Source organism: Epinephelus fuscoguttatus, linkage group LG2 (genome assembly GCF_011397635.1).
Source record: "Epinephelus fuscoguttatus linkage group LG2, E.fuscoguttatus.final_Chr_v1".
Lineage (NCBI taxonomy): Eukaryota > Metazoa > Chordata > Actinopteri > Perciformes > Serranidae > Epinephelus > Epinephelus fuscoguttatus.
Window position 1 is genome coordinate 38418048 of NC_064753.1, and position 144179 is coordinate 38562226.

Sequence of the window (144179 nt, forward strand, 5' to 3'; positions counted from 1 at the left end):
CCTACATTTTTGTACTGACTCATCGGTATCTGACTTATACTCGTACACAAGCACGAAATCCTACGCAAACTTTAATAGGCCAGTGTTGTAGATAAAATGTTGCTGATACATTATTGAGTCAAAGGGAATAAGATGTTCTTTAGAGCTACACCTAACATTGTTTCAATTGTCTATTAATTTGACCATTATTTTTTGATTGATTGTGAGTCTGCAACAAACTATTGACTCAAAATGCCAGAAAATAGTGAAAAATTTAAAATGCTTATCATGGTGTACCAAGGTGACGTTTTCAGATCAAAAGAGCCAGCAACCCATACAGTATATGTTCAATTTACAATGATAAAAAACTGAAAAAAAGTATCCCCAAACTGAAGATGACCTAAATGATTAATCACTTACCAAAAAGTTTTTGTAAAACTAGTTGATTAGCTAATCGATGAATCAATCAATAATTTCAACACAAACCGTTTTTATTAATACAAGGCCACCAGTTTTTAAGTCAAAACTGTCATCTGTTTGGAAATGCTGATCACTTTTTAATTAGGGTTTACTGTGTGTGTGTGTGTGTGTGTGTGTGTGTGTGTGTGTGTGTGTGTATTATGTTGTGATGCATTTTCGGTTAATTACACCAACTCATCTACCCCTTGCCAGTAAAATCATGTTGCAGGCTAACTGAATTAATTGAGACTAGATGTTTTTACATATGCAGTTAATTTAAATCATATCATTTATGCTTCGTTCAGTTCCTGTTAAACTGAAGGGGGACGCAGTCAAACCTTGTTTTCTTTTTGGGCAAATGAAGAAATCTCTATGGGCTATCCAGTCACTGATCAATGCACATTTAGATGTTTAACATCTGGCAAGCCACTGGAAATTGGCTTCTATGGCAACATTGCGTTGCCATCATCCTCCCATCATTAGCTTTCACCATTGCCCCGGGGTTCATAATGTCGTTAGCTTACATAGAGTCGCAGTAAAGTGATGTTACATGACGTTTCTCAACTCCTTTTATTGAAGAAGCCTGCCATGCAGCCTGCCTGTCCTATTCCATGGGCACCACAGGGAAATAAGACATGATGAGAGCAGAGGCTTGATGACATGAGGTTTAAAATTTCTTGCGTCAAACATCATTTAATTTGGGGATTAGGCGAATAAAAAGCATCACACAAGCTAGCAGGAAAAGCTTTCTAGCAGTGGTGTAATTTTACGTGCTTGTGGAAAATGGGCTATAAAGGATTTGGTTTGGAGCCAGTTGGCCTACACGAGCTTTTATACAATTTTCAGTCTCACTTCTGCAGCCAGACGTTAATCTGCTACATTTTCTGCTCACATCTGTATGGAGCACAAAAGATTTAACACAGATATTCAAAGTTGCACCATTGCTGCACTAGTTTTAATCGAATGTGCAGTCAAAATGATTAGCCACAATGACTGAAATTATGTAGTTGTAATTACAAACAGATGGGAGGCTTTATTTGCACTTAAGGCGACTGTGTGCATGGGAAATGCAGTGTGAACAAGAATAATTAAGAAGTTAAAGTCCTGTTTTTTCCAAGTTGTGTTTAAATAATCAACGCTATGATGTAAATTTGTTTCAAATTAGCTGTATAGTTATATGAATGCTTTGCCTGGAGCGACCATCACCTTCCAGCCTTGAGGTTGTGAAGACAGAGATTTTTTTTATTTATTTATTGAGACCTCAGTTTGTTTGTTTTCCAGAGGGAAGCAGTGTGTAAAGGCTGCGTCGCCCCATGCTGAGATGTTTCACGATACCCGAGGGCTCATTGGGATTAAAGTGAGTCGCACAGTACTTTCTGTTTTACCACTGCATTTTTCTCGATATATGTAAAGGAGAACAATGCTGTTTGATAATGGACTCTATACCATGGGGACCACTTCATTTGTAGTTTAGGAGAATAAACAGGTTACCATAGTTCAATCAACCCCAGCCTGGGAACCCCAGCCTACAACTGGAAACCAGGGCTCTTCCACTCTTCTTCCGGACTCTACATTCACTGAATGTAGACTCTGTATATAGAGACTATGCTTGGCTAAACTCACATAACTACAGACATTAATTACTGACACAGCCACAGTCTTCTGTCGGCCACTGAGCAACTACAATGAGGCACTACTCTTTAAACTGTCCTCATCCAGTTTATTTATTTATTTATTCATTTCTTTATTTTTATCCTGCTGGATACTGTCAAACTCCGACTAGGTCTTCCAAATTTATCCTAAAATCATCTGTACTACTACTACTACTACTACTACTCTGTATTACTTTGAAATTTACTGAAAATATTTATGCTGATTATTGCAACCTGTTCTCATTCCCAAATTCTGACGTTTTGTCACGCCCCTCAGCGTCTCATAGCGACACACAGGGCAATCCTTTTGCGTACAGTATCTATGTGATACACTGCTGAAATACATTGTAACACACAGTTACATGTGAATCAGTAACACACAGTTAATCTTGTAAAACATTGGCAGTTAGGTTTAGGCAACAAAACTACTTGATTAGGATTAGAAAAAACATTCTCAAAATATTTTGGGTTAAAATAAGCACGCTTATTTTGTTACATAACATGACATAAATACATGACATGAAAATACTTGACGTGAGTGAAGTCAGTGTGCAACAACCATTTGTAAATGTAACATTAAAACTACACTGAATATGGTTTTACATGGTTCTCCTGGGAAAAAATCCCAGTTTAGTTTGACCCATCCACCTTCTCGCTCTTTATACTACGTCAGTTTCTATCAGCGTTAAGTTTTGCTGCGGATGTTTTACACTGAAGTTAGTTGAAAGCCTGGTGTATCTCAAAGTGCTGAGGACTGCCTTTGGGTGTGACAAAGTGTCTGTATTTGACGACCTGGGAATGAAAACAGGCTGTTTGTTTTGGTGAATTGACCTTTCCCTCCATTGCCACCCTTCAGGCCTTCTACTACCTCAAGGGTCCAACAATCAATTATTAACCAGCACGTTCTGTCCACTCTGATATAGTGTAATGAATATTGCCACCTCTAGGGGGCACTAGTGGGTGTAAGACTTTAGTGTTCAACGTGATGATGAGAACAATTAACAAACCAGTTTCATTAACTTAAAACAGGCATCATTTTTTTAAACTTTAATTTGTATGATATTCATAGGTGTGAAGTAATAATCAGAGGCTGATATGAATGTTGTTTTGTGTCTCCTAAAAATCTAATTTCTTGTTGATGCAGCTCTGACTTCCTGTCCCTTAAACCAGCTGGTCGACCACACAGGGCCACAACAGGGTGAGTTGTTTGCAGTTTACTCAGTGTACAACAGAGGTCACTAGAAGCTGCTCTTGCATGAAGCTGGCACATCCTCTCCATCAGAGCTGATGTGTCACACCGACTGCTGTGGACTAAAGTTTCCCAAAAATGCTGCAGTTGTGAAAGTCTTTCTTTAAGCTACCATTAACAAACAGCTTGTATCTTATTTCCACCCTATCTGATTCAGCAAACCTGCAAGCACAGGCGTGCTTTATTTATGCTGGTGGATTTTATGCATGACAGTTTTGCTGAGGGGAAAAAAAGTTCCTCCTCCCCGTCTTCCCCATGTTTCCCCCATTGATTTTGGCGCTGCTTTGATGTGAATCTGCGCCAGAAGTGTCACTTAGATGAATCACTGTTAGTCCAAGCTGGCATAGCTCGGCACTGACAGAAGGGAGAATTCCACGCGGATCAAATAAATACAGATGTGAAGTAATTAGTTGTATTCCCAAGGAGCCTATTGTGGGTATGTTAAAGATGCTAGGGATCAGCTGGCTCTCCCACTAGCAGCTTTTATCAATTTAAAAAGGAACGGAAACTAGGTGGGTCATAACCCATGTGGCTCGGTACGAGTCACACGTCCAACCTGGAAATTAGACGAGGTGAAGTGTCTGTGATGCTTGGAAATTTAAACCGGAGCTGACTTTAGTGATTAACGACAAACTGGCCTCTGCTCTCACAGAGACTCAACAATAAAAACTCTTTTAAAAAAATATTGGTACAGCAGATTCATTCCAAGGTAAATGTAGCAGTGAAGTTCATGCACCACTAGCCTACTGTTTTGCTAAAACTGGCCTTATATTGTTTGTAGCCATGACCGGGGGACAGTTACACAGAGGCTTTTGCTTCCCAGTTTTCTTAGTATGTAATAATGTCCTTTTTATTTAACCTTGATTCAGCCAACCTTAGAGCAAATTCTTATTTCCAGTGTCACCCTGCATGACAAAAAAGGAGTCTTAATTAGTGAAACTGACAGAAAGGAGGATAAACATAGTAAAAAGCAGCAAAGCACAGAAAAAACAGGCACATACGGAAACATATGGATTTCTATATCTACTTCATTTGAATTAAAGGTCCAGTATTTAGGATTTAGTGGCAGTCATGCGGTAAGATTACAGAACTGAAACTTCTCCCGTTTACTAAGGGTGCGAGCAACACATTCTCACTCTGACCTCGTCACATATCGACGTTTGGTCATGTACTTTCCACATCCAGATTCGACATGCAAAGATACCCTGGGTGTGTTGGTTGTTAACGTTCTGGGATGCCGTGTCAAGTTCTTCGTTTTACATGCATTGTCTTTTGTCAAAATACACTTCTGTTTTCACAGGAGATTTACTGTTTACATACAGTCTCTTTCCAAATAAACGCACTACGTCGGTACAGCACCGCAAATTCATGTTTTTTTTTTCCTTCAACAACAAACGCACGTGATCTTCGTTCTTGTCCCACTACATTTCACCCGGACGCCGCCAAGCGCCGTTAAACTATAACGCTGACCCGCCACGTATCATGCCGTTGTTAAAGGACAGCTTTTTCATCAGTGTCTGACACAAGTCACTGCCCACGGAAGATTTTGACGACTTTGGAGTGGGAGAACTACAGTGACCAATGCGATAACGCGAATGGCCCTGTCTAGAGCCAGTGTTTGATTTGACTGCTTAGAGCTACTTTAGAAATTATATCGTGGACTCTGTGACGAGAACCCACTGGATGTGTAAAGAGAACTGGATACAGTGCTGGAGGCAGGGCCCTGTTCATTCTCATGAAAGTTGCTAGTGGTGCGTGAAGCCAAGAAGTTCAACTGCCACCTATAAAATTATCCAGATGATGGCACTACTTCTGCACTGTGTGACACACAGACATGGATGGATGATTGAAAGGGCCTACCAGGTACAGGTCCAGGGGCCCAAAGTGTCAGGGGACCCCCGGGCCTTCACCTGCAAAATGTCACTGAAATTAGTACAGACGAAGAAGAGACTCAAAATGACCACAAAAAGATGCAAATAGACAAAAAGTAACTAAAAAAAGGTGTTCCGACCTGGATCTGAACCAACTGCAGTCACATTACACATTGTTTGGGTTAAACATGAGCATGTTACAGTCCTGGAGGATTATTAATGTGCACCTCCTCCTGTACTGCCTTAATATGCACATTCAGCACATCCAATGCATCAAAACATTGTTTTCTAGTTGGAGCCGCGCCTCGTTTTCAAACTGTATGGTTTGACTAAAATGAACAATGACAGCAATATAGTCCACGATGAGCAGCGCTAAAATCAACCTGCGTAGTTGTCCCTCCATTGTGACATTAGAAAGTGTCACATTTATCTTGCAAGTGTACTCTTCTTCAACGTTTTGTTTACTTCCTGGATTTTTCCCACATGGAAATTCTGACCAATCAAGAGCAGTTTTCTCGCACAAGGCATTTGATCTGGTCCGCTTATAAATGCTGCCGTGAGAACACAAACCAACTCTAGGCAATTATACAACTTTGTAACAAAATTAGTCCCTGATTCAGACCAAAGCAAGACAACTCTAGGTCTGAAAGCACTCTAAATCCTACACACTGGACCTTTACATTTTATACCAAATGCCTCATCAGTTTTCCAACAGATAGCCCCCTTTAACAAGAATCAAACAAAGCACAGTATTCTGATGGTCGTGTATAAATAGATTTTACAAGAAATGCAGTTGTTTTGATGCATTGCAATATTCTGAAAATCACATCAGGCCAGAGGCCTTCAACAATTAATGTAAACCACGCTTTGATCTTCACTCCGACCAAAAACACATTTGAAAAAGCGCCGCTTTAAGTGCATCATCTTATAACAAAGGGAGTGTACGTTTGCTAAACAATACTGCCATTACGATTAATGCCACCTCCTTGTGAAATTGAAACCCACTTTTTTCTTTTTTGCTCTCGCAATTATAGGCCCCTTCAGGAGGGGTATGTATTTATGCCCAGCAGTTAGCAATGCATTGATTTAATACGTTTCTAATCAGGACATACAGCTTCAGGGCCTGAAATGTTAATTTTTCCTGCTGCTTACAAAGTAGCCTTTGATTTTCTGTCATGGCAGTAATTACAGTGTTTTGCCACTAGATAGGGAGAGAGCTTTGTCTCGTCTAATTATGAGGTAATCATTGCTGTAGTGCCAGCATGTTGTTCTCACCTTTTTGTTAATACTATTTTAATTTTATTTTTACAGCTTCCGGCTGTTACCTTCCCTTCTAATTCACACTGTGACACTGTTAACACTGTGTGTGTGGGTGTGTGTGTGTCTGAGTGTATATTTGGAGTGTAGTAGCCTAGTGACTGTAATTGTTGTGGTATGGGTGCTGTTAATTACTGGAGTAAACGGTTGAATCGCGGCCAGGGCCCTTTGTGGTTGCAGAGTGGGGGGCAGCAGCAGAGAGAGACAGAGGGCTGGAAAATTGTTTTTACCATCTGGGGACCGAGGGAGAGAGAAGGGGAAGCAGAAAGGAGAAAAGGGGAACAGCGGCAGACAGAAAGGCCCAATTGGTGGCCAGAGCCTAAGGGTCCGGGGGTCCATATGGAAGGAAACACTTTGCCTTGCGCTTTATTGCACACCTTGCTGTTTTAATCAATGGCAAGCCTGTTCACAGAGCCTAGAGCAGCAGTGGTTGTTTCTCATTGTCTCGCTGCTACTTCCACTTTTCCTGCTCCACTACACCCCAACACTTCTTACCAAATCTCTGAAGAGCTGTGCAGCACTTTCAGGCCTCTCTGGAAGCCGGAGAAGTGGATGTGCTGCGGTGAAAACGTTTGCACTATGTGCGAGGTAAAAAAGCTCCTATTTTGTAATGATGATTTGATACGCTTTTGGCTCCTGGCTGCGCTGTTCTAATTTCCCAGCAAAGCAGGGATAAGAATGTAGACGCCTGCTGTGTTTGGAGTCGTTTCTTAAAATGGAGGACACCCATTCCATCTGAATTCCATTTGAGTGTTGAAAGTAATGGGATTAGGCTACAAAAGGCGTGTTAACACCGAGATGCTGGGACGTGTGCTAATAGCACCATAAAAGTGCCAGCCAGCAGTCGTCTGACTCCCTCGTAACCCCACCCTGGTTGGAGGCAGTTCGGGTAATCACCCCCTTCAGACCAAGCACCATGTTGAGGAGCGAGGAGCACGGCCTCGGCTTTGTGGGAGGTTGAGTGTTTGATTTCATCACAGAGCTCTTGCATCAATATTTCATCAAATTAGACCCATTTTGTAAAGAACGCACAAACAGGTAGAGCTACCTGTTTGAAATGAAAGACCTGCTGTTTTAATTTTACTGCATGGGAAACATCTTAGATAAGTAGTAACAGAGCAGCAATCAGACAGTGGAGTGCCACACTGTATGTGTCATATCTGATAGTACATAATGACTATGAAGGAAAAATCCATTCAAATGCCAGTTCATGTTGTTTGCAATGATCTACAGCAACAAAGGTGAGCATAAAGTCGGTCACACAACACTAAAATCAAGAAAAACACAAACAATCATTGATTTTATTTAGTTGCACATCCTAAAATCTGATTTTACATTTTCAAGCTTTATCTTTTTTTTTCTTTACAGACAAACATAACTCAAAATACAACCCACTGAGATGACAGAAAGAAAACATGATTTCTGTTTCGTTTGAACCTGTAAAACCACCATGCTGTTGGCAGTACACTGTGCAGGGGCGTAAATATAGACAGTGCAAGCAGTGCAGTTTCACTGGGGCGCGTGGGGTGAGGAGAGAGTGGTTGGACTGGCCGCTCTCTGTAGAGCAGAGAACGGGCCCTTGTGAGTCATTCAACTTGCCACTTGACATACACTTGTGTTTAAAGAAGAGAACATGTTAAAATACAATTGTTATTATCTGCTTTACATGCCCTCGAGAAGGCAAACCCATCGCCATCACCCTTTCTGTTTTTTCTTTTGTGAAATAGTCAGTAGCAATCTATAAACCAACCAGCCAACCAAACCAACACATTCTCACTTCAACCTTGTCACCTATTGACGTTTTGGTCATGGACTTGCCACGTCTACATACGACGTGCAAAGTACCCTGGGTGTGTTGGTTGTTGATGTTGTGGGACACCGTGTCAAGTTCTGGCTGTTTCTTTCAGTTCTGCTTTCACTGGAAATTTACTGTTTACATACAGTCTCTCAAAATAAACGCACTGTGTCATTACAACAACATGAATTGAGGTGTTTCCTTCAACAACTAATGCATGTGGTTAGGTTTCAGCAACAAAAACACGTGGTAGGTTTAGCAAAAAAGAAAAGGGTTTGGCTTTAGAATCTTGCGGGATGCGAGCACCACTCTCTCAGGTGAATGTCAGTGTTTGTTGGACCCATCCACCATCACTCCTGCCCACCCCACTAGGACTTTCACAGTCTTAACTTTTGTCCTTGTCCCATGGCATTTCCCCCTGGTGCCGCCAGGCACCATTAAACTTTAACAGCAGCAAGCCAAGTATCATGCCATATCAAGGATGCCTTTTTTCATTGGTTTCTGGTATCACAAGGATTTCGACAACTTCAGAGTGAGACTAGGCTCACCAAACAGAAGTTGAGGTCTCAGGAGGCTATCTCTGTAGGAATTTTTTCTATACTGTTTTCACACTTCAACAATCTGAGCCTGTCAGTGGCAAGAACAAGAACTTTTAGTTGATGTAAATTTAGGGTGCATATGCTCCAAGTGGTTTCACTGCAGTCTGTTTATGTAGCTGCTGTCGGCTGCAGCGCTCTTACTCAGGCCTGGACCAGTTTAAAAAAAATGTTGTTCACATTAGTCACTTCGACGCAAAACATGGAAGAAAGGGTCCAGTTTAAAAAATACCGAACTCACATGTTAAGTCATGCGTTACATAACTGTCAACTAACTGCCATTCATTAGAAAATTACACATTTCAACTGTGGGTAACTGAGAGATACACTTTCATATTTTACTGTGGCACCAGTAGGTTGTTAGTACTGGGGGGTGCATACTGTGTACTGTTTGTATATTGTACATACAATATTCTGTATGCAGCCCTGTGTACTAAAAACCGTCTGCATTGATCACTGCTCATCTTTTGAAGGTCAGTAAAGTACACATTTGAGATTCAAAACTCGTAATCGTACTCATACTCATACTCGTACTCGTACTCGTACTCGTACTCATCGTCCTCCGCTTATGCGGGTCCAGATCGCAGGGGCAGCAGCCTCAGCAAAGAAGCCCAGACAGTCCTCTCCCCAGCCACTTCTTTCAGCTCTTCTGAGGGAACCCCGAGGTGTTCCCAGGCCAGCCGGGCAATGTAATCCCTCCAGCGTGTCCTGGGACGGCCCTGAGGTCTCCTCCCGGTTGGACATGCCCGAAACACCTCCCAGGGGAGACGTCTGGAAGGCATCCTTACCAGATGCCCAAACCACCTCAACTGGCTCCTCTCGATGTGGAGGAGCAGCAGCTCTACTCCAAGTCCCTCCTGGATGTCCGAGCTCCTCACCCTATCTCTAAGGCTGGGCCCAGCCACCCTGCGGTGGAAGCTCATTTCGGCTGCTTGTTCTCGCGATCTTGTTCTTTCGGTCACTACCCAGAGCTCGTGACCATAGGTGAGGATTGGAACGTAGATCGACCAGTAAATCGAGAGCTTTGCTTTCTGGCTAAGCTCCCTTTTCACCACAACGGATCGGTTAAGCGCCTGCATCACTGCTGACGCCACCCCAATCCGCCTGTCAATCTCCCACTCCATCCTACCCTCACTCGTACCCTCACCTGAGATACTTAAACTCCTCCACCTCATTCAAAACATCGGCAGTAACTGAGGATCACTGGTGCAGCGGAGGGTATACACAGGTTTATGGCGGCTACCCACCTATCAGCCAAAAATCCATTGGAATATATAGGAGAGTATACACACTACCTCCTTGGTATCCTACTCATCTAAATGCACCCATCTCATCAACTACCACTACACCACTGCTCAGGAGGAATCTTCTGGAATAAAAAAAGTGTTCCCAGAACAAACCTCATCATCCCTAAAAATGCTGGACTGTGTGTACCGCACTGTGATTGGCTGGCACAGCTGCACGATGTCATCCAGATGTCTACATGGTGCAATAAACAGGGTGCTCAACAGAAACAGAAATCAGGATTATGTCTACTTTCCAGAAGTGCGACTGCAACAGTGTGCACTGTCTCTCCTCCGTGTTCACTGACACAGCCGCTGTTGTTTGGCTCGTTGTATCACAGCCTTTGCCATTACTTGGATTTGTGATTAAATTTAGCAAAGTGCTGCCGATAGCCGAATTGTCCAGCCACTCTCAATTACCGTCTAGGGAGGGTACCTGAGAAAGCTTAACGCAGCAATTAACAACTTAATTAAGTGCCACAGCCATTGTGGCACTTCTGGAGCCATGCAACAAGGGGCGTATTGATTGCAGGGGATTGCCAGTTGGTCCCCAATTGATCGCCCAATTGATTGGCTTGGATAGGCATTCCTCAATGACTCGGTGAAGGAGTTAGTGTGTATGTGTGTATGTGTGTGTGTGTGTGTGTGTGTGTGTGTGTGGTGTGTTTTGTCTCAGAGGAAGTAGCCGTCACACCACTGTGTGACACACTGATAATGACCTGCCAGACTGGCTGCATGGCCTCTCCCAATTCCCCTGGGAGTGACACACATGTCTGGTGTCAATCACTCACTCACGCTCACACACACACACACACACACACACACACACGCTCAAACAGAGGCCTCAGGTCTGCGCTTGAATCCTAAGTAACATCTGCAGTCTATTCATTCTAAATACACCTGACAGGGATGCAGTAATAAATACGCACACACTACAGAATACATTGTGAGTGCTGAATACACAGATACAAACTGATACTTTTACACTACAAAACACAAATGCACTTTTATCTATTTTATTTCTACTAATTTTCTAACTAATCTTTTTGTTGGAAATACAAAAAATAGTATAAAAATCATTTTATCGCAAGTGTTTCCTGTGTTTCGAAGCAGGACCCCATCCACCCATCAAACAACAAGACACTGTCTCTGTAAGAAATACTGTAACTGAGGTGTGTATGAGTATTTCAAATATATAGGCATACAAACAATAATGATTAGGAAGATAAAAAGTGTAAGAAAAATAAAAATCCTTGACACAGTTGTTAAAGATGGAAAAAAAATTGAATTAAAGTCATCTCTCACAGAATTCCATTCACAAAAAAAACTAGCAGAGCTTCCTCTCACTGAAAATCTTATTTTTTCTGACTTTAGAAAAGACATAACATCTCTAAGCCACAGGGACATAGATGGTCAGGGGATCTCAGGTGATGGAAAACCTGGAAAAGTCATGGAAGAAGTAAAAATCACTGAAAGTTTTGGAACAGTTATGGAATTTTGTTGTGTGTAATTAAAATTGTTACAGTAATCCTCTGCGGATAACCTTATGTGTAACGTAAGGTAGCTCTAATCTGCGTTGATCAACGTTTTCTCCCTGTGTTCCATCTCTTCCTTCACTGTGTGCCAGCTAGCTGAAATTAATATTCAGTACAGTTTGAATCTGGTATGTGTGAAAAACGCAGGCCAAGTAGGGCAAGAAAAAAAAAGAATTTTGTATAATGGGTCCTTGAAAAGACATTGAAAAGTTTCGAAATGTTGTCCATGAAAATGTGTGGGAACCTTGAATGGTGCTTTAGAATATTTCCATAGTGAAATACATTGTCTTGTCAAAAAATAAAGGCTGATATGTCAGACTGGGAAGAACTGAATTGGGAAGAAGCAACAGAGTCCCCAGATGTCGCTATAAAGGGCCAAATCCTTGAAACACATACGGCTGTCACATTGGTCTACAACATTTAGATAGATTTTTGATAGTAGTTTTATTTAATTTTTAGATTTCAACCCATTTTTTTACATCTTCAATCATTTATTGTAATGTGGTGTCTTGATTTACACTGATCAGATTATTTTTTATTATTTTATTAGGATATGTTTAAGTCACAATTTCCTCAGGCACAGCAGCTCTTTTAGAAAAAAACATTAGCCACAGATAAACACACGAGGGCAAATAAAAACACACTCACACACAGATCCAATGATCCCTGGGGAGCAGTTAGGATGCAGGGCAGGACTGGGTGTAGGAGGGGAGTGAAGTGGTGGTAAGACGTCAAATAAACTGTCATCTCTTATTGTGTCAATGAAGTAATTCCCTTTTAAAGGCTTGACCCTTCACCCCGGAGGAGCTCGGCCAATTGCACCGTGCACAGGAGGCGCCATGAGGTGATAACAAATGACTCAACTGAGGGGGGAGGGTGCTACGCCGGACTCACCCTGGGCCAGTTACACCACTTCACCAGGTAAAGGATGTGTCCGAATCAATTACAAACAGCCCACGCTCTCACAGTCAGTTGTTTTTATTTGGTTTTTTTTAACGCTGGTGTTTAAGTTTTATTAAAACTTTAAAAAGTCTAGAAGTTCAAATATTTATCTGAGGAATAAAACATTTTATATTAACGCCATTTTTAATTCTGTGAAAGTTCCGTTTCAATTTAACTGCATCACACTCCCAGTCTTAGTAGTTCCTCATTTCACCACTAGGGGGTAGTATTATATGGACAGACTTGAAGATGGCTCTCAAGGAGACACTTTGACTTCCTGGCACACAACTATTCACCTATGATCAAATATGTTTTTGGCAAATACATTCACAACTTACCAGAGGGTCACAGAGAGTTAAGCTTCAGGACGGAGTAATGACACTTGATTCTGTGGATTTATGATGGCTGTGTGTGTGTGTGTGTGTGTGTGTGTGTGTGTGTGTGTGTGTGTGTGTGTGTGTGTGTGTGTGTGTGTGTGTGTGTGCATGTCAGAGTGCTTGACAGGCTGAGCTCTCCCCGCGCCTTGCTGTGGTTCTGAGGTGGTCAACTTATGACCTGTAATTACATTGCTACTTTGCTCACACATCTCACCGGAGCGGGTTGGTCTCGGACACTTCAATTACCTCACTTCAATACCTCTGTTGCTCTCACATGGCCCGCAAAATCATAATGATAGCCCAGGGAATGGACTGATTCAGATTTTACTACATGTGCCACAGGATATCCTGCCAATAGAAAGCTATTACTGAATGAAAATGTTACCGAAAACAACAAACTAGATTAAACCTGATATTTTCTGGGTGTTACTGCACAATTTGCATATTTAAAAACAGGCGTTATTTGTTGGGGGGGGAGAATAAACAAAACCTGATCCCTCGTGTGTCCCCACAGAGAGGCGTGTAAACTCTTGTACCCAATATGCAGACATTTCAATACTTAAACAAGGGAAGCCTGTGAAAACAGCACAGCAAGGCCAATGACAATGCTCGACACATATTCTTTGAAAATGGTCTGCATCAATTTGCATTCAAACTTGTTGCAAAATAGAGAAGAGCGAAAGATCTATCTAGTGGGGCATATTTGAAGGTTGGGTCCAGGTCGCATATGTTTGCCCTTGTATAGCTCTGTCACATTGTGGTGTAACGGAGCCTCAGCTGCACGATTGCAGTTTTTAATGAAAAAGTGGGGGCCGCCACATCCAGGTAAGACCCCTGGAGGTTGTATTTCCAGGGCTTTGTTATATCCCACAATGAGGCTGTGTGGACACACACTCAGACACACACAAACACACACACACACACACACACACACACACACACACACACACACACACAGATTTAACCAGACAATGATAGCTATAGTAGTGGCTGATGATGCACGCATGTGTCCCTGTGACAAAGAAAATGTATCTTTGATAATCTGAAAGAATTTGGAGCAGGCATCTTATATACGTCTCAAAACTTCCATCAAGTGTATAAGGAAACATCTGCAGTTATTAAATTAAAATGCAACTGTGAAAATGGAGAAACATTTTAGTTATATTGTAAAACAGGCAGCTGGGCATTTTCAGAGTTTTCTGTGGACTTTTTGCAGGGTTCAGTGCCAGACGGCTTCAAAAATTATAATTTTCTGACCCAAATAAATAATGCTTTTTGTCTGTTTCTCATTTGTAACTAGTTTTGTATCTGTCAGCCTTCATTACAGCAAAGTGATGGTTATCCTCAGACTAGATTTTGTAACTGATAATTGGGTTTTATTAATAATGTGTAAAACAATAAAAGGTGCAAAATGAGTTTTGTTTTTAAATCACTGCATCCATAATAAGCACACATGTTTCAAATTGTCGTGGAGCATTTGTTTAAGGGCTCTTCATGCAATATTCAGAGCACTGATATAACAGCAAAAGAATATATGCTATGTAAAGATATGGTGGAGTAATGGCGTCCTGAGCAGAGATGAAATCACACGACCTCTGTGTGTTGTAATCTGAGCTTCTCTGTGGTTTGTTGTAATAAACTGGGGTCTCATTATAAAAGAGTGAGTAGGATTCATATTAAAATGTATAGACAAAAGCCAAATATGGCGTGAGCCCAAAAATATTTGACAATTTCTACAATCATGCTTCAGCCTCAACATCTGTGTCTCCAATTTCCCATCTCCAAAATGTTCGTAAGCGTGGGTCTATATTTACGGATCTACGGACACCAGTCACATACGTAAGTGGAAATGAGACGTCTATTTTTCCAATGTACTTGCAGCAATTTTGGACTGAAAGAAAAAAGAAAGGATTTGTCTCACAAACACAATGGAAATCACAGAGGTTCTCATAGAAATGACTGGATTTCATACATTAATACGTACACAGAGCTATGTGGAAACATGAGCTTGTGTCCAGAAATGCAGAACTAATGAAAAAGGAACACCTACTCTCATTGCCTTTTGTGATTATGGACATCTGAGTTAGTTTGTATTTAACATCGATCCCAGTTTGATCTGATTATGTTGGAGCTGGTTGACGTGGCAGCAGGATACCTAAGGGCTTATACCATCTCTAAATCATCAGCAGTATCCAATGGGCATCTCTCTGGAGGGCTCATCAGTCAGCTGTGATGTCCCAGAAACACTCACTGTGCTGTACCAGCCTCACTCCTCACAGACACTACGGCCTGTTGTTGACCAACAGCATGTCACCCAGTAATTTTCAATCACACCGTCAATCTCAAACTACGACAGCTGACCATCCCGGCTCGGAGTTGTTGGCTCAGCAGTTCAGAAAGACTGACACTAGACACCGACAGGGCGACTGACCCTGGCAGCTTGAAACGGCCCACTCAGAAATACCAAAACTAAAAATTATTGGTCAAGTGCAGCATTAATGAACTTTCTCCTGTCTTTTTATTACAATGCTGGACATACAAAAGCAATATTATTTACCTCTGACTGTCGGTGTTTCTCAAATGGGGGTACGGGTATCCTGAGGGGTACTTTGGAGTACTGCAGGGAGTAAGTGAGATTTTTTTCTGAATGTTAATTTAAAAAAAATATCAGTCATGCATAATTACTACAATAACTATACAATAATAATTCCAATTAAAAATGTAAGTTCAGTAAACCACATTTTATATTTAATATTCCTGTTTTCAATGCATTCGTGAACTGCTGTAAACTGTTGACCGCCACAACAAACACAGTCATGTTCCTATTGATGTTTGTTTCCTGTGACCAGAAAGCCAGTTTTGATATTTATTATTTTGGGGGTAACTAAGCCAAAAAATATTACAAAGAGGGTACATTATTTAAAAAAGTTTGAGAGTCACTGTTAAAGGTTATAGCAGCAAGATTTCAAATACGACTAAATGAGTCAGAGAACTCGCTGGCTAGTCACTAACATCTCCTACAACTAACAAATTACTATACAATGAGTAACATAATAATAATGTGACCACATAATTATGATATTCTTGTATGTGGCTTGCAAATGCTTGAGAAATAAAAAAACGTGTTAGGGGCCCCTTTCTCCCAAAGAGACATTTTGCATTTAAACTTTTTGATATTAGTTTGAGACCCAAAGAGGTCGAATTATCTGATATTTCACAGAAAAAAATTTGACCCATTGTCCAAGAAATACTGTGCTAACTTTGTGCTAACACATTAATCATCTGATAAGCCCTCTGGTTTTGAGTTGGGAATTTACATGTAGACTTAAAATATGATTAAAAAGGAAAATATTTATTACATTATATTTATTACCACCACTGTAAACAGTCTTTCTCTATCAAGTAATGTCACACTTGCTTCAGTCAATAATGTTTTGGCCTGTATTCAAGAGTGTATTCTACTGTTTAAACATGTGAGAGGTTTTAATAACTCAAATACTGCCTACTGTAAGAATCTGTGTTCTGAAGTCTAAAGTCTATTTTGAGGAGGATCACTTGATGCTGACAGTATTGCTTAAATACACTGCGTTGTCCAGATGCCACAGAGGGAATTGGAACCATAAAAACGCTGTGCAGCCACTATTAGTTATTGTGAGCAGAAGGTCAGACAATAGGCAGAACGATAAAGATTTTAGTGTGTTGGCAGTGAGGAGAATCTCCTCTGACAGGACGGACCAACACACACCAGCCCCACTACAACTTTCCACTGACTCACCACAGTATCAGGTATGTTGTCTGCCATAAATTAGACCAAAGGTAGGCGGGTGCTAACGGCCTACTTGATTAAAAACCACAACCTGTAAATAATATGCTGTTCACATCACAGTCTGATCACAAGAACACAATGATGTGACATTTTATTGATTCTAAAAAGAAACTTTATTCCTCCGAGGAGGTCAGAGGTCAAATTAGTGACAGCACAGTTTTCTTGCAGCTTCATTTGAACTGTGTATAATGACGGATGCTTTTATGGTAACTGGAAATTAACCAGATATAGAAGGATGTGCACATTAGATGGGGAATTAAATTTATTAGGATAGATTATGTTGAATACACTTAGGCCCAATTCCATTTCTTATTTCAACCCCCACCCTTTGTTTGTGAATGACCCTTTAAACAGAGTTACAAAGGGTAGTGGTTAAAATCTTCCCCTATGCATGGAATAACTCTTGAAGACCGTCATATGTCATCAGTAGTTGTTGGTACTGTTTACATAAACAGGTGCGACTATGGGAATAACTGTATGATCAGAATAATATTTGCCATCTATCTGAGGGAGACAGAAAGCATGGATGCTCACAACTTGTTCACAACTTTAGTTTCATGCTATAAAACCACTAACAGTGCTCTGTAGGCTAACATTAACAACCTTTGCTCCTATGTACCCTGCAAATATGAGTTTCCTGGGATAGAGAAGGGATGACCCATCCTATTCTCCCTTTGACTGACTGCTACTCATTTCCTTCATTACTTAAACTGGTTAGATTCAGGCAAGATGAGTAGGACTGGTTAGGGTTAGGGTAAGAATATCAGGGTAGGCCAATCAGATGCAGACTTAGGGCAGGTCAGGGTTAGGGTTCGCTATCTTAAAAAACACGTACCCTGTCACATTCTCACTCCAACCTCGTCACATATTGACGTTTGGTCATGGACTTTCCATGACCACATACAACGTGCAAGGTACCCTGGATGCGTTGGTTCTTGACGTTCTGGGACACAGTGTCAAGTTCTGCCTGTTACATGATTGTCTTCTTTCAAAATACACTTACCTTTTCACAGGAAATTTAACATTTACATACAGTCTCTTTCAAAATAAACTCACTACAACAGTACATCAGTTCAACAAAGCAAATTTATGTTCTTCCAGCGACCAACGCACATGGTTGGGTTTGGGCAACAAAAGCTCGTGGTTAGGTGTAGGAAAAGAGAACAGGGTTTGGCTTTAGAATCTGAAGGGGCGCAAACTCCACTCCCACCCACCCAAGTCGGGCTTTCACCACTTTAACCTTTGTCCTTGTCCCGCCACGTTTCCCCCGATGCCGTTAAACTATAATGGCTACCAGCTGCGTATCATGCGGACAACACCTTTTTTCATTTGTTTCTGATGCCTCATGTCTCTGGCCAAGCGCCGAATTTTAATGACTTCGGAGTTTCCTGGTATAGTGAAATGATGACCCATCCTACTGGCTACTACTCATTGCCTTCGTTAGTTAAGCTGGTTAGGTTTAGACAAGAGGAGTAGGATTGGTTAGGGTCAGGGTAAGAATGTCAGAGTAGGGCAGGTCATGCCTTCGCTACCAAAGGAAACTGAAGTTCATGTACCCTGCCAGTCTGTATTGATATTCTAGAAGCAACAACAAGTGCAGCGTCTTCACAGCAGGACTTGAGTTATATTGAGGGTATCATATGCCATCAAAGGGGAGGAAAGTGTGACATGGAGATATGTCAAAATGCGAGACTGTCCATCACCATCAGCAATAACAATGTGACGTTAGCTAGATAACTACCAAGACATCACCATACTGCTGTAATTTTTATTTTGCTGTGCTTGTTATAAAGATATGACCATGATTCGTTGAAATGGCATTAAAATGAGAATACAACACGTATTGTTTAAAATCTTAATTAACAAAGAAAACACACTTTTGGGTTTCTTTTCATACGTGCGCAGCCATCTTGCCGATGATTTCTCATAATACTTGGTTTTGAGTGTGCCTCTGAAAAACCTACATTTGGAGGGCCATGTAGCCTGAACACTTCGCCCTATCCCAATAAGAATCGAGACACCCTAACCCCAGATGTGAACATGCAAAACAAAGGTGTAAAAGCTTAGTGGCATAGGGGTAAGGGGTGTGCTGGAACTGAGCCTTAGCCTTAAGATTTACACATTGTATGCTGTGATTTTCTTATCATAATCAGAAATTTACTTTTGCATTCTAGCATGCATAGAACAGGTACTCTGTCATATATTACACTAAGATAATAAACAATTTATTTGATATTTACATTGAATTTTGAAGCAAATTCAGTAAATCCACTGTGCTTTGTGGGTGTAACATCTAATGTCTGAATACAATATTCAAACATTTAGTAATTCAGCATCATCATAAACACCTGCTGCAGTTTTAGTAATTCAGCATTCATATATTTTCTGAAAGTTTCCGCTGACTTAATCAGTGCCGTGGTTCCCAACCTAGAGGTCACAAGATTAATCTGAGGAGCCATAAGATGATTAATGTGAGACAAAAGAATTTTAAAAATACAGCATTAAAAATGTTTTCTGAGAAGCACCATTTGAAAAGGACTCATAGAAAATAAAGACACAAAAATTAATCATTGAATGTAAGCGCTGAACAATAAGGTTTTCTTTCATTATATAATTCATCCTCTTTATTACTTTCACTGTTCAGGTCATTGTGTTGGGCTTTATATGACATGTGAGCAGTGACCATGATGAGTTCTTTCACACACCAAAGGTCAGAGGCATCACTTACAGAAAGAGAAGGACCCCCGAATGCTCACTAAGTCATTTACCTCATTCCCTATCAATTATTGACATGCAGTTGTCAGTTGAAAAGCCAGCCAGACTTTCCGTTGATCTGTTTGATGAATATTTCAGCTGACAAACAGGCTACCTGACACTCTGCACCAAATCAATGTGTGGTTAGAGAGAGGTCGCTCGTCTTGGCCACAGTCATGCACATATGCATGCACGTGTATATACTGTTACACTGTTGTTGTTGTTACTATTCTGTTCTTAATGTTTTACTTACTGTTTATTTACATTGATTTCTCCCTGGACTGAGTGTGTGTTACCTTTTTGTTTTGGCTACAACCAACAAAAATACATGATTTAAAGAAAAAACTAAGGACTAAAACTAACTTAAAACTATATATACAGAGGTGGAAGGTATTTAAGTACCATTTAAAATATTTTATGCTATGTTGTACTTCTACACCTACTTCTACATTTCAGAGGTAAATATTGTCATTTTCCCTTCACAACATTTATCTAGCAGTTACAGTATAAGTGCCATTTACTTTGCAGATTAATTTTGATTTTAATTTTCTTAATAATTAGAAAATACAATTCATTCAATACAATTCAAAATACAGTTCATCCGGGAGGAAGAAAAACAAGTAGCAAGCCTCTTGCCTCCTGATTCAAGCCTCATATATGGAACCAGGGAATGGGAAATGCGCACTGCCATAGTTCCACCCGACATAGCAGCAACCAACTTACGACCAGACCTGGGGTCTCATTTATAAACATTGCGTTTGCACAAAACGAGGCCCAAGAGAGGCGTACGCTACTTCCCACGCAAAAGTTGTGATGTGTAAGAACAGACTTGATGGGAGAAACTTTGACCCATGTTTATGAACATTTTGGAGACAGGAAATTGGCAATGGGGGGCGGTACGGTAGTGTGGTGGTTAGCACTGTCGCCTCACAGCAAGAGCCGGTTCGATCCCGGGTGTGGGAGCCCTTCTGTGTGGAGTTTGCATGTTCTCCCCGTGTCAGCGTGGGTTCTCTCCGGGCACTCCGACTTCCTCCCATGGTCCAAAGACATGCAGATTGGGGACTAGGTTAACTGATAACTCTAAATTGTCCGTAGGTGTGAAAGTGAGCGTGAGTGGTTGTCTGTCTCTATGTGTCAGCCCTGTGATAGTCTGGCGACCTGTCCAGGGTGTACCCTGCCTCTCGCCCGATGTAGCTGGGATAGGCTCCAGCCCCCCCGCAACCCTCAAGAGGATGAAGCGGTTAGAAGATGAAGATGAAGATAAAATTGGCAATGCCGATGGTGAGGTGGAAGCATGATTCTAGAAATTGTTGAATATTTATTGGCTCATGCCATTTGTGCCTTTTGTTTGTATGTACATTTTTAGTATAGATCCTACGAGCATGGTCTCACTCCAAAGTCATCGAAATCTGGTGCTTGGGCAGTGACTTGCAGCGTCAGAAACCAATGAAATAGGCGTTCTCTAACACCGGCATGATACACAGCCAGTTGCAGTTATAGTTTAATGGCACCCGGCAGCATCGGGGGAAACACAGCAGGACAAGGACAAAAGTTAAGGCGGCGAAAGTAAAACTGGGGTGGACTGGAAAGGTGATGGATTGGTCCAACAAGCACCGACTTTCACCCAAGAGAGCGGTGTTCATGTCCTGTGAGATTATAAAGCCAAACCCTGTTCTTTTTTCCTAAACCTAACCATGTGTGTTTGTTGTTCAAGGAAAAAGAACGTGAATTTGTGGTGTTGTACCGATGTAGTACGTTTATTTTGAAAGAGACTGTATGTAAATGTTGAATTTCCTGTGAAAACAGAAGTGTATTTTGAAAGAAGACAATGCATGTAACAGGCAGAACTTGACACGGCCTCCCAGAACATCAACACACAACCAACACACCCGGGGTACCTTGCACGTAGATCGGAGTGAGAGTGTGTTGCAGACCCCCTGTTCAATATGTGTCCCCACTATTATACACAGTCTAAGGTCCCCACTTACGTTGGAAGCAATACTTACACCCTTGGTAGTAGCCCAGGCAAAGCCCTCTTGATGGACTGTTTTTTCCAGACCCGCTGTAATTATCTACTCTGACCTCATACTGATCCCAACATTGCATTGCCTAAAACACCCTTATGTTAAAAAGTGTTAAAAAATGTTTTATCATCTGAGTTCCTCACAACCTTTCAACACAAAGTGACGCCCTTAGAAGTCACAACCCACTACTGGAAGAGGTAAATATAATAACATATGGACCCAAAGGTCTCCACACGAGGCAGCTTGAGGGAATAAATGACGCATCACTGGAATTGTCACTACATTTGAAACCTAAACTTGAACAAGTGAAATATTTCATGTTTTTAAACATTTTTGTTCATGTGAAAAACAACACTGTGTAGCCACATCTTGCATTCAATAAAGTCACTTGACCACAGCATGAAAGAGGAGCCAGTAGAGCTCTGGTGAACTGGTGATGTGTTATTTATGTCAGGCTCAGTTCAAAAGCAGCCTCAATAGAGAAGACACACCCCATAAATTTCTCTATGGCCCCTATGAGCAGGTCAGGAAGGCACCAATATTTCCTCTTTATTAGAAACAACAGAAACAACATGCAGCCATAAAAGAGACCTCAGAGGTGAATCTGAAACATAGGGAACGGCAGTGAAAGGGCGCTGCTCCGAGAGCTGAGAGGTAGTCACACAATCCATTTCTTCCAACCTGCCTTGTCCATATATTGGTGCATTTCCTCATAACTCCCACACCAGTGACTCACAAACTCGCCATGCTTCATCACAGGTCAACTTGGAGATGAACTTTAAAGGAAGGTGTAACAAATGATCGCAGCCTCCCAGGCAGTTCATATCTGCTGAAGTGCCATAACCCTCTACATATCCTGACCTCAATTTGGAGTCTGCGTGTTGAAGGCCCATCTGAGGGAGATGGTATCGATCTGAGCAGGGACTCTGGCAGCATCAATAAACAACAGGCTTCAGGCTTCAAGGCTGAGGAGACACATCTCTATTTCAGCCGGAGGGTTCGCATCTGGATACCTGAGTTGGGACGTGGCCCTGGACAGATGGTGGGACACGCTTTTTCTTGCTGCGAGTCCAGCTCCTTTGCATGACCAAAGCCTGTGATATCGTCCCTACTGTTGGTTATATCAAGGTAAATAAGGCCGTAAGCCACCGCAAGCTCACACATTTTTACTCTTAATAATTACCATTAATGTTAAGGGACATAGTAAATAGAAAGCTACCAAGTAACAGTCAATATCTGCGGGAAACGATCGATGCTTAACCAGCAGACAAATAGTATTTCAAGACCTTCTATATCAGCATTACAGTGAAGGAGGACAGTGCTGACTTTGGCTCATTAATCAATACACACAACAAGCCAACCAATACATTTGACATAGACTAATGAAATAATAATCATCAGAGGATGAGGAGGGAGAGGAAGAAAAGAGGAAGCAAACACAGGCTGCATTTGGACACTTAGTTGTAAACATAAAAACAGCCATAAATGAAAATTAAAAGTAAATAAGTAATGGGCAATCTGACCGAACAATCCTGCTTTTCCCTCCTTGCTGAGAAAGTTAAATAAATGTGCCTCATACATTCAGAGTCAAACTGAGCTCACTTTGCGCTAAGCAGCTTGTCAATAGCAAGAAAAGAAGCACAGGGCAAGAGAGGAGGTCTGATAAAATGGCTTTTAATTACCAGACAGTGAATGCTGGCCTTCCTTTTCCACTTTCTCCTCCCAGCTAAGTCAGGAGTTTGATTTCTGATAATGTGGATTGCTGACTGGGCTTCATCCCAGTTGCCCCTAAAGCAGAAGGACCTAACGTCAAGTCCTGGGAGAGCGTGTTTGACAAAGTGCCATATAGATCCTCTGCTTTTCATCAGAGGGCAGTGCTGGTGGAGGCATTAATCAGAGCCCTCGATAGCCCTGGCTTTGTTTTCCCTTTTACTCTCCTGTAACAATTAGGCACAGTAATAATTTCAGGCTTTACATGGAAATCAGTGGGTCTTTAACCCGGCTGTTGGTACAGGCGAAGGAGATTAGATACGTGCAGAGCGGGTCGATGCAATGAACTTCTAACCTTTGTGTGTGTGCAGTATGTGAGTGTGAATGTGTGTTTGAGACTGTTGACAATAGACAGACCAGCAGATAGATAGATAGACAGAGGCGAAAAGCACATTTACTCAAATACGATACTTCAGTACTTGTGATTTTTTACTCCACTACATTCATTTGACAATTTACATGATGAGTTACTTATCATAGTAAGATTTAATATATGATGCATTTTATAACATAAACTACCAATAGAATAGAAGGTAGTTAAAACTCGACAAGCTGCTCATATGTTGACGCATTAATTAAAATAATCATAATTCTTTAATCCATATTAAAAAAAACTCTGATAGGGTTGATCCTGCATCTGCTACTTTTGATACTTTAAAGAGACAGTTCACCCCAAAATCAAAACTCCCCATTTTTCCTCTTACCTGTAGTGCTATTTATCAGTCTAGATTATTTTGGGGTGAGTTTTTTAGTGTTGGAGATATCGACCGTAGAGATTTCTGCCTTCTCTCTAATATAATGGAACTAGATGGCACTCGGCTTGTGGTGCTCGAGACGCCAAAAAAATACATTTGAAAACCTCAACAGCAATGTCTCTTTCCAGAAATCATGACCTGGTTACTCAAGATAATGCACAGACCTTGTTGTGAGCAGTTTTATTGAGGAACTATTTTCTTTCTACGGATTCTGCCGTGGTCCTTTCAGGTGCCTCCTGCTGCTGCTGTTATCATTAGTCATACTTCTACTGTTATTGTACACATATGATTACTGTCACATATGTACACTATCAAATATTAATATATACTTTCAACATATTGTACCACAACAGCCAGAATTATAATTATAATATTATTACTTTCATTAATGTTGTTGTAAGTTATTGTCATTACCGTCTGTCCTGTATCTCTCTCTGTCTCTGTCTCTCTCTTTCTGTCTCATTGTGTCATACGGATTACTGTTAATGTATCATGTTGATCTGTTCTGTACGACATCTATTGCATGTCTGTCCGTCCTGGAAGAGGGATCCCTCCTCAGTTGCTCTTCATGAGGTTTCTACCGTATTTTTTTCCCTGTTAAAAGGGTTTTTGGGGGAGTTTTTCCTTATGCACTGTGAGGGTCCGAAGGACAGAGGGATGTTGTATGCTGTAAAGCCCTGTGAGACAAACTGTGATTTGTGATATTGGGCTTTATAAATAAAACTGATTGATTGATTGATTGATTGATTGATTGGTTGATTCTACAGAGCTAACCACCAACTGTATCACCATGCAAAAAGGAAGTGTGCATCTACTCATAGACGAGAGTGAGATGTAAACATTAATGGCGTCCTCCTCGGCTGAGCTATAACATTAGTTAGCTCAGTGGTGCTAGGTGAGCTAGCAGTAGACGCACACTTCTTTTTGGAGATATTGCTGTTGAGTTTTTTAGATGTTTCTTTCTTTTTTGGTGCTTTCAGCATCACAAACTTTCTGGGGTGAACTGTCCCATAAAAACATGAATGATGATATAACCTCTGAAAGGGGAGAGTTTGCATCTCAAAGATAGCTAGATAGATAGATAGATAGGTGGGTGGGTGGATTGCTTCCATTACCTTTTAAACACAATGTTAACAAACACTAAAGAAGCCAGAGGTGGAGACTTTTGTTTAAGCAGCCAGTGAAATCCAGCTCACTTCAATGGCTGGCACAGCACACATCTCATTGATATTGTATTCAAGTGCCACATGTCCAGCGCTGACCTGAGCCGTGGGGACACAGAACAAGCTTTAACAAGTTCTTATTACACAAAACCCCAGTCAACCCCAGTCAACAGACTTGGGTATCAGCTCTGTGAGCAGAGTGCTGTAAATTAACAGAAAAGGAGACTTCATTTTGCCCAGGGATCAATGTCTTGTTCTTGGAACTGCAATCAGAGCTCTCCGGTGAGCGGGCAGGGAGACTGATGGGGCTCCTCAATCATAAGGCCGTAATCAACAACGTTTTAAGTGCCCCTTTGTTTTACATTCAATTATACACTAATGGTTCATGCCTAGTGGAAACATTTAAATACTAATGCTGTGTTAATGTAGAGTGAAAGAGGTAGAAAACCTCTTTGAATTCTTGAAAAGCCATGGTCATGAGGGCACATACTCCTCTGAACACTCTCTGTTTGTTTAAATGAGTTTCGCTCTGGTGTATTGTTAATACAGCTGAGGAGCCTTGTCAATTTTTCATCTCTACAACTGTTAAGTTTCTGTTAAAGTTATTCATTCAATATTCAAATATTGATTGAATATTTACAATAATGATCCAAGGTCATATATGAAAGGAATATTTACCTATTAGATACCCACCCATTACACCTCCAGAGAGCTATTGTACGCTCAAAATTGTCAAAAAAAGCCCAACACTTAACAAACTTCACATCAATGTCACATAAAGCAAAAGCAGTCCAAGGTGGCAATAATTTCTTTTGATGAAGCACTCAATAATTTAATTTCAGTATGAAAGGTTGACTTGTATGCAAACATAATGTGTCACCCATTGTTGCCTTCATGAACTTTTCTTTACAAAGCTTTTCAGTTTAACTCTTTCTGTCTTTTATAACTAGGACGACATGTTGGTCTTGTCAAGAGTAAATAATGACAACAATGACAAACAAAAATATATTTTAAATATTTTCAATCACATTATACGCACTCCAGTATTCACAACGTAGTCACAGTCCAATGAGTTAAATTAAAGTTATGTTTTGTTTTTTGTTTGTTTCTTTTTTTGCATACTGGTTGTTGGTCAAAGAAGTCAGGTGTAACTGATATGATTAATATAACTGATATGATTGGGACTTGGATCATTTGTCCTTTTGTTGGGGAGGCAGAAGCACAGAGTGTCATTAAGATAATGATTTTACACAGGAAGTTAAAAATATGCTTTAACATTTTATGGAAATATGTGAGTGATATCTTTTAGTGGATTTTAATGCAGGCAGTTCTGCTGGTTAAGTGGGCAGAACCATGAATGAATGACTGAACGGGCCCACCAGGCACAGGCCCAGGGGCCCCTGTGGCTTTCACCTGCAAAATGTCACTCAATCAAGTACAAACCTGTAAGAAACATAAAATGACTACAAAGAAACACAAAATAACTACAAGGAGACACTGATTTTTTGGTTTTTCAGAGCCAGAGGTGACTATATCTGGCCAAGAGGCTGGCACTGTGGAGAAGCGAGGAGTGGATCTGATAAAGAGGCTGAGGACACTATCAGTCACTCAAAGTGGTCTGCTCTCAATTATGCGTAACTTTAATCCTTAATAAAATGTAAATGGGTGAGTTATATAAAACTTCACCCTCTATATAGTTGTCATGAAGGGGGAAATTAGCTAAAGAGACCAAAATGTGTTTGTTTTTTTGTAAACATGTTTATTTCCATAGTAAAGTTGGACATTTCAACATAGGGGGTCTATGGGGACTGACTGGCTTCTGGAGCCGGTCTCAATTGGTCATTCAAGGAAATGCAGTTTTTGAAACTTCCAAATAGGCTTTATTTTGACACCCCAGAGGTTGCTGCCTGCTCACAACAGCTACAAAAAGGGGCAAAACAACCGTAAAGAAACACAAAATGACTACAAAGTGATGCAAAACAACAACAAAAAGAGACTAAACAACTGTAAAATCTGTGCATATTTAAAGTGAAATCCTGAAGGAGTGTAAGACCCAAATTTTGTCACCTGACAACTGTAACAATGGAAATGAATGCTCTTGCAGTTATTGTTCACTTGACAAATATTTGAACTGAGATGTGAATTTTTAAGTTGGTATAGGAAAAGCTCAACGTAACTACTTTACACGCTGCTGGCAGCTTAATAATAATGATGCAGTAGTTGAATGACATTTCATAGTATTAATCTAAATCTGTAAAAGAAACTACATAGTAAAGAATATTGTCAAAGAAATGTAGTGGAATAAAAAGTAGTTATAACATTGCCGTCCGTAAAGTAGGGTTGCAATTGTGAGAAAATTTTCACAGTATGATACAGTAACTGTTTCAGAAAATAATGTGGTTTCATGGTATCACAATATTACAGAATTATTATTATTATTATTATTATTATTATTATCAGTCAGAATTACACTCAAAAGAAATAAAACAGGAGGGTTATTTTTGGTTAAACAAACATTTTATTGCTATATTTGAAACTTTTCTTTAATAATGACATTTTTATTATTTTTAAACAATTATTACAGATACATAATACACAGGTGAACATTACTGTAAGTGAAATTGTAAACTCATAACAGAACAAAACAAACACACCAGCACAAAACCCCCCACAAAAAACAACACACAAAAACCCTGAAGGAGAAATCAATAGATAAAATAAAATAAAATTAAATAAGGTGGAAGGGGGTTATAAAGATGAAACCATTTTTAATGGAAGTGTGTGGAAAAAAATATAGTAGTTATTTGAAAATAACTACAGTGAAGCTGAGACTGTGTTATTTTCTTGCATTTTTTATTTCGTAGATGAACAAATATACAGTACTCGGTTTGATAAGGTCAATTTTAATATCATGGTGTACCTTGAAACCGGTATATCTGCAACCCTTACCATAAAGTAGCAAAAAAATCAAATACTCAAGAAAAGAACAAGTACCTCAAAGATGTATTGGAGTACAGTATTTTACACCACTGGTTATAGCAACTTGTGTCTGATCTCTCACCTGACAGTTAAGTTGCAGTATTGTGAGTGGATACTGGGACGGAGGTCTTTTATTTTGAAATTCCCGGAGCGGATGTTGATTCGGAAACGCTGTTGGAGCAGTTGTGTTTCCCTCAAAACTAGCTTCATAGCTAAATATGTCACATAACTAAACATAAAACTTTGCCTCAGACAGCGGGCGCTCATATATCTACCGCTAAAGCTAAACCTCTCATACGGTTATGACGTGACCGTTAACCGACCCCGCGTTTGTAACGTTTTTAAATCCTCCGCATCACTTGAGAAAAGTGTCTGTACTGAGCAGGATGCTAGCATGTGTCGTTAGCAAACCACTGCAGGAAATTAGCTCGTTAGCTTAGACAGCCAGCCAGGTATTAGTATGAGGCTTCACGCTTCCTCTTTATGCTCATACTCGATTTAAATAAGCCGTGCGAAATGGACACCGAGGCGATAGTGATCCGCATCAAGACGCCGTCAGGGGACATGGACTCGGCCGTTGACTGTCCATCTCTTCTCAACTTCAATGACTTGCTGGTGAGTCTTTAAAATGCTACAGAGCTAGCTAACTGTCACTCTTGTTTCCTCTTTATGTTAGCAGTTAAAAACAGCTGTACAGTGGTACAGTTTGGATGTGACACTTTCAGTTTCTGTGTCTGTGCCAGTTATACACCAAACAGTGAACCCACTCTTACCCTACCTTATATATTAATGTGTGTGGTTGTTGTTTCGAGGTCTGTCTCTCTTCCTTTATATGTACACAGTGTTAAACTGTGTTTTATCATTGTTCCTGTCACACAGGTTGCCATCAGAGATGTGATGCCTGAAGCCACTGTCACAGCATTTGAATGTAAGTGTCTGTGTCATACTTGTATTACCTTATTGCTGAAACAGGAACAACATCAAAAGTTTACAGTACTGTGTAATCTTCTGAGCGACCTGTACTGTGTTTCTGATTGGTAACAGTTTGTACAACAAAACCATAGTCCTGTAATTTACTAACTTTATATCAACTGTCAAAACCCCCCTACTGCTGTATGGGAGCCCTTTGATTATCATATTCATCATAGATTTTGCTCCTAATTAAGGTAATGTGTTCAGATGTACGGTACATGGCTACATCTGGAGAGGGCAGGACAATCTGAATCACTGAAGTGCTATCATTATGAATGAAAATAATATGTATTGTGCTAAGTTTTTAGATTGCTGTATAGCCTAATTTAAAAAAAAAAGAATAGCACCTGACATTTTTTGAATTGTTGTATATCCTGGGCAGCACAGTGGTGCAGTGGTTAGCAATGTTGACTCACAGCAAAAGAGTACCTGCTTTTGAACCCCAGGGTAGGGGAGCCCTTCTGTGTGGGGTTTGCATGTTCTCCCCGTGTCAGTGTGGGTTTTCTCCAGGTACTCCAGCTTCCTCCCACAGTCCAAAGACATGCAGGTTAACTGGTGACTCTAAATTGTCCGTAGGTGTGAATGTGAGTGTGAATGGTTGTCTGTTTCTATGTGTCAGCCCTGTGATAGTCTGGTGACCTGTCCAGGGTGTACCCTGCTTCTCGCCCAATGTCAGCTGGGAGAGGCTCCAGCACACCTGCGACCTCCAACAGGATGATTGGTTACAGAAATGAATGGACAAATGTGTATCCTAATAAACTAGATTAATTTATTTAATTTTTTGGAAGAAGATTTTAAGGAGCATTGATTCTAAACAGTTTGTAGTAATGCTTATGGTCAGTCTTTGTAATTATGTCAACGATAGGGTTGGGTACCGAAAATCTGTACTTTTTGTACTTGGTACCGATTCACGTCGGTACTACCGAGTACCGATTCACTTAATATGAAACGGTGCCAAATTTCGGTACCCGAGGTGGAGGATGACTCGCACCTCAGACTCAGCAACAATGGCGACAAAAACAATGTGCAGACAAAAGTTAACGTGCAGCACTGTTCCTAAATGTTTTCAATAAAATGTTGAAACTGAGAAGTTTAGACTATGGGCCCGAACGATGCATAGTGCGTCCAAATTCACACCCGTTCTTCTCTGTGGATTTTCTCCGCGACTGTGCATCATAGCGAGAAGCCACGCATATCAGCAGAAACAGCAGAATTGTAGCTTTCCGACAAGGCCAAGCACTTGTCGGTAATCCAATGTTTCACCGCGAAAAATTACAATAAAATTATGTATAACAGAGCTTTCATACAGCTTTGCACACACATTACTCTTGGATGGATTACTCGCGAATGCAGGCTCACACAGAAATGCCACGCATATCACATGAAAGCGCAGGACCACACACATCATTGTGCTGTCATCCCATCACGCTCTAAATACAGATCAATTGTCTACAAAATAAAAACTTGACAAATTTCTTTACAATCCATTATACAGATCTGGTTGTCAGTCACTTCATATAGTGAGGAATATCGTATCTTACCACGTCTTAGGCTTGCGTGTGTTTCTCCCTGTCTATCCACATTTGTAGTCCGGCTTTCAAAATGCAAATATCTCCATATTGTCCAGTTGACACTCCATCAGACTTTGTATGACAAGACCTGCCACTTCACCTTTGTGCACCCAGACGACTGCAGCCTAATGCATACTTACAGGGCCGTAGTCACCATATACATTGAGGGGGACACGTGCCCCCCCACCAATGCCCAAAATGTCTCCCCAATATATAACTGAAACTGAAAAACAAATATTATCTTGGAGGACATCATTGCACTTGGTTGACTATTTTTCTATGATCTTAGATGTAAATATTGCATGTTTCTTTCAGATAAAACACATTTTTGACTTGTGAATGAGTCAATGGAATTTCTTGCAATAATGAAAAAATACTGGCAATCATGTCCGCCTGGCACAAACCACATGTTTTGGACAACTATGAAATGACAGAATGTCCCAGCATCATGGTTCTTATATTGCCAGATTCCAGAGAGTCTCCCCTCTTCATATATGGTAGAATATGTCTTTTTCCAACTTGCTATGGTGAGATACATGTAAAAATGTAAGAATTTAGGCACACCGATTTGTTTTTTTTCATTGATATAAAACTTAATATAAAATACAGGCACATAGAAGAACATGAAATGATGGCAAATCTGGTTAGCCCAGATTGTCCTGAAAAAAACAAGATATAGCATGTGTATGTAGCCTTTAGAATGATTGTGATATGAGCTTAAAAGTAAAGGCAGTAAAAATACCCCCAAAAAAGGCCTAGGGTCCATAGGGTTAAAAAGTACCGAAATAAGGTACCGTTTGGTACCGGTACCGAATTCCAGATACTGGAACCGGTACCGTATTGGTTCAATTATGAACGGTACCCAACCCTAGTTAACGAATTGGTGGATATAACTGGTGAGTATACTGTAGTTTGTGCTTGGTGTTTGGATAAATCATTAAATGCTGACAAAAGACACTTTTTGTCATTTCAACCCAGAAATATTAACAGTAAAATACTGTGTACTCATGGCAGAGGTATTTGTGTCTTTGTCTGTCTTGTATATTACATGCTGTGCTGACTGCGTTACTCATAAAACTTTTGCATTGCACGTCATCACAGTTATCAGTTTCTGTCAATTTTTACATTTTGTTTTGAAAATACATGAACCGTCCCCATTAATATACCTAAAATTTCACAAAGGCTTTGTTACTTTTCTCTCATGTTGTTCCTCAAAGTGATGTGAACAGTTTCAGAAGGATTGATGTAAGATGACTTTGCTTTCAAGGTTTTCATGATATGGAGTAAGCTGTATTTGTCAAAGCTCCCAAAGTATTATTAGATGATATAAAATGCAAAATGTAATTAAATTTTGTGTTACAGTTGCTGTAAGTTTATGTTATCTCTTACCTCTAAATCAATTCAGTTTTATGTCAAAAACGCAATGCTCTGCTTTGAGTGCTGCCCATGATGTTGATAACTGTTTATGTTTTATTGTTTAGGTAAAACATTTTGTAATCCAAATTTTAAAATGCTGCTGTGTTTTTTTAGATGAAGACGAGGTGGGGGACAGAATCACTGTAAGAAGTGATGAAGAACTTAAAGCCATGTTGTCATATGTGAGTATATAAATGAATGATTTCACACATCCATTCCACAAATTGCACAACATAATTGTGTGTTTATGTTAATTTTAGGATGTAGCAGTTTTAGCAGGGGGCTGTTTGTTCATCAGCAAGTAGTTCTAATGAAAAATGTACACTTTAAGGTCAAAACGGACTGTCTCAGACAGTGAAAACTGATACAGTTCCAGCACAGACAGTATGAGGAAAATTAGGTATTTGGAACACTGAAGTTTGTAAACACGTTCTTGTAGAATCCCAAAATACAAGTATAAACCTAAAGATTAACATCATAAGTAGGGCTGTACTTAACAATTATTTTCACTGTTGATTATTTGCTGATTATTTTCTCGATTAATCAAGTCGTTTTTTGGTCTAAAAAATGTCAATCTGTGTTTCCCAAGGCAGAATGTGATGTCCTCAAATGTCTTGTTTTGTCACAACCCAAAGATGATAAGTTAACTGTGACAGAGAGGTAAAGAAACCAGAAAATATTTACATTTAAGAAGCTGGAATTAGAGAATTTTTACTTCTTCTTTTTTTTTTTTTAAACCGATTAATTGATTATCAAATAGGTTGTCTTTGTAGTTCTAATAATAGGTCCCTTTTAAGGTATAAAAACAATCCACAAAGAGAAAAACTTGAAAATCTTTTATAGTTAAGTATGTTTTTGTTGCAGTGGTACAGGGTTCCTGTCATGGTCACCAAAACCTTATATAGTGGTGTTTAAAGGGTTCAAGATGGTCAGATTGCCTATCAGATACTGTATCTTTTTAAAAAGGCAACAGTGAAGAAAACACTTGATATATTGTGGTGTTGGAGGCGCCACTGGTCTGATGCTGATGCTGATGAATAGACAGGATTGACAGTTTTTGACTTCCTGCTTCCACCTCTACACTGATGTTGTTTATCTGCAATTTAGTAACCTGTGAAAAATTTTGTAACCATATAGCCTCATCCAGTTGAGTTTAACCTCAGGTAAAAAAAATTGTTTATTGGTAGTTTCAAGCAACACACATACACTCAGCCCCATGAATGTACACACTTCCTCTACACATCCAGCTCCCCCACCTAGTTCTGTACATTTTCATATTCCACCATATTTACTGTTCATGCCACGGACAGTAAGAGTAATGGCGTGTAATGGGTTTCTCTACGAGGTACACTGAAAGCTAAATGAACTGTCAATTTTTATTATTTATTATTCAGTACTTAAAGTTTTGCCTCATTAAAGAGCGAGGCCCCCTGGGCTGCAGAATTGTTCAAAATCTACTTTCATCTGTGGATGTCTTTTACCCCCCATCAGCTCACAATGATGCTGCTGGAGCCACAGGCACAATTTACACTCCTTGTTTTTTGTCCATTTTTATCATGCATTCACTTGTGGTTGCTTTTTAATCATTAAGTAGCATAGGGTAGCAGGGTGATTAAGCAAAAAGAGACAGCTGTTGTGCCGATGAGCGTTTTGGAAACAGGGATGGAAAAAGTATTGACCTCAGCCAGCTTTTTTATTCTCAACTCAGCCTTTTTTTGGGGTTCTTTTGCAATTTTATCCTGTTTGAATTGGTGACGCTTTCAAGGAAATCACAGTATTGATGTACCAATAAGGTTTAAGGAATTTTCTGTCCTGTGGTTCTGGTATCACCACCACCATTTTGTGTATTGTATGCCAAAATTGCAACTCAATATTACCTTATCTATCTATTATATTTATATGGGGATGATACTGGATATCGTCTTAGATTTTGGATATTTTAATATTGTGTTGTCTCTTCCTGGTATAAAAGGCTGCATTACAGTGAAGTGATGTAATTTTCTGAAAATATCAGACTGTTCCAGCTTTTCTATTATTTGTCTTTCCCCACTTAGTCATTATATCCACATTACTGGGGATTTTTTTAATCTTATTGTGTAAATATTGTGTAAAAACACTGATAGTCAATGCTACAATATCTTTAAAATATCTTTACAATATCAATATTTAGGTATTTGGTCAAAAATGTTGTGATATTTGATTTTCTTCATATCGTCCAGCCCTATTTAGAAGTACAGTTATGCTGCTGCAGTGGATTTTGATAGTGCAGTGCTACTTTTTTGTTCTTTGAGGACATGCGTGGAGGCATAATTCAAGATAATTTTGAAAGAAGAGACCATGGCACTCTAATTCTTAAACTAACTGGATGCATGATCAACCAATTTGGGCTGCACAAAATACAAAAACATTGTATAGCGATTGTTTTTTTTTTTTTTTTTTTTTGATACTGCATTTGCAGTATGAGTCATGATTTTAGTGGGAATGGTAATTTTATGTTTTCTAAAAAATATATATATAAAAAAGATGAGGATGTGATTTTTGGCTGGGGTCTTTACCCAACAAGCATGTTCCCTTACATCTGAAACAATGTTGGAAATTAAAATCTAAAACCAGCCACTCAGTAGATTACCATTGTATTTTGGGGTGGTAAATGAAGCAAATCCAGCAGCCACTTGCATATTTTACCAGCATTTGGCTGGTGCCCCACACTGGTCTCAAATATGATTTGTAGGCTGGGTTATCTCCATAGCACCACAATATAGACCGAGCACATTTAAGTCTCACCCCCACTGGACAGGAAAACAATTCATTCTGTTGACTTTGTAGCTAGAGAACATAAAATCCCTAGAAAGCTGCTGCGTGGTGAGATGCACCACCAACATGGTAAAGAAAGCATAACTTAAGTTTTTACAAACTGCCAAACCACAAAAACTGAGCTTTTAAGCAATATGAGGCATCAGCAGGAATATATAGGAAACTGGGGGAGCCTGACCTTCAATAAATGAGGAGGTTGAAGCGAACTAAGCTATGTGTAGCCTGCTTTTGATCTTTGTTAGATTAAATGATGATCGTACCTGATGATTCGATCAAATAGTTGTAAATATCAAAGTTTTTCACTTTCACAAGTTCACTGGGATCATTTCTCCAAGATAAACAAGGTAAGGAGAAGGGAAACTGAAATAGACTCACAATATGGAGTTTGTCAATGTAATGTTCTCTCTCTGGTAGACAAATGATACTAACATAATCTGTTGACGCTCAGAAATCCAATGTTTTAGCTACCTACAGGCATTTTCTCTGCTTTTCAGCCCTTGGTTGTACACTGTGGCGCCGGTAATTTTCTCCTCCAGTGGGTGTGGTTTTCAGAGTATGATGCATTGCGCTTTGTCTTTATACTTCATTTATACTGATACAGTATGTTGTGACATATTTTACCTTTATCAAAAAATTGCAGAATCTGTGATTCTGATATTGCCCTTGTTCATTCTGCAATTTCGATAATATTTCGATTAACTGCACAGCCCTACAACCAATTGCCGGTATACCTGTGTATTTCTGTAGAGAAGCAGAGGCAATACAATTACAACAACTTCAAGCTACAATTGGGACCATTGTTGTTCATGGTAGTCAATTTTTAACTAGATTTTTATATGAAAATATCACTGAACTTAATCTTTATTATGTTAACCTGTAACTATATATTTTGTACATTTATGTAGTACAACAAGCAACAATAAACATATAGTACTATTTCTTTTTGTAATGTTAAAGGGCAGCTTATTGTCCCAACAGTTATTAGTTCTTTATTCAGATGATGCAACATGTCTTAACAGCATATTAATTTACGACCCTGACCTGCAGCACAAGTATTTAGTATCCACAGCACTGCACTGCTTCGTCCACAGATTTCAAAAGCCACAATGAATTTTTGGCAAACAAATCCAAGAGCACCGTAATAGCTTTCTACTCCTCGTGGGACAGGCAAGTGCACAAAAAGCTGCTGATCACCTGGAAAATACTGAGCTCACTAAAATATCATTTACACTAACCGAGTACTTTAAATGTCTTATGCAAGGGTTATACGTTTCAGCAGTCATTTGCATTTGTATTCAGAGGATTTTTTTTATGTTGTCGTTGTTTGCTGTGGTTGCCATTTGGCCTCCGTAGAGACCTCAGTGGATTTTTGCCTCAGTGTTGTTAATTCCAGGTGAGCAGACAGCCATTATGTGAAATTAATAGGAATTAAGGAAAACCAGCATGTTAGGTGAAAGGTGGGATAATTCATTAGAGTCTCTCATGGTTGCATTTCTGTGTGTGTGTGTGTATGTTTGTGATAATTAATTGATATATTTATACCCAGACTTTTAAACATACAGTCACCACACAGTGCTTTTTACAATATCCAAGATCCTTGCTTTAACATTGCCTTGTGGAAAAAAAAATTATGCTCCTCGTTGCTGAGCAAAATTAATGCTCAAATTCAGCACTTAATTAACATCAGTCTGCAGAGGGCATTTATTGTGAGAAGTATCCCCCATCACTGAGAACATTGATTGCTACATGCTCCTGTGAGACCCACAAGTCTTCCAGGCATCTCTAATCATTGTTCGACACCTTGAAAGACAGACGCCCCTGTTCAAAGTTAAAGACTGGCCTGTGTCAGGTGCTAAAAAAAACATGTGACCTCATCCATTCCTCGCTCAGCTCCCCCTGGAGGCAGTGGCTCTAATTCCACCATTCTTACTCCCATTTTCCCCTTAGCCTGCTAATGATGATGAGACCCACTCTCTGCTCCCGCTCTCCCACTTGTCCCTTAAGGCTGAGCGATGGTATTTGGGATCGGACACTGTTTAGTTATTGGCCAACAATGGAGAATGTCTTTTAATAACACACATACTACAGATTAGGTGGTAATTGCAGCCTTAATCAATAAGCTAGCTGAGCGGAAAATTAAAGGTACGTGAAGCCCGACCCCCCCCAACACACCCTCAACACACACAACATGTTTTTTGGTATTAGGCCCATTGTTCAGATGTGGCCTAGTGAAAACGCTGGAGGGCGAAAGCAGAGGGCTAGGAGCGAGGAGGGATCTGACAGTGATAAATAGGCCTTTTAATAACAGCTGTGCCACTTGGGTAGCCATTCTGATCCATTCCCATCCAAGCCGGTCCCATCGTCCTCCCTCCGTCCCGTCCTCCCCCACAATGAGAGAGCAAATTTACATATCACAGTGATGACTTGGTAGTTTATACTGGATTGTAACTGAAACACAATGAACACATGTATGTGTGGGCTACGTAAAGACATCTTCTAAAGTGTCTAACTGTGTCTTTGTTAAGTCTTGCTGTTAATTTTTGTTGGTTTGAAGCCTCAAAGAGGAGGGGATATAAACAAAACACACATTATGCACACACACACGCTCACAGTTTAACAGATGGTTTGGTTAACTGAAACATCAATTATTGCATTGCCTTGGCAAGCGGCTGCAAGGCTCCAGAGCGTGTGTGTGTGTGCACGTGTTAGTCCTGTAGGATATGAGTGTTTGGTGAGCTGTTGACCTGGAGGAGAAAAGGGTTAATGCTACACTCCTTCAGAACAAGCCCACAGGGCATTGGTCCTCATCGGCAACAGATTTCAGCACAGCATGCTCACATTTTTGGGAACACTGTGGATTAATTCTGACGTCATTTAGATAAACAATTTTCTGTGTGGAATACTCTAAAATCAGTGTAGCACATACGCAAATTGCAAATTTACTAAGGCTTTTCTTCATTTGTTTTTTCTTTTAAGTGAAGTAAGTCATTATCCAAACAAAGTATATTTAAAGAGGACCTATTGTGCTCAACTTTCAGTTCCATACTTGTGTCTAAGGATTGTACTAGAAAATGTTAAATAGGCTTAAATGTTCCAAAAAAAAAAAAAAATACTGGCAATCAGTGATAATTTAACTTAATCAATATGGGCAAGATGAACAGAAACAGAATTGAAGAAGAATTCACCCACTGTCTGAAATGCTCTGTTTTAGCGCCAGTCTCCTTAAACGTTAGCATGTAGCTAGCATGTAGTTTTTCATAATCTCCTTGTAAATTCAATACTTTTTTCTTTTATTTGTTTGTGTTTTATCTGTGTAATTTGTAACTGTGTTTTGTACTTGCTGCTGCCTATCTTGGCCAGGTCTCCCTTGAAAAAGAGATTGTTAAGAGACTGTTGGAAACAAAGTATTCACAACAGTAGGAAGCCTGAAGTTTTTGCTCACAGGGATTACTTCTATACACGCTTACTTCATTATTTGAAACCTTGGCCAAGTCAAATATGAACATCCATCATTGTAAAGCTATATAGAAGGGTGCTTTCACACCTGCCCAGTTTGGTTCGGTTCAGTCCAACTCAAGTTCGTTTGCCACTTAAGTGCGGTTCATTTTGGCAGGTGTGAACACAGCAGTCACACTCAGGTGTGCACCAAAACAACCAGACCAAGACCTTCTTGAAGAGGTGGTCTCAGTCTGGTTACAAACAAACTCTGGTACAGTTCGTTTGTGGTGAGAATGTGTTCGAACCTCGATTAAAACTACCTGCAGTCACATGACACACTGTTTGGGTTAAACATGAGCATGTTACAGCCCTGGAGGATTATTAATGTGCACCTCCTCCTGTACTGCCTTAATACGCACATTCAGCACATCCAGTGCATCAAAACATTGTTTTCTGGTTGGAGCCGCGCCTCGTTTTCAAACTGTATGGTTTGACTAAAATGAACAATGACAGCAATATAGTCCACGATGAGCAGCGCTAAAATCAACCTGCGTAGTTGTCCCTCCATTGTGACATTAGAAAGTGTCACATTTATCTTGCAAGTGTACTCTTCTTCAACGTTTTGTTTACTTCCTGGATTTTTCCCACATGGAAATTCATTTTTTGTAAATGCTGCCGTGAGAACACGAACCAACTCTAGACAATTGTACAATTTTGTAACAAAATAATTCTCTGATTCAAACCAAAGCAAGGCAACTCTAGGTCTGAAAGCACCCTGAGACAGAAAATACAAAAAAGCACAATATGTCCCCTGTAAGTTCCTCTATATATAATAATCACTATTGTTCTCAACTGTTTATGACTTTGTTTTCCCCTTTAGTACTTCAACACAATGAATGAACAACGCATGAATGGACTGCTGCCGGACCCTCTACAGATTTTTCCACGAGGTACATAGTGACATGTTACAGTTTATCATAGACTGGTAATGCTGAAAGGCTCAATACGTCTTTGTAATTAAAGTGTTGACAATTAATCACAAGCAAAAATTTAAATATATAAAAATATTCACACTTTCCTAGTTGGAAACTATTAAACCAAAATTTGGGTAAGTCACTTGCTCCCATTTTCATTTTGTTTGAACACAGGGCGTTTGGTGGCTCGCAGTAACAATGCAGCCTCTGGAAAACATTAAAATTCAGTGGCTCATTGTGTTTCGTGTTGACAGTCAGTTATAAATCTACATTTCTTTTGCTCCAAGGACATTGAAACTGCAAGCTTGTGTTCAGGCTAAGCCTCGCCCAAATCTCTGGCATTATGCAGTTTCTTACAAAACTGGTTTTGACTACTTTTTATATTCATACATTTTCTATATCTTCATATAGTTTTCTCTGCACCCAAAGTCATACATAATCACTAACAGGCCCCAAGGGCAAAGTTTATAGTCTCCCTCTCTTTTTACTCTGTATCTGCCTCTTTCTATCCTTCTCCTTTCTCTTACTCTGTTTTTCCTTCCTACATACCAGCAGCTGTCTCAAGAGCCCAACATCTCAATCACTCTCTTGTCTACAACTAATTTCAGAGTAACCCTCATTTCATTTCACATTTTTTTCCTTACAAAGAACTGATTCCTTTTCAGCACATTTGTAAATGGCCCAGTGATGTGTTCTACAATCTAGTCAATTACTGTTTCAGCCGGCAAGACTCCAGGGATCCGGAACATACATGGCCTGAAGGTACCTATCTCAATAATTGTTTCAGCTGCCTTACACAGAGAACACGGGGAGGGGAGGGAGGGAAGTTGAGGCAAATGGATTGGTAACGCTGTGTTCCACTTATTGAAATGTCAATTGAAGTCAAGGCTCTCCTTTTCTTTCACTCATTCTCTTGCTCCCCTTGTCCATGTTTATGTATGGGGATGGCTGGCTGTGGCTGCAGCGGGGCTTCATCTCTCTCTTCTTCTCTTATCTTCTTACATTCTTGGGTCTTAGTCATTTGAAAGCAGGGCGTTATGCTGAATCCTTGATCCCCCTCCAGAGTATTATGATCTCTCATTCCATATGATAAGAAGAACATCAGCACCGGTTAGAGCAAAAGCTAAGTCAATAGGAAGATGTCATTGTTCAACCATGAAATTGTCATTACAAGCCCCCCTCTGCCATTTACAAATGGCCTTCCACAGACCTTCCCATTTTATGTTGGGCATATGTTGCTATTGAAACCCATTGCTAATTACCATGGGTTAAATGACTTGACACCTCCTCCATCTCTCCAGATGATCCATATTATATCTATCTCTATTTCAACAATAATATCAGCCCTCCCTTTCCAAACACTGAAAGTGCTTTATTTAAAGTATCCTCTGAGGAGCTTTGGTTACAACCACTGAACGGTGTCAGTTTTTTTTAAGGTCAAGGGTCCTTGTTTTGATAAGATGATGTTTTCCAAAAACCTTAAGTCCTCTGGTAATCTTTCCCCTCTTTTCTCCTGTTTTAATATAAAAGTAATTGGCTGAGGGGAGTCTTGTGTGCTGTTTAAATTAGGTCTTCCTGGGCACTAATTAAAGAGAGAATCCCTGTGCTTTACTGGACCCAACACACCGGCCTTTTGACCTCAATTAAAGGAGTTATTTTTAGTGCACCCTTTTCTTGTCTCTTCTTTTGTGTACAATATCTGGGTTGAGTACAGACGTCTTTGGAGTAAACATAGATGCAGATGAAAAGAACAGGAGCAATAACCCCAGTGAGGCATGACATTTTTAATGTCTTAACGTGCTTCATAACCACAACATCCGCGGTTTCGATTCCAGCCAGGGGATCTTTGTTGCATGTTATACCCATCTCTCTTTCCATTTCCAGTCTGCCTCCACACGCTACATCTGTCCAATAAAGGCAAAAATGTCCCCCCAAAAACAAACTACTTTATTTTCCTGCAGTCCTTGCCAAAATCTGGTTTATCCGTCTCACGTCCTTCAGTTTTAAGCTGTACTTTCATGCAAATATATTTTTGGCTCTCCTCTCCTCCCTTTTCCCCTTCTGCTGCCTGTTATCCTTTCCCCTCCTCTATGTGGACACCTCTTTCTTTCTTCCTCTCCTGCCTCCCTTCTCTCCTACGAAAGCCAATTAACCTCCAGGCTGAACTGAGAGCTTGTGTTTTGTTCTTGTTCATTAGGGGGTCTGGCCATATGTCTGTCTGTCTGCCTGTCTTTTGGCCTTGACCACTAAGTGTGTGTCTGTGTGTGTTTGTGTGTGTGTTTTTTCACATTGTTGTGTATGTGCTTGCACACCTTCAGGTTAATACAAGACCTAACCCAGGCAATGACTGCACCCATGTTGTCCCAGACTCCATGGCCAACAACAGGTGAGCTTTGCCGGGGCATGAGGAGCATGTTACACTGCCTGGAATAAACTTCAGTGGGTTGATAGATGAGTAGAAAGATGTCTGTGGTACTTGCGTCATCTGTGTTGTGTTCCTTCCTTCAGCTTAAAAAAATCATCTGCTGAGCTGAAGAGGATCCTGACAAATGGGCAGGTGAGCCTGTGTTTTGGGTTTAAGTAGAATTTGACCGCTGTTATCTCGCTGCTCATGCTCTCACACCTAGTTTCCACTGACTACAAGCACATTCTTGCTAGTGGTAGTTGGCACTTCCATTGATTTTCTGTGATGCCAACTTTGGGCATGTTATACAGCTTGTATATCTGGTTATCATCTCTTCACTGTGCTACAGTGGGAGCAGGAAGTCTGTGGGTTCGTAGGATTAAGCCTGCTACGGTTACACCTCTCTTTCTCTTTTATAAAACACACTCTTTCTCATACACACACACACACACACACACACACACACACACACAGAGTTGCTAGCGTGTCAGGGAGACAATTAAGGTAGCGGCCTCTCAGGTTTCTCCTGTAACACAGTGAACTAATAGAGCTGTTCTCTCCCCTCTCCTCCATCCCTTCATCAATCTCTTCTCATTCTCTTCACCTCTCTCTTCTCACCCTGTTATCAAACCAATTAGATGGACTGGGGGGGACATGAGTCGTGTACTCACATGCTTACATGTGTGTTGTGATGCGTGCATCTTTGTGTCTGTACAAAATACAAATTGGAGGCCCCACATTTATATCATATCAATATCAATCATTGAGCGCCACACACACAAACTGTTAATACACATGTTGAATGAAGTGCTCCAATGCAGCATGGACTGGGGACGTAGATAATTATTCACTGGACATTGTAAACTCTGGGCATTTGGGATCTAAATATAAACAATGATTTTCCCCTCTGGACTATTTTGCTTGTTTTGTGTACATTGAGGGACTTTCAGGACACTAGCATTTTGCAATTGTATAGGCTATTTCTTGTTACATCAATAGCACTTACAAAATATTGTAAATTAAATGGCTTAAAGTTTTATGACATAGTTCTCAATATGTTTATGTAAATGTTTGTTTTTTTACTGTTTTCATTTTGGTATTAGCAGAAGATATTCATAGCATCTGTTAAAGGTCCAGTGTGTAGGATTTAGGGGCACCTACTGGTTGAAATGGTATATAACATTCATAACTATGTTTTCATTAGTTTATAATCACCTAAAAATAAGAATTGTTGTGTTTTAGTTACCTTAGAATAAGCCATTTATATCTGCTTAAGGAGCCGCTCCTCTTCCAAGGAGTCCGCCATATTGTTCTACAGTAGCCCAGAATGGACAAATTGAACACAGGCTCTAGATAGGACCATTAGTGTTTTTGTGTTTTCGCGTCGGCCACTGTAGTTCTCTGACACGTGGGAGAAGTTTCGGTTTTGCAGTGTTATTGCTAGATGCCACTAAATCCAACACACTGGACCGTAGAATACAGAAATTCTCACTCTAAAACTCGAGACCAGAACAAACACTACAAAAAAATGTTTAAATATTTTTTTCTGAAATGAATGTATGACTAAAGTCTATAATGTAACTGCTGAACTTGAGGAGCCAGGAGTTCATAATTATCCACACAGTATCATCAGACAGGCAGTGTATTACCCGTCTCCACCATTTAGGAATTTCACACACAGAATGCTGTCTCTCTTATTTGAGATATATTCACATGAACTCTAATTAAATCATAACCACAACATTATTTCAGCGCTCTGTTAAAATTCCACAGATGTACAGGAAAGGTTTGACTGGTAATTTCAAAATGGGCGAGAGGAGGAAACTTTTTCCCAGACTAGCCATGTCTGTGTGGACTGTATTAAATTCCTTCAACACTTTTTCCTTTTCTTTTTTATCAATGATAAGTGGAACAATGACTGCAAACAAATCATCATTTAACTCCACATCAGTTACTCCCCCACTCACCCAAGCACAATGTCCTTTTATAAATTGGACAGCAAATGTTGTATTGATCTCCTCTTCTCCTCCGTCCGCCCCTCTGCTTTCTCTCCTTATGCTGCTGAACTTGAAGTGACCTGAATGCCTGTCTTGTTTATAGCCTCCAGTGACCATGTTGTCCCCCTCTTTCTTTCACTCTCCTTCTCTCACCTGTGTAGTTAGTTACACATAACATCCACTGGTTGCATGTCTTCTCGTGTTATAACATCTCAGTACCATTATTGTATACCTGTGTCTGCAGATAAATGCCCAAGATATCCACTATCAAGAGCAGCTTGGCCATGGAAACGGAGGCACAGTCTACAAGTAAGTGTTCTTAGGCTCTCACATTGAGGCTCTACCATTACAAGCCCATGACACAATAATGAATTGTGACACTGAGGCGATACCTGCTGAAGCAAGTGAGATGGTCTGAATGATGTATTCAGTGGTGTTAAAGCCTCTATACAGTGCAGATACGGAGGAGGAATGTCTCAGCTAGTGCCCAGTTTAAGACTGATGCTTGTGATACGATTCTTGGCTTTTCATATTTTATTTTTTTTTCAGCTCAGTTTTTATGACAAACGCATCACTCTGTAGGGTTCTGTGAATGGTTCTCCATTGTTCACCACCCTTCCTCTGTTCCTCCCTTCAACCCATTTATCTCAGTGTTTTGTGTGACATCTATCAGGCTGGTTTGTGTCTTTACTTTCATTTATTTATTCTGGTTTGAAGGTTGCAAACATATATGATATCGATTTGAGGCTGTAAGGTATGACAGCAATTGACTTAATCCCTCTGTAGTTCAGCACATTACCTGCCACGATGGGAGAGCTCCATCCTCCCTGGCTAGACAAATGTATTACCGCCCTGCTAACATTATGACAAGCTTGGCATTTGTGTTGCTGCCTCTATCCTTCTTTTCCCCACCTCGTGTGTCCTCACTCCCATCAATCCTTAGCTATTGAGCTGTTTTATTGAGATTGAAGTATTGATCACTGCTCAGACTAACCTTGACTTGACAGAGTGGTCTGCTTTACACAGTCCCCAGCAAAACCAGTAAATGTCCCATCTGGCAAATACACAAAAGTGTCCTTTTTTTATTTTCACCCTTTTCTTTCCAACCACCTTTTTCTGTTTTATGACTTTGAGATAGTTTCATTAAGAGCCAATCTATCATAGTTGTAGGAGAGTAAGATTGCTGATCAGTTTGGCACCAAAAATGGTTACACTGCAGTGGGGAAGGCCAATATTGCAAGCCCAACAACTTCTCAGTCAATTTAGTCAAGGAAAAAAATCCATATGCTTTGGTGCTGAAATTTTTATGGTTGGAAGGAGAAGATAAAGAAAAAATACAGATTAAAAAAAACAGCCTGGTTGTTTATACCATGTTGATGCTATAGATTGTTTTATGTCATGCCTATTTTAATTAAGATAAATCTCATTTAGTAATTAGACGGGCTCAAACACGCTTTTCAACAGTGGCACAGTGAGCATGTCCCTAAATATATATGCTGTTTCCCAAATTCATACTACACACTAATTCTCAAACTGTAGAAGTGACAAAATATACTCAAAACAGTCAGTATGCTACTGAAAACACTGATTTTTGAGTGATCTGTTGATGGATACTATAGATCATTATCATGGTCATAGCTGAAACAACTTTTGTGGGTGGCTGGTTCTGCTCTCTGGACCTTGGTATTACAAATTTATAAATAAAAATGATGATATTGTTTTATTCAGCTACTACCAGTCTTTTATAATATCATACATTTATATGCATCTACATTTTGAAAATTAGAAATCTGAGATAAAAGTCATATCGTTTAAGGTTCTGCATTCGACATTCAGTGCATTAATATAGCAGCAAACCACTACTTTCTGTGTAAAGATTAGTGGTATAACAGTTCACAAAATCCATGACAGTGGTGTCATGGTTCGGAACATTTTCAATACAGCAAAAGAGTTGCGATGTCTGAGAAATTTCCTTGATCTTTAAAATTCTAAATGTATGAAAACTAACATAATTTGGATTTTTGTTTCATTGTACAAAGCAGGAATTATGGTCTGTCCTAAATATGCTTGTTAAAGTCTGGGTAAAGTAAAATCAGCGATTTCTTTCTAGTAAATACTTGATGAAAACCTGAAAAGACTGGGAACCGTGTAGTGCTGAATTGTGGAGTTTGTCCATTCAACTTTTTCGCCATTTCTGTGTCCTATTATTAAAAATACGTTACAAACAAACATCAGAACGCATAGTATCAGTGTTGTTTCTTTTGCCCGCTGTGTGTCGGCAGCGAGTTTGCCACATCCCATGAGCTTTCTGAGCTCTTTCAGTCTAATAAATACACAAATAAGCATCTCTGTCAAATGTCACAATCATATAAACACAACCTAAACAGCTGTCACTGTCGTACCTTTCAGTCTTTCTGGCTGAACCAGACCGCCAGCAGTTACTGCTCACTGCTGTGGAAGTGTGCTTTGTGCTAATGTTAGCTGCTGTCAGCTACTGAGCAAGAGGCTACAGCCACACGGCAGCTCTTGTTCCCTGGTTTGGAGACTGTGTGTGCTGCTGGCTTAGCTGCTAACAAGAGTGTGGCCGTGCAGCGGCTCATGCTTCAGCTTGGGGGTCATGTATGTTACTGTACTACTGGGTTGGCTGCTGAGTAGACTCTGTAGTAGTGCAGTGGCTCTTTGTTTGGCTCAGTGTGTTTTTATCCACCACTCTCTCTTGTCACCACCCTCATAATTCACAGCGAAACCAAAGTGGCTTCAAACACCACACCTGTAGGTTATCTAAGGATCTCCTATTTCTGGTCTGGCAATAGCGTCATTAACCATACTGCAACGAGCTAGCTTAGTGTAGCATGCCTCTGTGTGTGTCTGCTTTGAGTAGAATGACAGCGTGTTGCCTGTTTCGTCATGTGGGCCGCCTCTTTGAGCACTGTGGCACTGAGAACGTTATATTTCACACAGTTTAACCTGTATATTTTATTTTCCAAATGTAATAAGACAGTTCAGCATATCATTCAGTTCGTAATGCGTACTGGACCGAGCTTATACCAAACGGTTCAATACAAATATGTGTATCGTCACACCCCTAGTAAAGATACGGTGGAGTAATGGCATCCTGAGCAGAGAATTAAGTCAGGCTACTTCTGTGTGTTGTAATCTGAGCTTCTCTGTGGTTTGTTAAAGTAAATGCTACATCATGTGTGTACCCAGCTGGCTAGTTCATTGCTGTCGCTCTGCACTGGGCTCACACATTGGTTACTGCTGATATCGGGATGGCATCATGGTGTAAGCGTAGTGTCCACCCTCCGGTACTTCCTTGTTAACACAATTAGCTCTGTCAGCAGTGTTGCTGATGTGAAGTGCCGTTAAAGGAGTTAGCACTGTTAGCTGCTAGCAGCCGACTCAGCACCACCATTTTGAGAACAACTAATTCGCTATGAATTTCACTTAGAGCCTTTTTAATAACAATTTTTGGATCATTGCAACATTATGAACGCTACATCTGCATAATGTATTTAATATATGAGAGCTTCTCTTCCAACGATGTCTTCTGGACAGAGAACAGATGTTAGTCCAGTTTAGGAGCTACTTTATGCGCTCCTTTATCCTTCCAGAATTGTCCCATTTGAGGTCAACATTTCTGCACCTTGCTGAGGACAGCTAGGGTGATGGCCTTTCCTTCTATGTCCAAATGATTTATCAGAAACTTCAAGGGTGTCTGTAAGTCATTATCCAAGCCTCTCATAAGCCCACACTTTACAACTAGGCTTTTGCTTCCCACACTACCCCAGGTACATCCTTCCTGGCCTGCTGTTCCCTCTCTGCTGAGTCAGCATTAGCTTTGAAAGCTCTGACTCTATATACCCAATCTCCATCATGACTTGGAGAGGTTGGCTCAAAGATTAAAGCTAAAACCATACTGAATAGATAGAGCAGTGTCACCTATCAACTGCTAATACAGCAACATAGTTACTGTAATTGTAGATCACCACTAAGATCTGCCCTAGCTAGCCTGTGCTCTGTCCAAATCACAGAAACAACTGCACTTAATGCAGAACCATTCTTGACCATATGTTTGTGCACAACCTGGACTTTGCAGGCCTGACTAATGTTTATAAGGTTCTTAAAGAACATCTTCAGTAATCACATTTTGTTCTGAAAAATAAATAAACGTAGTCTGTTAGTCTTTGCGTCTTTTAAACAGAAAAGGCGTGGTATAAGTAGTATAAGCTAGCGTTCTTGACCCATCTGCCTCTGTATAACTAGACTGGTCATTAGAGCCAGAGGAAACTCAAAATTGTGAATTTGTAATAAAATTGGTGTTAATTGTGTTTGTGGCCTTGACATCAGCTCATAGAATTTTTTGTTAAAACTGTTAATTGCTTCCTTGTTTGTTAAATTTTAATTATTTCTTGTCACAGTCAATATTTACTGCCGCTGTTCCCTTGGCGTCACCTTTAATGTGTTAATGACAGGTTGTTTGTCAGGTAGTTCAAGAATGGTGACGTGCTGACCTCTGAGTAGTGTTGTATTCAGTTTTGCAGGATTTTTCAATTTAACAAGTCCAATGAACCTGTAACAACTTAGATAAAGCTCTCTCTTATTGTCTCTGTAAATATCTCTTTACAAATATGTCATGCCAAAGTAAATTATCTTATTTGAAGAGAAAATCAGTGACACAGTACGTACATCAAAATAATTATCCAGTCTGTCTTCACAAAAGCTGTATCATCTGGGGATTTTCTTGAGGGTCTGGACAGGAAGCTAAGATTATCCAATTAGGTGCACAAAGAAAAGAAAATATAAAGAGTTTAGGTTGAAAGGATCACTGTAATCTGCTGTCCATTTCAATCACTATCTGTGTTTTGTTTGTGTGCAGAGACAAAGGGGCAGTGCATTACCATTGGTTAGTCTAATTCTCTCCGACTTATTTAAACGTCTTCATACTTACAGTGTTGGTACATTAGTGTTTGTCAGCTCTGTAAACACTGGAATTGCTTTCAGTGAGATGGGAAGACACAAAACAAGTTGTTCTTCATGGTAAAGAACCAAACTATTGTGTACCACTTGAGATTATAGGCTGCCTTCCTGCGGTGTACCTGTGATATTTATAGGAATAGTTTAATTTCCCAGATTTTGGTGAAGTACTTGCTTTGGTTTGATATCACTACAGCAGTCTTAATTTCAGCATCAGCTGAAGAAACCAAAAAGTTAGCTGTTAAATTATGCTTAAAAGTAAACTAAGTTTTATCACAGCATTGGTTATATTCTTGCAGTTCTTGCAGTTGGTTCGTTACATTGTACTTTCGAAAGTAATTACTTAGATCTTGGATTGAGGCAACATCAAAGCAACATCTCTAAAAACGGATCCAAAAGGGAACCCTAAAAGTCAGACCACAGTATAGGATGGAAGCTACTACTGACTAACTACCCTTCCCATGTGTTACATATGTGTTACATGTCACGTTGGTGATGCCTGTAGCATACGCCAAGGTTGCCATGCAGACAAGACCTGTAGTTAAGGTGGAGTAGCCAGAAGGTTACTGTATCCATGGCATATCCTGATGCATTGATTGACTAACGCCGGCAGTTGCATAGCAAAGAATGAATGCAGGTGTTTTGACGCATCACGCTCTGCCAGTGTGTGTTGTCCTCTATTTTGTATTTCTTTCAACTTGAAAATTAATCTTAAAGCTGGAGTGTGGGATTTGAAAATTTAAATGAACATCAGTCACATTTCAGCCCTTACCAAATGAGTACACACAATGCTGATTTAGCCTATCACCACCAAGAAAACCTTTCTGTAATTGCAGTATATCAGATTTGTGGTCTCTGGTGGCTCTGGCAAATTTCCTGCACTGGCACAATGAATGGATGCTACGGATAAGAAAGAAGCTCTGCATTCAGAGGAAGGGCTAAAGTCAATAACAGAAAGCTATTGATGGCAAGGATGAACACGGATCATCACTGGTGTAGCTCTTTCTCACTGAGGCCTTGTTGAGTTGTTCATTACTTCGTCTGACTACTCGATCAGTTGGCTTTTTATTTCTCTCTGCCCTTATTTACGAAGACTTTAAGAGGGCACTCCTTGGGAGATTCAGCAAACTCACCTGCAGGCATTTGTCATAAGCTTGCGTCAACAGCGTTTGTGTAATTACTCTCGTTGCCAGAGTGGGGAGACAAAAAGTTGCACTGCAGGTAGCAGTAGCTGTTAAAATATGCAAGTGACAGTTTTTTTTTCAGCTGACAAATAATAACAATACATTCATGATTGTTTTTGTCAGAGATTAGACAAACATTGCCGGGTATATATTTTCAATGTCATGGGCACATATGGACTTCTGTTTTGATTTTTCTGTTATTGTTCTGATTAGAAAAACCTTTTTTGCAAAACACTTTAAAACCCTTAAATTAATATTTCATCCAAAGAAATTTTACCGTATCAGGCAAGAAATGATCCATTAAAAATACTGTATGCATACTCACAGAGGGCCTTGACAGGTTTCCTGCTTGCTTAAATAAAACAATTCTCTGTCTTCCTCAGCCTCTACCCTTTGGTCCAGCTTATATTAGGCTTATCACGTGTGAAAACACCACCAAAGGCCCCCCACCTTTTAACCTCTTAGCCCGTTTATGACCCAGAGCCATTTAGACTCAATTGGATGTTACCAACACCTCAGCTCTCCATAGCCACTCGCTGACCTAGCCATCCATCAATGTCGGCCTTTGTTTTTTATTACACACTCTCTCAGAGGTCCATCTTGTCCAGCAATCTCAGTGACTCTATGGCGTATAAATACAATAACAAGGACAAACAGGCTATTTTGGTGACTCATGGATCCAGCAGTGCAATTAAAACAAGCACATTTGCCTGACTGTGACTGTGGTGACATGTACTTAGACACCCATGGCTGATCCTTCACTCTCTCAGCCCATTTTCTCCATTGATTTTGTTTTTTCACTTCATTGATTAGACTGTATATTGAAGGGCCAAACCTTTTTGGTTAATTGGTGGTAACCTAGTGTCTTGTGTCCTGATATGTTCAGATTGTGTCTAGAACCAGTTGCGATTACAGTTGAGCATCTGTGCAGCCAAGGTTTTGTCTTCGGTGCAAGACTATAAACTTGAGTGTGGTAAAATAATTTGTATATATTATGTGTATGGGTAGACTTTTTGGCTCTTTACGTATTTATCCAGACAGGTAAGCTTCATTCAACATTCAAGTGTTTTCCAGCATCATTCAGTAAATGATAGTGATATAAAATGCTTGAGTATTTGCTATCCACTGGAGTTGAGTCTGACATAAGAGCAAAGCGTTGGAAAATTTCCAAGGGAAATCGAGCTCGGGAATTTTGTAATATTGCACAATGTCAGTGTAAAAGCATACTGTGTTAATGAACTTATTTGGGGGGATAAAAATAAATCTCCCTCCAGTCAGATGCCAACTTATTTAGGTTTCTGAAGTAAAGTAAGGAGATATCCTCTAGGTAATTCCTCATTTTAACGTCATAAATCAGCCGTTCCTTGTCCATTGCGACACTTCCAGTGCAAGTGACAGAATACAAATAGAAACAGGGCGTCTGACAATACTGTCACATTGTGCTGCGCTGTGTCATGTTGCTCACAGGCAGTTAGGACAGTCCAATAGAAAACAATGCAATCGTTCTGATTTAGTTGCCGATACTCAGGACACGGTGTGAGCCAAAGGACTTCATGTTTTCAGGAAAGCCTTGTTTATATTACTGAGGACTGAATATATTTGGTGTTTCTTCCCGATATTTCAGTATACCAGCAGAAAGTTGTACGCAGTTTATAACTTGTTAACACCTTCTGCTAGATTTATCTTGCTAGTTGTTACCATGTGGGATGTAGCTTGAATTAGTCTGCTAATCGATGACTTTTAATTAATCTATATCTGTTCATTCTTTATACAGCCTGAAAGCATAACCCTTATAATTCCATGTTATTCCTGCAGTTTTTTGTTAATTCCCAGTGAAAGTTTCCACCTTAAATATACCCAGAATTTTTACACCCTAGTCTGACAAAATTATGTTACTTAAAAAAAAGGCACATTAACTGTGAAACTGCAACACAGCCATTGAACCAATAAGCATACAAGTAGCAAACTTGTGCTGTGACACTTATTGCCTCTAGGTGTCATACATTTCTCAAAATGTACAGTTTTAGTAGCTCCTACTGTCCTTACTTGTAGATGACATTACAGACATGTCTACGTCTGCAGCACTATACTGTTGCAGCTGTTACTTTCCTCTCCTGGAGGTGGCGCAGTGTGGCATGTGTAGGAGTGTTCTGACAATAAGCGAATATTTATAGAACACACTTGAAGAATACAAATCGACAGCAATATTTTTTCTTTGTCAAAGTTGTGATGTTATAAGTTCTTTGTCAGCCACAAGAGGCCTGCACTTGAAAGTGATGCCCATTCATTAAACTAAGGAATATTATCGTACACTTCTTTTTTTTATCAAGGCAGGATATAAATATTATTTGAGCTTCTTCTTTGAGCCTTGCTGTCTGTAATGTGCTGGATATTAATTTGGGAAGCCTTTGTGCTTATATGCACGTCTCTCTGTCTGCGTTTATCTTACCCTATTGTCTTTGTCAGTTAGGAGGCCATTATAGCCGTATCAGGTGAGAGAGTCAGGGAGAGGGAAAGGTGGCCCGTCATCCATGTGGCAGTGTAAAAGTACCACGTTAGCCCTGATCCAGGAGGCCAGTCTGTCTAACCCACGGCCCCAACTTCAGAGACATAGAGAGGGGCCCTATGAATACTGCATGATGGAGCTTTTATTACAGAGCGAGCTGGAGTGTAAATAAGATCCAGGCAATGGGGCACGTTTACTGGGGTCAGATCAGGGGAAGTGGCGGGGGGTGGCTATGTAACCTTGTCCCCATGTCTCCCGCTGTCACAAGCCTGTCACTGTAACTCATACAGTGATGCTCGGCCCTGAGGTGGTCAAGGACAGTCTGAGAATAAAGCTTTAACCAAGCAGTAGTCACACCATGTCTCCAGCCCTAAAACATGCCCTTAAAGGAATACTTCACCCCTTGAAAGACCATGCGTATATCAAGTACTCACCCTGTGTTACGATGAATTTGTAAAGAGAACTTTGCTTGTCTTGCAGGCCACTGAATTACAAAAACTGACAAAATTCTTGACGAATTGAATCATAGGCAACCGCGCTTAACTATAGCAAAACCATATCAAAACATCAATTGTCAAACTCTTACGCAACTCCTGTTGTATAATCCAAGACTTATCTATGGTGTAGTATGTGTGGTACTTCCCACACAGACGGCCCTTTCTGATAGGGAACTGAACAGAAAGTGAAACTTACCTATGGTCTTCTCAAAGCCAGACTCCATTGATAAAAACATTTTACCTTGGTGACCACAGGAGCTGCGGGTCTACCACTGCCTAGATTGGTTAGTTGGTTCGTTTGACATTGGAGAATCTTAACTAACTCTTTAAAACATCAAAGTCAAACAATAACCCAAACTAACTGATGGAGGCAGCGATAGACCAGCACCTTCCATGTTCAGGGAGGTAAAATTACTGCTCTCGTCAATGTAATTGGCATTAAAGAGAGCAGAGTTTTATTTTTCATTTTCATTTATTTGGGAAGTACTGAGCATATGATTGTATAAATGAGACTTGGATTATACTGCACTAGTTGTGTGAGTTTGTTAACAGATGTTTTGATATAGTTGTGCTGTTGTTAAATGCGACCCCCATGACTTCAGTCGGTCAAGAATTTCCTCTGTTTTTGGATTTGTTGTTCACCTTGGATGCATGCGAGATAAACAAAGTTTTCTTCATGATTTCAGTGTAACACAGGGTCAGCAATTGAAACACAAATGGTCATTTTGGGGAGAAGTTTTCCTTTAAAACACATTTGTTAAAACTTTCACATTTCTCAACCCTTCTATTTTTGACTTACACATGCATTTGATTATTAACATATAAAAATAAACTGCTGCTTTGTGAACATGCGCTTATATTAAGCCTGTTGTGCTTAATGTTATATTCTGGGGATTTGTCCCTTCAATTTTATGTAAAGCGTATTTAGGACGCCACCCAGAGAAACAGTCCTGCGTGTGGATGTCTTTGATATCTGTTTCTCTTGATCTAACTCTGGCCAAAATGAATCGCAGACATCAGAAAACAACCTTAGCCCTAACAAACAGATATGATACTCTCCATGAAGGTACAAACACTGAAAGACTGATCACGCGCAAACACTCAGATGAAACTGCATGATATCCCATCATATCTTAAACAGACTGGGTATGTCTTTTATCATGTCTAGACTGCTCATTGAGAACTACAAGTTGTTTAGCCTGGCAAAGACTTGGTATAATCTCTTTTCAGGCTGCCTTACACACACACAACCTGCCCAGACAGGAATTTAACATGTCTACCCCTGCGATCTTGCCTCAATTAACATCTTCGTCTTAATTAAGAGGCAGCACTCATGCTTAACTGATATTGATTGTAGCTTAAAGGAAGACCGAGACATCAAAATGGAAACAAGGCCGTCAGCCTTATGTGCAAAGAGCTCTTTTCTAACAAAGATGACACCTATGATCAAAAACACTCACTTAACACTCTTGGGGCAAAAAGAAATAACTGTTCTGTTAAGTCAGAAGGAGGCTTATGTGCTAATAACTACAGACTTAATTTGTATCCCTTTTTTTTTTTTTATCCGTAAAATTTTTGTCACCTTTTTCTTTTCACAATATCCAAAAAGTCTGTAGTTTGTTTTTGACTTCAGCAGCAATGAGACTGTTAAAAAAGATGTGTAGACTACAGCTTGTATACAGCATGGCAAAGCTGCAGCCAGCGACCAGTGTTTGTTCTAACCGTGGGTAAATACCTGACATGGCACTAATGGGTGGCATTAATTAAAGGCCTGGGCCAGTTTTGAGGTGTCTGGCCGAAGAGCAATGCGATACTCCAATCTAAGACACATTAATCACACTTTACACCATACACATTCTCTCTGGGAGACCCACTGACAGGTGAGTAGCCAGGTATCACATTCACTAAGCCTGCTTGCAAGCTAACCCGCCTGTGTGACGTACACGGCCCCCACCTCATCTTCATCACCTGACAGCTGTTGGACAGTATTTGTCCTTGAGGATTGTATGTTGAGAGGTCCTGTGGTGTTGTCACTGGTGCCGTAAACTAACCTTCAAGGGCTGTAACTAAAGCCGATGTTTGGCATTAAGGAGTTTGATAATTAAATCATTACGGGGCCGGTCTGTGGCCGCTGCTTTACTTGCAATTCAAAACTCTGTCTGGAACAATGAGTGCTAGGGCTGACTGGATCTGGTTTTGGGTGGTGACCTCTGACCTTTAGGAGAAATAACAGAGGCAGTTTGTCATGCTAATTGAGGCTGTATTAATATTACTCGGAAACTAGGGGACCTATGGAGTTCATATTGTATTGTTATTTAGTACATTATCAGCACATTAGTCATTTGTGATCACTTTGATCAATATTAATTTATCAGCCAAGTTAGGTCAGTGACATTACATCTTTATTTGGAGCAGAGTGCGGGAGATTTTTATCGAACGGACGTGTAAAGAGCTCTGTTATGAACAGAGCTCCTCATTCAGAAGAAAAAAAAACTTGACTAAAAGAAAAACAGCAACTCAAACGGGCAAATACATAAAATGATTGCGAGGCTTTTGTGGACACTAAACCAGCACAAGTAAGACAAAAACAAACCATGTAATAAGCTTCAATGGCACCAGTGTGTTACTGTATACAGTACCAGGGTGTTTAGAAAGTATGATTTTCAATACCACCAAAAATCCAGACGCTCATTTTTCTATTAAACTGATAGAGAGATACTGTGGGGCGTCGGTGGCTTAGTGGTAGAGCAGGCGCCCCTTGTACAAGACTGTTGCCGCAGCAGCCCGGGTTCGATTCCAGTCTGTGGCCCTTTGCTGCATGTCACTCCCTCTCCCTCTCCCCCTTTCACGCTCGTCTGTCCTGTCGATTAAAGGCCAAAATGCCCCAAAAAATATCTTTACAAAAAAAACAAAAAAAAAAGAGATGCTGTGTTAGGATGTATTCTAGCATACATCACACATCACCAGAGGTCAGTCTCTTCTAGTGCAACAGGCAGCTGAACTGACAAACATAGTGACAGCGAGTGGTAGGGATAACATTACAGGAGTAGTAAAGAGCCGACCAGCAACGACAGAAACGGACAGCAGGGAAAAACTGAATATTTTCACATCTAACTCGGTGAATTAAGGGTTTATTTCGCCCAAACCAGAGTTTATGATAGTTGGAACAATTGAAAGACTAACTAAAATAGATTTGGTGAGCTTTATTTTGATTCTCAAGTTGTTGTTTTTTTGCACAAATACCATTAAATACCAAGTAGGCTGGTGAAATGTAAGGAAGGTATGAAGGTTTAAAATAAATTGACATAGCCCAAGCCTACCATGTAATTCACAAGGCACCTGCAAAGAGTAAAATGCACCCTTAACTGCACTGCCTAGCAAGTAGAATCTCAGTGCTCATGTACTGTTTTCAAGTATTTAAATAAGGTAACTTGCATACATTTGGGGCAAAATCGGCCCTTTTCTTTGCAATTTAGTCGCAATGCAAAAACAGTCCAATTTACAAAGAGCAGCGCAAATAACCACACATAGGTAGGGTAAAATTATTAGCATAAGTTGACTGACTGACTAGGATATTAAATTCCCATAATCATGTTTTCAATTCCTTGTCTGTCAGCAGCTGTAGCTCCTGGTCTGAAAATTTCTGTTTCCTTTTTCTCTCTGCCATTGTTCTACCTGCTGTGTTCTAGGCATAAAGGCAACATATATGCTTTGCCACATGGATAATTGCAAGCAGGAGCAAAAAAGGGGCAAATTGCACTTAGCTGCAAATCTGCATGGGTGTATTTGTGCTGTAGTATCATTAGCGCAGTATCTTTAGTGAGTCGGACTTTGACACGGAACAGGTAGTGGTTGCAAGTGATGTGCAACTCATTGGTGCTATCAGTGGCCACATTCTGTTCTTTTTGAATTTGCCCTGAAGTTTAAAAATGAAAACACAATATCTCAGGTTACCATTAAAATAAATTTAAGCAACTGCTTTCAGCAGCTTTGTTTCATACTATCTTGTTTTTGTGTCTCCTCAGAGCGTACCATCTTCCTAGCAAGCGGGTATTAGCTGTCAAGGTGAGAACTCCTTCCATGTCAATGCTCTTTATTAAGTGACCCTCAATCCAGTTCATCCCATCAGAACATCAACAGAACTTGTAAGTGTTGTGTTTATTGTTTGATTACAGGTCATTCCCTTGGATATCACGGTGGAACTACAGAAGCAGATCATGTCAGAATTAGAAATACTCTACAAGGTTAGTTTTGACTCGTTACTCTTTACAAAAACAGCTTCTCTTTTCACTAAATGTTGCTGTTCGAGTCTAACTAGTGAGGCGCCAGTTATCACCTCTGGCCTTACAATCTAAGCCAGGGATCAGCGATACCTGGAAACACATGCAACATACATGTGGAGTAGGCATGTAAGTTTACTGACGACAGTCTGTTAATTTCTTTACATGCATAAGGGAAGTATTCTTTCATTGTCTTATAATGTACAGGCCCAAACACAGTGAGCTTTGGAAACTCACTTCAACTGAGTGCAAATGCATTGTCTGTTATTTACACTGAACATGGAAAAAGAAATTGTGGTTACCCTAGAACAGACAGAACATCAGCTGACCTGAGCTCAGTCTATTGATTTGTTTCTCCATGGCCCCACTTTAGTCTTCTAGCCCTCCTCCTATGCAGTGTGTGTGGGAGTAAATCATAAAGAAAATATTTAATTTCCAAACAAAAAAAGGTTGATAGACTTCAGTGAAATGCTGCTGAGCACTGACGACAAACTTAAGAATGCGTGATCGTGAGACACTTTTAATTTCGTAGATTTCATGCCACTGTTTCACTCAAATTCCTAATCACTTTTTGCTCAAATTCATAATGAGGATAATGTATAAAAAATTATTTTGTATCTCAGATAATTTTTTGGCATGCTCTTTAATGATCATGTTGTCTCTTGATTGCAGTGTGATTCACCCTACATCATCACTTTCTTCAGTGCCTTTTTTATCGAGAACAGGATATCCATATGCACAGAATTTATGGACGGTGAGTTTCTCTGCAGCTGAAGCCAGCAGATCATGTTTTATCTTCGCCAGCCACAGCTGCGTAGAGGAGACTTTGGAGAACTGTCGTCTGTCTCTCTGCTGGCTGTGTTTCCATTTACACTTCTGCAGATCAAGAGGACGTCTTATCGCTGTGAGCTGCTTAGCATGTCTGTGTGCTAAAAGCTACAAGGGCGTGATGAATCTTGACTTAAGTGCATTTGTAGATGCGTTTGTACATGTGTGTCTAGATTGGTGTGAGATGGGGGGGTGTTTATGTTTTTAGGTGTGTGTGTGTGTGTGTGTTTGTCCAAGTGTGTGTTAATGCAGCGATTCCCCTGTTTCACACATTTGCCAGCTTGTTGGCAAAGTCTGTTTAACCTCTCAGCACTCTTTACTTGGTGAAACTTTTCTTTGATCAGTTATTTCCAGTTGGTCTTGATTGTTGCAAACAAGAATTAACGGCGCTGTGAAAATATGACCACACAAGGAAACATCAGTGGATTTGTATACTGTTTTATTGTTAAGTGGAATTTTATCAAACAGAGAATATAATGATTATAACTGTGTAGTCCATAGAAATAGAATGAATAGATGGACATGTATGTATGTAGTTTTTTTTGTCAAGTCGCAAGCATCATGTTGGTTTACATTACCAAAGGTTTATGACAAAATCACTTGACAACACCTACCTCCGTGTTTGCATATGGCGAGAGAGGAGAGGAAGAGACGCTGTGCTCCTGCCAGAGGAGCCGCTGAATGAGTTCCCTCTGAGCGGTAACTTGCTAAAAGAGTCTGAGAAGTCCGGGGCTGTTCATAAAACTTTCAGGACGCCACAGTTTATTCCACACTACTGAAGCTGACCCTAACCACCGCAGAGTCTGTAATAATTTCACTTTCAGCCAGGTAGTTGTTGCCGTGGGTAACAGTATGACATCAATATGAGGATCAACAGTTCTTTCTTGGCAAGGGTGCCAGTTTTGGCGATAAAGCATTGTGGGAAATGTTGGTTGGCCTAATGTAGATGTGGATCCAGATGACATTGCAAGCAACAATTTTTGTCAGTTGTTTTGGTTGGTGTTGAATGATTTTGGCTTTGTGATACGCCAATGTGCCAAAAAGGCCATGAGATTATTAGTTAAGAAATTGTGCAAAATGTGTCATACTAAATACATCTCTGCCTCAATAAATAATTTGTCTTTCGCAGGTGGGTCTCTGGACGTGTACAAAAGAATTCCAGAGCACGTCCTGGGGAGGATCGCAGTCGCAGTGAGTTTACATGAAATACTCAATAGCTCCCAGTTAGTTGTTTGATTACTGAGTGCAAAGCATTTGAATCAAGAGGTGTGTTATTGAGTTTTAAGAAACATTTATTTAAGGTGTATTAGCGTGTGATTGTCCCGTGTGTGCCTGGCAGTCACAGTTTTAAATGCGACCTGTTATTCATTTGTCACATACAGAACAGGTCTTGGGGAAAAAACTCACTCATTTTGTAAATGAAATAAAACAAAAGAGAAGCACAGGTGTGAATTTTTCAATTGGCTTCTATTTGGTGAAGTGATGGAAAAAAGTCTGTGTTGTTTTCCCCTTAACCTCCCTTCTCTGCCTTTCTCCCTCCCTTTTTAGTCTCAGTTAAAACTAGATTTTTGACAGAAATGGCCTTGATGTTGATAAATGCATGTCTCTTTTCCACACTCATTACCCTTCTCCTGTCTCCACCTCCTCTTCTCTGTCTCCCCCCCTTTAACTTTGTCCGTAATCAAACAATGACAGCTATTTAGTCAGTGTTAATTCTAATTCACAGCTTTCCCTCCTTTCCACTGTCACAGTTGTTAATTATCACAGAAGGAAAAGCACCCAAGAGGGTGTGAGTGAAGCTGCACACTGCAGTTGCTGCACTCACACCACCACCTTTTGAGGCAGCAGGACTTCAGAGCGCTTTTGTGCTTTCTTAATTTATCTCAGAGGTTGTCGTGCATCAGAGATGGATGACAGGAGCCTAGAGGCTTGAATCAGCTCTCACATCCCATAATGAAGAAGTAGCATTACTCACTGGGAAATGAGAAATACTTACTTACTTACTTACTCACTTAAACACAATGATTATACGGCTGAATCTTGCAAGAGGGGCAGAGTCACATGAATACAACCGAAGATGAACTTGCAAGGGCTGCACAAAAACATTTCAAATGTCTCTCCTTTCCTACTCAACTAACAAAAATACTTTGCTCTTGCCGGTGGTTCTTTAACTCTGGTGTCTACAAAAGACCTCTAAGGTGGGAGAGCAAGAAGGCATCCTTACTAAGTACTCTCACAAACTTTCACTTTCCCACCGATGCCCACCTGTTTTGCTCCAAGGAAACAAATCACCCTGTGAGGATACATTTTCTTGGTTGCTTTTATCTGCAGTCTTATTATTTCAGTGACTTCCCAAAGCTTGTGACCTCACCTGTGGACTGGAGCAAAGATTGATTGGCAAGAAGAGAGCTTTAACGTGTAACTCAGCTCTTCCTTTGCAACCACAGTCTGATACAAAATCTGCAGTAGTGCAGCTGACGCTCCTAAACTGTAGTCAATTTCAAAATCCTTTTCCCTGTTATTAAGACTGAAAGAGCTGAATTGCTCTACTTGGGGCACTTTCTCCCCCTCACCTGGGTTTGAGTGCGTAGGAGCAATAGGTGGAGGAATTCTTGAATCATTATGTCAAAAATGGAGGACATCACAGTCAGGTAGAAACCATGGTCACAGTCAAAGGAAGCCAAAAGGACAATAGCATAAATGGCAACAGTGTTACCCTAAGGTCACCAAAATGGACACCTTCTAATGGGGGTGACCCTGAGTAGTCAACTATTTCATGATTTGATCTAAGAAGCCTGATTGAGCTGTCAATCAGTCTGTTCGGCTATATGAGGGGGCTGAATGTCTGATTTTACACAGAATTACTCAGTTTCTGCCAGTAAATTATGATATATAATCTGTCTTGGTTTAAATGTATTAATCAGACCGCTGGGATAAGAATGTGGTGCACTTAGAACTTTTTTTTTACCTCATTAACGATTCTCTGTCAAAATTATTGGGGGAGGCACATTGAAACAGCTGTTTGTATCGCTCTTTCCCTGCCTCTTAGCAAGAGAAAGTTGACAGTTCTGTTTACAACCACTGAAGGCTAACAGGAAACAAAAGAAGTGATGTGTCTGTGCCTGTCTGTCTGTCAGTCTTTTCTGCTCCCTTTCAATACTGTGGACAGCACTACTGCTCAGGGTGAATCTTGGCCAACCCCTTTGCCTCTTTAGTGACAAATGCCATGACGGCTGAGTTGTGAGGTGTAAATACGGTCAGAGACATTTTTCCACAACCTATAAGTTCAGTTTGTGTACTTCAGCAGGAGATAACCACTTTACATGAACCAAGACAATTAATTATTCAGCCACATGTGCTGGTTAAATGTTAACCAACATCGATGTCAATCTATTTTTTCTTTGGTCTGTGTCTCTAGGTAGTCAAAGGCCTGACGTATCTGTGGAGCCTGAAGATACTTCACAGAGGTGAGTAAGGCAGCGCGCGGGCTCTGTGTTATTAAAAAAAGAACAGAGTTGATAAAGACAAGCTGTAGAGTGCTGATGTTGCAGTTCTATCAAGCAGTTTGTCTCCGCAGATGTCAAGCCTTCCAATATGCTGGTGAACACCCGAGGACAAGTCAAGCTCTGTGACTTTGGTGTCAGCACACAGGTACACTGATTTGTTTGTGTGAGCACGCAAGAGAGAGGGAGAGAGACAGAGAAAGGATGGAGGAGGAGAAACAATTGTCTGTCGCTGCATTACCCGTCCTGTGCGCAGATCTGTGTGCATATGGTCAACGTTTCAATCACTGCATTCATTTTCAACTCAAAACATCAGCACTATCCCAAGGGTCTTCCTCTCACATTAACTTTCCCCCCCACCTTCATTGTTCTGCAGCCTCCAAAAAATCACTTGTTATAATTATGACCCGCACACACAACAGCAAAGCCTCATTGATATGTATTCAGTAGATGTGGGGAGAGCGTGGGTGGCAGACAATAGCCTCGTCATTGTGTGTATGTGTGTGTGGCAGTATGTGTTTGCAATGTAATCATCGGGGACAGACCTTCAGCGTTCCCCAAAACATCAACCCTGAGGACTCTGTCTCCCTTTTTAACAAACACACACACCCCCTCCCTTTTCTGTGGCAAATTGTTATTCATTTTTAACCTCCACTTCCTTGGAAGCTCCAAGGTGAATTTTACACACTGCATGTATAACACTAGCAGCACTGACTTGTCCTCTGTCTTTTCTAACTCTGTTTTTCTGTTTATCTCTCTTTCACACATACACACTCTCCCTCCCCCTCTCACAGCGTAGGGCATTCTCAAAAAAAAAAAAAAAAAAAAAACAGCCATGAGGGAACAGACACTCATTATCACAGGCCTGTCATTGATGGCATGTGCTATTGTATCCACACACACACACATGCTCACTAATGTCTCCTTGTCTTACTCCTGTTCCCTCGGGCGAGGGTGGAGAGCAGCCCAAAATATCAACCTGCCATGTCAATAGATTTAGATAATGTTAGCGAGGTCCAGCTCCTTTTTTATTCCCTAATATAGGACAATAAAGTAATGGCTCTTAAAAGTTAGTTATTACGGTCAAGGCTTATTAAGGTCAGGTAAATAATTCATGTTTATATACAGTGTCATTATTTGCATATCCACTGTTAATTATATTTCATTTGCAGTTGGTGAACTCTATTGCCAAAACGTACGTGGGAACAAACGCATACATGGCGGTGAGTGACCCCTTAACCTCACTTTCATGTCAAATAATAGTTAAGTTTTACTCTACTTTTGTCCTTACAGTTGTTGATATTTGCTTTTGCTCCACAGCCGGAGAGGATATCAGGAGAACAGTATGGGATCCACGCAGATGTCTGGAGTGTGGGAATCTCTTTCATGGAGGTACGACATTCTGTAACTGGCTTCACGCTATAACTGGGCTTTGTACACCAAAAGAAGTGTGGGAAATATATGGAGGGGATACTCTTCATTTAATATTTTGTAACTACACAGTAAGGCCCCGGTCAGACAGGACATGTTTTAGCAGTCTGAGGAGGCTTTTTGTAATTGTTTTGAATGAGAGTGAAACGTTTTGCTTGCTGCTTTTGCATTGCTCAGTGCTGCATGTTTTTCCGCTCTGTGCGCCTTATGTTTTTGCAGCAGCGCCCTGAACGCCTTGAGTTGAAAAACTTTAACTCAGAGTCGAAAAGCACCTGAAGTCAGAGGTGGGACTTGTGTGATGGTAATGACAACAAGTAGTAGCGTACAGTGTTAAGCTAATGTTAGCTTATTGTCATCATTGTCCTACTAAAATCAAATCAAGTTTATTTCTGTAGGGGCGTCAGTGGCTTAGTGGATAGAGCAGGCGCCCCATGTACAAGACTGTTGCCACAGCAGCTTAGGTTCGACTCCAGCCTGTGGCCCTTTGCTGCATGTCTCTCCCTCTCTCTCTTCCCCTTTCACACTCCACTATCCTATCGATTAAAACCAAATGCCCTAAAAAATATCTTAAAAAACGAAAAATAAAAATAATAAATGAAAATAAAGGAATGACACACAAATACATAGCAATGTAAAATGTATAGTATAAAACAGAATAAAACCAGTAAGAAAAATTCTATACGTAAAAACAATTATGAAATACTGCAATATTAAAACCACTACAAACAACCAAAGGCCAATGAAAACATGTACGTTTTAAGAGTTGTCTTCAAAGTGTCAGTGGAGGGAGAGCGTTTGAGGTAGTGGAAGGCTATTCGAAAGGTTTGGAGCAGCTACCGCAAAGGCACGATCTCCCTTACCCACCAGCCTTGATCGTGGGACAGTTAAAAGTAAGTGTTTGGAGGATCTAACAGGTTGCGGGTCGGAGTAGGGGCAGATAAGTTCAGCAATATACAACACAATATACAATATTCAATATACTTGGCAAATTGTAGCCACAACTTATGTCTGATGTTTTACCAACCTTGACTAGGCCAGATTATTGACAGCAGATTGTGAAACTGTCTCTGACTCATCCTAAAAATATGCCTTGAACCAACCATCATCCAGGCAAAGCTCCTGCACCAGCTGGTAGTACTCTCTGATTTCCTTTCTTTCTGAGGGTCTCATGGGCCCATATTGAGCTCTGTTTCTCTGTGTCCAGTCCCCAAGTGCCCTCTGTGTGTCCATTTCTTTGCAGACTTTAAGGAACAGATCCGTCAGTGTACTTAACAGCAAAATAGCAGTTAAACTAAGGCCACGTGATTTGGTGGTTGCCTAGCAATAGTTTAAAAAAAGATGGAAAAACCGCTCTGTCTGATTGGGGCCTCAGGTTTCATACACCTCACATACACAAATCGAATAGATTGTATTGTATGTCTTGCAACATATGTGTTGCTGATTTACTGAGCATCATGAGATACATATATGTTTGTGTGTCCTCATGCGTGTGCATCAGTATCTGGTCGAGTGCTTGACTGACACTGTGCCTCTCGAAATAACATTTTAATTTCAGTCTAACAGTCCCTGGTCTCTTGTCCTCCCACTGACACTATTGATTCTCCATCTGTTTCTGTCCACAGCTCTCCCTCTGCAGTATCACAAATGATATGGGCTTCTGCCTCGCCTTTGTCTGTCAATAATGTTTCATATCATTACAGTTCTAACAATAATGGATGAGTTCATAGTGAAGGAGCCGTGTCAAAATTATTGACATGATCTCTGTGTGATAAAGATGGAGTTTTATATCAGCGGACCCCCTCCCTGCCCTGTTCTCTTTATTCCTAGCTGTGGATGTGTGCATTAAGCTAAATGAAATGGCTTGCAGTCCCACTCAATGTGGATTGATCTTTAGCCCACTAGTTGGTCTATTTATGTTCAAGGAAAGACCGTGAGCGTTTTGACGTTTTAATAACGTAATGTTGCCAATAAGCTGCCCTTGACCAAGATGAAAAATGCCCACCCCAAAGTGAATTGCCAAATGTCAGAGAGAGCTGTCCCCCCCCCCACAGCCAGAATAACACACATTACATACAACCGTCCCACAATCCTGTCCTGCTTCTGTTTATCCCTCTATTTTGTTCTCCACAGGTGGTAATCGTGGGGGGTTATTAACTAATAGCTGATGTTGTTTGATGAGGAAGTGTTGTCAGCAGGTGGGCACTAAGCTTACCTCAAAGACAGAAAGTCTGAAGTTCTGCACGCTTCATCGCTTTTAGAAGAATTTTCCTTCTGTGTCTTAAATTCCATGTCACTAAGACACTGGCAATGGAAAGACACCTGCAAATACTGTAGATAAAAAGATATAAAAAAATATATATACATGTGTACATACATTGTATGCGTGTATAGGTGGAGATACATAATGCATTAAAGCTTATACATTTTTAAAAAATTACCTTTGTGAAGCATACATTTTAAATGTTAACAGTGTCCCTGTACTGTACACATACACACTATTTGTTAGGGGGCCAGGTAAAATATTGGTGACAGCCTAAAAATAGAATACAGTACGTACAAAATTTGCCCATTACAGGTTGCATGAATGTGAGCATTATGGAGGAGCTGTGTAATTGTATTGTATTAGTTTGTACAGGTGTTTACAGATATTACCACAGGCCCAGTAATGACTCAACATTTTATTTCACATGTCTCAATGAGAATCTCAAAATATCCTGTAGCACTTACGTTTTCTTTTGTCTCTACACAGTTGGCGTTAGGCATGTTCCCCTATCCACAGGTGAGTTATTATTAGTGCTTATTTGTTTCTGTTTTAAGTGTTTTTATTTGTAATTGATCTCAACTTAAAAAAATCCAGATTTATTAAAGATGTTTGGCTGTGATGATTCCTGTTGCAAGAAAACACTGTTAATGTGCAGTGGTTAAATTTTAGATCAGGTTTTATTAGATTTCTTTTATTATTTATTGTTTATATTAAAAAAAAATATATATTTTTACAAAAAATTGAGTTTTTTTTATTTATTCCAAATTTCAAACTTTGTCCATTTTTTATTTTATTTTTTTTTATTATTATTTTGCACTAATCATGCTCAAAGGCCCTGAATGATATTAAGAAATCTGTTAACCCGCAAATTTTTTATTTTCATCCATATTACTTGTTAGATGAGATGTGCAGTATTGATACACAACCTTAAATGTATAAATCTACTGTTTGGGTTTGAGTTTTTTTCCCCTCATTACACTAAGTTAAAAATCCTGCTCAAATGTAATTGCCGACCTCCGAAGTGACTTCCCAATCCCATCAAGTCTTAATTAGCCCTTTAAGATGGGTTTATCTCACTAATCCCTAGCAGAGCAATCTAAATCTGGTTACCTCAGGTTACCTCCTGGCTCTCTGCCTTCACGAAATGTGAAGGGAACGATTTTATCTAATGAAGAGCTTGTTCTTAAAACTACAGTGTGATTGTGTGGAAAATGACGCTTGAAAACCTTAACTATATAATAGAGATGTTGTCATTTTTGATTTCTATTTTAACATACTGACTCTACAGCTTCTCACTGTTTCTTTAATTAACAAAGACAGTAAGTCGTAAGTAAATAAGTGTGCGTACTGGCACATTTGTAGTTTTCCTGTAGGCTTAATGTATGTAACACTTGGACTCAGTCAGTCAAATGAAACTCTTGGTTGTGGTTGATTAAAGAAGCCGAGTGTGATGTAACCGCTGCCCGATCTGCACAGGGACTGTCTAATTGACTGCTTCCTTTCACTATGCTAACTATCTTTCCTGGGAACGAGGGAACCAATTTACTAAACGTTGGAGTTGGGTGTCACATGAGACTTCTAAAATCTCAGCGTTAATGCATTAAAATTAGTTTTAAAAAACTGGATATTTATCTCAGTTACCTCCGTCTGAAGATGTTTTCCTATTATTGTTATCTATTACGTGCTGAGAGGAACCCAAATGTGTTTTTCCAGGAATTAATTCAGCACCTAGTTGCGTACTTCCACAGTGAGCGTGCGTCTGTGAGTCAGTTTGTGTCAGGGAGCAAAGGTGTGTTTATACAGCTCTTAAATTGTATAGTCATGTAAATGCCACACAATGATCATTCTGTGTGTCTACTTGTGTAGAGCGCGTGTACGACTGCTGCCCAGGGCGTGTCTGATTTTAGAGTGCTCTCCCTTCCTTCAATGCTCCCATTATCATGTTAATTGTTAGTGTATTTTGCAAATGAGTGGTTGTTTAATCTACCCTCATTGATAGAAATGCAGTAGACAAAATACTAGAAACACCTCTCAGTTTTATAGTTTAGGCTCTCCGCTGTCACGCAGCTTTCCTCATCTCAGTATTAATTTTCCCCTAACTCCATATGGTATTGCAGACAGTTCACCTGCAGGCTGTAGCAGAGCGGTGTGGCGAGAGCGCTTGGATCCAGCTCGTCAGGCGCAGCCAGCCAAAGTCCTCGGGCCTAAGCTGTCATTTTTGCAGACGCTGGCACAGCTGTCTGTGCAAAACCCCCTGCTACACTTCACAGAGAACATTTTAGTACAGACTGAGGGAGAAGTTGGAGAAGATAAAATGGAGAGAGGGGTTGGAAGAGAACCAACAACATCTGAGTTTCCACTGTAAACCAGTGGAAGATACTGGAGTTGTTAAAGTTGAATTTGGCTTTGAGGCGTTTGTGATTTGCACTTTTGAAAAGCCAATTTTAGCATTGTTTTGGGTCTTTTGTTTACCCTTCACATTCTGAGGAAGAGTGTGTGTGTTTGCCAGTTGCTTTCTTTCGGTGGTTAGTTGATGCATTATCCCTCATTCATTCTTTTGTGTATGCATGCACAGTGGAATCATCACCTCGTGTTTGTCATGATTAGAGATGGTCTCTTTAATTCCATTTCACCACATGTCGGGATTCATTTGCGTCCTTTGTCAGGAGTTAATGGAGTTTTTGCACGGCTCGCTCTGAAAGTCTTTGAAGACACCAGACCTGATGTGATGTGTATACAGCCGCCAGCACTATTGCTTCTGATTGATTTGTTTGCTCTGTGGTTGTTTTTGTTTCTCTTTATTTTGTCATATTTTCTCAAATTTGAATGAATTTTTGGATGAAAAACCATGTCAGTTATTGGTGTGTACGTTTCAGGAGCTTCCATTACACATCGCTGCATCCATCAAGCAGCAGAGATGCTTTCCTTTTTGTGACTTTGTTTTTTTTCCTCTCAAATGAGATGGAAGGGAAATGGTATCGTACTACTGTTTGTGTGTTGTAAACAATGTTTGCTGTCATTTGTCAGCTCCCTGTGCCATCTCCAAACTCTTTTATACTTGACTTGGTCACATGTTCTCCTTTAAGAAATTAGTTAAACATTATTTCAGTGTATTAGGCCAGCCCTGCCTCCTTGAAATTACATTTATATGCAACTAATTTGAAACAGCAAACAGGTTTTGAGTCAGTTCTTTTCCTTCAAAAAAAAGCAATCTTGTATTACAGTATCCACTCATAATTATTACTTTTTCATTTACATTTAACAGAAATCACAGTCTTTACCTAACCTTAACGAAAGTGAATTTATTGCCTAAACCTTAGACAAGAGTCTGGAGGCAAACCTGAAGTTCTGGTGGCAAAATCCTGCACTTTGTGCGCCCACCATACTCCCTGACGAAGTCTTTATGAAGCCTGCGTGGTACATGTAGTGTTTACCTGAAAGAAACGTCTCTGAACATAATCGGGGCAGCGATTACGTTGCCACAATAACATAATTAAGAAAGCAGGTAATTAATAGGAGACAGGGCTAAGTAGGCGTCCCTTGTAGGCTTGAGATTACTTTATAAATTATGTGAATAAATATCAGCCTTTCCTTCCAAATCTTAGGTATGTAAAGCCACACAACATCTCTAACAATTTATTACCATGATAAATATTGTCACCCAAACATTTTTGAATCATGCACACTGTCTGTATAACCTTGTATGTGGCTTCCCTGTGCAGCTGATGAATGATACAGGTTGGGTTTTTTTTAAGATGCATAAAATCTAAATTTACCACTCAGTGATTTTACGTTTGGCAGTGTTAAAGCTTTTGGCTAAGAATGAAATGTTTTCATCAGAGAAGCACTGCATAGTCTCGGCAAAGATCTCAGGCTAACACAGTGACTTAATTGTTGCCGAGCTAACAGTAAGAAGAGAACAGAGAAAAAGACCTTTCACCATTTGTCCTCCTCTCATAGTGATAACTCCATGGTGCCAGAGTGGGACTGCCCTTGCCTATAATCAAAACGTGCGTCTCAACCTTTGTTCAAATCAAAGATTTGATCTAAAACCCTTTTGTAGGAGATTTGTGACCTTTGAAGAAATATCTTTGATCTTTGAGGAGAGAAACAGCCATCTGATCTTTTAGAAGTGTTTATTGAGTTGCTGTTGAAAGGAACAGAAATCATATGACATCTGAAAAGTGTGACTTCTTATTTTCACACTGAGCCCACTGTGATATTTTCAAATAACGAAAAAAGCTTGATGTGGATCATAAATTGTTACAAAGCCACTTGTAAAAGGCTGTCCAAGTCAGAGAAACAAGGAGCTGATGTTTCATACAACTACAGGCGGTTTTTTGGGATACACTCTCATACACAGTCCTACAGGACCTTCTGCAACATCCTTGTTCATCTTAGATCAGCTATCAGAAGAAAATGTGAAGACATGTATTATTGGCAAGTCTTTTCTAAGTATAAAAATCATATTAACAAAGTTTACCCTGAGGATGAACATGCAGATAATATTATGTCTACCAGATAATCAGCCCGCAGTGATGAGAGACTGCTAAGAGGGAACGATAGGGAGGTATTTTTAAAGCTCTCTTTTCGATATGTGGTCAAGCTACCTAGTACAAGAAGAATAAGTGCTCAATTATGCTTGAATAAGTTAGTCTCCCACTATCCAATTTCAACCCCTGGAGCAGCACGCAATTTTGTCCTAGTAATTATTTCTGAACAAATTAGTTTTCCATAGTTGCCTTTAATGTGTCTGAATCAGGCAAAACTGGATATAGAGGCAGTTTAGGAGTCTCTTGGTATTTGCCGAGTGTGAAAACCTGTATTTAATTGAGTGAATCAATAAGTGCTCTAATGCACTGTCAAAAGACCCGGAGAAATGAGCAATTTATTTACCAAACATTCTCAGACATTTAGCTGAGCCTAGTTTTTAGGCATTATATCACTCTATATGATTAAGTTATAAATTTAGTTGTTTTTTTTTTAAGAAATTAAACAGGATTTTTGTGATGAATTCAGCCCTGAGGGTTTTAAGTAGGAAATGCTCTCTACAGTTTCACTGCAGTGTCACTTCCATTTACATTTTAAGACATTACCTCAGAGGCTGTGTCTAGATCTTCCAAATTAAAAGTCTCTATTGTAGCTCATATTTTAAGGACTCAGTCCTTTAATATGTTTTGACTGTGACCATAGAAAGACATTTAGTAAGTCAAGTAAGTATTGAATGTCTTAGATGTCGTTTTCTGTTATTTGGGGTTATTTTTTGACCGCGAATTCAAAGATGTTTTCTACTCAGATCAAATCACTCTTTCCTTTTTTGTGTCGTCCAAAAAATTCATAGGTTTACCCCAATAGAGTGGTGCAGGAATGAGTCCTGAAACGTAGCAATGAGTTTGCATTTTAGCACTCCCAGTTGCTTTGTCTTGAAGTCAATGGATATTGTTTTTAGTCAGATGCCCGAAATAACGTCTGTCATTAACACAAGCTTTAGAGACTTTCACTCTTTGCTCTATGACATAAAATACGTCAGTAAATACTCCACTCATGAATTTTAAAGCTTTTATGTGTCTTGAAAAAGACGGTTGCTAATAAGTGGCTAAATAAGACTACGGAACATCATCGCTACAAACACAGCTTTAGAGCCTTGTTGTGGTGGCGACGTTAAGTTGTGCGACTGTAGTGTAGTTTGTTATAGCCATAGTTAGCTTTTTACTTTATTTACGCTTGAAGTGGTGTGAATTTGTCAAGATTACCTTGCTGAACAAAACATGTAGGCTAAGCATCATAAACTTTTGTTTGTTGTAGAGCTTATTTTTTGCAGTAATCCAAAATGTAGTGGAAAAATCCCATTGGCTTTTTGACAAGAGAACCAGGGCGATGCTAACTTCTGCGTTGTTCTACAAAAAGAATCCATCCCTGCAGTACTCTATTATCATCACATATGTAGGTAGCTTAAGATGTCCTGGCCTGTTTATTGTCATTGTTGCACCTGTGAAATTGACACCAATGAGCGTGCTCATTACAAAGCTTGCTCATGCTGTTTGTAACAGTTATTCTACATCCCAGCACATCTCGATAACCTGGAGGGTATGAATAAAGTACTACTCTGAAAATTAGCATTAGTGGATCTTTTACCCCCATTCTCCACAAATGAGAACAAGGCCATTAACATTTGTGTGTTTTCATTATGTAAATGGTGTTAACGCATACTCACAAATTGCCAACAGGAAAGCAATAATTTTCTCCTAGTGATCATAATGTGTCCAAGTGCATCGTCTTGATTATGACACGCTAATTACATATTGCCTCGTCCCCTCTTCTCTGTCTTGCCCTACAGATCCAGAAAAACCAAGGATCTTTAATGGTAAGTTTTATTGCATTAGAAAAGGAAGAAATAAAATAGAGGTCTCCCACACTATAGTCTGTTACTCTTGGTTGGCTCTCTCATTTGGAAAAAAAAAAAAAAAAAACACTCAAATTGCATTTTTGCAATGAAATATTAGATCATGCTTAAACTGCTGTATTACATTAGGTGCCATTATGGAATAATAAAAACATGCAGGAGCTGAAGGATTGTTTTGCCTGAGCTGGCTGCATTTGATTAATCTAAGTAGATACTTTTTTTTATCACACTATTGATTTTCCCTATTGCCTAGAAATTCCATGTAGGCGTATGTTGTTGTTGTTTTTTTTCATCTCCCTGTGTCTCTCCTCTTCCAGCCTCTCCAGTTACTGCAATGCATCGTTGATGAGGTGAGTCGTCGTCTTATGTGCTTTTGCATCTAAAGTCAGTCCTAATGGCCCGGAAAGCTTATATTTTGTTTCCTAATGAAGCAAACCACTCAGGCGGCTTTGCTCCCCACTCACTCAACCCTTCACCCTATGCAACTGCCTCAGGCAATACACATATGCACACGCACATTACTGTAGAGGTTGGACCTGTCATGAGTGACACACACACACACACACACACACACACACACACACACACACACACACACACAGTGCAACACAGCTCTGAATTCTGCATGCTACAGAGCCAATACCAAAGCATTTGTTTAACCAGGACTGTTGTTATGACTGCACTGGATGTTCATGTTTCTACATTAAATGGCATAAACTCATACAAATACAAGAAACAAAGAGACTAATAATAAAATGTAAGCGCTCAAGACCACGGTGCTTAGCCATCGAATAAGTAGCATCTTTTTTTTTCACAATGCACACACAGCATATAAACATACAATGTATAAAAGCAACAGTCAGACCACACAAAACAAAAAATGGATTATGAAAAAGTAACAAAGATAAACCAATAAAACAGCAACACAAAAAGCTGACATAATTCCATAAGATGTCATTTTAATCAACCTATCTGTCCACTCTGAAAACAGGTTCCCTTTTTTGTTTCTGTTTGTTTAAAATGTAACCACATCTCAAGCTTTGATTCAATCTCTTCCACTTCAACAATTCCATGCTTTGACTTGCTATTTTATTGTGTCCGTGTGCATGAATGTGTAAGCTCACCACGTTTCCATCAAAATCAGCAGCCTTTTCCTCCTCTCTCTCTTTTTTTACTTCTTTGCTGACATACACCAATAGCAGAAATGCTACAACACCTCTGTAACCTAAACCAACCCCCTCAAACACCACCACCAGCCATATTGCACATTAAACATACAATGTCACTTGTCCTTAACTGCCTATAGATTTGGCCGTAATTAATAATTAAATGCTTTTGGTTGTAATGGATTGACCCGGCTGAACTGTTCATTAGTCAGCTAGACAGAGGCATCACTCAGAACTCTTTTTCCTGTGCCTTGTCCTGTTCCTCCCCTTGAGGCGAAAGAACATTTTTATGTTGTCCCTAGCGAGCCAGCACTGCCTTACTGTCCCAGCTAATGCAGTGCTTTGGCGGTGGAGACAAGAGGATAAGCGCTCTTTAGAAAGATGAAGTCGCTCAGAGAGAATTCAAAGGTTTAGGAACTATATACAGTTCAGTGTGCAGGAGAATACCCACAGAAGTGCTCTATCATAGTGTCACTACTTTGTTGCTAGTTCAGGACATCATTAAAATGACAATGTTTTTCTTACAGCAGATTGTTTGATTTTAATTCTTCTCAATGTCAGCTCTGCATTCGACACAGATGATCATTGTATTGGTTCACCTAGAAACGTGGGTAGGCATCATGGACACCCCTCTAGGCTGGTTTAAAACTTATATATCAAACAGTTTATTCAGAAGTGTTTGGTGATGCCTCCTTTTCTGTGGCCTGTCTGACCTGTGGTGTTCCCCAAGTCTCCATCCCTGGCTCCCTGTTATTCTGCTACCACTGGGACATGTCATACATTACAAGGTCTATCCCTGTTTTGCTAAAACATTTTGGTTCCCTGTCTACAAAAGTCAAACCTGAAGCCAGAACCCTGGGTGTAATATTTAACAATGACCTTTTTATTTGAAAAACAAGTCACAAAAGGCGTTCAGTCATATTTTATCAACTGAGGAGTATCTCAGAAATCAGGTCTTTTCTCTTGTAGCCCAACAGACTTTGGTGTTCCCCAAGGTTCCATCCCTGGCCCCCTTGTTGCTCTGCCACCACTGGGACATATCATACATAAACCCAAAATTCCGTACCATTGTTATGCAGATGAAATGCAAATTTATGGCCTATTTTAAACCATCAAAAAGACAATTTTCATGAGTCATTACTTCATTATTGTCTGTCAAAAAAAGTGCCAAACATCCCCAAACATTTTTCAGCTAAATAAAAATAAATCTGAAAACATTCTCTCTGGTCCTCCAAAGTCCGTCCAAGTTTTACGAAACATCTTGGCTCCCTGTATACAAATGTCAAACCTGCAGCCAGAAACTTGGGTGTAATATTTGACAATGACCTTTCATTTGAAAAACAAGACACAAAAGTCTCTCAGTCAGTTTTTGTCATCTGAGGAGCATCTTAATTATCAGGTCCTTTCTCTCGGCCTGAACTTGAGAAGGTCATTTGTGCTTTTACACTTTCTCCATTGGATTGTTGTAATATGTTGTATTCAGGGTTAAATCAAAACATTGTCTTATACTATAATTTAGTACAAAAGGCAGCTTTTTTGCTTTTTTTTTTTTTTTAAAGATTTCACTGATTACTTTTAAAGAACTTGGATCAGCTCCCATTGATAGTACTGAATTGCTGCTCCGCTCTGAGCACAGCCTCATATCCTCGGGCAGGGCTCTGCTGGCTGTACATTAGTCCTGGCTCAAGACTATAGGTTTTGAAAAGTGCTGTATAAATAAAGTTTATTATTATTATTGTACAACTTGTAGAACTTGAGGCATTATGGACTAGCACTGATCCCATGGAGTAGTTAATTTAATGCTAAGGTATTTTTAATTGAGTCAGACACACCTGACTTCAACATCATGGCAGGTGTGATAAATTATACCTGACTCACTGACATTTAGTAAGTACTGCCCATTACGGTAGTACATACTGTAGTTGTGATCCAAATACTTTTTTTTTTCTTTGATCGTGATGCTTTGATATTGTGTGTGACTTATCCACTGGGGATTTGAAAGTTGCTTTAATGGCTGAATGAGTAATAGGCTCCTGTGAGTGGATCATTAATATTATTGTAGCTAGAGGTATGTGTGTGATGGGGGGTGAAGTGTAACAGTCTGCCTCCCTTTTTTCCCCCTTTGTTTTTCTATCACACACAAACACACAGCAAAGCATGGCTGAGAAAGACTGAAATAAAGATTTGAGTCTCATGAGGCTCAAAATAAAGACCAAATAAATAAGGTGAAGAAAATTAGGCTTAGCAATTAGAAGGTAGACACATCAACAGATACAAAAAAGGATTGCAATTTTTACCTGAGTGAATCTCAAATATAAAGATGGCACATGCAGAGCAACACAAATTCTCAGGTAATTTTTATGTGGCAAGGAGACAGGCTTTGAAAATCATGACATCAACAAAGATGAAATGTAACAGAGAAGACAAAGAGTGGTCACAGTCAAGTCACAGCTTAACAGATAGATGGACACCTCGAGTGGTAATAGGACACTTCACCCCAATGCTTTTCCTCTTACCTGTAGTGCTCTTCATCAGTCTAGATTGTTTTGGTGTGAGTTGCCAGATGAAGATATCAGCATTAGAGATATCTGCTTTCTTTTGAATATAATGGAACTAGGTGGTACTCGCCTTTGGTGCTCAAAGCACCAAAAAATACATTTGAAAAACTCACCAGCAATGTCTCTTTCCAGAAATCATGACCCGGTTACTCAAGATAATCCTTTGTTGTGAGCAGTTTCATGTAGGAACTATTTTGTCTCTACTAAACAACACCTGCCAGCCGTATCATCACGCAGAAGGAAGCATGCATCTACTGCTAGCTCACCTAGCTCCACTGAGCTAGCTAACTTTACAGCTCAGCCAAAGAGGATTCCATTAACATTTGTCATGAGCACAAGCCTCTCGTCCATGAGTAGATGGACGCTTCCTTCTGTGTGGTGATATGGTTAGTCCCACATGAAACTACTCACAACAAGGTCTGTGGATTATCCTTATCTAGTTTCATTATATTCAAGGGAAGGTAGACATCTCTACGGGCGATATCTCCAACACTGGGCAGCTCACACCAAAGCAATCTAGACTGATAAACGGCACTACAGGTAAGAAAAAAAATGATGTTATACATATAATATACTGAGGCCATAAGAGTGGTACCTTATGTATGTTCAGAACATATTTCAGTGTATTTACTATCCTCCATTTAGGTGCATTTACGTGCTTCTACACAATGAGTAATTATCCAGTGCGTCTTTTAAAATGTTACGTGGTACTAGTGTATGGCAGAAAAACGCGCTCACCTTAGTCAGCCTAGGTCTTAAACAAGAAGTTGTCTGTAGTTGTTCCCACCATCTGTCTGCTGTCCACCCTCATTAATGTACCTCTCTGCTCTGTTTGTTGAATAGCAAGTGGCTCCACTATGAAAGAACTCCCACTTTATTTTCAAGCCTGTAATTACTGATCTAATTTTGCCTAATAATTGCTTCATGGCAATGACATGTATATTTACTTGTACCCTTATACCCTCGCCCTCGTAGTGTGTGTTCTGTCTCTTAGTGGAGCGCTTTGACAACCAGAGGAATAATTCACTCAGACTAGCCACTTTCATCAGCCTGCTTGTCTTTTGTGCCATCGCCTGCTGCCACATCAAAGCTGCAGCGGTGTTCCTCTCAGCTGGAGACATGAATACATGCATAAATGTGTGTGTTAGTGTTTGTGCCTGCAAAAAGGTGCATGTCCATGCAAATATGTGGGGAAAGTGCAGAGACAGATTTTGTATCAGATTTAGCCTACACAACACATAAATTAGTTGTGTAGTCGACACTTTGCACAAACTGTGGGTCCAATTGATCCTGTTTTTCTGCATGTGTGTGTTTGTGTATACACCATAGTACAGTGGTTGCAAATTATTTGGTTCTCTCCCTCTAAACGGAGTGTACACTCAGGCTTGTGGTGTGCAGTGCTCAAGGGCATTTGTTTGTGCATGCCTGTGTGTGTATGTGCATGCGCTATGATATATTGCTCATCCAAGCGGCGGCAGAACTGTGAAGTGCAGTAAGATTAGAGGGGAACCCATTCCTTTGTTAATTTAAATGGGTTCATGCATCATGCTTTGCGGGAGCCTGCCGATCAGAGCATTAAGGAATAGCGAACACTGCCCAGAGGTGTTTTTAATGGCGCAGCAGGGCTTCAGATGTAAAGAGGTTTAATTCCCTGCATTTGAATAAACGCCTGGTTGTGGACCCAGGCTTTATGATTTTTGTGCATATCTGACTACTTTGTGTATTTTTGTTCATATCTTTGTTTGTGACATTGGATGTCACTGCTGTGCATATTTTAAATATTACAGAATTATACCTACTATATACCCACTGCTCATTTTGGTTTTGACAAAATCTGATATTACCTCTATTTTCTGAGATAAACATTCATATATGGATATCTTACATTTTGATAATCAGTGTCACGTATAGGGAAATTTTAGTGATCCAGCGTTGTTGGTGTTTTACTTAAAGCCAGTTTTTGCGTATGTGAGGAATGAGCCTGTGTATTTTGACATTTGCATATTTTAGTGCTACAGTTTGTGTTAAAACAACAGAAAACACTATTACAGGTTGCACCACCTTTTGCCATATTACTCTCTTAGTTCCACCATTTTATTGTTTTAAATAAATGTGTAACTAAAACCCTGTCTATCTTATCACTGACTGTGTTTAAATATACTAAATATTGTGGTTTTTGCCCTTATTCCAAAAAGACAATATTACCACTAAGCTGTTTACATGGCTGATGAAAATGAATATTTCACTAATGTTCCCATATACTAATGTTCCCGTTGGGCGGCACAGTGCTGCAGTGGTTAGGGTTGTTGCCTTACAGCGAGAGGGTTCCTAGGTTGAATCCAGGGTGTGTGTTCAGCGTGGGTTTTCTCCAGGGTCTCCAGCTTCCTGCCACAGTCCAAAGACATGCAGGTTAGGTAAACTGGTGACTTTAAAGTTGCCCATAGGTGTGAATAGGAGCGCGAATGGTTGTCTGTCTTTCATTGCAATAGTCTTTCATTGTGACAGTCTGGCGACCTGTCCAGGGTGTACCCCGCCTCTCACCCAGTGTCGGCTGGGATAGGCTCCAGCCCCCCTGCAACCCTTAACAGGATAAGCAGTTATAGTAAATGAAAAAAAAAAAAAGAATTTTCGTTTCCATGCGGTAGTGCATACAGCAATTAACCTGCATAACATGTTGTATTTTACATCAAAATATGGAAAAGTAAAAGGGCTGCAGCCATTTGCACCATTTTGCTTCATTGCATCAAAATACCATTTTTTCAGTTTTCCTCTGGTGGTCGACTTTTTGGGCCATGCAAACACAGCCTCCCTATTTCATTCACTGCAATATTTTTGCATATCCAAAAACCTGTTAATATCCAAGTCTTTCTCAATGTTTAAAATGAGATGTGTTTCTCCTTCGGACCAGAAATATGGGCTTTTCTTTTGGGCATGCATCTCTACCCCAGCCTTGCAAACTGTTGGGTGGTTGGTTTGTGTACAACATATCCATGACAACGCACACAGCTGACCGTAAACCATCGAGATGCCATCTGTCATAAACTGTAGTAAAAACCCAGTTGAGGCACATAGTGTGAATGTGCTGTATAAAAGTTCAAAGAATGCTCCTAAAATCCAAATATAACTTAATTGGAAAATGGTACATTTGGGGAAATTGCCCTTATTCAGAATATCCAAACAGAATATGCTGTTTACATGTGTGTTCACTTTCAGTTTTGTGTGCATGAAACACATATATTTTAATACTAGAAAGAGGAAAAATGCTAGTGCTGTTGCTTTTCACACAATTTCATACTTGGCTCTCCTCTGGAGTTTACAGGCACTGTGACTAATAAAGAGAACGCAGGTGTTAATTTGACACAGCTATTGCTATGTAGTGGTCAGTGCTTTTTCTCCAAGGACATTGAGGGTAAAAATAAGAGTAGATATTAATGACAGCCAAAAGTAGAAGAAGAAAAGAAGCAGAGTGAGAGCAGGGAAATGGACAGAGTAATGAGGTGAGGGGCAGTAATAAAGGGTCAGTGTTGCCCAGCTGTTCTACATGACAAGGTTCATAGTCCCTCCATTGACAACATGTCACAAGTCACACACATGCACACACACACACACACACCTTACTATTGTTCATTTTGGCTGCAAGATGTATTCTTAACCCTGAGATGAAATGTCTGTGTGAGTTTTAGTCACATTTGGTCTACTCCATCCTCATATTTTGAGAGAACCGTGGACATCTTCGCAATTTAAAAAGTTTTGATTCTAGCTGTAAGAGCAATGATGTTTGGTTAGTCTTGTAAGATTTTCCTTTTAAATGCTTCTTTTATTTAAAAAACAAAATGACAGGGAAAAAAACATATTATTAATCATGAAGAGGCCAGTTGAGCCATGAAACAGTGACAGTAATTTTTTGGAAAACAAAGAAGAAAACTTTCTCTTTCATCACCTAAAATACTGGTTAAAAAAACCAACCCACCGAGGCTGCAGTGAGCTGGTGCATCTTATGACTCCTTCCCAGCTTAATACAGCAAAATCCAAAATAAAAACCATTTGGAACAAAGTGAAAATCTGCATTAATGGAGAAAAAAGTGCTCTTTCCCAGAAGGACATTGTTGCTTTGACACAGTGAAACAGACTGCACAAAGCATTCTCACACACCATCCCTCAGAGTGATCGAGTGAAAAACCACAATGTCAAAAAAAAGAAATCAGGAAATGTCTCATACATGAATCCCCACTATTCACAAATTCATCTGAATTAAACATCTTTAATTACCTGTATCCATGTGGACCCTCAGGTATCTCTTGAGACTGGTAGAATTTACAGCATTTCCCCAAACTGTGACACACTTTTTATCTTTGCAGATTTATACTGTAAGAAAAATAGATCCAAACATCTAGCTTTTTTAAATCAAGCCTGCTGTTGCCATTGTTTTACCAGTTATCCTCTCACGCATCAGCATTATTTTTGCAAAAAAGTCAGTCAGGTTTTGTCAATTGTCATCAAGCTGGCACATCATTTAAGTCTCAGGCCTCTAGTTTCGCAGACCGGGCGAGGCGGAGGCGCAGTGCACCTGCGCCTCTTTCCCACCTCCGTCCCTCCTACCTGCGCAAATCGGAAAGAGGGAGGAGAGAAGGCGTGGAGTGGGTTTTACATAGCTGATTCACATCACACCAATCAAATGAGCCCCTCTCCTCGCCCTTAAATGTGCCGCGCGAAGGCGTAATGAGAGTTTACTCAATTCGCCATGGCAGAAGAGAGCAGCAGCGTCAGACGGCCAAACTTCTCCCAGGAGGAAACTGATGTTTTGGTCTGGGAGGTCCAAGTTCGCAGTGTCTGAATATACGGAACTGCGAGCAGACCTCCACGGGCTGATGATACAAAGGTAGCCTGGGAGGAGGTCACCACAATTGTAAATCAATGTTACGTTTCTCTTGTGCACGCGCTCTCTCTCTTTCTCTCTCGCAGTCTCACTCTGTTTCTTTTCTTTTGACTTTTCTAAGATGACAGATGCTGAATATATACTCCCTATCTGATGCTGTGGCTGTTTGTGGTTGGCTGAGAGGGATGTGAACTCATTAGTTTGCAGCTGTGTTAATCAAATCAGGTTGGGTTTCCATTACGCGTGCCAAACGGTGCCAATCCTTTGATCTGACATCAGATGTGATGCGACAGTCGATATAGAGATACATTTATGTGCTGATTGCAGATATTTGCATTGAATAGTGGTTTTGGGGTATTTATTGCATTGTTAATGTGCCTGACATTCTGGAAACCTGCCTGTGAGGTTTTGGTGACGTGTGCGCACTGTCCGCCGGTCAGCCAAACTTCGGCTTATACCGGCTGCGCTCCCCCTGCACTAACAATAGACCTGGTTTCAGCTGGCGAGCTTTTAGTGCACCTTCGGCGAAGCCTTTTGGCACGAAACTGTCACTGCGCCAAGCTGGATCTGTCGACACCTCCCCCTGCTGCGCCGCCACACCCATCTCAGTGCACCTTGGTCTGCCAAACTACCAAACTGAGCGCACCTCGGGTTGCACTGCTCGAAACTATCTCTGCGCGGGGTTCGCCACCCTGCGCCACCCTGCGCCTCGCCGGGAAACAGAAGGCGCCACAGTGTAGTTTACCTTATATTGATTTGATTTGATTGATTTTTATTTGTGTCACGCGCACATCAATGTGCCCAACCCTCATTGGTTTATAAGACACCATTACAATGATGTTGCAGTAACAATCAAAAGTGCATGTTATTTAACTACTCAGTCCAGAAACAGAATACTCTGCCCTCTATCCCAGGCCTTGCATAGAAATTCAGCAACAAAAAAGGTTCCCTTTCTGAAACAAAACTCAAATTTTTCATGATCATCCAACCAAAAGAAATCAACATAAATAGAGGTAATTTTACTTAAAAGTACATTCCTTATGTCTTCATATGCAGGACAGTAAAACAAGAAATGAACCTCATTCTCAACATCACCTAAATTACACAACAAACAAATTCTGGCCTCCTCTGGGGTGGTGTTAAACCTTCCAGGCTCTAAGCCTAGTGGTAACGTTCTGAGCACAACTGTGCACAAAGGGATCTTTGTCTTTTGTTTAGATTGTACTTCACGTAAGGTTCCACAATGTAGCTATTCTTTATGAGACAATATGTTTGTAGTTGTTCAAATAAAATAATGATTTTAACTCATTAGCCCAGGGATGATAGTTGGAGGCGTCCCAATTAAAAATCTTTTTGGCGAGTCTCTGATCCAACATCTTCACAAGACTGTTCCAAAGCCGAAGCATTTGACATAAATACATATAAACAGCATATATTATTCTGGGTAACAGTATTAAGACTTAGATTTAGATTCAGATGGATTGTTATAGAACATATTCCAGCATATTTTTCATTAACAAAACACTAACATAGACACACGATAATACAGTGACAATGGCCAGTAACCATTGGTTTAAAGAAAAACCCTCAATACTCTTTTTAAGTATTTCAAATATTCCTTTTTTGTCCTCTGAAGACAAATTAATTTATGTCTTCTTTTTGTACGAAGAAGTGAAAATTTATAGTTAAGAAAGAGAGAGATTTGTATTGTAAAACTGTCTATCTCATGAGTATTTCAGACAGGCTGCAGTTTTTAGTCGCGCTTATTTTGTTTCTCCAGTTTTTCAGTGAGATGTAAATAATATAATCACATAATCACTTTTACTTTTTAAGTGTTTCTTCTTTGGCCAGTGACATTGATTTGCTCTTTTCAGTGAGTCGTGCATCTTAGCTCAGTCAAAGAAAGAGGCATTCAGCTTTCTTTGATAAACAAGTTAATTATAGGAATGAATCTAAGAATTTGTAATAACATTATGAACAATTTAGATAAATTGTCATGTATAGCTGTTTCGACTGCCATCTTTTAGCCTACTACTGAACCAAATACTGTCTCTTTTTACTTTATACTTGCACACATGTTGGCAAAATGTTGATTAACCTAACTCACTCTAATAAACATATTTCTACATAAAACCTACCGCTGCACGGAACTACATATATACTACTTAACTTGATTCTGCAATGCTTGAATCAGAAAAAGATAATTTTTCCCCAAAATCACTCAAATGGGTCCAAACTATCTCGAAAAGGTCTTGAAAAGTATTAAATTTAAGAGTCTGAAACAGGTAGAAACCACAGTGACAGCTCTAATATACAGTACTTTCTTTTGAATCTGCATTTTTACCCTTTTGAATCACCAGATCTTTTGATTGGTTGACCCTGTGAGCCAAATGTTGTGTCACCCAGCAGGTTTTGTATATTAACTTGATTGCTAATGAATACAGTGAATACAGAGGATAAAGAGTGGAGCATGCAGCCTTGAGATCAGACACAAAGTGCTCCTACAATGAAGGAATTTAACTCTGAACCTCAGCGGATCCAGGGTTTCAATGTGATATACTCTTTGAACGTACTGTATGTTGTATCAGTAATTATATAATGACATAAACAGTGTTTTGTTGATCTTATTTAACTCGTCCACCTTTGGGACCTTGTCTTTTTTGAATAAGCACTAAAGCTTGTAGAAACAGCAACTTTTCGCCCTTTGAAATTCTGTTCTAATGTCGCTCCATGGATGGCAGTTGGTGGCCACAATAACTTGGTAGTGGCTGTGTATCTGTAAATTTATTTCTATGTTTTTTGTCTCCAGTGGACAAAAAACAATTAACCTTAGATTACATCACTTTTAAATTTATTTTCCACAAGAAATTCAGCATTTTATTTATTAATCTACTATTTAATTAAAAACTCTTAATCTTAGTTTTATTTTATTATTTGTTTATTTGTTATGCATTTAATGAAATTATATGACATAGTAATACTGGGGTTACAAATCATTAAAGGTCCCCAAAGAAATTAGAAAGGCCAAAGCCAACTTTTTCATTAATATGATAAGCAAAGGGCACACTGAAATTAATTTGAAAAATATCTGAAAATTTTGTCAGGGAAAACCACTGACAAAGCAAAACACCAAATACAAAGTAACTTGAATGGCAACTTAACACAAGACTCAAAGAAAATTTTGACCGCTTTTAATACCTGTTTTGGTAAACCAGTGAAGTCTTTTACCCAGAGATTGAACACTAGGCCCACTACTTCTGTGTCTGTGGACGAGACACAAGCAGTCTTTAACTTAACACCCATCACACAAACAGTCGTACATAGGGTGATAGACCCCCCACGAAACTCAAAAGCTTCAGACATGCTTGGACTCTGTGTTCCTTAGGATGTTTAAAGAGTCACTTTCATATCCCATCACCAAGATTATTAATATGTCTTTTGATCAGAAGATATATTATGGAGTCTGGAATTCGGCCATGATAACACCCATTTTTAAAGTGGGTGATACTGCCAACATCAGCAGTTGCAGGCCAGTAAGCATTCTCCTGATTTTGTCCAAGGTCACTGATAGATGCTCAGCAGAAAAACTAAATGCTCAACTCGACAGCAGCTTCTTTACACTGAACTCCATGCAGTTTGGCTTCAGAGCCCATCATTCCACTGCAACAGCCAAATATCAAAGCCTAATAGGATAAGGGGGCAGTTGTTGGAACTGTATTTCGATACTGTAAATTGTTCTATACTAATCAGCAAAATGGCAAAATTAAATTTTTCTTCTGACACCTTATGCTGGTTCAAATTGGACCTAATGAGAACCCAGTGTGTAAAGGTCAATCGTGAATTGTCACCCATGCTTAATTATGATGTTGGTATGCCACAGGGCTCTATTCTTGTACCTCTCCTCTTCAGCCTGTATATCATTGATAAGCTATCAGCGTGTGTTGGGGCTGACAAATGTACAAATGTATGCAGATGACACAGTAATTTATGTACAGGCAAAACACATGTGCCAACCATTTGGCATATTTTATAATCATGTTTTGATTCATGGTTTTAATTGTTTGCATGCTTTTATGTCTTTCTGTTTTAGTGGCTATCTTAACATCTGGCCAAGGGGAAACACTTGAAACTTAATCTTTGGCTAACACTGGCATATATACAGCAACACTTTTTAATGTGTACTGTTCCTGTACAAATAAAATAATAAATAAATTGATTAAATTAAAGAGAAACAGAGGGAAAAAATAAAGAAATATAAAAATAAAAGATGTCAAGACACAGATAAAATAAAAACAAAGGATATAATTTAACTGGTAAAATAGATATCATTCCATAGGATATAATTTACTTACAGTTGATAAATTTAAGTCAGAAGATACATTTTACCAACATAGGACATGATGTTGGGTGCCATAAATACTCACATAAACACACCAAGACACGTGTGTTCATGCACATGCACACACCTATATTCACACACAAATTTTTGAGTATACCCATGTACAAAAAGAAACTACACCTGATATCATATTAAATTATCTTATTTATCACATTTGACAGATGAGTCATTGGAAATATTGCATGTTCCGTACCTCCGCCATAACAAAATCCTTTTCTTTAGAATTAATTATCATCTTTTAATCAATTCCATGTAATTTGTTGATTTATTGCTGCCTTTATTTTTTTCATCTTTTCTGGTATTTCCCTAAGTAGAAGGGCTAATGGGTTTTTGTTTAGAGAGATGCTAAAAATAATGGACAGTTCTCTCTCAGAATTTTCCCAAAATCATCTTTCAGTCATCTTTCAGTCATGGCATTGAGTTATCGGCCAAGATTAAAATATTGCTTATTGTCTGAATTATATTGTTCACAGGATCCTCCAGTTCTTCCAGTCAGCCAGTTCAGTGAGAAGTTTGTCCACTTCATAACTCAGTGGTGAGTCAGTCACTGCTTAACACGCTTTCTTTCCAGAAGGACAGACACCGAAATTATTGTATTCAACACTTTCAGATTTCAAATGGAATGTGTGTGTGTGTTTTCAATGGCTGTTGACTGCGTCGTGCATTTGTTTGGGATTCTAGTTCACAATAGCTTAATATGTGTGGCACAGTCGGCCATCTGAGCCCCACGGAGCCAGACTGAACAATTACAAAGACCACAAGCTGCATTTAACATAGATTAACCAAATTATTGTAGGCGAATCAAAGGTATAATAGTATACAATTAAAGTGCATTTGCTTGTGTGTTAATGCATTGTGGTTGTAATGGGTTTAGCTATGATATTCAGCACTGCTGAATAAAAAGGAATGATTTATTTATCCGATAAAATAGGACAAAGACAATGTTTACCCTGCGTTTACGTATGATTCATTAGCCTCTTGTAACCTTTACAGTTGTACAAACATGTACATACACACCTAAACCACATGCAAGCAGTGTGTGTGGGGGAGTGTGTGTTTGTACCATCTGTTGTTTATCCCCCATGCCTGCTTTATTTACTCAAACAGGGCACCTCTCTCTCAGCACAGACTGAGGTACCTGCCCTGGCATTATCTTCTCCCAGGCTATTCTTAGAGGGTCATGGCCCATTCGTTGTGATACATAAACCAGTTGCATGACGAACTGCATACAGGCTCCTGCACTAATTCCTCAAAGTCCCTGATATAGGTCGTTTTACAGAAGGTGTACAGATACATACTGCAGAGGACACTCAGAAAAACACACATAAATCCACTGCCAATGTGGTAGCTGCTTCATTTTTAGTGTTCTGAAGAAATATTAATTGAAATTGGAAATATTAATTAAATGATTCTATTTGAAATAAATGTTCTGTGTTGTTAGGTTATCGTGTTTATTGTCAATCAAGCCCTCTCTTTCAGGCATGAAAGGATTCGAGCCTCCTCTTGAATATTAATTTCTAAACGAAAATTATGCCGTTGAAATAAAAGTTAGAACAAAAATGTCTCTCACACACTTAAAAACACAGTTTGAATAGTGGCTGAGTATTGACTGCTTGTATCTCTCTTTTTTTTTCAGTATGCGACGGCAACCCAAAGAGAGGCCTGCCCCTAATAACCTCATGGTAAGTTAAACAAGACTTCCATTAAACAGTTCCAAGGACCACAAAGTATAAGTTTTGAATAACTCTACAGACAGTGATCATATTCATGCATTCCAATAAAAATTCAATTAAACTGAATTTCGCTATCTCTGTAGCTTTTCAAATACACAATTGTATTTTTCGCAATGATTGAGGTTTTGTGGGTCAAGGACCCTGAAAGTTGGGATTGCTGTGTGGAAACAACAGTAATGAACTTTTTGCTACCAATGAAAGATGTCAGAGAGGTCAGCGAGAAACCTTGAGGTTGGATTGAGACCTACTTCAGTGATAATTTGTTCAATTCACTGCGTTGGAGCTACCCTGAATGAATCAGGCCTAGCTGTTGTACAAGAGTCAAATAATTCTAGTTTACAAAAATTAAGTGTTATACCCTAATGAAAATTTGAGCAAGGGACAAAAAGGAAATTATTTTTAAGTGTGTCTGCCTTTCTTTGTACATGTAACGATGAGAACGCATGCCCATGAACACTTTTTCATTTTAACAGATATAATTAATTCTCGAAACCCAAAAGTTTGTTGTCACTGGAATAACCTCCTGTCTCATTTAAAAATTAGAGACATCTAGAGACCAGAGCTATTTTCTTCTTTTATAAATGTAAATCTCCAGGTCAGTTTTTTAATTTATTGTACATTACCTTTACCTTTTGGTGTTCCGTGTTTAACAATGGGAAAACTGTAACAAAACATCTATTTAATTTATTCATGCAGTATAATCCAAGTCTCATTTATCCAGTCATATGCTCAGTATTTCTCAAGCAGACGACCCTTTCCGACAGGAAACTGAACTAAAAGTGAAACTTATTTATGCTCTCTTCAAAGCCAGACTCCATTGGCAAGAACATTTTACCTCACTGAACATGGGAGCTGCTGGTCTACTGCTGCCTCAGTCAGTTAGTTTGTTTATGTTTTATGTGACTTTGGTGTTTTAAAGGGTTAGTTCGGATTCAAAAACACTTACCTTCAAAAATTTAATGAAACACAAGGTGAGTGATATTCAGATGGTTATTTGGGGTAGAAATATTCCTTTAATGATGATTTTTACTGAGACTTCCAGTCTGAGTTTAAGGCAGCTGTGGTTTGTTGTTTCACATTCAGATTCCAAGGTCATAGTTCATTGTTTCTTTGCACTGTGACTCTGGAGCAGTCAGTTTTATAGATAAGGAAGAAGACTTCAGGTTCCAGCTCGTTCTGCAAGTGTGTCTGAATGGTATACACGTCAAATCACATGCCTCCCTCCCAACGTGGACTTGATGACTTCCTCTGTTCTTGCATTAACACAAGGCCACAGCAGTTTGCACAAACTGCCTTTTAAGAGTTGCAACACGCTCTGGTTTCTGTGTTAGGACCAAGGACAGCGACAGGTCCACAGAGAGAGGAGGGGGGGAGGTTTGTGTTGTGGGGATGGAGGGCTGGAGGGTGTAAATGCAGAGCTGCTAACAGATTGTATGTTCTCAGTCTCACACCAGAAAGGAGGAGTAAAGGGGAATGTTGTCTAGACACTCACTGGGAATTCTTGCCTCAAGACAGAAGTAGTTCTCTTGAGAATGAGACCATGCACTACTTCTCTTGAGGAAGTTGAGCTTGTTGTCTTTGTATTGTGCTGCTCAGTTTTTTGCGACTTGTTCACCTTTATTTGAACATAACTTCCATTGTTTGCGCTGAGTGAACCTTTGACTCCAGTCATTAATCCCTGTGTGTATAAGTCTCTAGTGGTGAGGATGTGGTTAACGTTTGATGGAAAAATCACATCCAGTCCTCTTTTTTCTTATGCTCTGACAGAAGAGTGCCCAATTAACACATCTTCTTGACTGCATTTGTATTCGCACCGTGAAGAAGAATGTTGAAGAATACTTGATGAGACCAATTCATGAGCTCTTTCACATGTCCTCTTGTGGTTTCTCGTGTCCCCCATGACTTGGTTCACACAGTGCTGATTATGGCCGCTATTTAGATTAATCAAAGAGCTAGAGGCGATGATGGCTGACTCTTGGGTCACCTACCATCACCTGTGTCTCAGCCAAAATGTTGCACTTGAATGCACTGCAAAGACCACAGCCGATGGCCAACTAGCAGGCACATTCTGCACCTGGATGAGAGGAGAGGAGACTCTCCATGCCAGCAGGTGGTGGTAATCTGTATTGGTTAAATAAAATATGGAAACCGGAGGACTGACGAGATGGTTCAAGACGCAGTTAGCACATTAACAACACAACCCAATGTTGAAAGAACAAATTATATTCACCATGTGCGAGCAAACAATAACACAAACTCTGATGAAGTGTTATTGATAAAGGACTCAATGGCAATAAAAATATTGTCACCTAATATAAGACATGTCTTTTGATCTCACACCCTCTCAACTATAATCATTTGTTTGCTTTCCTCACTCTAGTTTCTCTTCTCATGCACTGAGCTGAACTGCTACTACGGCTGACCTACAGCTTGGTATGTCAGGGCCTTTGATCGGATGTTTTGCCTCCTTTAACACATATAATTAGGCTAATGCTTGAATCAAGGTGACAGGCTGTATTAAGAGTTGAACTTCATCAAACAGCATTTCACTCTGTTAAGGCTGTTACTTGTGTTGATAACATATATCAATATTCCATTGGCAGATAGCATCCCTGACAGTGACACGATACAATTCACTCTTGATTTCTCAGTTAATTCGTGTTGTTATAGTAGTGTCACAGAGTGGAGGTTCTTTACTCTTTAACTGTCTTTGAGAGGTTCTGGCAGCTGTGTTCAGAGAGCAAACCGACAACAGCCAAGTTTAACTTAAGCTTGTTGTCAAGTTTCTGACAGAATCAACAGTAGTTAGTGACAGCTGATATGATGTACTACTGGTGGTTTGTCATTTTAACCACTGAAAGCGACACTAAGCTCTGGCTACAAGAAGCTACTGCTGAATGTTCCCTACACTGCTTTGCTAATAATTATTAGTGTTGGGAGATTAGTTAATCTGTGTGTCTTTCCAACCTCATTTTCTCAACACAGAGTTACTCAACGTTGTGCCCAACTATATTTCACTTCCACACACTTATTCTCACTGAGTGTAGAGCCCCAGTTAGGCTGAGGTGGACAAAAAGAACACAGCAGAGTACAGAAATGACAGGATCAGATTTTGATCTGTATTATTTTAGCTGTTACTGATCCTTAAACTGAAAACACACCAAGCACCAGCAAAGTGCGATCTGCAGCCATGGCCGCTCTGCACACAGTGCTGCTGAAAAAAACTAAAAGCTAAGCATAATTTAGTTGACTTTTAGTGGCGAATTGAGGCCAGAGAATACCTGCAGCCAATCAGTAAACAAAGTCCTGTGAATCCTGTGTTGGCCTGTGCTACAATTAATTTCTCCCACCTGAAACACATAAACACGCCTCAAAAATTTTTATTATTGTGGCGGCTGCACTTCACTGTTGCTTGGAAACACAATTGGCAGAAAATGTTATGCACTTTTCATTTCTGTCTGATAGTACCGCTTAGATTTGAGTCCTTTGTCCTACACAAAAACAAAACATACATTTCATCGCAGTTTTTGTTAATGAGACAGTTTCACAAACAAAGCTTCATTCCAACACAAAATAATGCAGGGCTCGACAGTGCAAGCGTTTCACTCACATTTGTGACTAAAAATAGGTGTGTGCGAACTGTAAAAAATATTTAGGGGCACATGTGTGCATTAAAAAAACAGCCAAAGCAGCCTATATTTTTGTCAATAAAAAATATGATTATCTAACCACAAATGTTGGAGGAACTCCAGCCGCCTTCCCTCTTCCCTCTTCCCCATGTGACACGGTTATGGGCAGTTTTCCAAGCCACTGTCGGCACAATGAATATAAGTCCCACTGTCAGCTGGGTGGAAATAAGTCACAGTGTGGAGGAGACGGACCGGGTTAAGCGACGGACCACCGGGAAAGCCTGCTCCGTTCTCCCCACAGTTAGGGACCGTTCTCCACGGCCAGGCTGTCGGCTGGGTGGGAATAAGTCAAAGTGTGGCGAAGAAGAGGGACCGGGAAAAGCAGCGGACCTCCGCGGAGGCCTGCTCCATTCTCCCCGCAGTTAGGGACCGTTCGCCACGGTACCGCTGCTGGGCAGGGTGGAAATAAGTCCTCCAGAGTTTCAGAGGACCTGGAGAATGTTTTAGGATAGTAATAACATTATATAAGATAATCATATTGCAAAGATAATATATATAAGATAATAACATTAAAGACAAAATTAAATTGTAATACTTTTTCAAACTTGATGATTTTACCTTTCTGTACATTTTGTATGCAAATTCATTAAATAATTTTGCTTGTAAATGTCTATTTGCATCACATTTATTACGGAAAACACATTATTTGATCAATTTACATTGTGCCCCTAAAGTTCTTTGTGCGCTCCTTACTTTGTCAACTTAGGAGCACATGTGCTCCTTGGGAAAAAAGTTAGCGTCAAGCCCTGTAATGCAAGGACACAATGAGTGTCACAATGAATATCAGATATCACTATTTATTAGACCTCCACTGATTAATATGCAGTGTATCTGTAATTGATCCAGGACCCTGGATCAACCACACACTGCTTCTCCTTCTTTCTGGTTTTTAAATGCTTTGAGGTCATTGTAGCTCACGTGGTGGCATTTTCATCATAGCTCCTGTCAATGTTTCCTTTTTCTCACTCTCCTCCTCCTCTGCCCCACTTCCTTCACATTCAGTCCCTGTGCACTCTTTAAAATTTTCAGAGCTCTCTCTCTCTCTCTGTGTTTTCTGCTCCCACTTTCTCTCCATCCCTCTCGTCTTTCCTTTACCTATATTTTTGTCCTCCTGTAGGCCTTCCATTTCTTCCTTTGCCCACAATGAAGTGAGATATAAGGTCATGGATGCCTGCCTTTGTGGCACCAGCCTGCTGATTGTCTTTCTCTCTCCTTCTGATTCCCTCTTTCCTCCCCACCTCTCACTCTACCTCCCCGTTCCCCCGGCCTCCCGAGTACATTAAAACTCTTTACCTATTCTATCTGTATGTTAATGCACCTCGCCACAGCTCCCCTTCTCTCCTCTCTCCCTTTGCTTTACAGAACGTGCCACCATTTGCTCTCAGTTTTTTATCTCTGCAACTCATTTCTCCTGGAAGGTAATGTGGGAAATCACACAGTGGTGTAGACACTGAGCAAATAATGTTGTTTTATGACCATACGAACTCACCTAGTAGCTCTAGCTTGCTCATCAGGTTTCAGCATGTGCTTTCTCTAATCACTGGTATAGCTTTTATTGACGTCATTATTTTCACTGGGATTTTATCCTATTAGATGTTCTTTAAAGGGCTGCTGTTAGATTGCGTGCTTGCCATTGATGGGTTCTGTCCCTGAAGCTTTACACTCCATGCTACAGCTACTTTGGCTGGATGCTTTGTTCATACCATTAATATTTTCATCCTATTCAGTTAAACTTTTTTATAACTTTACCTGACTGAAAAGAAAACCTTTTTCATTGGTTAATGCTACAGTGTGTTTCCGACGTGAATAAGAGAGAGAACAGTACAACAATACAAAGAAAAAAGGTTAATGGTAATAGACGAGCAAAGTTCATGGCAACAGAATGACCGTTAGGGGTGTAAAGATACATTGATCTGGATTTATATAAAGATTCAGTGATCAACGACCCGATATTATTGACAGAGTGAAAACATTGATACATATTGTTTTAAAGATACACCTTTATGTTGAAATTCCCAAGGTACCTCTGTGTCACCATTTCCATCCAAGCCAGGCCACCAGTAAGTGTGAGGGCTTTAAAACCAATTTTTGTAGTAGCCGAACAGTGTAATTACATCCATCACATGATACTATGTGGCCCAAGAAGACATTTTCCCCATAGACTTAAATGGCAAAAGAGGTGTCTGTGAGTCAATGGATACATTTGTTTAGCATCACAGCCACTGCAAAATGACTCGTTTCACTATCAGAATTTGATCCAATTGGTCGGATAACATTTCAGAAGTCTAGGAGAGGTGCACAATTGCATCATTTTATCCCCATTCACCTTCATCTGCACCTGCTCTATGGGCTACACAGTGCAGAAGCAGTGCTGATCATTCAGAGAGTTTTAGGTGCCTCTGGTCAACTTTCATAGGAATGAACCAGTCCCTGCCTCAAATGCTGTATTCAGTTCTCTTTATACATCCATGGTCCAGGCTCATCTCCTTCCTGAACATCCAAGTAGCGCTAGCTGCCTAGCACCAGGCAGCCAAGGAAAAGACAATGAGTACATTTACTGATATCGTCTCATATCGATTATCAAATAATCGATATAATATCATGATGAAACGTATGATTTACACCCCTAATGACTATATGGCACACTACAGCAGGAGGTTTTAAAACAGTAATGAAAAATCACATATATTTGCACTTTTCTACCATTAAAAATGACCCACTTTTCTCTGACATAAATTCTATAATTTTCTACACAGCTGTTCAAAAGCTTGGAATCAATTATACTGATAATTTAATTTCCTTTAATAATGTTTTTAACAGAGACAAAAACAGTATAATTCAGACACCAAATGTAATATTAACGTTTGAAATTTTCTTTGGCCCCCAAACAAGAAGTATTAAATGATTCAAACTTACATTTAGTCAACGTCCCCACAGTGTTGCATGACAGGTTAGAATACTGTTTCAATCATTCTTTCCCCTGAAATCCCTTTGAATTTGAATTTGTTTTCAGGTCTAGGTAATCTTAAGTGACCCTCAATCGTTATTTAACCACACAACAGTGCGATAGATTGAAGAGGTTTTAACTGTGATTTATCAGTCCATATGCTCCGCTGATATTCCCTGATCCAGCTCCAACAGTGCTAACCCTTAACTAACTTTCCGTTTCTGTTGTGAAGTTGGAAGAATAGCTTTGTCAAAGCAACACATAGCTTGTTAATTCCAGCTTTTATAGACATTATTGTGCTCTTGACAGGAATATGTTTCTGTTTAAATCTGCATCTATTCACATCTATTCTTATTTACATGTCACTCAGAGGTATCTTTGTCTCTCTCTGCCCTTTCAGTTACCACTTTACTGCTTTTGTTCTCTATGTACAAAACATCATTCATACAAAATATGAACTATTTGTTAAGACGCCTTTCTACAACCTAAAAGCATAAAAGACCACTCAAAAATATAGACTCGTTCTCTCAGACATCTGACTGTATCCAATCAAGCTTTTGTGGTGGGCAAGTCCAAACTTTTGGACTCAGCTACATGTCTCGGGGGTGGCAGTAGGATGGTCTGAACATGTTTTATGAGGCAGGGGTTAACAATAGAAAACTTTTGAGGTGCTCAATAAAACACTTGATACTTCATGCTTATTAATAAAATCCAAAATCATTTAAGCACTTTTGATTATTGCTCTGAAACACCACAAAAACAACCATGTTGGTCCTCTGACGTACCCAAAGTCAAACCAGTTTCAGACACAGGTGTAGTTTTAAGTATAACCGTATAATAAAGGTGTCTTGGTCTTGTAAACACACAAAAGCTATAAACACATTGTTGTATGTCCTTGAGGCTTGACAAACGCATTGAAAGCATTTCCTTTCTTGTAAAACATTTGCTTGTTTTGTTTTTAAAATTGTGCTTTGTTTACAGCATTGTTTAGGAGCTCGTCTTTTTCTTCACTGCCTTTGTTGGCACATTACTACGTTTCTTTGCATGTCAAACAGCAGAATGCACACGGGTTGTCACTTGTATAAACATTGCTGTATTGCTGCAGTGATCAGAGACTTCACAGGGTACTTTAAGTTTTAAACTGAAACAAAACAACATGACACAAACAAAAATCCGTCTTTGCTTCTCGTCCTTTTCACCACAGTCTTCTACACTGACGGTATTCTCCTAAAACATCCCACAGTTAAATTACTTTGATTGATTTGCGCACATTTAATCATTAATGTCTTATTTAAAAATCAACTTAAACCTCAGTTAGTATATGTAACCGAGGTTTGTCTGTCTTGTATCAGCAAGAGATCTTTCTTTCTCTCATTTCTTCCCTTTATTTGTAAAGAATCACATGATGAGCCGTCACACAGGAAAGTGAGTGTGTTTTTCTCCCCTCATACTAATGCATCTTTTATTGGGACACTCTATCCTGTCATCATAAGCTAATGACGTTGGTCAGTCGAGGAGACTTTCCATTGGCCTGCTCCCAGGACGTTAGCTGCAGGTATTTGGTGATGACCCATCCTGTCTGAGGTTTCTGGCTTTTGATTCTAAAGACGCTGTCTGTCTCCTCCCCCGTCTCCTCCAGCACAAGGCCCGATCTGTGTGCAGCAACTGTTGACTCATTTATTTTGCTTTTAGGCAAGGCAGACAGAAAATAGAGTTTGGTGTTCTGTGTTCTTGTCTTTCCGTGTCTCTGTGAGAGAAGAACAAAACAAAAATGATGATCCTACACCCTCACATTCTGTGATTGTGATTTGATGGACATTTCATTTCTCCCTCCCCCTCCTCTCCCTCGTCGTCCCCCGTTCCCCAGCCAGCAGCCTTCACACAGCCTTTTAGCACCCTTGTCAATGCAGCCCTCCTATTCTGCTTTTCTATTCATAGGCACACATACACACACACACATTTTGTAGCCCCCTTTCAACCCCGGAGACACCAGATGAGCCCCACGGTTTGTCACAAAGGAACCCCTCCTGTGTCTGACTGTCCCTAAATCTAGTTTCGGCTCATACAAACACAAACACACACACAGATAGGAGCCGAGTAGCATCAAGTTTTGACCACTTATAGCACCACTCAAGTGTGGATGTTTCTAACAAACAAACCCTGACTCATTAATGTTAATCTTCATCTGTCCATCAAACATGTCAACAGCTCCCTCATTTAATAATTCATCTTCATTCATTCATCGTGTCAGACAATATGGACGTGTCAACTTACCACGAGGATGACATGGTCTCTTACAAACTATATTGTTGTTTTATAAAGCAGAGAAATCCTACTGTCTGACTGAATGACACCTCAGTGTTGGGGCAGACATGTATGAGATGAGGCACACAGTGGACTGGAGGCCACAAGGCAACACACAGGCCTTTGTGTTTACTGGACAGTTACAGAATATGGCCGACACTCTCAGAGTATTCATTTTGGATCAAGAACGTAATGCAGTGATCGTCAACTGGCAGCCTGTGGGCCATGTCCGGTCCACCAGAGCCTCCCATCTGGCCTGCAGAATATTAATCATTTCAGAAAATGTGAGGGAAAAAATGTGCTCTATGCAGGATATTTAGCTTTTATATATGTGTATATATATATATTAAGGCAAACCCAAAGGAATTGAGATGGAAATTATTTTATTGGGAATGATTTACCAAACCCAAATATGTGTGTTTTACCCAACGGTACCATTGATGAGACATTATAAATCCATCTGTCAGCTTATTATTAGGGAGTAGTTATGAGTCATAAAGTCACAAAGCAGGAATCTGTGTAAGTTATTAATAACCAAACTTAAAGTCCACCTTCTCAGCACAGAGCGCTCAGTTCCAGTAAACTTGGTGGAGTGGACGCAATCAAACAGGCAAATATCTAAATGCAAGGCAAACTCATAGCTTCATTTAGCATTTCAGCTTTTTCACATGTACCAATATGTTTTATTTATTTATTTTAATATAATTGTATTAGCACAGTGGTGCATTGGTTAGCATTGTCGCCTCATAGCAAGAGGCTTCCCAGTTCAAACCCAGGGTTGGCAGTTGGTAACCGGGGTTGGAGGAGCCCTTCTGTGCCGTGGCTTCCCTCCCACGTCACTGTTTACACCACATGCTGAGCTACACGTTTTGTTACCTGTGCACGCCCCCCCATTGCCCCGAAAAAGGCGCAATCTCTATAAACAAAAGTAGATAGGCGGCAATTTTCTGGTGAAGAAAAGGTGAACATTTCTGGAGATATTGTGGTATTTGAGTACAAAATATCTGTGCTGAAACCGGTATCGTATTGTGTGTCGTACAGATACAGACTATATTACACATCTAATATCAATATATATATTTGTTCTAGCATTGTTTTATTTGGTCAGTATCTCGCATGAGTTATTGTGTGTGTCAAACTTTGGCAGCAGTTTTTCACTGTCTGAGGAATAGGCGTCTTAATGTTTACAGCGCTGCATGTGCAAAAAGGATTTTCACATGTGTGCTTGTGTATCATTCTGCCTCTTTGGGGTTCCTCTGGTCCCTTTTCAAACTTGTGTCAAATCACTGACGTCTCCCCCTCCCTAAACTTTTCTGTCAGCACCTTTGCTGCCAAATGTTTTCACATTTTACCCTCGGGTCTTCACTGACATGAACCCCATTCACACATACTGCAGCGTGGTAGTGCTACACAACTGTTCGGTCACGTCATTTTAAATGATAACTGGAGTCAAAGTTACACTTTAATCTATGTTTAGATCTTGTACAAATGAAAATCAATTTTGCCACTTACATGTAATGTCTTTTTGTGGCCAACGTCCTTGATTTGACCGGAAGAAGGTTTCCTTTTACTCAAGTGTAAAATGTAAATTAAACAGTTGAAAACTGTAGCTAAAACAACCTTGTCTCATTGTCTTGAAAAGTTAAAAGGTCAGTGAAAAGATTATTAGACAGGAATAGTTTGGTTTCTTATGAAGCTGCTTTACTTCTAGAGTGTGAGTAAGTTTAAGACAGTTATTAATTGCTCATCTCTTTCCCCACCTCTTCCATTTTTCACCCAGTTTACAATGACAGATTCCACATAGATTACAGTGCTGGTCACTGCCAGCTATGGTTGGGTAGCAAACTCTTTACCTTTGAGGGCACTGACTGAATTATATTGGAACTACTGAGCACAGATTCACATTAAATCCATCTGTGCCAAATTTTGGTACCTAAGAGAGCATTTGGGTTTAGACAAGCAGTGGAAGTACTGCACAGCGCCCCAAACCCCGGAAGCCAGCAACAGAGCTATGCAGAGCTGCCAGGTTTAACTTCAGACAGGAGGTGGTAGTGCCAGCAGCCAGGAAGCCGGCCACAGAGCTCCTTCGGCCGCTAAGTCGGCTTCCTAGTGAGTCAAAACTACCACTGCAGTGCCAATCTGTCGTACACTAACTTGCAAATACACACACATAAGCAGACAGATAAACAGACACAGAAGATTAGCTCTTTGTGTGATTAGAAAAGAGCAGAGGAACAGAATTGAGTTTCAGTCTACTACATCATGCTTGCACCTTGTTCAAAAATTGCATTTTTGTTATCACAGAGAAGATAATGTACAGAATAAGGCCCAGATCACACAGAAAGTGTTTTGCAGGTTGCAAAATGCAAGGCGTGTCTGCCATTTTATTTATATATTTTAGATATACGTATGTCAGTAATTAGTAACTAGTTCCTAAAATGTTCAGGCAGAGGGTACTTGCTGTCACTCTGGTTGAGGGTGAGAGGCTGTCAGCAAATAGTTTGTTGGGTGCCGAGAAATGGATATCTGTGTGGGTACATGAGACCCTAAAAAAGAGGGTGTATCACAGGGAGTATCACCAGTTGGTCCAACGCAAAAAATGCGAGCAAAAACCTTCATTCTCATTAAAACAATTACAAAAATGCGCCTCCAGCTGCTTAAACGCTTTCTGTGGGATCAGGGCCTAAAGGTATCGATTGGTACCCGTGCAAAATTCCAGATACCGGAACCCGTATCGGTATCTGTTCATATGTGAACGGTACCTTACCCTACTGCCAACTACGTCTGTTGGTCCACCTTGCTACATCTCTCATCTAAAATACACATAATATCTGCGCATGTGCATCAACGCATCTTCACCCTGTTCTGCCCACAATCCTACCTGGCTTTATGCCCACCAAGTAGGATGTCTTAGTCCAGCAATATGAATCCTGGCTGCTGTTGCAGTTTTTCTCTTTTGTACAATTGGTTGGAGACTAAACTAAGGCATGAGAATGATGGTGCTCTTCCTCTCCTTGGTTCTCATTTTATTGTCTTTTTCTTTTTCCTACTTTTTTTCCATGTCAGTGGCTAACAGTTAGTGTTGTGGCTCATTGGTAGGTGGCTGTCTGGAAAAAGCGCTGCCTCACTATGCAAACAGTTTTGAAAGCAGCAGATAGATTTCAAAGTAGCATTAGATGCTTGGATCATTAAGTTTAGAGCATTGTAACTCTCCTAAGAGAAGTTTCCCTACATTTCCTGTGCACTAAGATTGACCAAAGTGCATGCATGCACACACACACATACACACACAATGCCAGCCAGTTTCCAGAGGGAGCTTGTGATTAGCATGCAAATCTGTAAAGACCTAGTTATTCTATCTACCTCTTCACCCTTCACTCTGTCCCACACACACACACACACACCCGTGCGCTGACAAACACACTGCGTTTCTTCCAACACTATTCTAATGAGGTGATGACCAGTCTCTTCTTATAATTGCCTCAAACTCCTTTTAATTTCTTTTGAGCGTATTAATCATACATAGAGTTATTTAAAATCGCATAAATTAATCTTAGATTAAACAGACCCTTCAAAGGCTTCAAACAATTAAAGAGTTAGGTGGAATTTCCCCTGGGTTTAGGCCATTTCTATTTGAGCAGAGCAGTCGCAGGTGATTATCCCATTCTGATGTGGCCAGACGGTGATTAATGTAACTTTTAAATGAGTCCGTCCCCCATCTCACCTCTGTCCACGCACCTCTACAGCAGAAAGTCAAAACACCTTCAGTGACCTAACTAAGGAGTAGTTATTCACTCTGTATTTATAACTCTCCCTTTACAGGTTTCATACTTATTTAAGTTGCAGCTAATTTAATTATTAGGGTATTCTGTGCATGTGTGTGCATGTGAGAATATATTTCTCGCATAGTTAATACCCTGGTGTGTGTGCACCTGTTTGTGTCTGCATCAAAGCAAGACTCTTGAGGCACCTTATGTCTAATATAAACAAGAGTCAGATGACAGTCTTCGAGCATTATTCCCAACCTGGGTGTCTTAAATGTTGGGTGGCGGGGTCACAAGATAAAGCTGAGGGTAATCGAAAGGATTGGTACAAGATGCTTGACTATAAAGGGCCACAAAGGCCAAAGGATCCCCAGATTCTCCCTCGTCCCACATGGAATAGGAACATGGAATAGGAACAAAATGGAATAGGAACCAGTCCCACAATGGGACTGGTTCCTATTCCATTTTGTATTCAAAAATACCCATGTTGGAAGCTCTTGTCGCCACCTGCTCTGTAAAGACCAGCGCTCTGCTGTTCCAGAGTATCTGGAGTGAGTCCAGTCCTTTTAACATGCTTTACATTTGTGACGTGCCGCAGATTTCGCCACTCTGGACAATTACAGCAGTGTATGGTACATAAAGTCTGATGCCTTCCCTTAGAGTTATTTGTTGCTCCTACAGGTGTAAGCCATGAGGAGATCATGCGTTTGGTCATATGTAGGTACATGTGTGTATCTGTCTGCCCACGGTAGATCTTGCAAACTACTGGACCAATCAGCCTAATATTTTGTCTGCATATGTATGCTCAAGAATCTCACGTGGTTGTTATGATTCATAATGCTGAAAACCTGTTTCATTGACTGTTTTATACTGTCACTGCCTCTTCACTCCTCTTAACCTGTTGGTGGGGGTGGTAAGTTTTCCAGAAGTCGGTTCGACTACAAACTAGAAGCCTTACCGTCTGTTGCAGGCCACATTCTGGCCTTTGTTATGATTACAAAACTGGCATGCGTAGAAAAGTTTGGTCTTATTCTGAACCAGATTTGCAGATTAACTCCATACCTGAGATTTTATGGTCCACTAAAGTTAGTCAAGTTTAGAAATGACTAAGTCAATTGTTTTTGTTAGCTTCACTGTCATTTTAACTGTAAGAGTGCAGCAAGGGATCAAAACAATGTCAAAGTCCATTTAGTGGCTATTTAGTGGCTGTTCTGGAGCTCTTAATCGTATCACATGATTGAGAGCAGATTGAATTGCGTATTCTTAGATTTCCACATTTCTGAGGACCTTAAATTTGCCCGTTTTCATACTTGTTATTTCTGTTGTCTAGAACAGTTCAATATTAGTGAACATGAACAACTCTCTTTCAAATCCACAAACCAGAGTGCTAAAACTCACATTTGTGATGTCATAGCGTATACAGTGTGGAGCTGCTTCATAGACAGTGAATGATTAAACATGTAATAGAGAGTGAGAGCACCCAGAGGAATGCTCTGAGTATGTAGGTACATTGAAGCTGAGTACAATACAACAGAATAAAGCTCATTTGGGTATTAAAAAGAAAACATTCTGTGAGTCCTCCATTCATCATGACTTCACAAGTTTGAGACTTACTTCCCTTGTTTCTGGCTTTGAAAACGAGTAGCTCCTTTTTACAAACATTGATTGAACTTTCCTCGGCCATGGAAATAACATATTGGAATTCTTAATTTACGTGGTGTTCCCTTTTAAGGACCTTCTAAATGTTTCGTGCATGTTGGCTTAAAAGGTCAGATTGATTCTTGACCTTGGAAACAGTAGTTAACGAACCACACAGGGTCCATTTAGTGGCTTTCGTGGCTTTCCATCAATTTACATCGTCTAATGTGTTTACTAGAACTTTGACTCAAGTCCTTACTTCCTCTCAGTGTCTTTATTTCTTCATTTTGAAAACAAATTTACATACTTACCTTAAGTCAGGTAGCGGTGCTCATTTGTGTGCTGGTTGGAAGATTCATTTAGAAAGATGAATATCGGGAAGCAGGAGCATAGTGTGCATCTGGCCTGAGTTAATGTTGTGTTTCTACAGTGTCTTTGCATGTGTGCATGTACGGTGTGTGTCTTATCGTGGTATGACGAGCAACGCTCCTTCATCCAGGTCAGATTCCAGCAGATGTCTCCGGCCTGTCAGGGTTAATTTGTGGAGCAGAGGTGGAAAGCTGGATTTTAAAAAACATCACTCTGTACTTCCTTCTTTATTTCTGTATCGCTCTCTCTCTACTGAGGCACAGAGGAATGATTGATGAGATGGGTATTCAGCACATAGGGGCACCCAGGAGCGTCCACTCCACCCGTCTCATACTGACACACACACACACACGCTCACATTGATATGAGAGTAATTAACCTCAGACTGTGTTAACCCCAGCTGCCCATTAGAAGGACAACAGGATTGATGGGGCTCCCCCCAGTCCTTCACAATCTCTACAGTTTGTGCAGGATTAGAGCGCGCTGGAATGTCTTAACATGTTCCTTTAAAATATGAAACTACAGCACACTAAACGTGGTGACTGAATGATCACAGTAGAAAGTAACAGTAACAGTTCTCCCCCCAGTTTACGATGACCAATTCTACATATGTTACAGCAGAATAAAGAAAGAATAGCAGTCTACCAAATAGATTTCAGTAGATGTTGTAAAGAAATCTTGATACTACACCTTACGAATGTAGTCACACTTTGTGTGACTTTATATTTATGTACTGTGCATATTCTTCAGTTTAACATATTTCCAGTGTAACCACAAATAGACAAGAAGGATCCCAGGAGGAAGAAGTGGACCGTCACTACCAGTCTGTCCTACTTTGTTGCTAATCTTACATTGTCTGCACCAGTTTGGTTGTTGCTGGGGGGTATTTTAACGTTGAAGAAACAGCCGACAACAACACTGCTCACTTTGAAATCACTTTCTGCATCAAGGCAAACTACGTTACTGTTGCAGTGAGATATGGTTTTCATAGACACAATTTTTTTACTCATGACTGACAGCCCTGTAAATATTTGTAAGAGAAGTCTGTGAATGTTTAAGCTGGCAGAAAAATATTTCAGTGTCTCGTGAGAATGTGTTCTGCATCTTATCCACGAGTTCATTGGTTACTCAGACTTCCCAGTAAGGCTTTTTTTTTGGTTAAACATAATATTGTGATCGTAGCTCAACTGGTACACGATTTTTGACACCAATACCAAAGCCAATATTTGATAATGATATTTCAGACAATATTCAGTTATATAGGTAAACACATAAGACCAAGACACAAGGGACATTTTACAGTGGAAAATAATCTTGTCTATTGTTCTATGGTGCATAGAGTTTGTGATACTGACATTATCTCAAATTAAAAGCAGATACAGTCCATATTATTACCTCCTTAGCACCAAAACCTTGGGACAAATTTACCCCAACTAATTTTACAATTTCTGCCAGATTGGTGCTGGTTTTTGATTGATTGATTGCTCAGTCAACTATTTGGCTTGTACACAGTTGGATGGATTTCTTGCTTGTCAGAAATTTTATTTGTCTGTCTTGTAGTTTGAACAGTTCAGCAGTTCAATGGCTGCTGTCAAATGATTAGTAATAAATTTAAGTGGGCTTATTTTAATATTACTGCAGTTGTATTTTGCATGTTGTGGCTCAAACTGTAGTCTTGACTGAGACTGTGCTGTGATATAAAACTGAGCTTTGCTGCAGAAGTGACAAACTAGACTGTCTGCATCTTCCAGCCATCTGCAGCTCAATCTTTTTCTTTTTACCTTCTATTTGTAGTATGCACAGTGTTATACTCCCTCTTTGTCTTTGTATCAATAGCACCAAACTTGGCTTTGAAGCCAATTTTCATAGTGCCCAAACAATGGAATTACAACTTCTGAGCCCTTCATGTGATGCCATTGGGCCCAAAAAGACTATCCCGTAGATTTCCAATGCAAATAACTGCAAAGTCTGTACATCAGTGGAAACATTTTTTGAGCATCACAACTGATGTGCCTCAGAGGAAGAGCAGGTGGTCCACCTGCATGTATCCTTGGGCAAGATACTGAACCCCAAATTGCTCCTGATGGTTGTTCCATTGATGTGTGATTGCATGGTTACTCAGTAGCAGGTGGCACCATGTATGGTAGCCTCAGCCACCAGTGTGCGTATAGGTGAATGTGACTCATAGTGTAAAATGACTCGTTTCTCTATCTGGATTTGATCCATGTGGTGCGATAACAAAGTGCAAAGTTTAGAGGAGGCATACACTTAAAGGGCCAGTGTGTAATATTTGGCATGGTTTATTGTCAATCTGAATCTGTATCTGAATATTCTATAATAGTGTATAATCGCTATATATATATAGCAAGGGCCTTGCTTTAGAGAGGTCGCCATCTTGCGCCGCCGTGTATGTACGGCAGACCGAGCGGACAATCCAGCCAGCCAGAGAACGTGTTTCGCGTGTATAAATAAACCAATGAAGACAGCGGAAGGAAGGAAGAAGGGGGAGGAAACAGCAGAGAGTGTTAGTAGTTCATCGATAGAGAGTAGTGAAAAGTTTTTTTAGTTATGAAGTTTGCGAATGGACCACACTTGGACCACGCAACAGGAGAGAATGAACCCGAACCGTCATCTGCGAGGAAAAGAAGATGCAACTTCACTCCTTGTGATGCACTCTCTGCGGCGCTTTTCCTCCTGATGATATATCTCCCCAACAATGATAGCAGTAGCACCGAATCCCATTCTGTGCATTCAGCCTCTTTTCTCGCCCGCTCAGCATCAAACACATGGAGTTCCTTATCTGTATGCTTCGGCTCAAACAGGTATGGCTCTGGGTCTGTGTCCGCTCCAAGAAACTCTTCAAAATCGCGTTCAAAGTCGTCCATTGCAGCTACTATAGTCCAGAGATATTGCTAGGCTAAATAAACAGCTGAGCTCTGTTTACCGGCTACGCCGTCAGTCAGTGTGCGGGCTGGAGATTGGCGGAGCAGAGAGGGGAGGAGGGTCCCCACTTGGTATGGTAAACGAGTATGTGTGTATGAAGTGTGTCTGTTACGCTAGAAGAGTCAGAGTTTGGGACGGAGTCTTTTACCCCCTGGAGTGTTACCGGAGTTTCTGGAGTGCTCAAATAAACTGGGCTTTTTCCCGAACGCTCCTCTGGTCTCCTGCTCGTGAGGGATCCATTCCAGTATCGTAACATGGCTTAGATTTCTAAATAAATATTCACCTTGTTGCTAGATAGACCTACTCCTGAAAAACTTGTGCACAAGGCTTTTTGTCCCTACAAGGCCACCGTCATTTACCCGATGGGGGGGGGTGAGCGAATGAGCCCTGCAGTCTAGAATTTGACCACTGATGTCACTGTTTTCAACCCATTTTACACACTGGCCCTTTAAATCATGGTTATCCCTGTTCAACCTAAGACAGTGCTAAACCAAAAAGTCTGTAGTACACTTGTTCTATGGGCTCCAAGATGCTGAAGATCTGAGTGATTTCATGCCATAGAAATCAAGCTTTTTGGGCTCCATGCACTGCACCTCCAACACTCAATCCAGTGTTAAGCCAACACAGCTGAGGAGGCGGATGTCTGGCCTGAATAAACTCTATTGGAGTTAGCACTGGACAGAACAGAGCAGGGTTTTATGCTAATGTTCAATGTGAGCACTATGGTTAATTGATCTTTACAGTGTGAGCATAAAAGCTGCAGATTGTGGCCGTGTAGAAAGTCTGATTAAAACGAGTAGTGTGAGTTAACACAACGTAGAAGATTAATAAATAAAATGCACAGTGTCTGTCCAGCTTAAATTAGAGCTGAACTCCTGTTAACAGTGACAGTCTCTTGTTGTTAAGGATGGATATCGCTGAAATCAGTGTTGACAAGTTCATTTAAACTGGCCGGCCGCAGCGTTGTTTATCTAATTGGACATCTAGACACCACAAATAAAAACCATGGTCAGCCTCGGTTGAAGTGTCTCATTTACAACCTCCTCCCCTCTCACCTCTGACCCCTCTGTGACCTCTGTGACCTCTGGCTCTGGTCTGGAAAGTTCCCCAGATGAGGCCAGTGATTGGGACTGTTGTCACTGAGATATCACATGTGACATCTCTGTTTCAGTCCTGCTGCAGTAACAAGTGAACACTGCCAGCATTTAACAAACTTGATAAGCTACCAATCAACCAAGACTGGTCAGTTTGTGGTTTTGTAAGAGCTCTTTTATCAGCACTTTTGATGAAAATCAGTCGATATGAAGACTGTATGAACTAGAATCAATATCATATTCAAAAGCTTTCCTTAAATAGCCGACAGTGATGCTCTGTGTTACTGCCTGTTTTATTACAGAGCTCATTTTACAACCTGTTATGAGTCGTGTAGATCATTAAACTCCAAAGATATTTCTTTAAAATGCCCTGACAAGCCATTACTTAAACGTTTAGCATTTAAATCCAAATCTGTTGCACATGAATATTTAAGAGGGTTTAATGGAGTTCCTGTTCAGTTTATTTGTTTTTTATTATTATTTCTTCAATCATGATTGAGAATAATTATACAAAGTAGAACAAAACTAAACACTTCTCATCAAGGTGTAATAATGTTTGTGGCTCCCATCTGTTTGATAATAAAAATTATATTGCAGCATAGGTATAAACTTTTTTTAATAGCTGTTAGAATATATATATATTTATATATTTTTCTGCTTTTATGAGAAAGCTCATTACTTGTTATTTTACGGCCACTTCAGTCCAATTTTGCTGTGGATAATTAATCTGAAGGTCATGTGTATGGAGGAAGATTAGTGGCAGCAGATGTTTTTAGTTATGCAAAAATGTTTATTGAAATATGAAATTTAATTGCAAAATGGAAACTGAAAAGATTTTTAGATAAATAAAAAACCTTTCAGAAAAGACCTTTCAGTACAGTTTGTGATTGAATCCAAGACTTTTGACTCAAGGTGATAATGGATAAAGTTTGTCTTTTCAGTCTAATTTCTAATTTGGTTCCTCAATAAAGTAAAAGGTCCAGTGTGTAGGAGTTCAGTGCATATATTGAAAGAAATTGTATATAATATTCATAACTATGTTTTCATAAATTTATAATCACCTGAAAATAAGAATTATGTTTTTGCTACCTAGGAATGAGGCGTTTATATTGACGTATGGGGGGTCCTCTTCCATGGAGTTCGCCATGTTATTTCTACAGTAACCCAGAATGGACAAACCAAACACGGGCTTTAGATAGGGCCATTGTTGTAGCATAAGCAGGACTTAAAATAAGACAGGCTTGGAAACAGAGTTGCACGTTTGAGGGTCATCTAACTCGAGAAAAAAGCTGAAGACTTTGTACATCTTGACAATTTATAGTGTGAGACAAACAAACATTGTTTAACATGAGCACTTTAAGTACTGTAGGAACATTCCAAGTGGCATTTCCTGCCATTCAGACACCCGGCTTAGAGAACAATTGAGTCTCCCAATTTAGCCAGAAATCCACCAAACCATGACTGAAGTCACGTAGGCCCTTTGGCTTAAGTCACGATAGGATAACAACAACAGTTTAAACAAGGTCACCATCTACACTGTACCATTCTCGTTTTCAGCATCCGTTGCAGTAATTGTCCTGCACGCTTGACACACGAGAGAAGTTTCACTTGGTTGCAGTCTGCAACTTCACCACTAGATGCCACTACTTCCTACACACTTGACCTTTAAGGCCACATTTAAACTGATATTTACGGCTTAATATCATAACAATGGGGGTAGTAAATGAACAATGGTAGACTTCCCTTCATTTTACCAGCACCCAGATCTCCCTACTCAAAACATGTTGTCCCCACTTGAACTACAGATTGTCCTTCCACATTTTGTATACCTACCACCACACATAGAAAGAGTGTAAGGGCGGAATCAAACTTCAACCAAACTGAGATCAATTGATAAAAAAAAATAAGCAGAGCTGATCAAATATGAACCAAGATTCTTTTACTGTGTTGCCTATTTCTCACCTAAAATGTCTTCAGAAACATATTTTAGCTTACCATTTAACTGTAATTTGAGATAGTTTGCTACCAGTTGTTTGGATATGTCTCAGAAATTTCACTCTGAAAAGAAACTGAAATAAGTAAAACTTAAATAGTCAATCCATTTCCATGTCATTATATTCAGTGTAAAAATTTGTAATATAAGTCTGACTTTTGACTTTGTGTATTCACTAAATAACCTTTTTAATTCAGCCCATTAGTGGTTGTATTGCAAATCCAATTTTTTTTTTTTTTTTAAAAAAGCCTTTAAATGCACTAATTTAGTTCTAAAAATGTGTTTTTTACTATATAAAGCAAAATTAACCCAAACTTAGACTGTTAGCTGTTTTCTCATTAAAAATGATTTAACGCTCCTGTCTTTATCTTTCTCATTATTTTTCAGGATCATGCCTTCATCATACAGTTTAATGATGGTAATGCAGAGGTGGTGTCGATGTGGGTCTGTCGCTGTCTGGAGGAGAGACGAGCTCAGCAGGCTCAGGGACACGTCTGACACCCTCTTGTTGTCCGCCCAGGATGGACCAGGACGTTTGATCCCAAACCTTGAACACTTATCAAAGGCTTCAGGGTCAAGTACGTCCACATGCACTGTACAAGTGACTCGATGTACACAGACAAAAATCACTAGATGTTACAAACTTTATGTGAGTAATTCTTTATTTAACAGCACTCGTGCGTCGTGACAATGAAGAGCTCACATCTTCTGAACTTTGCTTCTTAATCTCTGCATCCAAAAAGTGCACAGCTGTCTGCGCTTTCTTTCTAATGTGGGTCTCCATCCACAGCTTCATCCCCGCGTTTTTTGAGAGTATACAGAAATGCAGTGAGCACATCACGGCCTGATGAATGGAGATAAAATGGTCCCGATTTAAAGGATCAGTGACAAGAAACAACTTCAAAGCATCAGACTGCAATACGCTGTCAGAGCAACGCTCTGTTTCTGGGATGGTATCTCAAATAACCGTCTTGTGCTTTACTGTTGACAGCCCTCTATTGAATGTTTAAGGTTTTTGCCTGTGAGTAATAGCCCATGTGTGTGCCTGTTTTTCCAGTGGTGTAATTTATTACCTCAGAAAGCTTATATTGTCACTGTATTAGCAGAACTTTCCCCAACAGATTACCTGTTTAATTTCTGGACTAAAACATTTGTATCCAGTTATGTCCTAATCTTGTGAGGTCAGGGTATTAAAAGAATACTTCACCTGCTAAATTATAATTTGTATATAAATTACTCACTGTGTGTTACGTTGAATTTGTAAAGAAAACGTTTTTCTGCTATGCGAAGTCAAACATTCTTCATGTAAATGGGGACCATGTTTGACAACAGCAACACTATATCAGAACAACTGTTTACAACCTCTAAAGCGGCATTTATACTTGTGTGTCTGCTTTATGCAGAGCCTACACATATGGCCTACACCGTTGTGAGCATTTTTACTTGTGCGGTGGTGTATCTGTGTCATTCTGCCGTTACACCTCCAAAACACTAGTTGGCGGCAGAGGTTTCTGTTAAGTGTTGTGAAGTTGAGTTGATTTAGTTGAAACACATTAAACATGGCTTAATGAAGTCGATTTCAAACACAAGTACACATATCAGCTTCACTATAACTCAGCATTCACAGACAAAGCACTCTTTTGCTGGACAAATTTTCCCACAAATACAACATGCTAATGTTTTTAGCACAAGCCTATGGCATTTTACATACAATTAGCCTAGCGGCTAGGGGACTTTTCCTCTACTCATATGAAGCCAGGGACAACAACAACTTTTAACAAAGGTAACTTGACAAAATTCGGCTCCATTACAACTCAAAAGGTTCACTGACAAAAAGGACTGTCTTTCCTAAACACATTTTCCAAACAAATTTAACATGCTAACGTTATTAGCACAAACTTATGGCATTTTAAAATGTATAAATTAGCCTAGCAGAGGGTTCCTCTGCTCCTATGAAGCCAGGATAAATAACACACAAGACTTATAATGCTATTTTAGTGGAGGCTTTATTGTCTTCACAATTTATTGTTTCTTATCTGTAAAATTAAGGCAAATAAAAGCTTCATTTCCACTGAGGGAAATGGTTTCAGCTTACAAAAATAGACAGGAGGTCTGCATCACTGTGACATGTTACATTTATGGGGAGGTGCACATCACGGCGTAGGGTACGGCTTCGATTCAACACAGAAGTATAAAACTCGTGTAGTATAATCCAAGTCACGTTTATTCAGTTATATGCTCAGTACTTCCCAAAAACATGCATTTTCGCCAAGACATTACTATAAAAAACACTTCTGCCTATTTGGCAGTGCATGAGACTGTTTGTACTGATGTGTTAAATGTTTTAGTAAAAATAAGTACTGAGATTACGACTGGATTAATGAGACTTGGATTATACTGCACGAGTTGTGTCAACAGATGCTTTTATAGTTTTTCTGTCATTAAACATGGTCGCCTTTTACTTCAGTTCATGAAGAATGTTCACCTTTTTGGATTCTCCATTCACTGAGGAGGCGTGCCAGAAATTTTTCTTCACAGTTCAAAGTAACATGCAGTGAATAACTGATATACAAATGGTCACTTTGCAGGTGAAATATTCCTTTAAGTGGATACAAAGCTCTGTTTGTCTTCAAGTGGTGTTTAGGTGAACAAAGAGCCTGCAGTATCACTGAGTTTGAAGCAGCTCTGCAGTTTTACAGAGTGCAGTGAAAAATTGACATGCAACGTTTCTTGGTTCTTTAGCTTATGACCAAACAAATAATTCTTCATACTCATCTGGACAAACCAGGGTTTCTTTCCATCTAGGTTTTTAGTTTTAACTGGGTTGCACATCTTTAACTTCTGTTTGCACGGACACACCTGACATTGAATGCCACTGAGTGACCTGTTGGAAAGGAAATTATGCTGAAGAAGTTCTTCAGTTTCATTCAGCAGCTATTTGTTTTTCTGAAAATCCATAAGAATAAGAGACTATTGACAAGAAGTGAAACATAACAGAAACCATATCTCTTCCTCCCTGTATAAACCAACACCAACACAAGTTTTTGTTTTATCCACTTTCTCTTTACTTTAGAAAGATATATCGTGTACTATACAGAAAGTGTGTTGTTTTATTGGATTGCCAAATGAGATCAGTTGATATACTGAAGAGGGAAAACATTAATGCAGTGCACTTAACACCAAAGACCACTGACGACCCAAATGGTGAATCATACATATCTCTCATGACTGAGGCAAACATAATGGGTGAAGTGACTAAAGTGATTCGTTTTGGCAAGGTCCTCATGTGCAGCTGTGTAAATGTGCAGAGCTCAAGTGCAATTAAAGATTATTTTTATTGGCTTTTTGCCTTTATTGACAGGACAGAAGGTGAAATGGGGAGACAGAGAGTGGGGACTGACATGCAGCAAAGGGCCGCGAGCCGGATTCGAACTACGCTACCGACGCCCCAAGTGCAATTAAATATAATTTCTCCCACAAAGGAAGCAGTAAATACACCCTACAGTGACATGATGTGTACAGTGTGAACATCACTGGAAACGAATGTAACAGTAGTACATCAGCGCAACAGAAAAGGCTTAAAGCACCAGTTTATCATACGTGTAACAATGAGAAGACACATGGATGGTAGAATTTAATCACTGGCCTCTTGACTGAAAATCATCGCAAACTGAAAACACATTTGTTTTTTGTAGAACCAAACATTGTGTCATTCATAATTTGGGAACTCCTTAAGATATCTTATAGTTTTACATTACCAAGCCCTCAGCCGATCTATTGCTTTCATCATTTTGATTAAGTATGTGATTTCCAGAATAGGTGTTTCATTTAGCATTTCTGCTACTTGAGTAACATTTATTTTCATCAAGAACTGACACGACTCCAGATAGGAAAGAGAAGGAATACTGTTTGTGTAGGGAATCCAAAGCTGTGTCCCAGCTCCATACTACATACTGATTCCTGTATGTGCTGCATGTATGTATGCATGAAAAAATTACCATACTGAAAGATGCAGATATGGATAATAAATTTGCCTGATTTTTTGTGTTCTTGATGGTCACTGTTGACCCACATTGCAATGTTAGAAAACTATTGGAAGATTGTGGTGCTGCAGCTCGAGAAACATCTTGAAAACAATAAATCCAATTTCACAATTCAAAAAAAAAGCTTTGGGCCCTGATCACACAGAAAGCTTTGTAGCAGCTGGAGGGGCCTTTTTGCAAAAAATTTTGAAAAAAAAATTCAACTCAAAGCGGAAGAATGCCCCACGTCATCTCTCTTTCATCATCTTTTTTCCCTTTGTCCAATTGGATGATTTGAGAGGCAGGCCATCTGTGGCAGTCAGGACAACAAGTTTACTAGCCTCTTACACAGACACCGATGACGTCAGCACGCTGGCTGACTCTGTCATCTGTGGACATTTCCCAAAGGAAAGTTGTAATAGAACTAGCACTGGCTCCCAGCAGCAGTGATGTGATTGGATCCAAATCCGTGTACTTCCGTACTTCCTCGACCAACAGCTGATTAGCTTTGCCTTACACCCGCCTACACCGGAATTGCTGTTCCCTGAATTGTTGTCCGTAGTACAACAGAAAAATAAGTGTTCAGTGCATCGCAAGAAGAGATTAAAATGGATATGATTTATTTGGTTCAGCTATATTGCAGAGCTGCAACGTCCACAAGATTGGAGAATCTAAGGATTTACAGTGTGCCGTACCTATGGCAACGCCGTCACGTGGTCTGGATATCCCCGCCCATTTCTGTTACAAAACGAAAGATGAATGTCCCCAGACTCCCATTCCGAAGTAAGGGAAGCTGGTCACGGGAGACTACAAGTTTACAGTTGGTAAACAATGGAGGAGAAACTGGTTGCAGCAGTTGCTTCATACCCAGAGCTATATGGCCCCACGATAGACAGCAGGATGTCAAACTGCCCCCGAGTCATCCTAAAATATGCCTGGAAACAGCCAGCAACGAGGAGAAGCTCCTGGACCAACTGGTGGTACTCCCTGTCATCCACCCTCTTTTTAAAGGTCTTGTGCACCTGCACAGAACTTCGTTTCCCTATGCCCGACAAACTTTTAACTGACAGCCTCTCACCCTCAACCACAGCTACAGACAGTTCCCTCTGCCTTAACATTTTAGGCACTACATACTGATCACTGTCTTCTAAATAAAATAAATGAAGTGCGGCAGTGCAGCACACCTCGCGTTTCCAACCTGCAAAATGCTTTCTGTGTGATCGGGGCCTAACTCAGGGTCAACTCGAGGCTTTTTCTGCAAACCATGGGTACGTTAAATTTGTGCATTATTTTGTTATGGATATGTTGAAACTTCACCTTTCTCAGCAATGCTGTGGCGAATTCATGGTTAGGTTTAGGCACAAAAATCACTTGGTTATGATTGGAGAATCATATGATTGGGGAATCAGCCACAATGCCGAAAACACTGGTGGAAACATCATGAAGGGTTGCTAAAAAACAACAGATCTGTTGGTTTTGAACAGTTGTCTGTAGTTTGGCAGGTGTCTTTCACAGGTGACACCCCATCCACCATTTCTTCTATTGCCTGATGACACAGTCAGCTTATACAATACGTCACTTTAGATATGTATGAAACTTGCAAATGTAACGTTCTTGTGGTTTGCAGAAACTTACAATGCCAACATTTTCTTCTAGCAACTGGGCTGTCCAGAACTTGGACGACCACACGATGCAATTGAAAGTTTGGGTAAAAGCCAAAAGTGTAGCACAGTTTTCAAGGTGAAAAATGAACATTTACTCTTTGGACAAATGTCTTGCTTTCTGTTGAAGATTCACAATATTACATTGGCAGGAGTGTTGAGACTACAGTCTAATAAATGTACATCTGTGCATAATTTGTACAATTAGTACAAAACATTTTGACTACTACCTGCAAAATAGTGAACCATGAAAGTTACATAGTGCATGATATCAATACAGTCTGTAGGATGGAGTTTGGACACAGCACCTCAGCGCAGTGGTAACCACTATTTATTGTCAAGTGATTGGTTGGGGTAGTTTAACGGTTGGAGGGAAACCTTTAGTTGCAAACTGTGCTGGTTGTGCTCAGAGCTCATTACGAAAAAATTGAATTTTATATGTGATCCCAGCCTACATTAAAGGTCCAGTGTGTAGGATTTAGGTGAATATATTGGCAGAAATGGAATCTAATATAATAAGTATGTTTTCTTTAGTGTATAATTGAATAAGAATCATGTTTTCATTACCTTAGAATGAGCCATTTATATCTGCATAGGGAGCAGGTCCTCCTCCATGGAGTCTGCCATGTTGTGTCACCATGTTTTTACAGTAGCCCAGAATGGATAAACCAAACACTGGCTGTAGAACAGGGCCATTCACATTTTTGTGTCACCCACCATCGATAGCAGCCCCTTTTTAACGTGGAGCTGCTTTATTCAGTGTTTCTACCAGTTAAAATCATTGGGTCTGTTTGTTTTTGAGAGGAAGAGACCTCTGCATATAATTCAGCTCCCAGTAAAAACCTCCTGAATGGATCTTACGTTACAGTATCAGAGAAAAACATTGAGCACGGATTAACCAATTTTAAAACTGGTCCATTTCTTTTGAAGAGGACGAGCCCTTTGTGGATAATTTGGCTCTTGGTAAAAACCTGAACAACGAACACTGAAGGAATCCTAACTGGGAGTTCATGTGTTGCACACGGGAGAAGTTTCAGCTGGTTGCAATCCTCAACACTAGATGCATCTAAATCCTACACACTGCTCATTATAAACATTAAACAGTTCATCACTGTTAATAAACTCATACTACAAATGTCCTTTATTCTGTGTTTCAGTTGTTAAGGGTTTAGTTTGTGATCAGTCATTACAGACAAATTGTTTGTGAACTGCACAACCAGCGGAGGCTCTATGTGTCATGATTCATTAGTGCCATTATTTTTGCCTCAGAAACCTAAAAATGAGGCTAAGCCTTTTTACTTTGATGTACATTAATATACTCTTACCTTAACTTCAGGGGGACTTCTGTGCAAGATGCCATTCGTTTTCATAAAAAAAAAAAAAGGAATGCCACTTTGAAACTTGTGAAACTCAAAATTTTAAATTGTTAATGAAATACGTCAACATGAAGTTTCCAACTGTTGTGCATTGAATAGAATATATACTTTACATTATACCACATATATTGTTAATTATATTAATCTAACTGTCAAATTCTACTGTAGTATTAACACATCCACTATACTGAGTTGGCCTTAAATGTAACTGAAGCTATAAATACTTTGCAGTCTGGTAAAACTATGTGTGAAATAAGAAGAGTGTGTAGTGGCCACTGGTTACTAATGAACACTCTGCAAATGTTAAATATATTCTTGCAACTCAAATAAAACCAAAAAGATAAAAGCAATTCACATTTCTGAGCAGATGCTCTGTAAGCTCCACAATGTGCTCATTGACTGTGATGTTTAAAAACCAATCTGAGGTATCAGTGGAAGTATTTATTATGTTTTTTTTACTTTTCAGCTTGTGACTCTTGCCCTGTCATTTTTCCTGTTTTTGCCAGATCCACAAAGCATTAAGTCAGTGATGGGACTCAGCAGAAAAAATATTAGTGCTGCGATATTACTGGCTGATTATGGCCTTTTCTGTAACTATCAGTGTTGGCACATATTCCAACCATAATGCACAAATAGAATAAATAAAAAGTATTTAAACAGAATCACTTGGGTAAGTTTGGGAGTTTTGTTTGTTCACCTAACATTAAACATTTAAAAATTTCAATGCTTTCTTAATCTAGATATTAATTTTTTTTTATTTTTTTTTTTTATGTTTTTATGTTTAATTTTCATGAGTTTGAGGGTATTATCTCAGTTTTTAGTCACTCTGCAGTTTTGCTTTGTTTGTTTTTGGCAACTTGGTCCATTTTCACCTTGATGTTTTGTGTTTTTTATGAGAGGTGCAGCCTCTTCCAGATCTTTTTGAAATCTGACTGCAAATGAAAAACGATCATTTCTTCACTCCTCAGTTAATTAGTTACACCAAGTTCAAACTCATGCAGTCTAATACAGCAGCAGTCTAATTAATCCTACCTTTAGGTTCAGTTTTTGTTGAACTTTTTCAGAGTGGTTAAACATTATGGCCATATTGGATACCAGCGTTTGTTGTGCTCTCATGATTTATTATACATTATTTAGGAAATGTTAGAAATACTGTATTCCGAGCTACATCGCAACTCCATGCTACGTGCTAATTCTAAGCAGGTTCCTTTAAAGTCTTAAAAGGCATTGAAGTCTTAATGGGTATTAAAATGTCTGAAACCAATTTTTCAAAAGTCTTTTAAGAAATACTATAACGCGGAAAGTGGGGTTTTAATGTTTTTCTTCCTGACGTTGCATTGTAAGATCTCAAAACAATTGGTAACATTTATTTTCTTTAAATAATTTACCAAATACTTCTGGCATAAATGTCACACAAATCAGCATGGTGCGATCAACAACACTCATATTTTGTTTTCAGCTGGGATGCTCAGAGTAGAGAACCACTGTCTGCTAGCAAACTAGCATGGTGAAGTCATTACCTGCCCGACAGGCTCAGTGTATTTTATGCAAAAGTTTTTCACACTCAAGCCAGTGGAATCCCACATGCAGAGTAAGATACTCAAAATCATTGAGAAAACTCCTGGGTATTTCCCAGTTCTGTTTGACCCCGTATCTTTGACAAGAGACTAAAAGTCATGTTTCATGTTACAATATACATTTGGGTGAAATTGTTTCCTACCTTACATAAATGATGTCGGTGTATTTATTTTTTTCTTCAGTTCTGGTTATTGGAAAATTGGTCTTAAATTGTATTGAGTGCCATTAAAAGAATATATAAATCTAACTTGCCTTAAGCTGTAGAAACCCTGTGTAAAGCATTTCAAAATAATCATCCTTGTTTGATGTTGTCGCGTTAACCTCTAAATTTCAGAAAGCCATTAATGAGCTGTAGGCATGGTAACTTAAGTCTGACGGAAATGACAGGAGATGTAATATAGTTTAAAACATTTGCTGAAAAGTTGAAATTACACTCAGTCACACAGTAGAAAAACGATGTACTCCCTGCCTAATGCAGCTCTCTGTTTAACTAAACTGCACATGATGTAAATTACTAAATTAAAGGGAGCGTCATCATCGAAATGTAACATACATGCATTTTGGTCCTTTTACATTTTTATACAATATCTAAGTTTTATAGAATAACGTATAAAATGGAAATTAATTTTGTATGATGTTTAAATTAACTTATATTCACACATTATAGCTCTGACATATACATTTGGTAAAGATGGTGTCGAAACAGCTCTAGAAACATCAATTTAAAATTAAAAATGGGTAGATGAGAAATACCAGCACCACAAACTGCAACTTCTAAACCACCCATTAAGTAAAATCAAACCTCTCTGAAACAGTTCTAACAAAAACTATAAATATAAACTACAAATTATAACCCTCATGATTAACTGCAGGACTGTTGTATAAGACTCTATGAGGTTAAGCAAGGTGTACCTAATAAACTGGCAACTGAGTGCAGGGTTTTCTTAAAATGAAAACAAGACCTTGGACACCTGCACGGCAGCCACCTCTTCACATGACTTAAAAAATTATGGTAGCTTTATTAATATTTTGACATTTACACGTCTTGCTGTAGAGTGACCTAAACCTGTGAGCACCTTGCTATCTCCAAAGTTCAATTACAATTTGCATTTCATAATTAATCTTAGTCAACCTTTAATTAACATCCGCCTTATTCTCGGTTATTAATGTAAGCAGCTGCTGCTTTTTTTTTTTTTTTTTTTTTTTTTTGACTTTATATCTTCTTAAACAGCCGCTAAGTAAAATAACATGTCAGGTATGTCAAGGTTTGGTAAACAACAGTTTATATATTATTCAGGTGTGAAACATTAGTTGAATACATTTCTGGCTTCCTTGTGATATCTTCATCTTTTCAAAAGAGACACGGCTAATGATTAATTTACACAGGGTCAGAGAGGTCTTCATTTTAATTACTGCATTTGGAGGCAAATAATTTCAGCTTTTCTTTAGCATGGAATGAAATGATCTCAAGAAAACAAGCCAATGCCAAGATCCCTAAATTATTTCTTGCATTTTCATATTTACGCTTGTCCTCCCCGGGCTTCCATACAGACTCGTGGCCTTCACAGCTGTATTGTGTTACTTACCGTTGGTCATATGTTGCCTTCAGTCAGAGACCTTGAACGATGTTATTTGAACAGGTTTCCTCCTGAATGTGACAACATGTATTGACAGGCAGCCTGATCTAATAATTATAATTATGCTGCGTGTGTAACAGAGGCGTGAAGGCGTCTCAGGACCCTGACACACACCTCGGGAGCATGTAGTTAATCTGTGTGCTGTGTTGTATTGTCTGTATTATCAACTTTTTCAAAGGGGCCTCGGAAAGCAGAAGGACAAACTGTGATTTCAAAGCTCTTCTATATTGTGATATTATATGATTATGCAGAAATTCCTTCCCTGCTTCATTTGATCTTTAAATGAAAGCCGTGTTAAGTGAAATGATTTCATGATTGAAGTCCACTGATCCTCCTGCTGTGACATGAACTTTACCTGCCATTTGATCCCTTTTATGGTGCAATGTAAGCCCTGATTATTCTTCTGAGGGACACTGATAGCAGTAATACAAAAAATACCCACTATGAGCCAAAATGATACTCGTCCTTGTATTAATTTTTTTTTTTTTTTTAAATGACATGAATCTCCATTGGGAGAACTGCTTCTATACCGTGTCAACCTTGTGCCACAAACATTCCAGAAAAGACTCCAGTCAGGCAGGAAATCATTTTGCTACTCTCACATTTACTGTTGTATCCTTTAAAAAAAACAACCTTGGACACCTGCTGCCGCATCAATGAGAGAGTTGTCCTACAGTATCGACCTAAAGGCTGCCGCATGCCGCCAACGAGAGGCTCTTTAGAAGTTTCGACAGCACTGCAAAGCTCCTCATGATGGTCTGTTGAAGTGGGAACATTTTTGTATCAATCCATAAGTCTCACTTTCCACAGCTAGCCAGGTGTGCTCATTTTTAAATGAACAGGGTTGTTTACTCGTCTCTATTCAACTGCTACTAATATGAATAGCTTAAAAAACTGAATGTTTTCTGCATTTGTTTGGTGTAACCTTCTGTAAAAGCCATTGAGGTATCCTACAAATCTGTTTCTTTTTGCACTTTCATTCAGATATTTTAGGATATATTAGCAGAAATGGAATATAATGTAAGAATTGTTTGTTACCTTAAAATGAGCCATTTATATCGGGCAGGTGGAGGGTCCTCATTCATGTTGCACCCATAGGCTGTATAAATAATCAGAGTAGCTATCATTACTTCACCCACTGGTTTGTGGACTCCCTTTTTGAAGCCTTGAATTCTGAATTTCGGTCGTCGCCATCTTGGATATTTGGAGCCAGAAGTGACCAGGTTTGAGCGAGAGGTTTGAGCTGTGGAGGAGCAAGGGGTGGATTTGACTGAGTGTATTTTAAAAGAAGACAATGCATGTAACAGGCAGAACTTGACATGGTGTCCCAGAATGTCAACAACCAACACACCCAGGGTACCTTTAACGTCATGTCAGGAACGTGGAAAGTCCATGATCAAACATTGATATGTGACGAGGTCAGAGTGAGCATGTGTTGGACTGAGAAGCCAAGGACACTATCATCAGACGGCCTGTTACTCAAAGCAGCCCACCCTTAAATGTTTTGGGTCCTGATAAAATGTCAGTGGGTGAGTTGTGAAAAAATTCACCCCCTGTACAGTTGTCATAAATGTTGAAATTAGCTATAGAGACCAAAACCATTTTGTACCAAGTTGTGAACATGTTTATTTCTGCTGTAAAGTTGGACATTTTAACATGGAGGTATATGAAGATTCACTGTTTTGGAGCCAGCCTCAAGTGGCCATTCAAGGAACTGCAGTTTTTGGCACTTCCACTTTGGTGTCACTTATCAGCCTCTGAGGTTGCTGCTTGGTTGCCACCATGTTTTTAGACTGATTTTATTTATGTGAAACTGCTTTATTCAGTGTTCTTACCGCTTTAAATCACCAGGTCTATTTGTTTTGGAGAGGACGAGACCCCTACAGATAATTCAGCTCACAGGAAGAACCACCTGAACGTCTGGATCAGAAAAAGGTGAGCACACATTAAGTTTTCAGAGAAAACAGGTGAGCACAGACAGGTGAGGTTGGGTTGCGCAGACGGGGGCAACCCATTCTCATTCTGAAATCGTCAAATACCGCCACCTGGTCACATCAAACAGCGTTTAATAAAGGCATTCTCTCATAGCGGTATGATACGCTGCCGGGCAGCATCAGTTAGACTCGCCGCCAGAAAACAACGTAACTTAAGGAGCTGGAGAGTCCCCATGGGGCAGGTGGGAGAGGTGGTGGATGGGTCCAACAAACACCAGACTTTCACCCCGGATGTCGGTGTTCGCTTCTCATATGAATGTTGAGTCAAACCATGATGTTTTTTTCTAAACCTAACCACGTACATTTGTTGCACAAAGAAATTAAGGTACAAGGTACCCTGGGTGCGTTAGTTGTTGATGTTCTGGGACACCGTGTCAAGTTCTCTTCTTTCAAGATACACTTCCGTTTTTACAGGGAATTTACCATTTACATACAGTCTCCTTCAAAATTAAGGCAAAATTAACACTCCAAATTGACTTTTCTTTTTTTTTTTCCTTTAACAAACACACGTGGTTAGGTTTAGGAAAAAAGAACAGTTTGGCTTTAGAATCCAACACGAATACCACTCTTTTGGGTGAAAGTCAGTGTTTGTTTTACCCATCCACCACTAGCCTGAGTGTCAGACTGAAGCTCCCAGAACCTTCAGTCTGACATCGCCTCCATTGAAGGTGATTTACAAGGGGGAGGGAATTTGATTTTTCCCTAACCAATCAGTAGAGATCAACGACTCACCCAGAATCTGACGTCATTAGTATCCATGCCTCGGGGGTGCCGAAAACAAGCGAGCATTGCCCGTTTAAAATGTCTCCGTCGTCGTGCACGCCCAGCTGCATCGCTGTTAAATCCAGTTTAGCAGCTTCCTTAATTTGGTCCTCCATTAACGTGAGTAGTGGCGAAATACCTCGATAGCACCGTTAATGTGGTCTGTAGGATCTGTAGCAGTCGCCATTGTTGCTATCCTCACCAGTTACCCACCAGCGCACAGCTTGACATCAGCGTGGCGCTGATTGGCTAATCGCTAGACCTGCCCCCACCCCCAGCTTTCATTGGTCCTTTCATCTTTTGGACGAGATAAATCGCAAATTCATTGCAGTATGTCAGACCAGAGATGCAAGCCTACTCGATTGAGTGGGCGGGGTCTATGGTCTGGAACCAGGCAAATCCACCACCCCTCCTGCCAGCCCTTCTCAGACTTTCAGCGCCTTAACTTTTGTTCTTGCGTTTCCCCCTGACTCTGTCGGGTGCCATTTAACTATAACGGCAACCAGCTGCATACCATGCCGACCTTAAAGGATGCCTTTTTTTTCCGTTGGTTTTTGACGCTGCAAATCACTGCCCAAGCGCCAGATTTTGATGACTTGGGAGTGAGAGCTGGCTCGACTTTCACCTGGGACAGCAGTGCTCGCATCCTGTAAGATTATAAAGCCAAAACCTGTGTTCCTAAACCTGTGTGTTTGTTGTTGGGTGGCAAAAAAAAGCCATTTCACGGTGTTGTGCCGATGTAGTGTGTTTATCTTGAAAGAGACTGTATGTAAATGTGAAATTTCCTGTGAAAACGTGTATTTTGAAAGAAGGCCGGCAGAACTTGACAAGGTGTCCCAGAGCGTCAAAAAACAACGCACCTAGGGTACCTTTCATCAGGATGAGGAAAGTCCATGACCAAACGTCAATATGACGAGGTCGGAGTGAGAATGTGTTGGTCTTTCTGGCCACACAAAAAAACATGAATTAATATTCATGTAGTAATGTATCAGACGGGTTCAGCCCAGTTCAAGGATTCAGTCCACAAACAGCTCATTTACACTACAGTTCACACCTTAATTAGTGTCTGTGGGTGTAGCTGGGTGGGGGCGTGGTGCAGAAACTCCTCACTAAAACATTGATTAAGCCTGTCATTCAGCTCATAATGTTAAGTCGTGACTTTGCATCACTTGATAACGCTGACATGATAACTCCTCTGATTGAACCAACCTGCAGCCTGCTGGGATCAGTGATGATGATGATGATCGGTCCGTGTTGTGACAGCTCTGCTCGCCACAAATGATTTCTATAGCATGTAAATTGTGGCATCAGATGATCTATGGCGGCGCTTCATGTGACCTATACTGATAATATGTCTGCAATGAAAATTTGGCCGCTCCATGATCTCATCTGGCGGGCCTCTCTCCGGGATATTGACCGCGCTTTGTTTGGAGATGCGTCTTCATTTCTGCCAATCCGGGACCTTCATATTCCCAAATTCCCACCGAGCTGCGTCTTCGCTTTGTATCGGCCGATGACCTTTTTTTCCAGAGCAGTCCGACTTGATTAGCACATCAGGCGGGACAATGAGTGGCCGCCCTGTACACAGCCATTACCCAGATCCCTTTATCAATGTCCTGTAATTAAAATGTCACCGTTTAATTTTCGAGCCATCGCTTTCCTCTCGGCGGAATCTTTCCTCCAATAAAAAGTGCAATCGAAATGCTCTTTTCACTGGAAACAAAAAAGGATACGGAGAAAGCGTTTAGCAGCGAGGGATCAATAGGCCCTTTAGTCCAAGAGGAGGATTGATTGGTCTCTAAAATGGGATTTATAGGGGTCATGGTTTTATAGGGTGCTGATACAACTGTTAATTATAAAACATTTGGCCTCAATTGCTGCTGTTATTAAACCTGTCCTGATTGAGGCGCGCTTGATTTATCTTTTTACATCATGTGACAAAATGCAAGTGTTTGGGAAATAAACCTTTAACGGGATGAAACGGCTCCTGCAGGAAAATATGATCTTCAGCTGCAATCTAACGCAGAGCTTTGACTCAAACCAGTGATCCATGGCATTGAAACACTCCTGTTGGTTGTTTTACACTTAGAGGTGATATTAAAGCCCCCTCTTTTAGGCCTACACGGATACAGCTGTGTTTCCTGAAGTGGACTTTTATATTTTAACTTAAGTCCATAGCTATATTTTCTACATGTTTGCATTGGGTAATAATACAGTTAGTTATGTGATAGTCGATTAAATAACAGGTTTGGATATGATTTTGTGCTGCTGAGAAGGCAGTCAGTCAATGAATAAATCAACATTTAAAGGCAGTGCTGGACCCAGCATATTCAGTGCCCTAGGCAAGCTCCCCCTGCCCCCCCGCCCACCCTCAAAAATAATAATTATTATTCATTTATTATGTATTTATTTATGTATTTTTTATTTTTTATATTTATTTTCTGACTAACAAGAAGAAGAGCTCATGAGAAATCAACACAAATAAACAAGTTAGCTGACAAATAATAATAAATTATAAATACAAGGAGAATACAGTATGTGCAGATTTTATCTTCTCTTTGTTTTTTAGCCCAAAGTGGCTTTAGCTTTTTGTATTTTCTCATTTTTTCATCATACACATCGTTCCATCATGTGTTACTTTTTTTTCATGTCAATTTTTTAATTTTCTATTTATTTATTTATTTATTTATTTATGGGGTGGGGGTATATGTCATATATAGGAAGATCTGCCACTGTATAAAGGAAAAAGGAAAAGAAGTTATGAAGCACCACATCTACATTTAACTACATAACTGACTTTTACAATTAAAATACAGTAAAAAGAAAATGTGGAATATTCAAGCAAGGCAAGTTTATTTTTGCGAAACGTCCCAAAATTAAAATTTAAAATGAAAATTAATTCCTGAAGTACATGAGAACTTCCCTGTGATGTTTTTTTTAAATTGAATTCAAGGGTTTTAAAATAAAATGTGCCTCTTCACATTATGCAGATGTGTCCACAGTCTCCAGTCTTTGTGGCAAAATGAGTGACGCTACACTTTACCATTTTACCAACCAAACGCTTATTTAACGTTATTTCCCAAAAAGCAAAAACCAGTGGCATCAGCACCGTGTTAAATAATCCATCAGGTTCGGGTTCACCTGGTGAGTTGGGACTCTTAATGACTTGAACCTGAAGCGCATTAATGTTTCAGGTTAAAGGTTTGTTTAAACAATTGAGCGCATATCAATGAGGCCCGGGTAATTTGTATCCAACAGTAATAATAAAGAGCTCGCCTAAAATTACCGCTGAAATGTCTAATTAAAAACTCCTCGCTGCTGATCCAGCCACGTCAGCTCACGTTTCCCCCGGAATAAGCAGCGACAATGGCTGCATTCAAGTCGGCGGTCTAAATAATTAAAAAGAGAGGAATAATTACAGTATAAAATTGTAATTATTGGCGGGGGCTGCGGGGGAAGCCTCTTGATGGTGAAAGAGGAGAGGATGCGCTTAGGATCAGGTTCAGCATCAATATTGCAGGGAGGTAAAACTGGCGAGCTCAGGCTGCACAGAGGCTCATGATGCTTCATACAAACTTCATACACCAGATTAATACACACTGCACACACACACACATCAGTCCAAGTGTATGAAGTGTGTATTTGCTGCAGTGTCACTTCATTCATGATAAACTGACCACAAACGCACCTGTTTGCCATTTGTTTGGTTTCTCTCCGCTGCCGTCTTTGACACCTCCCACAATATGTATTTATTCATGTATTTACAGTGACTCAGTCGCCAATAGTAGCATAACCTTAAATTATTCTGCAGATTATGTGAAACCAATGCACACCACCCATAGGCGTAGATTTCAGGATGGACGCAGGGGGCACGTCCCTCTCAAATTTTATAACATCTCCCATTAAATACTTGAAAGTATCAGAGGACTTTGGCTAAATTAAAGCAAAATTAATACAAAAAAACAAAAATTTGTGCATAAAATTCTCTAGATTAGTGGAATTAAGTGTTTGATGCACAAAATTTTCTGTCAGTGGAGCCCCTATTCCTCTGTTTCGTGTGTGTGTGTGTGTGTGTGTGTGTGTGTGTGTGTGTGTGTGTGTGTGTGTCCAAAATTGAAATGAAACCCTCACCTTTGATACCAGCTCTATGAGTTTGAAAGACAGGGCCAGTCTGAGACTTTCTGGGGCCCATGGTGAGATTTTGCTCTCTGGCCCCCCTGAATTGTTGAATTGATGCACTGAGCGTTTGTTTTATGTTGAAAATCCTAAAATAAAGGTTAAAAAAAATTTATTATTTGAGCACCCACAACGGTAACAAATCTGTGAAAAGTGGCACCAGGCAATCACTGCATGCTCCAGCTGTGTCAGCATGGATTTTGATTTGCTGTCAGTGTCTCTATCGTTCATCACATTCCTTTGAATGTGATATTGTTTGCCACTGCCGTTGTCATTAAAGTTGTGGTGTGGACTCCACCATCCACTTGCGTAAAATCTATTTTGTAAAACAATATATTCTTAGAGTTATTGGCGTGGACGTCCCTTAATCCTCTAATGCTTACCTCAGAGTGAATGTCGTCCTATCAGAGCACACCTTGAACACAGGTGTTAGAGAATGAAGTCATACAATAGAAGGCTGGTGATTTGACTGCTGCGTTTGTGTGATGTTATTACTTTAAACTTTGTGCTGACAGTGTACCTGAAGTACTAGATGTAACATTGTTATAGATAATAAAACTGCTCATGTGAATAAACATGTATGACCAGCAGTGTGGTGGAGGATATCCTCTTAATCTGGCTGCGTACAGTAAACCCACCTGTCAGCCAAAAGCCGTTGGAAAATACAAGAGAATATACCCACTTCCTCCTCAGTAACCTTTCCATCAACCTCATCAACCACCACTACACCACTGTGTATAACCCTACCAATACTGGATTTTTAAACTTGATACCAGTATTTGAGAGTTAATAGATACGTTACTTAACTTTTCAAACACCATAAACATGAACAAACATTGTTGATACGGATCCCTTAAATATGGTTTATTTTGTTCATAAGAATTGTGACCAACGTGTGTATTTAGTGGGCTATTTAACAGTCGAAAAATTAACCTGTCAGTTGTCTTAGATGTATTTGGCACTTCTTATCAGCTTGCAGATACACTGACATCAACATATCTGCAATACTAATATCAGCCTGCTGATTTATCAATCTGTTTCTAGTCACAGGATGGAGGAGGAGATTTACTGTAGGGTTTATTCCATGGAATATTTAGGCTGATAAAGACCATACATTTGATTATTTTTTAACCTTAATGCACCTTTAAAATAAAACCAAGCCACTGGAGGGGAAAGCTTCAGGTACAAACACCACAGAGTGTATAAAATAAACACCCAGGAGAAGGGTGGGGTCCTGTAATTTTGAAGGCGTGGCTCTTTTTCCATTCATACATGATGTCAGAAAAACAAAATTCATGACTGCTTTTGCCATTTCCTCTCTCAACTCAGTGGTCAAACACTGTCTGTCTGTCTGTCTGTCCACCTGCTGCAGGTATTGACACGTCTCTCTGTAGGGGACAGAGGGGACATTAGCTTGGTTAAGCGATCAGCATTGATCCGGTTATTAATAATAAATTAGGGTCTTCGAGGACAGCCAATCGGCTTCACTGCCACCATTTACATCACTGACACAGGACTGCATAGGAACTTTGTGTGTGTGTGTGTGTGTGTGTGTGTGTGTGTGTGTGTGTGTGTGTGTGTGTGTGTGTCTGTGTGTGTCTGTGTGTGTGTCTGTGTGTGTGTGTCTGTGTGTGTGTGTTTGGCCTGGGGCATCATCATCATCATCATCATTGTCGTCATAATCCTCAGTTCATCCCAGATTCACTCCATTTTCATCGCACAGAATTTGAACCCAAAACATTTTAAAACGCCTCCAAATGATTTAACGCACGCAAAAAAGTCCTTTATTTATTTTCCCCGTCCTTCATTTCTTCCTTCCACACTCTTCTTTTATCGCTCAGGCCTCAGATTGATTTCCGTGGCCGGTGTGGAAGCCTAACAGATGGTGGTGTAACTTGATAAATGAGCCCGGGCCTTTTGTCAGTCTTGCTGCCCTGCAAAGTGCCACTCGGCGCTGCCTCGTGTTTGTCAGCTCGCTCCTGCTGCGGTGGAAATAATGCGGGATATGAAATGATCACAGCTGATCTGATGCATAAAAACACACCGTGCGAGATCAGCCAAGTCCAGTGTGGGGTTAAGGGTCCTGTAAAGGGTCTATGAGGTGGCCCACTGTCACAGTTTTACTCTGCTTTCGCGTCTTTGTGCAGATATTTCCAAAAATCTATGTCGCATTTATCTTAATTATAGGCCCTATGTATACCTTATGACAAATATATTCATGCATGAGTGTTAAGGCAAAAATGATTCCCCATTCTGGGGTCAGCAGGGGCCTAATGGGGCGTGACATCTCTCTGTTTCCGATCATGTTTGTGCGTCAGAGCTGCAAAATTGTGAATTATCAAAAGTGGTGTGTAGCTGCTCAGCACGTCTTTGAGGGAAAGAGAGAAGGAGGGAGAGCTATTACACATCACCACGACAGGATAGAGAGAGTGTGTGTATGTGTGTGTGTGGGAGTGTGTGTGACACAGAGAGAGGGAGGGAGGGAGACAGAGAGAGGTGCCATGTGCTTCCTGTCTACACGCCATTCACCTCCCCGGGATCCAGCGGGATGGAGGTCCTGTCTGCTGCTGCACTCAGATAAACTGAAATAAAGACTCCAGCTCAGAGTTCCTGCTGTCAGACCGTTTTGTCTGTGGCATCATCATTCTCTGGACTCACCGGGCCTGCATTTATATCACTTTATTCATATTAATTATATTTTATTTTTCATCCCAAACCCTGTTGGAGTGAGTCGTCTTTTAAGGAGAGAAAGGTATGTTGCTGTTTTTGTTATTAATTATAATTTAGACAGAACTGATGATAATTTTGCTGTATTTTTTTTTCTTTGCATTTTTTTATTTAAACTCGTCAAACTGTGTTTAATAAATCACCCTAAATATTTAAATTCATGTGAGTTGTGTATAAAGATCCATTAAAGCCGCTGCGGGCTGTTCTCATGTCTGTACGTGGCCTCCGTGTTGACGAGATGTAAAAAGTAAGTATGCGCAGGTGAACGTGAGATAGGCCTGCCGCAACCTAATTTCGAGCAACTGGCTGAGGCTAATCTGCGCAGAAGCTTTAATTATATATAGGGCTAGTCTTTTATTAACAATGCGAAGACGCGCTCGTGGATCTGTGTAATTACCAGGAAAGCAGCTTATAGTTGTTCTTTTCCTCTCTGCTAAGCGCATTGGCGCAGCTCAGGCTGCATTTTCCTTCTGTCCTTATCCGCGTATAAGGATCTTATGTGACCCTTAAGTAGTTGCCCCATAAGTGACTGAGCCGATTTTGGAGATAAGAGGAGCAGCAGAACCACCTCCGCCGCGCAGGAACCCGGATAACCCGAGAGAGGAGGCCGAATACACGGAGGAATAAATAAAGCCATAAGAGAAATGATTCACAAGACGTCTGATTGATTTCACTTTTTAATATAACCTCCTGCAAAAGCCTCATGTTAGTTATATTTGGTAATTTTTAAAATACATTATGTAGCCTATATTATTATTATTATTATTATTATTATTAATGTCCCATAAATATCAGCACGTACAGGCCTACTGCTGCCACAGCTACTTTATTATAGTAATAATCATAATTATAGTAATGATAAATGTTGTGTTATCATCTCTTATTTGTCAGATGTTGTGGATAAAAACATGATAATTTCCTCACATCGTTTATATTTCTAAATTTTTGAATTTGGAAACCACATTTTTGTTTTCATTTCTTTGACACGTTTACATTTTTCTTTTTTTTTTAGTGCCGTATTAATTTTTTTTTTTTTTTTTTTTTTGTCACTTGCTGAATAATTTTAAGATGACTGTGCATCCTGTCAAACATCCCCCCGGGGCTCACTCCTGTTTCCTCTCTGCCTGACAGGCTTCCAGGGATGGAGTCGATTCCCGGACAGCTTCGAGACGCGGGACGAGACGCCAGCTCTTCCCCCAGCTTAAAGCAGGACTCACCGAGCTTCTCCGGCCCCAGCTCCCTCAAACCAAACCAAGTGAGTGAGACCTCCTTGTACGGGGTGCCCATCGTATGCCTGGTCATAGACGGTAAGGAGAGACTGTGCCTGGCGCAGATTTCTAACACCCTGCTGAAAAACTACAGCTACAACGAGATACACAACCGTCGGGTCGCTTTGGGCATCACCTGTGTGCAGTGCACCCCCGTCCAGCTGGAGCTCCTGCGGCGCGCCGGGGCCATGCCCATCTCCTCCAGGCGCTGCGGCATGATCACCAAACGGGAGGCCGAGAGGCTCTGCAAGTCCTTCCTGGGAGCGCACAGCCCCCCAAAGCTCCCGGAAAATTTCGCATTTGACGTGTCTCATGAATGCGCCTGGGGCTCCAGAGGCAGCTTCATCCCCGCCAGATACAACAGCTCCAGAGCCAAGTGCATCAAGTGCAGCTTTTGTAACATGTATTTCTCCCCGAATAAATTCATTTTCCACTCTCACCGCACCGCAGAGTCCAAGTATCTGCAGCCGGACGCGGCCAACTTCAACTCGTGGAGACGCCACCTGAAACTGACGGATAAAAAACAGTCTGAGGACATTCACCACGCGTGGGAGGATGTAAAGGCCATGTTCAACGGGGGGAGCAGAAAGAGGACTCTGCCCATGAACGGGTCAGGGATGTCCTCGTCGATGAAATCACAGGCCTCGTCCTCTTTGGCCCAAACCAGCTCCCCTGAGATCCCTCAAAAAACTTTACGGTGCGATGAGGATCAGGGAAATAATAACCTGAGTTTGGCGAGCGGCGCACGGACCTACCCAGTCATCCCAGTGCCCAGCAAGAACTTTGGCATGCTCCAGAAAATCCCCCCACCTCTGTTCCCCCACCACCCCTACGGCTTCCCCAGCTATGGGCTGTGTCAGAAAAAGAGCGATGGTGTGCCTGACGCGAACAAAACCAATGTCTCGGGTGTGTTTTGGCCTGGCGCAAAGGACGCCCTCTACCCTGCTTTCCCCATGTTCTGGCCTACAGCTGGCGGCCTACCAATGCCACCCTACCCGGGGTCTCCACCAAAACCTCTTCCAGAGCTGCCAGGCGTCCGGCAGGCAGAGCTCGACTTATCGGACCAAAGCGACCGGGGCGCAAACACACCCAAAGACACCAACCACCACCCTCACCACCAGCAGGACGGCGGAGAGCGCTGCTCCAGCTCCCAGTCCTCCTCCACCAGGAACGACGAGGACAAGTCCGGGGACGAGACCCCTCAGAGGAAAATCAGCTACATCTCAGCCTTCAGACCCGTCGTCAAAGACGCGGAGACCATCGCCAAACTCTACGGCAACCGGGACAGCTACGGCGTGCGCCCTGGCTACCTGTCCCCGGATTTTATCAGCGAGAGCTCCAGCTATAGGTCGATATCACCGGACAGGGACAGCGTGGTGGACGACGACGACGATGACCCGGACGTGGATGTGGAGTCCAACCGGGGACAAGACGAGGAGGAGCCGATTCAGATCTCACCGGGAGGAGACCACCACGGCTCCCCAGTGCCGGACCAGGTCTCCTCGGCTGCTGAGGAGAGACAAGAGCAGCCTGATGCCTCCAGCCCCGCAGCAGCAGCAGCAGCAGCGTCACCGGAGGACACCGTGCACACTGGGTCATCAGATGAGGACAGACGGATGCGTAATGGCTCTCCTCTTCATGAAGTAAGATTAGATTAAATGAAACTTTAATGATCCCCGTGGGGGAAGTGGAATTGTCGCAGTTGTGGAGAATATGAAAAGAGTTTATAGAAGAGAGGAGGCCTATAAAAATGTAATCAAGATCAATTGGCCTGGAATAAAAAAGAATCCAGATGTAGACGGGCATATTATCTAAATATTCATAGGAGCAAATGTTGACGGTGACCAAGTGTTCGGGGAAAATGTGCTGAAGTGTCGTTGAGCAAAGCAGCAAGGCCGATGTTTCCCTCTAGAATTAGTGAAATTGGCTTTAAAAACTCTACAAAGAGCAGCATTAATTTGTACTAATATATCTCATTTTACCATCAATGTAATCAAACCCCTAATTTATCCTGATTTAATTTTGATTTATTGCCATTATAATAAATCAGTGTGTCAATTATAAGATATTATTTCACCACCAAATTACTGTTTTTGAATGCAACATCTTCACAAACAAATTACAGGGCTGCTGTGTTTCTGAAGAAGGAAAAAAAGGGCCTCAATTATGTGAAGAACTGCAGCAAATGACATGTAATTGCTGTGCGTTATTAAACGCGATTGTGCGCTTGGTTTTACAGGTGTACGCTCATGAAAAGGACGGACACGTGCTCCTGAGCGAGCCTCCGACGTCGTTTGGATCCAAACACTCGAGCAGCCCCCGCAGATCCAACGGTAATTATTCAGGCAATTTATGGTTTTTGGGTTATTAATGCAAATGGGGGTCGTTTTGTGTATATAATTTAATTTAAAATGTTTGTGGCTCGTTCATGTTTAGGTGTTCACCACGTGTCTGAAATACAGAGCCAACGCAACGCAACGTACCAGGAGCAGAAGGACAGACAAGGTTTTTAATTATTTTCTCTATATTTTTAATAGTAAAATTCAAAATCCACCTGTTTTATCTGTTTTAGCTGCTTTGATTTAATCCCACTGAAGCCTTTTGCAATATATGTGCCATATAGATGATTTACTGTGGGTTAAATTGTGTGTTTTATTGTTTTTGTGCAGCCGATGGAGCTTTACGCATCGATATCAGCGTGCATGAAAGGGATCTGGAGAACATGGCGAAAGGTAAGAGGCTGATTTCGGGATCAAAAGGAAATAAAAGGGAAAGAAAGGGTGTAGCAGGTGATATTAATTATCATCAGCAATTATTCCTTGTTTGATTTTTAATGTGCCAGCCTGCAAATATATATTTATGCAGCAGCCAGACGCAGCATGGTCACCACATTTAATTAAGGCAGCTTTTTATTTGTTATTTCTAAATGTAAGAATTAAAATTAAATCAAATATTGCCAATTAAATGCTATTTAGGTTCTGAATTTATAAACTCAAATTAAACTCGACCCTTCTTATGCTGTTTATCAAACATTTAAAAAAAAACATGTGTATTTTATTAATATTAAACATTAAATTCAATCTCATTTTAATGCAGCCAAATGCCCACGGCCTGCTAAAGATGACGTGCCAAAATCCGAATGCGAATTTACATTTTGTAGGCCTAAAGTGTTTCCATAGTTGTTAACCACTTAATCACGAGATGTGGGAGTTTTGACTTATTATTGTAAGAGGAAATCGTTTAGAGGCTATTAATATTTTAACGAACAGAGCCATAACCCCGAGGCACGGCAGCTAATTATTTTACAACGCTTGGAAAAACCCTGGGACTCCATTATTATCGTCTCAACCTCCAGGCAATGCATGGCAATTACTGTGGCAGCGAGCGAGAGGAAAGCGGTGAAATGGTTGTTATCAAGGATGTAAACGCACCTGAAGTCGGTTTACTGGGCTGACATAAATCTTTATGTGCAGAAATTCAAAATATATCATAGTAAGTGGAATCAAATTGATGTGAGGTAGATGAGGACGGGAAGGATTTTTATATGTTTTAGCAGATATTTGTGTTACTGGTGGCTCTTTGCTTTGTGCTGCACCACATCCCTGCTCATGATTCAGGAGTCAGACGAGGGTGTGTTTCAGTGTTTGAGGGTGAATAATGACATTTCCTTGCAGCAGATGAAAATAAGTTGACACATATTTTGGCTTTTGGCTTTGCAGAGGAATTACAGAAGCAGCTTGTGGAGCAAGTGGAGTTGAGGAAAAAGTTGGAGAGAGAATTTCAGCATTTGAAAGGTAGGACACAAAGTGAGTGGAAGTCACAGAGAGATGTGTTGTGTTTGGGTCTGTGCTCGCAGCCTAGATGTCAGGAGGAGAGCCAGTTGTGTTGTTGTGTCCTTTGCATCCAGGAATGTGTCTTTAAATGTATCCCCACAATGTCAGAGAGTTTCCATCTGATGTGGCCTTCGGTACTCTTCAGATAATTTTCAGGATCAAATGAAGCGTGAGCTGTCCTACAGAGAGGAAATGGTCCAGCAGCTGCAGATTGTTCGAGGTTTGTCTCTCTCTCTCTCTGTACTTTGTGCCTCCATAGATTATGACTGCAAAGCGGATGTAGATCAATGCTCTTTAAGTTTATAGGAAAAATATTTGAGCCACACACAAAAGAGCGTTTAAGTAACATAGGCCATATCAATCAATCTGAACCAACGAGCCTCTGAACTAAAAAGAAAGGAAAAGTGACACTTGCATATTGAAATATTGGTGATTTGTGTCCAGCCTTTTTCCTGTAAACTCCATATTTTTCCCTCCCGCAGTTGAGTAAATCATTAGATATCAGAAGGTGAAACTGAAACCACGTTGTTTTGTTTGCAAAGGTTATTTTCTCCTAAATCATGCTCTGGAAAATTGAATGGACAGACCATTATGTAGTGCTGTATCGGTTACATGCAGTAGACAGCAACTAATGCCACCCGTTAAAGGATTGGTTTAATGTTACAGTAGTTTAAATACAGGGTTCAAGTACACAGAGGGGTCACTCTAAATACCATAGGGGCAAACGGCATACATTACACTCCTCTGCTTCAGATGCTACGCAGCAGCTCACATCTTCTTTTTTTTTTACTCCTTTTTATTCCTTTTTTTGACCAATTTTTTATTTTTGGATAGACACTTTGTGCAGCGAGTTGGACCAAGAGAGAAAGGCTCGTTATGCAATACAGCAGAAGCTAAAAGGTAAATTTATCTGGCCCAAAAGAGGAACATGAATACATGTCATTTTGTGCCTACAAGCATAAATATGCAAGTGCTACTTTTTTTTTAATTAGTCATCTCCTGTGATCAGTGTGATCAGTATTTACAGTAAGACACCATTAAAGAATAGGTTCGCATTTTCTCAAGGCTGTCTTAAAACAACACTCACGGACCCATATGTGCATCGAACGTCCTGCTGGCCGCTTTAATTGTTCTTCCTGTCCATTCTGGCTGTAGAGAGATGCTTTCTGAAAGCAGTTTCACTGTAAGTGATGGAAAATCCACGATTATTGTTCTGTGCAAAACATTGTTGAGGCTTCAGCAATCTGAATTTATCAAGTGTGTGTCCTCCAAATTCACAGTCCTTTTAGTGCACAATGTCCTATTTCTTTTAGTCACTAACTGACAAAGGTGTAGGTTTCATTTCAGCACCTCTGCAAGAAAATTTTGAGCATCACACATTCAATTTCCTGCTTTTTTACGCGATAATTTGCACCTTTTGTGCATCAATGTGCGGTGTAAATGTCTTCAATCTTATCAAAGTAAAAGTCCTCTGCTACTTTCATGTTTTTATTGGAGGGCAGCAAAAGCAAATGTTTTAAATATGGAGGAGGATGCGTCCCCTGTGTCCTCGAAATTTACACCTATGCTAACCCACTGTGGGGCTCAGCAAGGAAACAAAACACTGTCTGTATAGGTGTGTTTGTGTGCATAAAAAATACATTGCTCTTTAAAAGTAGAAATAGATCTTCGAAGAACGAGATAGTAGTGCACTTGAGGACTGTCTTTGTCATGTGATACTCAAGAAAAAATGCAGGTTATCTTGAAGAACAGGGTCAGCGCATGGGAAGAAGAAATAATGAACTTCAGGCACTTATTCGTGGAGCAAGAACAGATGCATTTGAATTAAGTTAGAAAGCCTTTATTTCAAAAGACGGCTGCTGACATTAAAGCACCAAAATAGATCTATTGTAAAAGTGTTTTACACTCAATAAAAGCAAGATGTAACAAAGTGCAACAGAAAATAAATCATGACCTGTGTGGAGTATGTAACTTATGGTCCACTGAAGAGACTAAAACAGGAGCAGACAGAATGTCAGATCTGTGTGGAGCAATGAGGAGACTAAAACCTTCCTCTTTCATTTATTCATGTTAAAAAACATAAATGCCGTATCTCCATCACCCTCTCCACGTCCTTCTCTACTGGTCTGACTGTCGCTTTCTTAATGACATCATCTCATTGCACCTTCTTCGGCTGTTACGGTTTAATAGCGTCCAACTGGAGAGTAAGCGCCAGTGGTGTCATGGTGGGGTGAAGAGTGGGACTGATTACCCAGGGCCCCGATGGGAGGAGGGCCCTTGAAAAGCCTGGAATGAAAAGCTCGGTTTTGTTTGCAATTAATGCCATAATTGAATTAAAACTGGCTGAATAACTTGGTTGAAAGACTGAACTTTATATAAAAACAAAAGTGGAAGCTCTCTAACTTCCCTCTTACCCTTTCAAGGTGGAAAATGGTTTACTCCGCCCCTGCACTAGGATTTGTCTCTAAACGCAGCAGGAGCTGAGTGATTGTGTGCGCTGCTGCAGCACCAGAGTCTGTCCTCAAGACTGGGAACATCGAGGTTCCCAGAATGAAATTAAAGGAAAAAGATAGAGAGGAAACTGACTTTGTGAAATAAATTAAAAGGTGCATGAGAGAGACATGAATCAAGAGAGGAAGGGCAGGGGGCCCACAGAGACTGCTAAGGCGTAGGGCCTAGAATTTGGTGCTACGTCCCTGATTAGCATCACCAGCTGTTTATCTCTGATGAACAAACTCCTGATTCTCATTTTCCTTTACCAATTTTCTGATCCTTCATTTGAAATGTAAACTACATTTGGATGAAATCACAAAGGGCAAATTTAGTACTAAAAAAATATCAAGTGGAGGATACCAACTTCATATGTGTAACTCAGACTACTGAAGCCTCTCAGTTAGCTTCGGCTAGACTTCAGAAGTCATTCTTACACAGAACAAGGACTGTGGATCACAAATTATGTCTAACAGATTTCTGTATGACCTGTATGGACATGGAGGAACTATTAACACCAAGGTGACAACAAAGAAGAATGGCAATGAAGGCTAACAGATGTGTTGCCTCATGTCAGCTGTGTATCAGGCAAAAAGCTGCACCTGAACACACTGCAAAGACTACAGCCAGTGGCCAACTAGCTAATATGCGGCTGCTCCTGTGTGAGAGGAAATAACTCTCCATACCAACAGGTGGCGGTCGTCTGTAGTCGACATTTGAAAGGGAAACCGGACGACCGACAGGAGAGATTCATGATGCTAGTTAGCCAGTTAGCATATTAACAACACAACCTGGTGTTAAAAGAACAAAGGATTTATCATGTGCTAGCAAACGCAAACACAAACACTTACGAACTGTTTCTGCTAAAGAGCTAAGTGGCGAAAAAAATTTTTTTATTTCGTATAGTTTGTTTTGATCTCACGCCTTTAGTCATTGGTTGCTTCCTCACTTACGTTCATCTTCTCGTGCCCTGAGCTGAATGGCCAATCAGATTGATTTCATTCACGGATGGGCTCTGCCATCTTTAATGCTGATTCAACTTCCTGAATCAGCTGGAAAAAAAAAAGCCACAAGGGCAAACGGTGCGGGACACACCACCAAAACTAGAGCGCTCACCAACAGCCAGCTGTCAGCTTTATGTGTCAGGGCCTTTACAATGACCAAAAACCTGTTTCAGTGTACATATGAGCATGTGAGTATTGTTTTAAGACAGACTGAATAAAATGTGAACCCATCCTTTAACATTAAAAACAACATACACCTGTACATGAAACAATAATCAGTGATATTGTTTGTGTGTGTCTGCATGTTCTCACTGATGGACTCGTTCCTCCCCAGAAGCTCATGACGCCCTTCACCATTTCTCCTGCAAGATGCTCACCCCTCGTCAGTGCACCGGAGCCTGCACCTTCAAACCTCCGTTGCTGCCTCCCTAGTGCCCGGCACGACCCCTGCACCTGACCTCAGCACAGCCAAAAAAAAAACAAAAAAAAAAAAAACACACTCACTGGTCCGCCTCGAGAGCTCTCATGTGTTCACCTCCCACCTGTAACCCGAGGATTACCAGCCTGCTGTATAGATACACCACTGATTTTAGCACTTGAGCGAAGACTCGGAGAAGGTTTCGGCAGCGACCTCTCCGCCCTGAAAAACTGAACTCTTGACTTAAAGAGATCTTAAGTTCATTTTATGTTGTGAGTCGAAGGATTGTTGATCTGAAGCTGCAAAGCTCAAACCAAGGAGTCTCTCTGAATCAAAGTCGTCTGCTCTTTAGCTACTCTGAGAATAAGAAACAACACTATATACATATACATATATATATATAACACGTGACGATGTGCAATGGCTCGTATAATTGTGATATTAAGTTCAAAATCTCATTATTTAGCTTTTGTTGCTTGTTTGAATGAGTTTTTACATTTATTTGTTTATTTATCTTTGGTTTAATTTATTGTTTAGATTATTTATAACACTGTATATGTTGTTAAGCACTTTAAATGGGCAACATTTCTGAATTTGACCATGCCGTCCGATACCAAATTCTTTTTATCAAACAGTACGAGGATCTTTATGTTTAAGATAGAGAACTTATTATGAGCACTTACTTAAACAAGCCGGTCAGGTTTCACGTCAAACAAAAGATTTTCTGTCAAACTTTGAAGTGATGATTTAAAGAAAATAAACTGGAGCCATTTATAGATTTCATGTACAGTTGAGACTATTTTGACACAAATTTGATCCCATAAATTTCTCTGTTTCAGGGTTTTTTCTATCATGACATGCATCTGTGAGTCACAACAGACAAAACCAAAACCTTTTCCTATCATCTGAAGGTGTTTTTATAAGACACTGTATGAGGTGTGTGTTCAATCTGCCATTCACACAGCTGCGTTTTATGTTCTCTGTCACAATCTACCCATAATTTTCCCATTTATGTATGTACCCATGTCAATATTAATAAAATGTGAAAGCCACTTTCTGCTCTTTGTTCCTCTCTCTGGTGTGAGCCTGACACCTACTGGCCTCGGCACAGAAGAGCTCCTCCTGAGATGGATCATATTTCTTCTTATTGTATTTGAGTTCAACATGATCTCTTTCATTAGGCGGCTACATCAGTGCATGACATGTCCAGTCAACTTATAATGTTTGACGTCGAGTCAGGGGAGCAGGCTGATCTAATAGTGAAATCTAATTCTTCTGATGGGAGGGCTAATAGATATTGATTACACAGCTCTCGGTCCCTGGATGCTTCATACTGAGACAGATACTCGCATAATGTCACTGACACACAATGAATGTTAATTTTCTGTGAGCGTAATTGCCCTCCGTGGCAAAGCCGGTTCCCTTTGAATACTAACAAGGCCTGCGGAGATGAACAGAACTAAAGTACTGAAGTAATGTGGGAACCATCAGCTGCTTTCATATGTTTTTATTCAGCTGTTTGATATTAAGAAAGACAGATTTAGGCTGATATGTGGTGACAAGTGTGGATGGATTATGTGACACTGGGGCCCTGAGCACAGACACGTCAACCCCCGCCCCCCCCCATCATGCTTAAGGGAAAGACTCAAAGAGACTCAAAATGATTGCAAACTACAAACTACAAATTACTCTTTTTGTAGTGGTTTTGTGTCTCTTTGTCGTTGTATTGTGTCTCTGTGTGGTTGCTTTGTGTCTCATTGCAGTTGTTTTGCATCTTTCTGTGGTTGTTTTATGTCTCTTTGTAATGGTTTTGCATCCCTGTGCAGCTGTTCTGCGTCTCTTTGTGGTCATTTTGCATCTTTGTGCGGTTGTTTTGCGCCTCTTTTGGTCGTTTTGAGTCTCTTTGTGATGGTTCTACATCTCTGTCTAGTAGTTTTGCATCTCTTTGTGGTAGCTTTGAGTCTCTGTGATAGTTTTGTGTCTCTTTGTGATCGTTCTGCGTCTCTGTGCAGTTGTTTTGCATCTTTGTTGGTCATTTTGCATCTCTTTATGATGGTTTTGTGTCTCTTTGCGATCTATTTGCATTTTTGTGCAGTTGTTTTGCGTCTTTTGTGATTGTTTTGTGTCTCATCTAGTTGTTTTGCATGTTTTTGCAGTTGTTTTGTTTCTCTTTGTGGTAGCTTTGAGTCTTCTTATGATAGTTTCATGTCTCTTTGTGATCATTTTGCGTCTCTCCGCAGTTGTTTTGCATCTCCTCTGGTCATTTTGCATTTCTTTATGATGGTTTTGTTTCTCTTTGTACTCATTTTGTATCTTGTATTCATTTTTCATCTCTTTGTGGTGGTTTCGCTTCTTAGAGTGGTCATGTTGCATCTCTTTGTGGATGATTTGTGTCTCCTTTTACTAGTTTTGCTTCTTTTCAAGGTTGTTTTTCTTCTCTTTGTGCTCATGTTGCAACTCGTTGTGGTCTTTTTGCGCCTCTTTCTAGTTATTTTGCTCCTTATTATAGGCCTAGGGGTCCCCTGACCCCTTAGGCTCCTGGGCCTGTGCCCAGTAGGCCTGTCCAGTAATCCTTAATGGTGACGAGTGAGGGGGAAAAAAGTCTCCTCCAAACAAGGTGATTTCAAGCTTCTCTAAAACCCTGCAAAGCTGAAATGCAAACTGAGGACAGAGGGCCTGAGAGCTGCTGACTACAGGCATGATGAATTATTTAATGATAATTTCATAATTATACAACTTTAAAATTTAAAGTATGACTGAAGGCGCTCATTGAAAATGTGCCCCGTGTTCGCATATTGATCCATGATGCATATGTGATGCACTGGCAATAAAATACATATAAATGAGATAAAGTGACGGACACAGTTTACACAGCACCACAACTTAATGACTCGACAAAATATTGTTTATTAGTAAATAAATAAATAATTAAAGAGGAGGTTCTGAGAAAAAAAGTATTTAACAAATAAAGCAACAGACAATATGGAGTACATTATATATGCTTTTTTGCCTTGTAGGTCACACACAGACACACACACACATGCACAATCTTATTTTATTTGTAGTATGTATTGTTTTAGGTTGGGCAATATGACAATAAATACCTGGAAAATATTAATTTACAGAGTTTGTCATACGTCTCTCACTCACACAGAAATTTAAATCATGGTAAATGTTGCAGGTCGACAGGCAGCGACTGCTATATGGCAATATTGAAAGTGTATATGACTTTAGTATCAATGTCAAAAAGTGCCTTTATTGATCATACATTTAACTTGCTGAGGAAGCGCCTTTAAGTACATTCAAGAGTCAAGCAATCAAAATTTTATTTAAGTATAAGCAAAGAAGTTTTGACAACAAAATGCACTTTTAGTATCAAACATAAAAATACTTTTTTTTTTTTTAATGCAGAATGGGCCCCGGTGTTACATTTAATTATAGATATTATTATTGATGCATTTCATTAACCATGTACGCAGCATTTTAACATTGTAGCTGGTCAAAACTGCCCATATGTTTTAAATGTAGAGCCATAAACTGAAAATAACCAGTAACTTTAGCTGTAAATTAAATGAACTGGTGTAAAAAGTGCAATAATCCTACATGAAATGTATTGAAAATGGAAATATGCAAGTAAAGTACAAGTACCTCAAAAGTGTAATCAAGAAACATACTCAGAATTTCTTCCCAGCACTGTGATAAGACACTTTTTAATCCAAATATTATATCTACAAATGGTTTAACTTTCTATATCATGACATATGTAAAGTGATATATTGATATCACAACATAACATTATGTATACTACACTGTAATGATGGATTTTATCCATGTAGCTCACTCCTAGTATTGTTTTACAGCCAAAGGATTTGTAAGGAAAAACAATTACAAATACTTTACTACACGTCTGTTTTGGTGGTTGTATATCACAACAATTACAAAAAAAAAGTGCTTCGAGAAAATAAATAAACAAGCCACAAAACAAACAAGCACATATACTGAGATAAATAAAACTGAGGAAGAAAACAGAACATCAAGGTTCAAGTCATTTTCCATTGGATTCCTGATTAAGACAGTAATCTCTAATATCTGATATTTTACATCACTCCTCTTTTACTGTCTCAAAGCCCCACTTTGACCAGTTAGGTCCTTAATAAAAGGACAATAAATAAATCAACTGATTAAATTCAGTAACAGTGGAAATATGATTTTTTTTTTTTTTTTTTTTTTTTACAAACATAGAAAAACATAATAAAATTTCCAAATGAAAATGTGTCATGTTCCTTCCCCAGTAGTTATATTTCACAGGCATTAATCGCTGGTACCAAACAAAACTATGATCATTACAGAACTAGTAGGAGGGATGGCAGTTGTCAACTTATATACAGGTGTCTCAGGTAAAGTCTGGTCTTTAGGGGTTTGATAAAATCAGGCCACCTTGACCATATATTGGTGAATTTATGTTGTTGTATTCTGAGAGAAGTTTTGATTGTTTTTAGAGTGATCATCTGTTCAGGTTTCCTGCTGCTCCACACTGAGTGCATTTACACAAGCTCACATTAAATCCATACACTGTAATATCAAGCATTATAAAGAGGAACATATTGTACCACAGTATTTGCAGTGAGTACCTTTATTTGCTTGTATAAACATGTGTGGCCAGTGGACACCTGTCCCATCAGCGGCCATCAACAATGCAGCAGATGGCAGTGATGCATAATGATATAATAAAGCCTCTGTGATTCTCTCTTGTATGAAACAAGCAGCACAACTAGTTTGTCAATAGATTCTTTGTATGAACCTCGAGGGAAGGAGTGGGCATAAAGCCTAATGTGTTTGGTGTTATAGTGGATTTTTGGTCAGTATGGAAGTATAGAAGCATTATACTGAGCAGAGACGTGACTGCAGAGGGACAAACAGGCTACAAACCACTGAGGAGGATCTGGACCTGAGAGTTCACTTCATGTTGTGGTGGATTCATTTGAAATGATGGGGCGCCACCTACTGGCTTTATCAAATCCTTCACCTGGCTGTGAGCTTTTGCTGTTACAGTCTTGTACTTCGGAAAGATTTTTGTGTGATTTAGTGTCTGATTGAGACATTTATCTGACTCGACTTTAACCTGGTTGTATAGAGAAGGCAGTGGCATCAAACTGAATCCCCAAGTGACAAAAGTCTTCAATTTATTTCAGGGTTTTATAACCATAATTTTAGAAATACACTTCTCACCCCTACTCTACTCTCCAACAAGTTTTTACATTTTCTTAATGATTTTAAGTTTTCAGATTTCATGTATTCAGGTAAAGGCAGCAGCGGAGGAAGCACTCAAATCCTTAACTTAAGTAAATCAGTAAAACAATATTCTAAAAATCCATTTAACTACAAGTAAAAGTCCTGAATTCAAAATGTTACTTAAGTAAAGTACATAAGTATCATCAAAAAATGAGGTTAAAGTAACAAACTAGTATTAGTTTAGTATAGTAAATAGTACTATAGAATATTATATTATTATGATTTTATCACTAATGAATGCATGTTGGAGCATTTTAATTTTGTACATTTGTCAGTTTGGAGCCAATTTCAGATACTTTGTGTACTACTGGGGAGATTAGTGGTATTGCATTGCATTACATAATGTAAGCTTAACTTTTTTCATGTAAAAACTAACCTGTAACTACAATTAATAATGATTATGATTTATATTGTACCTTTAAAACTGAATTTACAAGGTGCATTGACAAACAAAGCAAAAGCCGAAACAGGACAGTCAGAGGGCAATACGACAACAGAAAGCCGAACATTACCAAAACACAAGTGAGACAAAATCAATGTAAAGTTGAGTTAAAACAAGAAGACAAAAAAATGCAAAATGCCAATTTGAATAAATACAAATAAAAAGAATCAAAGCAATAAAAATATGAAATACAGTGAAATAAGAAGATGACATCACATACAAGAAAGTCTACAAAGACAGGGTTTAAAAAATGATTAAAAAAGAAGTCACTGATTCTGCAAACCTCATCCTCAGGCAGGGGTGTCGTAGTTGAGGGAAAAGTGGGACTGATTACTCAGGGTCTAAATTGGAGGGGGCCCTCAAAAAGCATGGAAAGAGAAGTTTGGTTCTTTTATATTTCTAAGAAATTAATGTTGTAACTAAATTAAAATTGGCTGAATACATAGGTTGAAAGACTGAACTTTGTATCAAAAAATAGTGGAGGCTCTCTGAGGTCCCTCACAACTTTTAAAGGTGCAAAATGGTTTAGTCCACCCTGCACTAGGATTTGTCTCATTTTATTTTATTTTATTTTATTGTATTTCATTTAATTTGATTTTATTTTATAGGCACAATGCAATTTAATATAGTTCCAATGCAGAGTACGAGACTGATGTGTTGCAGAGAGTTTAAAGCTATTGGAAATTTTCAACTCTTGTCCCTAGTTGGGATTTTACATGTAGACCTAAAATGTTATTAAAAATATACAGTTTAAAACATCATACAACCACAATAAACTGTAAACATGGAAGGCACAATAAAATACATAAACCATAATCCACACACTACAACACATATATCACAATACAAACATCACAGCATATCCCACAATACATCAACTACAACAGACATACCACTATACACATACTAAAGTGTACACATACACATATGTCAATGCACCCAAACACTTATACTAAAAACCCCTTAGTAGTTAGACCTCAGGCAGGTCGTTCTAAATCCAAGAGGCCCTGATGGCAGAAGCAAAGTCACCTTCAGATTTAAGCCTCAGTTGTGGAACAGCAGGGAGGATGTGACCTGACAATCTAACACTGTGAACTGGCTCCACTGTAGTGGAGTAAAATGTGTGGAAGAGAAGTCTGAAGTAGCAGAATATGGAAATGTTCAAGTAACCTACAGAACAATATGTTCAAATTGTACTTAAGTACAGTACTTGAGCAAATGTACGTAGTTAGTTTCCACCACTGGTTAAAGATTCTGTTATATTTTCTGTGTGTTTCACTTCTAAGCATAAGTGTCTGAATGCTGTTTCAAAGCGTTCTCCGAAGTCTGGTGAAGATTTTTTTAACCAAAAAGTTGTCAAATTTAAATGTATTGAGTCTAAAACATTTGGCATTGTCACAAATAGCACCTTAACACGCTGTCATTGTGTTCAAATTGCAAAACATAATGCTCAGTTTTCCATGCACGATACACCAAGGACACGGTCTCAGTGTCCTCAGTCTTATCTACAGTCTTGACTTTGTTCTGTGTTCCGACCTTTCGCAGGTGTCACTGTAGAAAAACACTAGGTTTCTCTACCAAACTGAAGAGCAAAAGAGCTTCAAATAAGAAAATGAGAAGTATTAATGTTCAAGTATCGACAAAGGAGCAAATATCTAAAGATTATGAAAAGACACTTGCTCTTATTACTGTGAAGTGGGTTGTTTTTACACTTAAAGTAAAGGTGCACTCCAGAGATTTGGCACTGTCCTTCAAAAGTTGGCAGGCTTATCCATCCATCCATCCATTTTCATCCACTTATTCGGGTTCGGGTCAAAGGGGCAGCAGGCTAAGCTCAGCACCCCAGATGTCCCTCTACCCAGCAACAATTTCCAGCTCTGGGTCTGACCCAGGGCCTCTTACCAGTGGGACGAGCCTGGAACAGGAACAGGAGGTGCCCAGGAGGATCCTCATAAGATGCCCGAACCACCTCAACTGACCCCTTTCGACGCGAAGGAGCAGCAGCTCTACTCCGAGCTCCCTCTGGATGTCCAAGCTCTTTGCCCCATCTCCAAGACTGAGCCCAGCCACCCCACGGAGGAAACTCATTTCGGCCGCTTGTATCCGTGATCTCATTCTTTCGGTCACTACCCAGAGCTTATGACCATAGGTGAGGGTTGGGACGTAGATGGACCAGTAAATCGTAAGCGTCGCCTTCCCGCTCAGCGCCTCACGGTTCGGTACAGTGCCTGCATCACTGCAA

The 144179-nt window shown here is 40.0% G+C and overlaps 2 protein-coding genes across 4 annotated transcripts; both read left to right on the forward strand.

Annotated features, from left to right (window-relative positions):
* The first annotated feature begins 28498 nt into the window (after positions 1–28498).
* On the forward strand, positions 28499–119510 carry map2k5 (mitogen-activated protein kinase kinase 5). Of its 2 annotated transcripts, XR_007451222.1 has the most exons (23): positions 28499–28941; positions 29206–29254; positions 32400–32467; positions 39418–39487; positions 40233–40273; positions 41830–41897; positions 42020–42068; positions 44157–44221; positions 57102–57141; positions 57252–57320; positions 58029–58110; positions 59314–59375; positions 61603–61651; positions 61762–61835; positions 62860–62910; positions 63008–63079; positions 65868–65897; positions 71719–71745; positions 72102–72134; positions 85257–85318; positions 86420–86465; positions 107645–107835; positions 119383–119510. XR_007451222.1 is itself a non-coding variant. In XM_049599558.1 (22 exons), exons 1-22 carry the CDS (start codon positions 28810–28812, stop codon positions 107753–107755), a joined length of 1350 nt encoding a protein of 449 aa, XP_049455515.1. In that variant the 5' UTR covers positions 28499–28809; the 3' UTR covers positions 107756–114969. The 2 variants fall into 2 exon arrangements, 1 of the variants encoding a protein (XP_049455515.1); XM_049599558.1 differs by lacking the exon at positions 119383–119510 and having other exon boundaries at positions 107645–114969.
* Positions 119511–126952: 7442 nt separating this feature from the next.
* On the forward strand, positions 126953–136634 carry skor1a (SKI family transcriptional corepressor 1a). 2 transcript variants are annotated; one of them, XM_049599759.1, is made up of 8 exons: positions 126953–127215; positions 128322–130101; positions 130698–130791; positions 130895–130963; positions 131128–131190; positions 132178–132252; positions 132437–132511; positions 136120–136634. In XM_049599759.1, exons 2-8 carry the CDS (start codon positions 128332–128334, stop codon positions 136215–136217), a joined length of 2244 nt encoding a protein of 747 aa, XP_049455716.1. In that variant the 5' UTR covers positions 126953–127215; positions 128322–128331; the 3' UTR covers positions 136218–136634. The 2 variants fall into 2 exon arrangements, with proteins under 2 accessions (XP_049455716.1, XP_049455725.1); XM_049599768.1 differs by having other exon boundaries at positions 136123–136634.
* Positions 136635–144179: the final 7545 nt, after the last annotated feature.

Bases quoted from the DNA above. Each gene is read 5' to 3' on its own strand.
- map2k5 (XM_049599558.1), top strand. From the start codon at position 28,810: ATGCTCATACTCGATTTAAATAAGCCGTGCGAAATGGACACCGAGGCG. The intron at 44,222-57,101 runs GTAAGTGTTCTT...GTGTCTCCTCAG, and splicing joins AACGGAGGCACAGTCTACAA to AGCGTACCATCTTCCTAGCA. The intron at 63,080-65,867 runs GTACGACATTCT...GTCTCTACACAG, and splicing joins TGGGAATCTCTTTCATGGAG to TTGGCGTTAGGCATGTTCCC.
- skor1a (XM_049599759.1), top strand. From the start codon at position 128,332: ATGGAGTCGATTCCCGGACAGCTTCGAGACGCGGGACGAGACGCCAGC. The intron at 130,102-130,697 runs GTAAGATTAGAT...TTGGTTTTACAG, and splicing joins ATGGCTCTCCTCTTCATGAA to GTGTACGCTCATGAAAAGGA. The intron at 131,191-132,177 runs GTAAGAGGCTGA...TTGGCTTTGCAG, and splicing joins TCTGGAGAACATGGCGAAAG to AGGAATTACAGAAGCAGCTT.